Source organism: Malaclemys terrapin, chromosome 1 (genome assembly GCF_027887155.1).
Source record: "Malaclemys terrapin pileata isolate rMalTer1 chromosome 1, rMalTer1.hap1, whole genome shotgun sequence".
Classification (NCBI taxonomy): Eukaryota; Metazoa; Chordata; order Testudines; family Emydidae; genus Malaclemys; species Malaclemys terrapin.
Genome location: NC_071505.1, coordinates 43551749 through 43695927, shown reverse-complemented (window position 1 = coordinate 43695927; position 144179 = coordinate 43551749). Strand labels below are relative to the sequence as shown.

The 144179-nt window shown below is 44.5% G+C and overlaps 2 protein-coding genes across 3 annotated transcripts; one reads left to right on the top strand and one right to left on the bottom strand.

Moving 5' to 3' along the window:
* The first annotated feature begins 2760 nt into the window (after positions 1-2760).
* Positions 2761-20590, top strand: WNT16 (Wnt family member 16). Its single transcript, XM_054023364.1, has 4 exons — positions 2761-3084; positions 3204-3445; positions 9886-10172; positions 17903-20590. The coding sequence occupies exons 1-4, from the start codon at positions 2990-2992 to the stop codon at positions 18365-18367; spliced, it is 1089 nt and encodes a 362-aa protein (XP_053879339.1). The 5' UTR covers positions 2761-2989; the 3' UTR covers positions 18368-20590.
* Positions 20591-33807: 13217 nt separating this feature from the next.
* On the bottom strand, positions 33808-87989 carry FAM3C (FAM3 metabolism regulating signaling molecule C). Of its 2 annotated transcripts, XM_054023349.1 has the most exons (11): positions 87824-87989; positions 82683-82769; positions 65615-65676; positions 60599-60703; positions 58793-58822; positions 57058-57181; positions 43036-43094; positions 41504-41554; positions 40726-40810; positions 36850-36976; positions 33808-35671 (listed from the first exon to the last, which is right to left on the bottom strand). In XM_054023349.1, the coding sequence occupies exons 3-11, from the start codon at positions 65625-65627 to the stop codon at positions 35582-35584; spliced, it is 684 nt and encodes a 227-aa protein (XP_053879324.1). In that variant the 5' UTR covers positions 65628-65676; positions 82683-82769; positions 87824-87989; the 3' UTR covers positions 33808-35581. The 2 variants fall into 2 exon arrangements, with proteins under 2 accessions (XP_053879324.1, XP_053879313.1); XM_054023338.1 differs by lacking the exon at positions 82683-82769.
* Between the last annotated feature and the right edge of the window lie 56190 nt (positions 87990-144179).

Genomic DNA, 144179 nt, shown 5'->3' with positions numbered 1-144179 from the left:
GATCCCCTTACTCACACTCAATAGTAGTCAACTGATTTCAGTGGGCCTATTTGTGGAGTAAGGTCCTAGTCAGTATGAGTAAAGGTATCAAAATCTAGCCATAAATGATTAAATGGGTGCTCTGGCATTTTTTACACCTATGAAAAATGGCACGCTTCTGTAAATTGCAAATACAATCACTTGTATTGGTCAATATGCTCAAACAGAATCCCTGGCTACAAGAGATGTGATTGTAGCCTAGCAATAGATGTAGGCTATGGCCTGGAAAAAGTCAGGTTTCAATTACTTCAGATCTAAAAGTATGATTGGAGCCATCACAGGTTAATAATTTTCCAGCTCAAAGACAATACTATATGTGGTGTGAGTTGTTATTATAACTATAGGATTCTGGAATCTCCAGAGAACATACACATGCAATTCAGTGATATATGTAGGCTGGGCAGAAATATTTTTTTTATAAATGTGATGGATAATATCAATGTTTATTTTTAAGCTTTTTTATGGATTGTCTATTTAAATGAAAAACTTCCTAACTCTCAGGGTAGTTAAGCACTGGAATAAATTGCCTAGGGAGATGAAAATCTCCCATGGAGGAGATTGTACAAAGAGCAGTATCAGAGGGGTAGCCGTGTTAGTCTGAATCTGTAAAAAGCAACAGAGGGTCCTGTGGCACCTTTGAGACTAACAGAAGTACTGGGAGCATAAGCTTTCGTGGGTAAGAACCTCACTTCTTCAGATGCAGTGAGGTTCTTACCCACGAAAGCTTATGCTCCCAGTACTTCTGTTAGTCTCAAAGGTGCCACAGGACCCTCTGTTTTTTACAAAGAGCAGGTTAGACAAACAGCTGTCAGGGATGGTCTAGATAATACTTAGTCTTGCCATGAGTGGAACTAGACTAGATGACCTCTCAAAGTCCCTTCCAGTCCTATGATTCTATGAATGTTTACAGTTGCAGGAAATTATAGGAGGGTCAGGCAATGGGGGGTGTCAGACAATAATTGACAGTAGACATTGAGATTCAAAAAATTAGTGCTTTATAACTGTTAAAACACAAATTGCCAAACATCACCTCAAAATATACAGAGTAAATAATCTTAAATCAAACTAAGTTCTCAAGCAGTATTTTTCTTACTTTGCCTATTTGTAAATTTTGATTGTGTGTTGTATTGTGAAATTGATGTTTACTGATATTTACATGTAAAAATCTATATCATTCTAAGGACAGAGTGCAGAGAGAATACCGATAGCCTGCTTGAGTTCAGGACAGATGCCATATTTATATTCCAGATCAAAAGCAAGGGAGTGAGAACTACACCGATCTTAGATCAGGGTCTTGAATCAATTTCAGTAGGTTGAGCCAGGCAGCAGCAACAAGCATAAAATAAACCATAGGTTCTGAAATAATTAAATAATGCTCTGACACAGGCAACATAGTTTTAGCTGGTTTAGGCCTGTTTTTTGGCCTGCCCTCTGTGTGCCAGTGTGATATTGTGACCACTTCCCTCCCTCTTTACTGAGTTCTTTTGCATCCATAAGCAGGTTTTCTGTCAAGACTAAAATTTTGAACAGAGGAACAAACTTTATTGAGAGTCTTAAATAACTCATCGGGTTATATAAGAGCTTACTAGAGAGAGTCATTACAAGCAGGCCAACATGCAGGAAGTGGAAGACAGCTTATACTGTACATTTAGCATACCACCAGTACCAATACACTATTGAGATACCTCAGCACATCTCTATATGAGAAAAGAGTCAGAGGGAGCACCCAAATTTATGTGATTCCCTCTTTGTATGTCATATCCTTAGAGATTTACTTATGTTATACGAAATTAATTCAGTTGCTCATTACTTAGCAAAGTTATTTTCAGCTAGTTAACAAGACCTATTTTTGCTAAGTATATGAAGAGCCACTACCCTACTCAGACAATTTTTTTGAACAGGTGTAGGTGGTATAAGGAGGCAGTGGCAGCAAAAGAGAAGGACCTGAAAGTCAGAACTGACAACTTCTATGCCTAGTTCTGGCACTGACATGGTGTGACAATTTGGTCAAGTCTCCAACTCTCTTTGTGCCTTAGTTTACAGTTATAATGATGCCCCCTTGCCAAAAGTAAGGCCCTGTTACTGGAATGGGATCCACTAGTTTGGATCCCTGGACCTGTGTGGAGTCCTATTGAAGTCAAGGGCTGCATAAGTGGACCCTCATGCAGAACTGGAGGGTCAATTAGTTAATGTTAGTAAAGTGTGTGTGGATCCTTGAATAAAATGCAAAGTAGCTGCAAATTATTATTAATATACGTATGGTGCACTTTGTCTTCCCTTCCTTTCCTCTCATTGCTGGTTTAAAATACAGTGTTAGTAAGTGTCTCCTTTATAAGCCACCTAACTCCACCCTTATTGTCACACGCGCTGGTGGCATTAGAATCCCCCATCAAAGGGAAACAACTTCACCAGTCAATCCTGCGAAGGAAGGGAAGCGCATTCAGTGCAGTCCATTCTACGGAGCTGGGCGCTATGGGGACACCTGTCGCACAGCGGAGCCCCTTGGCTTTCTCCCAGATCAGAGGCCGGGACCCGCACACAGACGCCGCGTCCGTCTCCCCGAGCGAACCCTGCCTCTCCCCGGGAGACGGTTTCAGACACTGTGTCCCGCGCGGGAGCGCCCCCTGGATGGCGAGCCCTTGCCAACCCCCTGCCCCGCGAGCTCGCCGGACCAATGGGCGCTCTCTCTAATATTCATGAGCTGCCGCGGGCCAATGAGCGGCCAGGCGCGGCTGGAGGGGCCGAGAAGGCTGGGCATGGAGAAGTCCAAGAGGAACCTGCTCACGTTGACGCGAAGGCACCTCTGCCCAGCCCTGCGCTCCCGCGGCTGCCCCCAGGCTGCTCTCTGCGGCCTCGGAGCAAAGAAAGAGGCAGAATAAGGGGAAGGTGCCGCTAGGGCTTGTCACCTGCTGGCCCAGGCTGTGCGGGGCAGGGCCGGCGGGTTGCCTCCATGGGGAGGGCTGGCTGTGACTTGCCTCGCCTGTGTGTGCGGTGGGCAGCGCTGCTGCTAGCGCTCTGGCCCTGCTGCGCCCACGGGAACTGGATGTGAGTCGGGGGCGGGCTGGCGGGCAGCGATGGGGCTGGCGGGGCGGCCGGGGGAGGGGGCATTTCTGTGGCCGAGAGACTCCGGCTGCCTGGCTCTCACTCCCGGGCTGGTTCCGCAGGTGGCTGGGCATCGCCTCCTTCGGGGTCCCGGAGAAGCTGGGCTGCGCCGGACTGCCGCTGAGCGGCCGCCAGAAGGAGCTGTGCAAGAGGAAGCCCCACCTGCTGCCCAGCATCCGCGAGGGCGCGCGGCTGGGCATCCAGGAGTGCCGGAGCCAGTTCAGGCACGAGCGCTGGGACTGCCCCCTCCTGCCCCCCGACTCCGCCGCCGCCTTCTCTGTCTTCGGCGCCGAGCTGAGCAGCGGTGAGTCCGCGGGGGTTGGGCGGAGAGTCTGGGGCGGGGGGTCCCGAGCCCGCTGAGCGCCCCCAGGTGCCCGCCAGCCAGGAGGGGCAAAGGCGCTGGCGCCGTGGCCGGGGTTCGGCGGCCGCCGAGCTGCGTTAGCCCAGCTTGGGGTGCACTGGGGCGCCGGAGGCTGCTACTCCAGCCCCGTTCCCGGGGGGCGCGATCCACCCATGTGCCGGGGCTAGACTGGGGCGCCGGGCGGGGACGAGCCGGAGGCTGGGAGGTGCGAACGTTGCACAGACGAGCAAAGGCTCCCGCCCCCCGGCTGTCCTCGCATGTGGAGGGCAGCGGGGCCGGGAGGGGGAATCCCGGGGGCCGCCACCGCCCCGTGTGTCCCCTCCACCAGATGCTCTTCAGATACTTTGCTTATAACCAGTCTACGGACACGCTGAAGGACCCCACGGCCGCCTCCTCCTCCTCCTCCTCCTCCCTGGCAAAAGGCGGCCAGCGGCACTGGCAGCAGCCTGCCCCCTCGCCCGCAGAACACAGCTGCTTTGATCCTGATCTTCAGACGGGCTTGGCAGGTGTCCGCCCCAGCGGGGGAATGGCTGGCTGGTGTAACTCACCATGCACCTGGGCTGTTGTGTTCTGGTGGGGGGAAAACAGGTGATGCAACTTTACAAGGGGCCTGAATCTGATCTGACCTTGCCAACGCCTCCATTTACATTCGTGCAACTCCCTGGAATTACACCTGGCTGACATCAGTATAAGTGAGGGTAGAATCAGTGCAATATTGTTTAAATTCTTTTATATACTACTGGCCTCCCCTCCCTCCCCAGTTTACACTGGAGATTTGCCCTGATTTCAGCCAGCTCTAGACATTCGCCAAAGGCTTGATCCTGCCGCTGCTCAAGTCAGTGGAGAAACTCCTATTGATTGCAGGATCAACCCCCAAGTGAAATTCTGCATAGACAGGCAAAGACACCATAAGCCTTGATGTGCACCAGTGCAGTTTACTCTGATTTCAAGCAAGGGTCAACTGCATCAGTGCAAATCACAGTTTATAGTACTGTACTGTGTCTACGCTAGGGGTAGCAGATGGGTAGGGGAGGGATGGCTGAAATCTGCAGTGTAGACAAGACCTAAGCTTAAATTTCCCAAACCGTCATAGCTTATTGTAATTGTTTAATTTTGATCTGCTACATCCCTGCATGACAAAACTGTTGTTTTAAATATTAATATTCTGAGATGAATATTTGTGCAGTTTTAATCCCTTTGTTTCACAATGTTGAAATTAACTGAGCAATCATAAACAACATTTCAAGCAAATCATTTGATTGTTTTATTTAGAAGTGCACACAGTGGGTACAATATCAGTGTAGAAATGTACAATGTACAGTGTAAATAAGGAAGAAAAAAAAAAGGAACCCAAATGTTATGTTGTCTTAATTCTTTAAACATTTCTCATTGCTCTTTTTTGTTTTATTTGTTGTGTTATAATCACAGTATTTTAAACATATTTCATTAATACAATAATTAGAATGCAAGACCTCAGTTCAGCAAGGTATTTAAGCACATGCCGGCTTTAAGTATGTGAGTAGTTAATGGGAATTGGCTGAATCATTACTGGGGTAATTTGTCTATATTAGATGAAAGCATCAGATCCTGCAAGAAGCTCTCTCCATGCTCTCCTGGAGCCTCGCTGACTTGGCATCCATCTTAGTTGAGCAAATTGTAGGGTCTGGGCCGAATTTACCAGTTAAACACAATTATTTTCAAATGTGTTTCACTAGAACACATTCTCTTTTAATATAAGAAGAACAGGAGTACTTGTGGCACCTTAGAGACTAACAAATTTATTAGAGCATAAGCTTTCGTGGACTACAGCCCACTTCTTCGGATGCATACAGTGGGCTGTAGTCCACGAAAGCTTATGCTCTAATAAATTTGTTAGTCTCTAAGGTGCCACAAGTACTCCTGTTCTTCTTTTTGCGGATACAGACTAACACGGCTGTTACTCTGAAACTTGTCATCTTTTAATATAATTATTTTATGCCAAATGTTTATGGCTTTAGATACTGTTAATAAGTGATGACCAAGACACCGACCCCCCCCCACACACACACACACAGGGAGTAGTGTCATTGCTCCCAAATACTTTTGACATGGTTCATTTTACTCACATGAGTATTCCCACTGAAGTCCCATGCATAAGGTTACTCATCCATGTCAGTGTTCGCAGGATTTGGGTTCAATCCCACCCTATTTGCCTGAATGAAGAGTGTACAATTAGGTCCTTATTCAGTAGTTTAAGATTGTATTTTGTCCCTATGTAATGGTCACTAAATGCTATCATACAGCACTCCAGAAATAAACCACAAAATAAATAACTAAAAATAAGCAATACAAAGTAAAGTAAATTCAGAAAGGGCCATCCTTGCAGTTACCTGTGTGAATAACTTTATTCATGTGAATACTCCTATGGACATCAGTTAGGCCCAAACTTAGGGACTGACCCTGCAGATACTTACACATGAGTGGCTTTGCTAGTGTGAATAGTCTCTTTGGTGTTTTTTTTTTTTAAGGGAAAAGTTGTTTTGGTGCCATCAAAACACTTTAATAGAAATGAAGTTCCTTTTCAGTGAGCATTGTGGATAACTAAAACTCTCTCTTATAACTGTGGAGAAAATAGTCGTGCTTCAACTGATGGCAGGATGTTTTAGATGGCCTTAATAGTGTGCTAACCTTACCAGAGCCTGTAAAGATATCAGGCCAGATTCGCTGGGGCAGTCAGTTTATGCCACACCTCCAGAAGAATTTGGCTCAGAAGCTGGCTTAACCAGCATGAGAAGAGTCACCCCAGGGCAGTGGTTCCCAAAATGAGGTTAGTGCTCCCCTGGGGGATTCGCGAAATGTTATGGGGGTTCTTGGGAGAAAATTCCCTAATGGCAGACAGAGCTGTCCCTAGGGATCCCGGGCAGCATGGGGCCAGCAGCCCGGAGGTCCTGGACTTCCAAGAGCTAAGCAGATCAAAGCAAGCATATCTATTACACTGAGGAGATTTAACTTCAAGACTCCTTATAAGAAATGGAAAGGAAGGGGGATATTTTTTGCTGTTTTAAAAATTAAATAGGCAGCTAGTATTGTTTTTTTAAATTATGAAGAGCAAGGTTAAGCTTTGTTGTAACATGCGTTGTTTGCCTGGACTGCTCAAGACCTGAATGCTTGTGTAGGAGGAACTCTTTGAGCTGGCTTCTTAAATACCTTCATGCTGTTTCACATCTGATACTCCTTGATGAAACATAGGAACCTTGTCTTATAACAGGCTTATTCAAAGTGATACAACCTACGAAAGTGAGATCTTGGAAGAGTGTTGCCGTTTTTGTTATGTAATAAAAATACTGTAATGATAAATAATAATTAATAATAAATAGTGTGTAATAAGCATTTCAGAAAAACAAATTTTATATTTCCAAGATTACTGCTTTTATAATTTATACTCAGGTAAAGGAGAAAATCCCTGGAAATATTCATTTTTAGGAGGGAGTTTGCAAGACTTAATGTTTTAGTGAAAGGGGTTCACAGGTTGTTAAAGTTTGGGAACCACTGCCCTAGGGCAAGGATCATCCATTGGTGGCATAAAGATAGCACTGGGGCTTTATGCCACTTCCCCTTTTTAATGCCAGCTCTAGGCACCAGCCCTCCAAGCATGTGCTTGAGGCGGCACTTTCTAAGAGGCGGCACTTCATCCCCCCTTTTTTATTTTTATTTTTATTTTTTATTTTTTTGCCTGGGGCGGCATTGCCGGGAGCCGGCCCTGGCCCAGCCACTCGCCTTGTCAGCGCGAGCTGGGATCCGCGCCCCCTGCCCAGCCCAGCGGGGCCCTGTACAGTGCTGCCCTGGGGAGACTCGGTGCCGCAGTGGCAGCAGGACCCCATCTCCCTCCTTGCATCCCGGGCGCCGCTTCCCTTCCCCCCCCCCACACACACACTCCGGGAGCCCCTCTCATGGCCGCTGCAGCCCGGGCGGTGGCTAGAGGGGCTCCCGGAGTGTGTGAGGAGCGGGGGGGGGAGGGGGGAAGGGAAGCGGCACCCGGGATGCAGGGAGAGAGATGGGGTCCTGCTGCCGCTGCCGCGCCGAGTCTTCCCTTCCCTCCCCTCCCCGCCCCTGCTCCTCACACACTCCGGGAGCCCCTCTCACGGCCGCTGCAGCCTGGGCTGTGGCAGCAGCGAGAGGGGCTCCCGGAGTATGTGAGGAGCGCAGAGGGAGAGAAGCGGCGCCCCCTGGAGCCGAGCCCGGGCTGCGGTGGCGGCAAGAGGGGCTCCCAGAGTCAGGGCCACCCGGGGGGAGGGAGGGGGACAAGTGGGGCAATTTGCCCCGGGCCCCACAGGGGCCCCCATGAGTATGTCCAAGGCTCCCCCCACCTCCGTCTTCCCCCATCCCCCGGCATCTCAGCCGGTAAGGGGGCGGGGCTGCAAGCTGCGGCCGAGTGGCGGGAACTCAGGCCCCGCTGGAGACACCAGGCAGCTGCAGCGATGTTTGGGAGAGGGGTAAGCGGCATGGTAAGGGGCCGGGGCACCCCCGACCCCATCCTTCACAGCCCTGATCCCCAGCTCCGAGCCCAGCCCCTCTGAGCCGGGCACCCCCGAGTCCATCCCCCACAACCCTGACTCCCAGCTCCGAGCCCAGTTCCTCTGAGCCGGACACCCCCCCGACCCCATCCCCCCACAGCCCTGACCCCCAGCGCCGAGCCCAACCCCTCTGAGCCGGACACCCCCCCGACCCCATCCCCCCACAGCCCTGACCCCCAGCGCCGAGCCCAACCCCTCTGAGCCGGACACCCCCCCGACCCCATCCCCCCCACAGCCCTGACTCCCAGCGCCGAGCCCAACCCCTCTGAGCCGGACACCCCCGACCCCATCCCCCCCACATCCCTGACCCCCAGAGCCGAGCCCAGCCCCACTGAGCCGGACACCCCCCGACCCCATCCCCCCCACAGCCCTGACCCCCAGCGCCGAGCCCAACCCCTCTGAGCCGGACACCCCCGACCCCATCCCCCCCACATCCCTGACCCCCAGAGCCGAGCCCAGCCCCACTGAGCCGGACACCCCCCGACCCCATCCCCCCACAGCCCTGACCCCCAGCGCCGAGCCCAGCCCCTCTGAGCCGGGTACCCCCCAACCCAGAGCCCAGCTCCCCACCCAGCCCTGGACAACAGCAGCACCACCCCCAGGCAGCGACAGCCCATTGGCACCAACCATCACCATCACCCAGCAACAGTCCATTATGTAATTGCAAATGTATACATATCATTAAAGCATTTAATGTTTTTAAATAATGTATTTAGTGTATTTTCAAATTATTACAAATTAATTTTTGAATCTATTTCACTAGTTATTTTTTACATTTCAAAATACATGTTACTATAGTATTGCAACTTTTTTTATGGAAGGGGCCCCCAAAATTGCTTTGCCCCAGGCCCCCTGAATTCTCTGGGCAGCCCTGCCCAGAGTGTGTGAGGAGCCGGGGACGGAGGGAAGCGGGGTCCCCTGGAGCCAAGCCTGGACTGCGGTGGCGGCAAGAGGGGCTCCCGGAGTGTGTGAAGAGGTGAGCGGCCGGCTGGGCTCGTCGGTGCTGAGCAGGTAGCCCCGCAGCCGGAAATCCTCGCCTTCCCGTCCGCCGGGGCTGGGCCAGGGCGCGGTGAGGCTGAAGAGCAGCAGGTCTGGAGGGCTCTCCAGGTCCTCAGCTGCCAGCATGTCAGGGGTGAGGGCGGTGAGCACAAACTGATCCACCTTGGCCACCAGCAGCGCCGCGAAGCCTAGGGAGGGGGCCGTGTTCTCCGCAGCCACACCTCCACCTGGACGTACTCCCACTTCGCGCCGCCCAGCAGCTCCACCCGCATGGGGACAGAGTCACGGCTGGGCCAGGGCTTGGCCGCCGTGTGCTGGTAGCGGATCCCATGTTTGGGGGGGAGCCCAGTGCTGGGGTGGCAGGGGGTGCAGGGGGGAAAGAGAGAGCCCAGTGCTGGGGCGGCAGGGGGTGTGGGTGGGTGAGTGGGGCACTGGTGGGCTGTGGCCGGGGGGGGGGGGGGCGCAGCCAAAATTTTTTTTGCTTGGAGTGGCAAAAAACCTAGAGCCGGCCCTGATGCCAGCCTACCAGAGAAAAGGGAGTATGGCCAAAACACCGTTATGCCCCTCTGATTCCTGGCTGTGGTTTCAGCTTCTTGTGATTGTTGCACCCTTTGTAAATTAGAACAGCCTTTAGGTTCTTAAAGGAGTTATACAGTGGGATCTGGCCCTGTACAAAGGCAGCACTATGATCCTGGGTGTGCATGGGTGAGATTTGGGTCACCCCATGATCTGAACTATTTTCTCCTTATTCAAATCAGTATTCATTTGTGAAAACGAATAGTGGCCAATGTGGTTAATCTCTAAAATAACATTTCCATGCATTCTTTTTAGGCACCAAGGAAACAGCCTTTATATATGCAGTGACGGCAGCAGGCCTTGTACATTCAGTGACTCGATCATGCAGTGCAGGAAATATGACTGAGTGCTCCTGTGATACAAACCTGCAAAATGGTGGCTCAGCCACTGAAGGCTGGCACTGGGGTGGCTGCTCTGATGACATCCATTATGGAATGTGGTTTAGCAGAAAGTTCTTAGATGGGCCTATTAAGAACATAACTGGAAAAGACGGGAACGGACTGATCTCAATGAACCTGCACAATAACGAGGCTGGAAGGCAGGTATGCATTAGAAGTTAGAAATCGAACCAAATGCTTGTTAGATTTAACTGCCCAAAGTGGCATTAATGCAAAGAGGCCTGATCCTGACTGCAAACAAGGATTGGTCCCATGGCAAGAGCCAAACTAAAATCTCCAGAGCAAAGAATTTCAAAACTGAGGCTAAAAATCCAGGCTATCATCTGTCTAACTCACTTTATAGTTAAAAACTTAAAACCACAAAATAATTTTGTCAGAGTTGGAGTGCAGTAGAGACTTTTATCTTGTATGCCCCTCCTTTAGTCAAATTTAACTGCACCCTTCTCAGAATAATGCTTGTGGCTTCATTTCCTTTCTGTTATATACAGTGGGCTGCATTTTTTTTTTTAATCTTTCTGTGAGTTGACAGAGTGGACATCAGGTTTTTTAGCTGCTATAGTCTATTTTTTAACAAAATTATTCTTGACTTTGTTGCCCACAGTGCATTACATGCTATTATATAGACCCATGGAAAAGCATTTTTAGACAGAGTTTCCTGAAAGAAACTGAGTACCCACAACTCTCAGGGAAGTCAGCATGAGCTTTGAAATCGGTTGCAAAACTCCCATTGACTTCAGCAGGATCAGGATTAGGGTCCACAGTCTGCAATGATCAGGCACTTGCCTATCACTCTCTAAGCTCTACCTACATTTAAAAATTAAATTGAAAATTTTAGCATTGAGCACCATAGTTAGGTTGAGGTAGCCCTTGTCTTGGCCGTTTCCATCAATGTAGGAAGCATCTATGCTACAGCAGCATAGCTGTAGCTGTGTGGCTGTAGTGTAGATAAGCCCAGGGTAGTTTTATTGAAATCAATGGACTGTTTGCAGAGTAAGGCACCACTTTGTGTGAATAAGGATAGCAGAATCTGCCCCAATGAGAATCTAGGAATTTAGGACTTTACAGGATTGCAGGCATTTTGTAATACAGAGCTCTGCAGTACAGCACAGAAAAGAGCACTGTAGAAATCATTTGGTGCACACACCTTAGTGCATGCTGCATTTTTCTACAGCGCAGCACTGGTTTTTGTATTAAAAAAAATTTCATCCATAGCAAGCTTGTAGCAGTTAATAATCTTTAGCCACACTGTTTTTGCAGCAGAGCTGTAATTGTTGTTAAATACCCTTGGAGAAAGTATGCAGACTATTTTGTGTGATTTCCATACAGTAAATATTTTGCAACTTAGCTGTGAGCTGTAGGGTAAAGCAAAGATTGCGGCCTTTATGCAAAGTGAAAGAGAAAGCAGCCCTCATTATTTGCAGTTAGGATTTTACTCTAACCATGGTATTAGTGAGTAAAATATCAGCATAAATTCTCTTGATTGTCCTAATTTCAAAATCCTTAAATAGACGTTGGAAAGAATTGAAACTCGTGTTCTGGGGCCTACAAGAAGGAGGTTTTGCAAGATATTGTGCTATCCTATGACCTTTCATAATAAATACTATCGTGTTTCAGATGCCATGTCATTGCAAGAACAGTCTTCCAGGGAATGATGTGACACTGTTCATTTGGAATAACTGGTACTGGTTTTGGTATGTGTAGAATACTCCAGTTTCTGTCCCATTTCTACTCAGAACCCTATGGTTAAGCTTTGATATCCTAGTTTGCTATAGGACATGTAACTTGAAAATAGGAAGGATTGGAAGATGGGAAAGGAAGAGTGGTCTAGTGTTTACTAGGCTGAGACTTGGAAGATCGAGGTTCAAGTCCCTGCTCTGTCACAGAGTTCCTGTGGCATGTCATTTAGGCCCAGATTCTCAAAGGTATTAAGGTACCTAACTCCCAAATGCCAGTGAGAGTTTGGCACCTAAATACTTTTGAGGCTGAGGGCCTAAGCTTCCCTGTGTCTCAGCTGCCCTTCTGTAAATGGGGGGAAATAATTCTATCTTACCTCACAGGTGTTATGATCGGTGAATAGACTTGTGATTGTGAGGTGCTCAGATACTATGATACTTCAGATATCTAGACAGACTGGGGGCCAAATGCTCCCTTCTGGTTCCACAAGTGGAAAGAAACAAAAAGGAATGGATCTGGGTGGGGTGGGGTGGGGTGGGGTGGGGTCCATCGTATGTAGGGTTACCATATCTCATAAATAAAAAAAGAGGACCCTCCACGGGCCCTGGCCCCGCCCCTTTCCCCACCCCTAGCCCCGCCCCAACTCCACCCCTTCCCCACCCTAACTCCGCCCCCTCCTCCCTCCCACTCCCAGCCAGGGGGAAAGGGCTGCCCCAGTGCTACCGGCTTCAGGGTTTGCCGGGCAGCCCCCAGACCCTGCGCCCCCAGCCGGCGCTTCCCCAGCGCAGCTGGAGCCCGGGAGGGGAAGCGCCCAGCCAGGGGCGCAGGGTCTGGAGGCTGCCCGGCAAACCGTGAAGCCGGTAGCGCTCGGGCTTTGGGCAGCCCCTATGCCTCTGGACCCTGCGCCCCCAGCCGGGCACTTCCCCGCCCGGGCTCCGGCGGCGCAGGGTCCGGAGGCATGGGGCTGCCCGAAGCCGGTAGCGCTCGGGCAGCCCGGCTCTTAAACAGAGCCGAAGAGGAGCAGAGCCTCCAGCCGCGGCGGCTCTGCTCCTCCCCGACTCTTCGGCTCTGTTTAAGAGCCGGGCTGCCCGAGCGCTACTGGCTTCGGGCAGCCCCCGTGCCTCCGGACCCTGCGCCGCCGGAGCCCGGGAGGGGAAGTGCCCGGCTGGGGGCGCAGGGTCTGGAGGCACGGGGGCTGCTCGAAGCCGGTAGCGCTCGGGCAGCCCGGCTCTTAAACAGAGCCGAAGAGTCGGGGAGGAGCAGAGCTGCCATTTTCCCGGACATGTTCGGCTTTTTGGCAATTCCCCCTGGACGGGGGTTTGACTGCCGAAAAGCCGGACATGTCCGGGAAAAAGACGATGTATGGTAACCCTATCGTATGCAATCTCTGTTCTTCAAAGCACTGTAGAAACTTCTCCCTGGATGCTTCTTGAAAATAAGTGGGTACAAGTGAGCTGGTGACAGGAGGGGTTAGGCTCAGGAGTCTGCTCCCTAATCCCATGAAAATTCCAAGTGTATGTTAATTTTGACTCTTTCATAATGAACATACACTGTTCCCCTCTTGTTAAGTCGAAGTTGGAGCCAGCAGCAGTCAGGACCATTATGAGAACACTGCCCCTACAGGAGCTGTGGTGCTGGGGAGGGGAGATGTGGCAGCATGCAGCTTCCATATGGATTTCCCTGGTCTCTGGTGGGTCTCAGAGGAAGAAACCTCAGACCTTTCTCTTGGTGGTGGGTGCAAACCTCTCCTCCCTCAGGGAATGATCAGGCTAAAACTGAGAGTGTGAACTCACAAGGTTCCATGTCCCATAAAGGAATATACTAATTGACCCATCAGAATATTGTATTGACAGATCGTCAGAGGAACTCACAAGTGTATTGCACTTCTTAGCTCCAAACATATTAGATAATGATGTGGGGACAGGATGGCTCAGAGGATGGCTAATGGAGCTGTTTGGAATTGGTTATTGGTCTGATAGTGAATGAAATGTCACCTGCTTAGTGGCCTGTGTGAAATGAGGTGATGGCTTTATCAAGGTCCAGGTAACTGTCATCAAAACCACAATCCCTGTTGGCACTCTTGGTGACAGCATCAGCAGAGCGGATTGAGTGGGTGTAGACTGAAGTACTTACTCTGTCCTGTCATTGCTCCAAATGGGGCTGCTGCTTATAAGCCAGAGTGTATGGTCTAAAAAGGATTCAGCCACTAGCGTAGCACCTTTCACAAACAGTAAATTCACCTCACTTCTCTGTATATACACATACACCTCTACCCCAATATAATGCAACCCGATATAACACGAATTCGGATATAACGTGGCAAAGCACCGCTCTGGGGGGCGGGGGGGGGCGCAGAATTAGGCAGAAACACCAGACCATCATTTCCAGCATCCTGACACAATCTGGCCTGCTTTCGTTTAGAAGTTTACCATTAGGTACCAAAGTTTGGCCTCGTGCATAGAAGCTTGTTTCATGACAATCTGTTGTTGCAGTCAGAATATGAATACACAGCCTCACAATGCTATCCTTGCAGTCACCTTTTAGAGCAGAACCACACTTTAATAAGGAAGGTGCATCCCACATCATGAAGCACCCTGGGGAGAGGTAATCAGAAACACTTAGATACCGGACTAGGGGTGAGAATGAGGCTCACATCATTCCTTTGCCTTTTTTCATCTATATAGCCCCAATCCTCCAGACACACACATGCTTAATTTTACACACAAGAGTAGTGCCACTAACTTCAATGGGGCTATTCATGTGTGGAAAGTGAAGTTTGTGAAATTATTTGCAAGATCAGGGCGTATGTTTGTACAGCACCTAGCACAATGTGGTTTCAGTCTACTTGGGGATGCTACATTCTACCATGATACATATAAATAATAATGGTAACTAGGATAATACTTTGAAATAGAATCTCTTTGTAAAACAGGTTTATTGTTTACATTCTCTATATGGTTTCTGTTTTTCTTTGTCATTTTTGTTAGCTTCTCAGGTTATTTACATTGTAACAAAGGCCCTTTTCTCTCAGAGCCCAGCGTCTCCTCTGCCTTAATCATAGTGAAGACTTAATGCCAAAGCTGGGACTACCCAATCATTTCCTTATCAACTGATTCTGAAGATACAAACACAGGATTATGACTGTACAAATAAGTAGTGAGGAAGAGAACACAAGTATCTGCCGTAATTGCAGTGGTGAATCAGAGTGTTACTGGAAGACTATTGTAAATTGGGACTGCCCAAGAGTGGTCAGGGCATAGGCCCTACACCCCATTCTTGCAGAGGAGCGGTTTGGGTGTTCCTACTGCCTGGACATAGCAGCCTCCAGCTCCAGATATGGCCCACAGGGTCTTGAAATGTTGCCTGCATCTCCTTCCCAGTTCACTAGGTTCAGTCTGCATTGACTAATGGTTCTAACAGGTCAGGGCTCACGCCTGCCCTTCCTCTTTAATGGCTCTGTGAATGCCTCACTTGTTTGACTTACCAGCGACCTCGAGCAACAAGCAATTTCTATTCATGCACCAAGGAAGGTACAAGTCCAAGCAAATATGGTCGTGTATTTTTAATAATGTTTGTGGAGTTATACATAATTAGGTGTGACCTTGAAGATCCAGGCACGTTGCCAGTGCAGCCCTCAGTATCACTCCGGGCTCAATCTGGCAATGTGCTGAGAGCCCTGAACTCCCCTGAAGTCAACGGGACCTAGTCAGGGCGGGGTCCAAAGCTTCAGCCACCCTGATAAAAATGTGTTCATTTTTTGTTCCAAATTTACCGTAATGTTAAAACTTAAGGCAGGGACAAATCACTTCCTCTGCACCAAATTATAACAACTACTCATTTGTTAAACTTGGGGGGGTGGGGGATGCCAGTCAAGACACAAATAAAGACAGTCCTTGGAGTTTGCAGCCTAAGACCCTGACTCTTAAATCTGCCCTTTGAGGATAGAGCAGTGCCCCTGATGTCACTGGGGCTCTGCATGGGGGCAGGGCTCCAGTGGCTCTGATCAGTCTGCAGGATAAAGTAAGAGTCGCTGTGAAACCCAGAGGAAGGTGTTAAATTGGTATTTTTCCTTCCCCCTACTCCCCCCTCCCATCGTTCCTCTCCTTTTATAAATGCTAGGGTGGGGAAGGCATGTGATGGACATGGGTGAGTATTTGTGGGCATCATGGAGGAAGTGGGTCTTTGGGAGGGATTTGAGTAAACAGAGGACAAGTTTTTTTTCCTGTGGATGCTGAAGAATTTGCTCCATAGTTTATGTGGCAGTGTGTGTTCCTGTACAGAGTTCTCCTAAGAGCTTCATGTTGTTGGTAAAGATACAAAACTGGAAAACACACCAGACTCTATTGCCTTATTAGTCTGCTGTACGCTTACCCCAAGGTCCCTTTTACACTCAGTTGTTATGAATCAGGGTAAATGCACTAGTAGCTTAAAAATTTATCTACTTCGCTAATAAAGAGTTTAAAGAGAAGCTTGTAGCTCCATTACTAAGTCTTAAAAATCAGCCTTTCTTAGTACTCTCCAGCTACTGGTGCTTCAAAAAATTTCATCAGTAAATTGTTTAGTGATTAAAATGTATACATTTGTCGTGGGAGTGCAGGACAGGGACAAGTTAGATACACTACAGACAACTATAATATGGACTTTTCCACACCAATTACCAGTGAATCCATATAGAATGTTACTAATGGAGAGGTTTAAAAAAAATGTAGGCTTCATTGTTTTGCTAAGTCTGTGTATATCCGGGTGAGTAAACTATAACCCATGGGCTGGATCTGGCTCCTCAGGGCTTTCGATCCGGCCTGCGGGTAAGCAGCTCCGGGCTGGAGCCCACACCCTGAACCCCTCCTACACCTCAACCCTCTGCTCTGAGCCCCCCTGCTGCACCTCACACCCCTCCTTTAGCCCAACCCCATGCCCTGAGCCGCCTCCTGCACTGTGCACCCTCTCCTGCACCCAAGCCCCTTCCCTGAGCCCCCCATACACCCTGCACCCCTCCTCTGCCCCAACCCCTTGCGCTGAGCCCCTTCGTGCACACCGCACCCCCTCCCATACCCTGCACTCCCTCCCACACCCCAAACCCCTGTCCCAGCCCTACATTCATGGCCCTGCATGCAATTTTCCCTCTCAGATGTGGCCCTCGGGCCAAAAAGTTTGCCCACCCCTGATGTATATGATAGTTTTTTAAACTTTTCCAGAGCTGTGTCACGTGTACCAGTAGACACACCTCATTGTTTACTTCTACATATGACCATCCATGAGAGATTGAAGGGGAAACCATTACACTCACTGTCTGCTAAAGATTTGAGCCGCAGTCCCAGCTGTAGGAAGTTAGTGCTTTGTTTACAGTCTACAGTTTTTCGAGGCTGGCTCCAATATAAGCTCTGCCTAGATTCTTGTGTGCGCTGCAGAAGCCTAATTAAGGCTGCAGACACCCTTTGCCCTGCAGACACTTTTTATTAAGTCGTCTTATATCTGAAAAGGATTTCAAACTTATTCCACCCAACAGAAGCACTTCAAAAAGGAAAGTATTAACTCTACTGATATTTCTAAAATACTGAAAAATTATAAACAATGTGGATAAGTTACACTATCAAAATATGTTAGCTAGTGTTTGTGTGCAGTGAAAAAATGCATTGAAAACAAAAGATGTTAATGGCAAACCTAACTTAATACCTACCCTACCTACCTACAACAGTAGAGCCTGATCCTGCCTGTGTGACAACCACCTGGGACTTAACCTAAGACCCTGGATCTAAATGTCCTCGGCTAAATCCACTCTCATTCCCAAACTGTGCACTGTTAAACATCATTGCTATGTTCCACTCAAGAGGTGGCTGCATTTCAGCGATGGGTGGAATGATTAAGTATATGTAGTTTAGGGGAAACTTTGAATCCTTCAGAATGAAAAAAAAGGCATAAATGTCAATTTTGAAGTAGTAATAATGGAAACGTACAACTTATTTTGTCTTGCTAAGATGAGCTGCAGGTGCTCAGCACCTCTAAAAAGTCAGGCCTGTGCATGTCTCAAGCGAGGTACCCAGAGACAGTAACCACTAAAAATGTGTCCCTTCTGTGCCCTTGTTTCCCCATCAGTAAAATGCTCAGAGACCTATGGATTACTAGCGAATGAGCAGTATTTTTAATGAATGAGGGAATATGGTACAATTAAATTCTGAATGTTGGTCTCAATTTGTTTTCAGGCTGTAGCAAAGCTGTTGTCAGTGGATTGCCGTTGTCACGGAGTTTCTGGGTCCTGCGCCGTGAAAACTTGTTGGAAAACTATGTCTTCATTTGAAAAGATTGGCGAGTATTTAAAGGATAAATATGAGAACAGTATACAGGTATCAGACAGACTGAAGAAAAAGCTACGCAGGAAAGAAAAAACCCAGCGGAAAATACCAATCCGCAAGGAAGATCTTCTCTACATAAACAAGTCACCCAACTACTGTGTAGAGGATCGCAAACTTGGGATTCCTGGAACACAGGGAAGGGAATGCAACCGCACTTCAGAGGGACCAGATGGTTGCAACCTCCTCTGCTGTGGCCGTGGTTACAACACTCACGTGGTCAGACACGTGGAGAGGTGCGAATGCAAGTTTGTCTGGTGCTGTTATGTGCGCTGCAGAAGATGTGAGAGCATGACTGATGTTCATACCTGCAAATGAGATACTCTGCCTCCGAAAACGAAGCAACTCCTTCCTGCTGAACAGGACTCATTCCTCCTGTGGTGGAATAACAAGAGGATCAGTCTCAGTAACAGAGCTCACTGAATGTATTGTATTCCAAACAGTTTGGTTTCTTACTGAAAGAGCAACTCAAGACAAATAGTAGCCTGCACAAAATGATAAAGTAACAGCAAAAAAGGCCAGGCCTTCTGAGAAGTCCAGGTGAATAAGTGACATATTTGAATATGTAACTCCACAGCTAGTTAGGGGTATTAAACTTTGCATCAGCAACAGCCATAACATGATGATCAAGAATTGCCTTAATGTTGTCAATAAATATAATGGAAACAAGTCAAGAAGAGGTATTGGCTTTTAATGGCCACAGGCTGAAAGGATACTGGACATGTGAGAGGTGTCATGGAGTCCTCACTCCCATCTGTTTAATAATGGGGACCATTCAGGAACTAGAATTACCCATGTATGCCTTCTTCCTGCATGCTGCTAAAAGGAATGAGGATGCAAAGCTCTCCTGTTGAACATGCAGTGCTTATTAGCCACTGTGCAGCAGGGCAGTCATGTAGTGTAAATGTGGTGGTGCTCAGTAATGTGAGCTGAGTACCTGGGAGAGTGGGGCTAATGGGTATATTTTGGGTGGAGATGGGGCATGGCCAGGCCATCGGTGCTGGAGTTCGTTCTAGTGAATGCAAATAATGTGCACAGTAGCTGCTATTTTTAGTATTTTCACAAGCCTAGTACTCAAATGTGCTTAGAACAACTGAAAGGAGGGCAGCAGTGTAGGACAGAATGGTAGCTGAAGGAAACAGACTGCTGCAGCCAGCTCCTCCAGGTCTCATATATGTGTGGGGCACAGTGTTCTTGCCAGCCCCCTATCTTTAGCCCCAGTGCCCTCAGCTTACTGTACTGTTGGGTCAAAATTAACAAGTCACCATCTTCAGCTGTTTTGGTGGTGGCTTAGCTCTGGTTCTCTTAATCCTCAGCCACATCACATGCAGGATCAAACCAGGAGAAATTTATCATAAAGGGAAATAAATGTCAAAAACAGAACTTTTCCCCTCCTGCTTTTAAGAACATAAAAACGGCCATACTGGATCAGATCAATGATCCATCTAGCCCAGTATCCTGTCTTCTGACAGTGGCTGGTACCAGATGTTTCAAAGGGAATGAATGGGACAGGGCAATTTATCGAATGTTCCGTCCCATCATCCAGTCCCAGCTTCTGGCAGTCATCGTTTAGGGACTCCCAGAGCACAGAGTTGCATCCCAGACCTGCTTGACTAATAGCCATTGATGGACCTATCCACCATGAATATCTCTGCAGATATAGTAGCTAGAATATTTCAATAGATCACTCCCCAGCCACTGTTGCTTATAAAACAAGATCAAATGCATAATGTATTTGATAGATTATTTTAATGGTGTGAGCCACTTACTCTACTGGTATTATTTTTTCCCCATTTTTGGCCCATTGTTATTTACATCTGTGAAAGGATGGGAACCATTCAGGGATTAGGCATGACCCGTGCATAGCTTGTTCCTGCACACTGCTGAAAGAAATGTGGATTCAAAGCTCAACTGTTGAACATACAGTATTTGCTCAGCAACTGTGCAGAGAGTGCCATGTAGTATATGAAATGCATCTGGTGCTCATTGTTTATTTGTATGTAATTATGTGTTAAATACTGCTTTAAAAGCATTGTGTGAAAGGTTTTGGTTGCTGAAATATACAAAGATGTATTTTTGATAAGATAAAGTTTATATTTTGTAAATATTTAAATTATGCAAGTTATAGAAAAGGTTCTAAAGGCATGTATATTAAGTTCCCTGAACTAACATAAGATTACAATGTTTGACATTTGCTGCTTAGATCTGTTCTGTTACTGTTGCAGTAGCTTTTATCTGACTTTTATTCACACAGGTAAGGTGAAAAACATGTATTTGAGCTATTACATAAATGACTTATTTCTTATCAGCAGGGCACTTTTAGATACTACAGCTAAAATACACCTATTATGACACACTGAGAATTTAATTTTTGGAATGAGCAATTGAATTATATTCGCTACATTTTTCTTTTCCTCTTAATTTTGCTTTACAACTTATTCGCTGGGTGAAATCCTGGCCCTATTGAAGTCAATGACAAAACTCCCAATAACGTCAGCGAGGCTAGGATTTCACCAATGGACTCTTATCAACTGTAATTTTTAAAAACAAATTAGAATTTCAAAGTTGTTTGGGTGCCTAATTCTCATTAACTTTTATTAAATTTCTCATTTAATTAGGTGTCGAGGTCCCTTTGCCAGGTTTGAAAATTTCAGCCTTTACTCTCATTTGTTTGAGGAAAACCTAGAGAAAACAACAAACACTTCCATTTGTTTTGTACTTATGTTATTTTTTTTGTACGTGATGATACTGGATTTGTTCTCATATTTCCTGTTAGATTTACATATGAGGTTTTCTAAAGAAGCAAACTACATTTACTGACATCAGAACCACCCAAGAAAGATTCCAGTTTGGTGAAATTCACCACAGTTGCCAAGGCCTAACTCTATTTTGAGGGCTGGAGTGTGACATACACGGTTCACATGCTTTGTGCTGGCCCTGTGCTCAGAGGTGGATTTCACCTACTCATTTTAATCACACTAGCAGAGGGTTCTAAGGCACCTCAAGCAGTCAATTCCCTTGGGCTGAATCAGGTTTAAATATACCTAGACCATCCCTGATGGATGTTTATCTTACCAACCACCAGTGACAGGGATTCCATAATGGGAGTTTTTCCTGCATAATAACTGCAAGCTATGATAATTTATAAAATATGGGATTACAGTACTCTTGTTACCATAGAGCGGCAGAATATATAATTTATCCTTAAAGAATAGATTTCCCCCAAATCTAAATTGAATTAAAGAAGGGATAATAGAAAGAGATACTCCATCTCGACCATTACATGGGAGAAGCTGCTTATCTCAGTCATGTTCCTTTGCTCTGTTGTCTTTGTAAGCATGGAGCAGCAATTTGTGAAAAGTAGCAAAGCTGTGAAGAATGGCACAGGTCCATTTTTTCCAAACAAAGAATAATTACGACCTCTTTTTTAAACTCAAACTATGTTTATTATATATGCCAGTTTGGATTCAGAAAAACCATGGTTTTTTAGATATTTAGGCTGATATTTTAGATAGAGAAGTTTAAGCATGATTGGGCTAAATTCATCCTTGGAACAATTCTGTTAAAGTCAGTGAAGTTACACTAAGGATGAATTTGGCCCATCCTGTTTGCATGCTAATTGTGAAATTTACCAGTCTCTGTGGACAGTGATATCTATAGAAAACTACCTCTTGGGCGGAGATCTCTCACTACAGGAAACGATATATTGCTATGGAAATTCTCTCTCTTATTGGCCAAATTGTTCTGTACTGGGCAGCACTTTCTAGTGCATTGCCTATATTGCAGGATACATAGTGAATGCTACAGATATATGTAGGAATAACAAAATGTAGGTAAAAAGCAAAAGTCAGTGTGGGCCAGTCAGAGGACATAGTCAAAAGGATACATTTTAGGGCTGAGATATTCAAAGAAGCATATGAGTGTCCAGTGTCCAGCTTCCATTGATTTTCATTAGGAGTTGGTTACATGACTTCTTTGAAAATCTCAACCTAGGATGTTTGTGTCACACTTTTAAAAGTTCTAAATGACTCATTGGCAGTGAGCACTGTAGCAACAATATTTGCTAAGAGAGATGGCTCCGTTAATAATATTAAATACCTAGCTCAAATATAGCACTTTTCATCTGTAGATCTCAACTTACTTTACAAAGAAAATTGATACCATTAATCCTATTTTACACATAGAGAAGCATAGAAAGGCAAAGTGACTTGTCCAAGGCCATCCAGCAGGTCAGTAGCAGTCCTGGGACTAGAACCCAGGTCTCCTGAGCCCCTGTTCAGTGCTCCATCCTGCAGTTGTTTCTATTCCAGCTATTGGGAAAAGGAAGGTTACTTACTTTATAGTAACTGGAGTTCTTTAAGATGTGTGGTCCCTGTAGGTATTTAGAATGGGTGCATGTGCGCTTGGGACCGGAAATTCTTCAACAGCAGCATCTGTTGGTCTGCACCTCCTTGTGCTGCGAACTGAGGGCATAAGTGGAGAAGTGGACCCACTGCCCCTTCATTTCCTACTCTACGACAAATCACATGAGGATTCAAAGAAGGTGGGTTGCGAATACCTACAGGGATCACAAATCTGGAAAAATTCCAGTTACTATAAGGTAAGTAACTTTCCTTTCTTCGAATGCTGGTCCCTATGAGTACTCACATACTAGGTGGTTCCTAGGCAGTGCTTATTTAGGAGGAGTGTGCGTGGAGGTACATGGAACCACAGTCTGCAGGATTGCTGAACCAAAGGATGCACCATCTGCTGAGCTCCAAGTGACTGCTCTGCATGTTTCAGAAAGAGGGACGCTTGCAGTGATGCTACTGCGGCAGCCTGTGCCCTAGTTGAGTGCGTTCTCACACCAGGTGTCTGACCCAGTATGGCCATTCTTATGTTCTTATTAGGAGGAGTTGCTGTGAACTACTAGCAGAGGAAGATGCACCCAGAGATCCACCTTGAGAGTCTCTGAGAAGATAGGGCCTCACCCTTCATTCTTTTGGCAAATGAAGTGAGCAGTCAAGGAGATTATCAAAAAGCCAGGGTCCTTAGAACATCTAGACAGCGTAATCTGTTGTCTCCATTGTGGTGGGACTTTGGGTAAAATATAGGTAGATGAACCATGTAATTCAGATGAAGTCTGCCGGGACCTTAGGAACAAAAGTCGGATATAATCAGAAGGATACTGTATGAAAGACAGGATAAGGTGGCTCTGCCATGAGAGCACCAAGTCACCTACTCTCCAAGCTAAAGTAATGGCTGTCAAAAAGCTAGTTTCATTGATAAATACAGGAAGGAGCATGAAGCCAAGGGCTCAAGGGGTGGCCGCATAAGTGCTGCTAGTTCAGATTCCAGGGTGGTGTTGGTTGAGACACCAGAGGAAAGGTTCTAGCAATGCTTTTGTGGGATGAGTGAAAATAGTAGCTCTCTATAGGAAGATGCAAATGTGCTGATAGTTGTGAGATGCACTCTCAATAAGCTGGCTGGAAGTCCTGGTGTTTTTAGAGAGAGGAGGTAATCAAGGTGATAGGGAAGTTCTGGCTCTTCTGGAGAAAGGTTGCTAAGTAGAAGCATTTTTCCCCGTCACCTAAGACATGTAGAAGGGTTTCTACTATTAAGCAAGATGGATTGTGCTGCTTTTGAACAGGTTCATTTTAAGTCTGTTCCCCAACCAAAACCCAGCTGTCAACTGAAAGGAAGTCAGGTTGGGATGATTGGTTCTGTCCCCCATTCTGAGACAGTAATGTGGGAAATGACTGCAGGTGGTCAATTGCAGGACTATGGTGAACCAAACGGACATAGCCACTATGGTGCTATTAGAATTACTGTCACTGGGTATTTTCCAGAAAACACAAGGTATGAGGGGAATGGGAAGAAAGAAATACGTTAACACTTCTGAAAATAGGAGTAGGAAGGCATTCTATCTGGAGTCTGGACCCTGACTATTGCTAGAGCAATAAACTTGGCATTTCATGTTTTCTTGGGTGGCAAAGTCCCAAGATGGGTACCCTCATTGTTGGAAGATTCGTTGGACCAACAAAGATAGAGCCATGTGATCATCCAGGTGTGCTCCCCAACTCAGGAGACACACATTGAAAAGGAGTGTCTTGGTGAGAAGAGAGGAAGTGAAGGTAATAGCTACACACATCATTCCTCTCTTCCCACCATGCAAGAGACACTCAAATTGGACACAGGAGGGAGACCTTCTTTATGGAGTCCTTGCGTGAAATATAAACTGATTTTAACCATATCTGAATGCTGTGCATGTGCAAGCTGGTGAATGAGGTCACACAGGTGCACACCACCATGTACCCCAACAGCATCAGGCAAAACAAACTGTTGTCTGAGTGATGAGATGGATTTGAGCACAAAGGTCCTCCGAGGCTAGAAACCTGTCCAGTAATAAGTATGCTTTGGCTGTGGTTAAGTCCAGGATTGCTCCAGTAAACGCTATAGTCCATGGAGATGTTAAAGTGGACTTTCCTAGATTTACCTGAAGCCCCAAGGATTGCCACAGGTTCAGTTGGGTGGTCACTGCCATCTGTACATTGTGGTGGGACCAACCCTTGAGGAACTAGTCATTGAGGTAGGGAAATATGTGATAGCGAGTCTGTGGAAGTGGGCTGCTACCTCTGCCATGACTTTTGTGAATATCCTGGGTGTGGTTGATAGTCCAAAGGGGAGTACTTGGCATTGGAAGTGGTCTATGCCCACCATGAAGTGCATAAATCTCTTGGGGGGTGGGTTTATATCCATGTGGGAAATGTGTGGGGTTTTTTCAGATGATGAGCAACACACTCATGTTTGTGCAGCGATGGGATTATGGCAGTAAGTGTAACCATCCTGAATCTTGTATGCCAGATGAAGACATTCAACTGTCTGAGGATTACCCTCCAACTCCTTGTCTTCTTTGGAACTAGGAAGTACCTGGAGTAAAAACTTTCACCTCTGTATTCAAGAGGTTCTATGGCTCCTAGCTGCATCAAGGAGTCCATTTCCTGTTTGAGAATCCTCTCGTGAGAGTGGTCCGCAAAGAAGGATCCAGAAGGGTGATTGGGAAGTGGGGTGGACTGAAATTTGATAGTATGGCCTGTGGAAATAATGTCCAGAACCCCTCTGTATGAGGTTAAGGTCTGCCATCCTGGAAAGAAATGGGGTGGGTGACTGCTGAATGGGGGGTGAAGGTGATGACAGAACACATGGTTAGCAGTTCTTGAATGATTTGTCAAAACACCTTTTTAGAATGTCATATGTCTGCTGGGGCTGGGAATCAGGGAGTGGTGGCTGGACAATGTTTTGATGTCCTATACTAACAGCAGTCCCATCAGGATTGGGGACTCCAGATCACAATAGGTAGCCAAATCCATCTAGAAGGATGTATCCCTGTTTTGCTGGAGGAGAGCTGGTTGGAGTCTTCTGTTTTGGAACTGATGGTTGAGGCTGAGACCTGTGGTGTGATACCACCCGTGTTCAGGGCATATGCTCCTTACCATCTTTGCATTGCTCAGAGGATAGTTTTGGAGCATCAGATGCTGCTAGTACCACTGGTGCCTGGCCAATCTCACCACGAGCTCCAGGTGAACCCTGTCTAAGGTCTGGAGTCTTGCAGAAGCCTGAAGGGGCAAAGCTGCTCTCTTCTTTGAGGAATAATGAGCAGACTTCTCTGTTCTCTTGTGCGTCTCCTTACCCTCATCATGCTTCTTCTTAATGGAGTCTTTCAGCTTGGTCGGGCATTCTGTCAGTGCTGGCAGAACGCTACTCAGTGGTTCTGGGTGATGAGTTGGAGAATAAGAGGGCCCTGGATCTGATCTTGGGCCTCAAGGCTAGCTCCATGAAGTGTTGGCAGAACTTGCCTAGCGTGAGAAGGAAAGGTGTGGCAAATCCCACACTTAGATGGGATGTGTGCCTACCCTAAGCGGTAGAGGCATGTGTTGTGAGGGTCACTCACCTGGAAGACCCAGGGCCAGGTGAGGCAAGATTTGAAGCCCAGAACCCTGGGCATAAGGCCCCAGAGGTGGGAAAAGACAAGGTGAGGAATGAGACACACACACACACACACACACACACACACACACACACACACACACACACACACACACACACACACACACACACACACACACACACACACACACACACACACCACCCCCAACTCTAACTAAACTAGACTTATGCAAACTATCTAAAAGGAAATAACTATTTACATGTAAACATCAAGTGGAAGAAGAAAATACAGGCACAGGAGAATTCCATCATGGACCACAAGCAGTAAAAGAGGAATTGAAAGGCATGGTCGGTCCGTGTGACCACTTATGCCCTTGGTTTAAAGCACAAGGAAGCATAATGCACAGTTCAGACCAGCAGACACTGCTATTGAATTTCTGCTCCCGGACTCACAGAGCACCAGTCCACCCACAGTGATTACTCATAGGGACCAATACTCAAAGAAGAAACTGTGGTTTATCAATTACAACTGAATGGTAACTGCTGGCATTTTAATATTGACCACAGCATCAGCAATAAGAAAGCAATCCCCACTCTAGCCTCCAGTATTTTTTTAAAAAAAAGCAATAGTAACGTAACGAACTCTGGAAATGCATTTCTTAAACATGGACTCTCATGATTCATATTTCTGGAAGGCAGTTGTGTTTCTTCGAAAGACAGGTGGCTAATTCATTGCTGGTGTAACTCCATTGAAGTGAGTGGTGTCTATAAAGTCTAATTACAACATTAATTTCAGATAACTAATGCTGAAATATATCTGACCCTGGTCTGGGTTCTGCTGTCACATGAGTTTAACTTCTGTGGACTAACTTATGTTTTACACTAGCACAGAGGGCAGAATCAGTCCCTTTACCAATGTGCCAGTTTAGTAGGATTGAAAATATGGTAGAAGAACTGGAATGTGACACTGCAATTCATTTTGCAGCTATCTCAGTGATTTGTGATCACCGTAGATGGGAATGGAATCAGGATTCAAGAACTTAATCTAAATGCATCATTCCTGATGTACAGTAGCTATCTTTTAGCTAGATTGCTAAACAATGGGATGTAATAAATAATGGCAAAAGAGTTACTAAGCTTTTAAAAAACCCACAACTAATTTAGGGTTTGTCTACATGGTACATTAGTGGGCATCAGCTTGGGTGCAAATTCTAGTGCGCACCAGAATGGCACACACTAACTGTCGATGTGCACTAGAAGGGTCCACATTAAAAATTCCCTAGTGTGCACTGACATAATCCTGTTTCAAATCAAACAGTACTAAGTCAGCATGCACTTGAATTTCTAGCGCACACCAGCAGGGGGTGTGAGGACAGTTGGTGAGAAAGACACCTCAGCTGGTGAGCACTAACACACCAAATATACAAGCCCTTAGCACACTAATTGAGCAACTGGATGTGGGTCCAGATATTTATTTTAGCTACAGGACATATAGTGCCATGTATCTTGGGAAATCTGCTATCGATCTTGAGTGCACTAACAAGGTAGAAAATTCCATCACACACACAAGATCAGAATCTGTCTTGTAGTTTGGCCATTTTTATAACTTACATGTGTTTACAACCAGGCAACATAACTGTTTCTACTCAAGACAGGCCCAGGACTGAACTAGTGGGAATGCTGCAGGTCAGGAATGAAGTACGTTGATGGGACTATACAGACAACCATCACAGCCTGCACTATGCCTGACTCAAGCCACTGATACCAGTCCTCACCTTCCTAAGTAGTGACGTTATTTTGGTTTTTCTCCCCTTTTCCCAAAAAGTGCTGGCTTCATTTTTTACATTTATTTAATTAGTTATTTTAAATACTTGCTCCTAACACAAACAATACTTCTGAGAAATCACAACTGCACTTGTAACCATTATGCACATGCTAAGAAACCAAGGGCTGTATTTTCAAGGGTTCTCTACTTGTGTGCCCGCTTAAGACTTGTAAGGGGGTATTAAGCTGGACAACCACAATTAGTGGAAGCTTTTCAAAATTCGCTGTCAGGAGATAGATAGTCAAGATCACTTGTTCCGTGCAACACAGACTTAGGTGGGAAAAGGCACTGGAAACAGGCAGAAGGCTCTCACAACCACCCCTCTGACCACATCAGGCTCTCTTGTCTTTACAGTATGTGAAAAGCTCAGTAACCACACAAAATATCAGTAGCAGGGTAAGAAACTAGGAGTGGCACTAGCACTTTGATTTGTGATGCAGGACTCTTTGGTTGGATTAGATCAAGGCTGAGCGTCCCTTTGGGAAATTGAAACCAGTCACATTCCCCTTCAACGTGTTGTAGATGTTAACATGTGTAGGCCTTTAACATTGTCCTGTCTCTCTCCTCTTCTCCACCCCCAGCTAGTCCTTCATGCCTCATATTGGGAAATGCTAGTGTAGATCTTCCTAAGAGAAAACTTATCCTTTCTTTCATGCCTGTATTAACAGTAAAATAGTTACTGACAAAATATCATCTGAGTTAGCTACCACTGAAATGAGACAGCTCGTACCTCAGAGCTATAGGTTCAGGCTCTTTGCAAACTCATGCAGAGGTCTCCACATCAGTTACATTTGCTCCATCTTTTGTTTTGGTTCTGGGTTGTTTTGCAACCATAGCAGTTAAAAGTTTTAATTTTTAACCAAAGCTGACATCATGAGCCACGGCGGAGAATATTTACACAGCCCTCAGCTAGTCCCCTCACTCACCAACAGGGAAATGCACCCCACTCCTTAGGGAACTCTGATGTACACAATGACACTTTGGTATGCTAGCGATTGAGACACCTACCCACATTGGAATCCCTGATGCAATTCTGCAACAGGGCCTTGCTCAATGAGGAGTTACTAAAACAACCTGCTGTAGATATTCCAATGACCTTATGCACAGAATTCAAGCAGGGCAGGGTAGTTTCACATGCTGAACCGAAACTGAAAAATTGCTACACAGAATCATAGAAATATAGAGCAGGAAGGAACCTTGAGAGGTCAAGTCCAGTCCCCTGTGTTGAGCCAGGACCAAGTAAACAGAAAATCCCTGACAGGTGTTTGTCTAACTTGTTTTTAATCAAATGATTGAGATTCCACAAACTCCCTTGAAAGCTTATTCCAATGCTTACCTATCCGCATAGTTTGTTACATATTAGGAAAATTTTTCTAATTTCTCTTGCTGCAGATTAAGCCCATTACTTCTTGTCCTACCTTCAGTGGACATGTAGAACAATTGATCACTGTCCTCGCCATAACAGCTCTTAGCATATTTGAAGACTTTTATCACTTTTGTTGCTCTCCTCTGGACTCTCGCCAATTTGTCCACATCTTTCCCAAAGTGTGGCTCCCAGAATTGGACACAGTATCTCCAGATGAAGCCTCTCCAGTGCCAAGCAGAACTGGACAATTGCTCACATATAACACTCTTAGTACATCCCAGAATTATATTAGGCTTCTTTGCTACTGCATTACATTGTTGACTCTCATTCAATTTGTGATCAACTATAACCCCCAGATCCTTTTCAGGAGTATTATCACCAAGCCACTTATTCCCCATTTTGTAGTTGTGCATTTGATTTTTCCTTCCTAATGAAGTACTTTGTACTTGTCTTTATTAGGGTAACCATTTTTTAAAACAACAAAAAGAGGACACTCCAAGAGGCCCCGCCCATGCCCCAACTCCGCCCCCTTCCCCGCCGCGGCCCCATCCCAACTCCACCCCTTTCCCAAAGTCCCCGCCCCAACTCCGCCTCCTCCCCTGAACGCTCCGCAACCCTGCTCCTTCCCCTCCCCTGCTTCCCGCGAATCAAATGTTCATGGGAAGCCTGAAACAGGGAGGCAGGCAGCAGGTACGCTGGGGTGAGGGGGCACAGCCCAGTCCGGCCCCCTGGCCAAGTGGCACGGGCACTGGCCCCAGCTGAGCAGCTCCGGCCCTGGCGACTCCAGCTCGGATCAGGCCCCGGGGCACCAGCCCGTCCGGCACCGGCCCCAGCACCAGCCCCGGCCGGCTGCCGAGCAGCGCCAGCCCCAGCGGCTCCGGCTCCAGCGCAGATCCAAGCCCCACGACCTCTCCCTATTTTCCCAGACATGTCCAGCTTTTTGGAATTCCCCCCCAGACGGGGATTTGACGACCGAAAAGCTGGACATGTCCGGGAAAATCCAGACGTATGGTAACCCTATCTTTATAGAATTTCCTTGTTTATTTCAGACCAATTCTCTAATTTGTCAAAGTTGTTATGAAGTCTAATTCTGCCCTCCAAAGTGCTAGCAACCTCTCCACTCAGATTTTATAAGCATATTCTCCAAGTCATTAATGAAAATATTTACTAGTATTGGACACAAGACTGACCCCTGCAGGACCCCACTATATAGATTCATAGACTTTAAAGTCAGAAGGAACCATCATGATCATCTAGTCCAGAGGTCCCCAATCTGTGGGGCATGCCCCCTAAGGGGGTGCCAAGCAACATTTTGGGGGCCCAGTTGGGGCCCGGACAGCCCCCACAGGGGGTGGGGATGGAATGTCACCGAGCTCTGCTCCTGGCCCCAGCTCCAGCTGCTGGCCAGCCCCATCCCTGGGGCTTCGCTCTTGGTCCCATGCCCGGGGGCCCAGGCTGCCAGACCCATGCCTAGCTGTGGCCCCAGCCTCAACCCACTTACCAGTCTGCGTGCCCCCTCACGGAACTGCAGCCCTGCTCCTAGCTAGTGGGGGGGAAATAGGGGCAGGGTCGGAAGGTAAAATGTTTGGGGACCACTGATCTAGTCTGACCTCCTGCACACTGCAGGCCACAGAACCTCACCTACCCACTCCTGTAATAAACCCCTAACCTCTGCTGGAGTTACTGAATTCCTTAAATCATGATTTAAAGAATTCAAGTTACAGAGAATCCACCATTTACACTAGTTTAAACCTGCAAGTGACCCATGCCCCATGCTGCAGAGGAAAGGGAAAAACCCTCAGGATCTCTGCCAATCTAACCTGGGGGAAAATTTCTTCCTGACCCCAAATATGGACATCAGTTAGATTCTGAGCATGTAGGCAACCCACCAGCCAGATACCTGGGAAAGAATTCTCTGTTGTAACTCAGAGCCCTCACCATCTAGTGTCCCATCACCAACCACTGGAGTTATTTGCTACTAACAGTTGCAGATTTCCTACAGTGGGATGTAGCCCATCTCATCAGACCATCCTCTCCATAAACTTATCAAGCTCAGTCTTGAAGCCAGCTAGGTTTTTTGTCCTCCACAGCTCCCCTTGGAATGCTATTCCAAAACTTCACTCCTTTGATGGGTGGAAACCTTCATCTAATTTCATGCCTGTTCTGTTCATTCCCTGTGGGGCACCTGGCATTGACCACTGTCAGAAGATAGGATACTGGGCTAGAGGGACCTTTGGTCTGACTCAGTATGGCCATTCTTATGCCTAAACTTGTTGATAGACAGATTATATCCATTTGTTCTTGTGTCCACATTTGTGCTTATCTTAAATAACTCCTCTTCCTCCCTGGTATTTATTCTCTGATGTATTTATAGAGAGCAATCATATCTCCCCATAGCCTTCTTTCGGTTAGGCTAAACCAGCCAAGCTTTTTGAGTCTTCTCTCATAACAAATATATCTCCTCCCAGTTTACAGGAAACCACAGATAACTGCTATGAGTATGGTCTTTCAACCAGATGTGCACCCACATTGTATTAATTTCATATGGGCCACATTTCCCTCATTTAATTATTAGAATGGCATGTGGGACCGATTAGGTTGGTTTGGCCTGATTTGTTCTTGACAAATCCATGCTGGCAATTCTTTATAACCCTATTATCCTCTAGCTGCTTACAAATAGAATGTTTAATAATTTGTTCCAGTATCTTTCCAGGTATCAAAATTAGGCTGACCGATCTATAATTCCCTCGGTCGTCTTTGTCCCCCTATGCTATGTGCTATGTTTGCCATGTGCCAGTTCTCTGGGACCTCACCTGTCCTCCATGAGTTTTCAAATATAGTTGATAAGGATTCCAAAATTACTTAGGATGAACGTCTATCAGGCTCTGCCTACCTGAATACATGTAAATACTTACTATTTCATCTGTTCTTTCCCTATTTTGGCTTGAACTCCTTCACCTTTCTTGTTAATATTGTGTTGAGGATCTGGTCACCATTAACCTTTTTAGTAAAGACTGAAGCAAAACCGGCATTAAACATCTCTGCCTTCTTGATGTCATCAATTATTAGTTTTCCTTCCCCGCTAAGTAGAGGACCTACAATTTCCTTCATCTTGCTCCTAATGAATTTAAAAACCATCTTATCTTTTATGTTGCTTGCTAGGTGTAACACATTTTGTGACTTATCCTTTCTGATTCTGTCCCTACATGCTTATGCTATTCTTTTGTACACCTGCTCAGCAATTCATCCATATTTCTATTTTGTAGGATTCCTTTTTGGTTTTCAGGTAATTAAAAAGCTCCTGATGGAGCCATACTGGCCTCTTCCTATTCTTACCATCTTTCCTTTGCGTTGGGATAATCTACAGTTGTACATTTAATACCGTCAAACTGTTTAATACATACTCTTTAGGAGTCACATGATGGGTTAATTCATCATTCCATCAAAGTCAAGCAGCTCCATATCTTCATCTGTGTGAACTGTCAGAAGCTTGTGAAACAGTTATTGCCTCAGAACTGAATAATAGTATTAAAAAAAATGTATGCAGATTGCATTACTTGGCTCAAACCACAAAGCACAGATTAGAACACAAGCCTCTGCAATTACTAAAACCTGTTTCTTGTACACCCTTCGGCATTCAGCACATATATCCAATCATTGTAATATTTGACAGCTTAGTATGAAAACTAAGAATTGGTCTATGTTACAGAATTAGGTCGACATAAGGCAGCTTATGTCGACCTAATTAGGTCAGTGTACACACTACAGCCTTGTCCTGTCGATGTAAGTGCCCTACTACACCAACATCATACCTGCACCTCCACGAGAGGCATAGGGCTTATGTCAGTGTAGTTAGGACAATGCAATGTCCATGGAGACATTGGGTTAAGTTGGCTGTCATTCTTGTCAATTTCATGCTCCATGCTGGAGCCGTGAAATTGCCAAGAGAGCCTGGGGCTCGTGGTGGGCTCCAGGTAGAGCCTGGTTGCCCCACAGCTTGGCTCCTCACTCCCAACCAGGTTGCTGCCTGTGCTCGTTGCTGAGAGCCCTGCTGCCTCCAGACTCCCCACTGGGCTGGTGCCCCAGCTCTCCACTCAAGGAGATGAGAAGCCTGGGCAGATGCCCCCTCGCCCATCCGCTCCCCTCGAGGAGGCAAGAAGCCTGAGGGGGCAGCTGGGCTCCTGGCAGGGAGCTTTGAGCCCTGGCTCTCAGCTCCCCATGCTGCCTGTCTTCAGTTGGTGGAAGCACTCCTGGTGAGGATGCGCACCACCAACGAAAGGAATGTAGTGTGAACATCAGCCACCACAGTAATTACTGTGGTGGCTGTAAGTTGACCTAACATAGGTCGATTTAAGTTTGTAGTGTAGACACGCCCCGTATGAATGTCATTTTGTTGGCACTCGTATCAGAATAGAGGCTAGTAAGACAATAGCCTAGAGAGATTATTCATATACAAACTGGATTTTTTTTTTAATATAGCTATACAAACCCCTAAGTACTGTATGTTCAAAATTCTTTCAAATGGAATATTCACAGTACAAACAAATGTATTTTATCATTACCTAAACACTAAAGCTTATACATTCATTTTCTTGATTAATCTCACATTGTGAAATAAAGTTAGTTTCCAGTTTATAGAACTGAGGGGATTTTTACTTTATTTGATGAAAAAATATACATGGTATTGACACGTATGATGTAATCTCTCTCAAATAAGAACTAACAATTTGTATGATATTTTACAAATAAATTGTTTCACTTAAGGTGCATTTATTGCTGTTCTACATTGAGGGAAAAACATTACATAGCAGGCTAGTTAAACATAGAAAACAATTCAAATTCCAGTCTTACTCATTTCTTATTAGAGGTGGATATTATTCTGAACAAAGTTATCATTCCCTATATTGCTTCAAAGATTTTAGTATATTAAGTTTGAAGTTTGTCTCAGAAGATACTGATTACATAGCATTCTGAGTAGCACTATTTGTGATTCATATTGCAGTTCCTGACATTTTTTTTTATGGTACTGCTCAAAGATGTTGACCATTTATACTAGAACATACAGTGTAAATAGAACTCCAAGGGATTAAATAGAATTCTGCTCTAGTCCCTGTACAGTAAATGACTGGATAGTCAGTTTCACTGTACTCACTTTGTATTCAGAAAAAGGTTCTATGCCAGCCTTACTAAAAATATAAGTGATTAAAAAAAATAATTTCTACAGAAAATGTTCGGTTTTCTATTTACTCTTACATGAGCTATGGTATAAGGCCACTTCAACTTGGTCCAGTTTTTTAAAATCCATTGCTGAAAGGGATACAGTGTTAGCTAATTTTTCGATACCAATTGATATATATCTTAAAATGTGATGCTCTCTGTAACATCCCATCCTAAGTACTGATTGAGTATCTTGATTCACATTAGAACTAGTACAGGTAGTAGTGAAACTGTGCATAATTATGTATACTAAATTCCTATGAGGAAACAGCCCACTTTCTAACATGCTTTCCTCACTGGGAAATCTTGCTCCTAGGACTAGAATTAAAACAGAACGGCATTCCATCATACAGCTCTATCATTCAGCTAGTTAGTATTGCTGAACAGCCATAGGTAGACCTGAAGGTCAGGCAGCTGGTACAAAAATTATAATAACAAAATAATTGAGTCATAGAACTGTTATTAAGCCAAGTATCTTCTACAAAGTAAACACTATTTCCATTTAAATACAAATCTTTTCAAGCTTTTTTTTTTTTTAAATATCATGTACAAGTATTTATATATTTACTTTTGTTTTAATAAAAAAATTGTTTAATTGTGCTTCTTGTGGCTGATCTACACTTTTGTATAAAGTACACCGATTTTGTTGATTATTAGGTTTTTGGGGAGCTGCAAAACAAAATTCTAAAGCATTTGTACTAGAATAACCAAATAGATCTTTAATAAAAAGTGATGCTGCCATCAAAAGGCAGAGGCTAAAAAAATTAAAGCTCTTTAATTTCTCACTAAAATGTACATATTCCACAAAGGTTACGGACTCACAGCAACATTTACATTGTTAAGAGGACAGTACAATATCCTTCAGTATGAGTTCATTCCTTTACTGGGTACTTAATTGCTTAGTCAGTAGGTCTAACATGATTATTTACCATAGGCAAACTAAATGGTGCACTTTGAGGAACGCTGTTTAGAAATGGTTCACTGTCTTGTTTATTATGGGCCTATTTACAAAACAATTTCTAGATGCGTTAGCAATAAATAATTCTGATATTCAAAACGTCAATGCTCATGTGCACACCGACAAGATGGATGCATGCTTTAAAAATATTTACATTACACAGTATCTTCTTCATAGCCCTCTCCTTTATAATAGCAGAAAGTGCATTTTCTCTCACATTCTTAGTTTCGAATCTTTGTTTTAATCTTGCTTCTGAGGGATACAGCCTTCCATCTCAACAACTTCTGGCCAGCCTTCGTATTTGTTTGTATCCTTGTTGTTCTTTATATGCTACAAAGAGAGAACATGAATCCATTGTTAAAAATAAAACCATTTGTCCTGTTACCATTATAAATATTGCTAGGCTACCACTGATTAATAAAAAAAATAATGCCCTCCAGAAATGCATATACATCCTTTAGCAAAGGCTACTCTGTAGGTCTGAGATAGAACTAGAGACAAAATAAATTATTTTCCCTTATCTATAACACCCATTGCAAATAACCAAATGAACCATACAAAATCAATGACCATAATAGAATATCTGCTAATAGCCATGAATTTGGAAAACTGGACTTAAATCAGAGTTTCTCAAATGCAACCACCATGGTCTTTTCTTGCAGCACAGCCTCCTAGGCTGTGATTGCAGGGGGGAGGGAGGGAGGGAGGGAGAGGGGAAGGTGGGCACTAAGCGGTGGCCCTCTCCCAGGGCCTCCAGCAGCGGTTGGGCCCTGCCCCCCTCTGGAGAGACAAACTCTGGAAGTGCAGGCAGCTGGTGTTTCTAGTCTGTTTAGGTCCAGTAAAGAATAGACACAAGTGTAAATTATTTTTATTAATGGAGTCTGAAAAAACCCTACATAAATAAATTACGATTTGGACATATATACATGCATATTTTATTTTGTTTTTCCTAAAGTTAATTTAGTATTTTAGGAAAAATTGTCAGCGCGGCCATCAGCAAGAGTTGGTGGCCGCACTCTGAGGCCACCAAAAAATTTGTTGTGAGAACCCCTGCCTTAGACTATCTGTAGGCACTGAAATAAGTGTTCTATTTTCAAAAGCAACTTGAAATAATTGGGATCTGTTGGGTGATTGGCATTTTTGAAAGTTAGACTACTTATTAGGTGCCTAAATTTTTAATTTCAAACACCCATTTTTGAACTGGCCTACATGACCATATTATAGCTACCTATTTTTTTTTTTTTTTTTTTTAGTAAAAAAACCCTCATGTTACAGAATTTCAATTAATCAGTTTTCATGTAGATCTATGTATTATTTTTCTAAGATGCATATCACAGAATCCTTTTGTATATTTAAAATAAGTTAAATGTTCAAAGAATTATTTGTGGAACTTAAATACTATCTATTGTGATATGTTTGAGACAATGATTGATGTTCATATAATAGGCTGAGCCTCGGTTAGTATAAATTGACTTGTCACACTCTGAAAAGTAATATTAGAAACAAACCTGTTCAAATGGACTTTTAGTCTTAATTCCTTTTCCACCACAAAAGACCCAGTTGTCTCTAAAACCAAGGTTCGTAATAGACGTGCTTCCCAGTTCAGCAATCAGTTTCCGTGCCTCCTCATTAAGCCTTGAACAAAATGCAAAGTGTGTTAAATGTGAAAAATAGAATCCATGTAGCTAGATCCTTTACTGCTCAGTTCACCATTCAGCTTCTAATTCACACAATACAATTTCCAGTTAGTTGGTATTTGGGCTAGTGCTACAATTAGAATTGGGAATGCATCTCTTTATGAGGCCAATTGATGGAATGAGATTTCTACCATTTGATGCCAAAATCTCACATGGCCAGCATGCGGATCCAAACCTGCAAAAACCAAGGCCTCCAATCCCACAAGGATCTATGCACATGCTTAACTTAAAGAATGTTAGTACTTCCATTGAGTTCAGTGGGACTACTCGTGCTCAAAATTAAGCACACGTGAAAGCTTTCATAGGATTAGGGCCTAAATCTGGATCAGGATCTGATCACCACCTGCTCAGCCCATATCTATAGAGAACAATTTTGGGAATAGTATCACTCACTCAGGCCATAAGAAGATATCAATCAGCCTTTCCAAGGTAGGCCTAATAGACTGTAGATTACAATCAACCACATGAATTGTTCATCTTTTGTATGCTTTTCTCTAGGTTTTGATTTTATATTTTTGAATGTTTTGATGTCATAAGCAGGCCATTTAGTCTGATCACAACTAAGTGAAAGATGAAACGTATGATTGCTCGGGTCCCAATTTAAAATTAATGATGCTGCCCTTTGCCACAATTATGGCTCTAGAGCTAAACAAACCAGTTATAGCAGGGAAGATAAAGCGATGATGTAACGATAAATTTTATTCCAATTTTTTTTTTTTTTTTTTGAGGCAACCCTTTTCTCTCCTGCCAGCTACTATATTTTGGCCAGTAATTTGGCTCATTTTCAATTTCTGAGCACTCTACAAAATTTTTGATTACTACTAACTAATGTGGTACAATCATATGGTATGAACTCAGAATACATCACATTAAGCCAGAGCTTTGGGCACACCAAATTGAGTTAATTTTGGGGCTACTGTCCTGTGATTGTACAGAATATTTATATGGTTACATCCCACTAATGCAGCTCTACAGATAAGGCACAAATTTTGTTGAAATTGTTTGCATTTACTATTACCGGGATGCAATATTGATGAGGTTTTTGTTATTCATATGAAGTTAGTTACTAGTGAACATTAGAGTCTGGCTATTGACATGGACTGCCCAAACCCACATTCCTATTGACCTGTTGAGGTTTGTTTTTTTTTGCTGTTGTCACTCTTAGATACCAGCTCTCACAAGTACACAGCTGGGATATGATTACTGAAACAAAACAAAAGAAATCTCTGCATCCATCTTATTAAATATCATGAAGGGAAAAAACAGGTAACAGATAGCTTGTCAAAAGGGGAGGGGGTGGTGGAAGAGACACTGTCAGGTGTGGTGGAGAAGCAGAAGGACATGTTGGAGGAAAGAAGTGATAATTTTTAATTGCCTTCTTTCCCCAGCAGTAGTTTGAAATAGGCAGCCACTTTTAATCCACTCTATTGTACAACCTAATTTGGGAACAGTTCAATATTATAAATCTAGGCTTTACCATAGAAAGTGGCTATTGTGCCATGATCTGCTACTGAAAGAACAGCTGGGCTGGAGGGGGATGGATTAACAGAACTTGAAAAATATTTACAAAAAATGTTTTGAATACTTAATTTATTTCCTAATTAGGAAAAAGTTGCTCATAACTTTGTTTGTTCTCATATTCTTCCACAAGGAAATATTTTTCATAGTTGAAGGATAGGTTGCATAAAACTTCCCAAAATTATTTGTAAAGGCTATTTAGTTTTAAAAATGGAAATAATAGATGACCTACAACCTAATAGCAATAAGACACATCCGAGTCTGCATTAGTTTGCTGTTGGTGAACACTTTGGTGGTTTGACAGTTTGCCTCACATCATCTCCTTGTGTAGACCAACAGTTTACTAAAGCATAACCTATTGTAGCTTACTAATATAGTGCAAATGCCACCACCTCAGTCACATACACTGGCAATTACAATACTTAGGCAAAAGGGAATCAACTAATAGTCATGATGACAACCTTGACTCTTGACTTATTTGCTTGTGTTGGTTTAAACAACATTTAGGGCCTGAGCTTGAGAATGAGGAGATGAAACCTGAGATACATGTATATTCATGTATCAGAGGGGTAGCCGTGTTAGTCTGAATCTGTAAAAAGCAACAGAGGATCCTGTGGCACCTTTGAGACTAACAGAAGTATTGGGAGCATAAGCTTTCGTGGGTAAGAACCTCACTTCTTGCATCTGAAGAAGTGAGGTTCTTACCCACGAAAGCTTATGCTCCCAATACTTCTGTTAGTCTCAAAGGTGCCACAGGACCCTCTGTTGCTTTATGTATATTCATGTATGGAAAACTGAACCAACTGCACCTGTAATGTATGCACAGACCATGGACTTAACGAGTTCTTTGATTTCATATTAACTTTATAACAACAACAAAAAATGAACTTGCACAATCTATTGATATGGTAATGGCAAAACAAACAGACATTACATATCTGCATTTGAAGAAGTTAGGTTTTTTTACCCACGAAAGCTTATGCCCAAATAAATCTGTTAGTCTTTAATGTGCCACCGGACTCCTTGTTGTTTTTGTGAATATAGACTAACACGGCTACCCCGTTACATTACATATGTAGTTATTTAGATGTCAAAGTCGTGCATGGGACACTTTCACCGCAAAAAGCCCTTTGATACCCAATTCATTGCTCCTTTTAACCTAAAAGGCTTTATAATCATAACTGCTACATATGTAGCATAGGTTTCGGAGTAGCCGCCGTGTTAGTCTGTATCCGCAAAATGAACAGGAGTACTTGTGGCACCTTAGAGGCTAACAAATTTATTTGAGCATAAGCTTTCGTGGGCTACAGCCCACTTCTTCGGATGCATAGAATGGAACATATATTGAGGAGATATATATACACATACAGAAAGCATGAAAAGGTGGGAGTTGTCACCAGTTGGCCTCTCAGAGTTGGTAAGACAACTCCCACCTTTTCATGCTTTCTGTATGTGTATATATATCTCCTCAATATATGTTCCATTCTATGCATCCGAAGAAGTGGGCTATGGCCCACGAAAGCTTATGCTCAAATAAATTCGTTAGTCTCTAAGGTGCCACAAGTACTCCTGTTCTATATGTAGCATACTAAATTCAGTAGAACCTCAGAGTTACGAACACTAGAGTTATGAACGGACCAGTCAACCACATACCTCATTTGGAATCAGAAGTATGCAATCAGGCAGCACTAGAGAGAGAGAGAGAGACACACACACACACACACAAAATACAGCACAGTACTGTGTTAAATGTAAACTACTAAAAAAATAAAGGAAAGCAGCATTTTTCTTCTGCACAGCCATGGTTCAAACCTCTATGAAGTCAATGTTCCATTGTAAACTTTTGAAAGAACAACCGTAAAGTTTTGTTCAGAGTTATGAACATTTCAGAATTACGAACCACCTCCATTTCCAAGATGTTTGTAACTTTGAGGTTCTACTGTATGCTTTATTACTGCACAGCCTGGAGTATTCACACTTCAGGTTACAAGATCATAAAAATTAAGAAACTTTCCCATAAAGGATAGTGTCAATGCTATTTTCCCAGAAGCAAAATTTCTTCAAACATGTTTTAGGAACAGTTTAGGTTTTTTTCAGTACACATACATATATGTTAAGTATTTAAAAATGCAGGATATGCAAAATTTACTATATTTGGTCAATACATACTTGGTTGCACCATCATCATAGGTTCCCATTAACACTACAGTTCCATCTTGAATGGACTTTAGGAAGTCAATAAATGGTGCCACATCTGAACAGAGATAGAATACACAAAATTACCGCATAATACAATTACCATACCAAATCTAGACAAGACACTATTCCTTCTGCAGTACTAATTCAACATTAAGATATCCCTTATACATAGTTTATACATGGAAATTAAGTGGGGAAAAGATGACTAAAGCATCAGAGAAACTATACCTTAATTTTATAGCTGCAGGTATTTTATTACACAGAATAGGTGAAACTGATGTTTGTTTCCATTTAAATTCAAAATGGTGGCAATAAACTGAAGCTATGGTAGCCCAAATTGGGAAAGTACTCAATACCAAATTAGTCCAGTGGGGAAAAAAAAGAAGCCAAAATTATATAACACAAGAGCTGTGTGTTAGTCATTTAGGAAACCGATTTATTAGCACTACAATAACTCTTACTAGTACAGTTTACATGCTATTTTGGCTCACGATGGCTTCTTGAGTATGCTGTCAGAACTGCCATTAGGGGGATCATTAGTCAGGAGGGCAAATGCCTTTATGTGCATGTGTATAGATAACAGAAGATATTTGTGCTTCTATTTACCTGTCCTCTCCTCATGACTCTAGTAGTGTATATGAAATGACTACATAACTGCTCAATTCAAACATTTAAAATGTAATCAGAAGCGATATATTTTTGCCATTCAAAGTTATTTTTCTACAAGAAACAATTCACGAACACTTACCTCCTCCCCACATGTCGAAGAACTTGGTGTCCAATGCCTCTCCTGTTTTGCCTAGAAAAAAAAGCTTACATTGTGTGTTTCTATCCAAAGTTCTTTTAAGAATATATTCAACATTTCATAACAACCAATCACAGGTGACCTTATAGATTTGAGAGCCTGCAAAAAAATACCATACTAATTTTCAGCTGGCATGTTCTCTTCCATGAAAACAGCACCTTGACTGCCTGTTACTGTACTACTATGCACAAGACAAAGAAGAGCACTGCCATCTTAGTGACAGAGCTACTCATGCAGCAGTAGAAAGATGAGTGGTTTTTTCAATTTTAAAGAACAGTAAAAAAATGGCACATTCATACTCAGACCTGCTTCCTGTATCTATTTAATAGATTTTTTTTTTTTTTTTAAGCTTTTACTACTTTTTATCCCTAGTAGCAATAAGTGTGTGGAAAACAGGGCAATTTTTGGAGTTGACTAGAAATTCCATGGCAGCTTCATTTAAATTAAAAACATTGAGGATTTTAATGAATTAGATACGAAAATGAATACTACAACCAGTAGAGTAGCCTTATATTCATTTTGATCTGAGTTTATTTTATGCTGTTCCACAGTCAGTTTTTGATATGCACTGAAAATATAAAAATCTACATCATAACTGCATTGTAGAAGATAGCAGGGCATTTCAGCTGCTCCCTACCTAACTGGTCAGATGGAGACAGTTTAAGATTGAGGCATAAGCACATTAGCTGGATATTTCTGCTAAAATCATCATCAGTGAAATAGCTGTCAAAGTTGACTTTGACACTTAAATGGTCATCTTTACTACTGAAACCGTGTGTGCGAGTGTCAATCACAACATATACATTTTTCAAGCTTTTCCCCCCTTCACAATCATATTTGCAGAATTTTTCTGTTTTTTAATGAAAGCTTAAATTCTAGAACATAATCCTGTAACAAGTAACATTTGGTGGGAAGCTCTGTGGCTGTGGAATCATGGCATGAAACTTAGCTATGAAAGAATGACCGATTCTATTCTGGCATTATCAATGGAACTTTTAACGAAGCTCCACTGAAAACAAGTGTAAGAAGCATTTGGCTCACAGAATCTTTACTACTGGTGGTGGCACATTAACAAATAAAGAGCACCATTTGACTTTGGAAGCATGGCACTTTTTCCATTTTACATGTAAACAGAATATATATTAGCTGATAATCATTGAGATAAAATGAACATGGAGCCTGTGAACCCATTTTAGAGTAAAATTTTTAGAGAATTGAACTACAATTTGAAGCTTTCCACACTGCATTTCTAAACTATCAAAAAGTAATTATAATTAAGAGATTTTTGCAAGATTACTTTCAATATAAATCTAAGGATTTGCTTCCTAGGACTCCCCACTCTCACTTTTTCTTCTCTCTCTCTCTCTCTCTTTGCCTCCTGGCTGTCTTTGTCCCACCTTCTCTAAATGTCTTAAGGACGATTTGAAAAATGGTCTTTGAATGAAAATACTTTGCACATTTAAAATAGGACTTACCATTTATCAAAGCTATATTTATTCCTCTGCCAACATTATTCTTTACACCACTCATTAAACTGAAACAAAATAAAAAAAGTTTACATCTGAATTATGACAAACTTCTAATACAAGCATTTCATATTTTTAAAAAGGCAAGACTTAAAAGTTGGTGGTAATGAATATAAATCAGAAGTTAGGAACTGTAGAAAATTGGTAAGGGAAATCAAAGGGACACAAGAAACTTATGATCAGAGTTAAGGATAATAAGGAGTTTTAAAAAATATATCAAACAAAAAGAATCCTGATAACGGTGTTAGTCCATTAGTAGATGGAAATGGTAGAATGATCAACACCACAGAAGAGGCAGAAGTTTAAATTCTGTATTTGGAGGGGGAAAAAAACAACAACAGATGATGTAGTCTCATTATATTGTGATAACACACTTTCCATTCCACTCATGTCTCTTCAGGTTGTTAAACAGAAGCTACATTAGTCATACTTTTTAAAATGAGAGGTCCAGATAACTTGCATAGAAGAATTTTAGAAAAGCTGGTTGAGGAGCTTGCTGGACATTAACGTTTCCTTTCAACTAGTCTTGGAGCACTGGGAAAGTTCCAGAAGGCTGGAAGAAAGCTAATGTTGTGCCAATTTTTAAAAGGGTTAAATGGGATGACCCAGGTAATTATAGGCCTGTCAGCCTGACATTGACCCCAGGCAAGATAATGACCTCGGGCTGATATGGGACTCCATTAATGATGAAGTAAAGGAAGGTAATGTAATTAATGCAAATCAATACGGGTTTATGGAAAACAGATCTTGTCAAACTAACTTGATATTTTTGTTTGATGAGATTACAATTTTGGTTGATAAAGATAGTGGTGTGGATAGAATATACTTAAACTTTTGACTTGGTACCACACAACACTTTGATTAAAAAACTAAAATATAAAATTAAGATAAGACACATTAAATTGATTCAAAAGTGGCTGATAGATCCACGTGGTGATGATTCCCCATTTACAGTTACATTTTGAAATCTGTTTCCCATGGGGTCCTGTAAGGACTGGTTCTTGGCCCTATACTATTTAACATTTGTATCAATGACCTGGAAGAAAAAGTCATCGCTGATAAAGTCTGCAGATGATCAAAAATTAGGGGAGTGGTAAAAAAATGACAAGATTCAGAGTGATCTAGATCACTTGGTAAACTGGAAGCAAGCAAACAATATGTGTTTTAACATGGCTAGATGTAAATGTATACATCTGGGAACAAAGAATGTAGGCCATACTTACAGGATGGGGGACTCTATCCTGGGAAGCAGTGACCCTGAAAAATTTGGAGGTGGTGGTAGATAATCAGCTAAACACAAACTCCCAAGTGTGACACTGTGGCCAAAAGAGCTAATGAGATCTTCAGATGCATAAACAGGGGAATTTGAACAAGAATGGAGAGGCTATTTTACTTTTGCATTTGGCAATGGTGCGACTGCTGCTGGAATACTGTGTCCAGTTCTAGTGCCCACAATTCAATAAGGATGTTGATAAATAGGAGAGGGTTCAGAGAAGAGTCATAAGAATGATTAAAGAATTATGCATTATGGTGATAGACTTAAAGGGCTTAATCTACTTAGCTTAACAAAGAAACGTGAAGGGGTGACTTGATTACAGTCTCTAAGTACCCACATGGGGAAACAAATATTTAATAATGGACACTTCAATCTAGCGGAGAAAGGTGTAACAATCAAACGGCTGAAAGCTGAAGCTAGACAAATTCAGATTGGAAATAAGGCATACATTTTTAACAGTGAGTAATTAATAATTGTAACAATTTACCAAGGATCTTGGTGGATTCTCTATCACTGACCATTTTTAAATCAAGATTGGATGTTTTTCGAAAAGATATGCTCTGGGAATTATTCTGGGGAAGTTTTATGACCTATGTTTTACAAGAATTCAGACTAGATAATCACAATGGTCCTTTCTGGCCTCGGAATCTATGATTATGCTTTTATGGAAGCTCTGAATTGAGGCTAGGGAACGGAGTCATCCTTAATTGTTCCCTGTTTAACTTAGTCAGCTGACTTCTTCTATTATGGCTGTTTTTAATAGATTAACCATGTTTATACGGCTGGACTGTTAATTTTATTTCTTGATACTTTAAACAAACATTAAGTACATTTTTGGCAAGTTTATTTGTTTTAAAAAGTGGTAAGAATTGACCCTAAGGATACAAAATGTTTATGCAAGTTTTAATAAGATTTCATCTCAATAAATTTGAAGTAAAAGGCAGGCACTTATGTACTAGGTCCTAGTAACTAGGATACAGTCTCTGTTCAGATAAAGATTTAAACACTTAAATTTGACCAATATAAGGACTCTATATTCTTCCAGTAATACTATAGAAAGATATGCAGAAATTAAAACTTAAAAGGGCTACAGTAACATTCAAGCAAAATACACTGATGATAGTTCATAACAAGGTATGCATGTATTCAAAATTTCATGAAAAACACACAGTACTTTAGATCATGTTATTAAATACACCAAATTTTGGATGATTAAATTAACAGTAGTTTTAAAGATCCATTCGCAACATTATTAATTATTTTCTGAAGGGATACGGTCAAATCAAATTTGGCCCAAATGTTATGCTTTTTTATAAACAACCAATAGAAATGTTTCCAATTCCAATTAATTAGGATATGAGAAAGTGAAAGCAACTAGTCCTGTTTTCATTGGTCACATGAAAGAAATGCAAAAAAGGTTAAAAAAGCAAAATAATAATAAAAATAAATGAGATGTGTAAAAAGTTTCAGTACTCAGAGTGCAGTTACACACCTATACAATGGCAGCAATCTATGATAAAAAGTTATTTCACTGCACCCAAAGATATGTTGGGCAGTTCAAAGAACAGACAGATAAGGTCCCTGTAATAAACAGCTAACAAGTTACAAAGAAACACAAATGAGGGTGAAAACAAATGAGAGGACCATGAGGTGGGGTTCGAGAAGGCTGCACAAATAAGATGCCACAGCTACTCTTCAGCTCTGATGCCAGAAAGCACTTAAGCATGTCTAAATTTAGGCATCTGCTCAAGTCCCATTGACTTCACAGTGAGACTTTAGGATGTGGTTACATGCTAGCCTGAATCGAGTGCTCTCCTGAATTGGGACCTCAGTTTGTGCTCACTTCTTAAGGAGCATGTTTGTGTGATATGCTTTCAATTTTAATCAGTTTACTTCTCTGGTCAGTTATTTTCAGTCCAATTCCACAAACCCCATTGGAGAATTTGCTTCTGAAGGGCAGTATCCATGCAGACACAACAGCAGCAACATGAGCTTCAACACAATGGCCCACTATTGTTCCCCCACACGGTTGTCAAAATACCACCTATTAAAAAAGTCCTTCAATCTATGATGTAATCCACCTCTGCTGAGACTGCATTACTTAGCGCCAGTTTTGGTAAACACCAGCTTATTTCAGAATGGGCATGGAACAGCTATCAGTCGATAGTAACTTTGTCACTGTGACTGTATCTGAACCAGTAATTAGAGATGAAAGGTTCCATATTCCTCTACTAGTTCCCTGAGTTATATAGTCTGCCAAGAATTTTGAGTAAAAATACAACCCACAACGGGATTTAAACTCAATAACCTTTAAAATATAAGGCAAGCAATTTTCTGCTAGGCTACAAAGTTAGGCTCTGGTTAACTCGCAGGGGATACCAGAGGTATTTTGGCCACTGGAGGGCTTCCATATTTTTCCATTAAATGCAATTGAAACATATGACAAATGAAAATACCTGTACAAATGTGAATGAAAGGGCAGTAAAGTTCTAAGGACATTCCTTGAGTCATACTAAATTCTCTGTGTAGTCAAAGTTTTTTGAATGTTTAATTTTCCATTCAACACAAAAAAGTTAGAAGAATTTCCCTTTAATTTGGCTATAGATTTCTTCACAAATAGGTACCATCAAGAGAATGCAATGTTTGAGTGATCAGTTTGTCCATAAAACCACAAAGACTGAAGTTACAGCACTCTGTACTGTAAGGGAAATACACCGGAATCCCAAGTTCAATTCTTCTTCAAGTAGATGGAGCCATATATTCCACATGCATGTGCCCAGCACACCAGAGCCAGAGAATCTTGCCTACCAGTAACCGCAGAAGGATGGTGATTGCACCTCGTGGCCATAGCCCCTCCCCTGGCTAGATGAGGTGGCACCATCATGACTCCCCTCAGTTCCTTCTTACAGCCTGTGACCAAAATCAGAGCTCGTGTGTGGTTTTTAACCTCACAATTAATCTCTCTCTTTTAGTGACTTATTCTAGTTGTATATATTGTAGTTAGTTAGTACTCTAGTGTGAGAGTTAGTTATGCTTAGTTAGTTTTTCCCTGATGATACTCTCACCAGGATTCAAACATTGTCTGTTGCGTGAGGGAACAATTCCCAACTACCCTAGGTGTTGCTTTGCTTAGGTGAAGCCTGTGTCAAGGAGTCGTGTTTATTTGCAAATAGTTTACAAAACACAATAAGATGGCAAGGGATATTCACTTACTGCAGCAGCTTCTCAAACAGGCCATGTGGCCTGCATTGGCACTGAGGTCTGTGTGGGATCGGAGGTCACCCTCAGGTTCAGAGAGGGCTGATGTTTCGCACTTTGGAGCTGGCACCTCTCCGAAGAGGCAGAGAAGTCACTCTCTGTCTAGTACACCAAGGAAAAGGTTTCATAATACCAATCGAGACCACTGCATGCCTCATGGAGAATCTTCCTTCTCCTCCAGAAAGAGTATAGATTGGCACAGCATTACTGCTGGCACGCAGCATGAAGCAGGCCCTTCCAATCGCTCCCTGCTCCCAGGTAGGGAGATGAGAGACCCCATACCATCGACTCCAGCTCTGGCCCTGGGGCATCCGTTGAATCCAGTATTGACAAAGGTTGTGATGGCACCTACTGTTTTCACACTGGCAGCATATCAGGCAGCAATGGACCTCCTCTGCCTTTCTGTCCTGAGCTCTCCCTTGGTCCAGAATTTAGGCCAGGCTACGACCTTTACAGCCCTGCTGTCTGGATAGGCTGTTGAACCCTTGGGTCTGTGGGCACTGCATCCCGACATTCCCCGTGGTGCGGACTGTAGAAGCAATGCCAGCACTGGGCTCGGCACAAGGGACCTCCTCAGCACTGGAAGCTCTTTGGCATGCTGCCATGGCAACACTCTCTGCCCTCCACCTCCGCTGACTTGAGAATCGACATCATCTTCGGCACTGGAAACAACAAAGGTGCACTTGGTGCCAGCAGTACCATTTCCACCTGCAGCACTGGTCCCTCCTTTGTTTTGGGCGACAGATTAATCAAACTGCACCCTCAGGGTTGGCTCTATCCTTATTCCTATAATCCCGAGACTCCTCGGTGTCCAGGTCAAGATCCTCCTCCTGATCTCCCTCACCCAATTGGAGGCTGTATATGGAGCAACATGTGTACCAGGATCGGCAATCATCTCGCTGTAGAGAGAGGGGCTCATGGCCTGATGTCTCCTCGCCACTAGTGCCCTACCCCTATGCCCCGTGGTCTCCATGGAATCAGTGGAACATTCCTCAGTCACACAGGTTTCACCTCACTCCAAGGTGAGATAATTAGGCAAGTTGGTGGCGGGGGCCATCAACCCATTGCAAGCTCAACTACTGGAGGTTCTGTCAGGCAAAGGTTAATTGGAGTTGTTCAATCCAGGTCCACCACTTCAGGAGTAGGCTCCAGCCCTTGCAGAGTTAACTGCCTCCTCCTCATCCCTGGATGATTCAGCAATGCCCAGCTCTTCCTCCCCTCCAGTACTTGAGGACTTCAAGGCCTACCAGACCTTTTGCAGTATGTGGGTGCTTTCCTGGGTATTCAGGCAGAGTTCCTGCAGGAAAATACCCACAAGTTACTGGATATTCTGCAGCCATCTGGCCCAGGAAGGGTGGCTCTCCCCATCAAAGACATGCTTCAGGAGCATGCAAAGGGTGTTTCGAGCATGCTGGCTTCAGTGCCACCTACTGCAAAGCAATTGGAGAAACACTACTTTTTAGTGGTGCAGGGATTTGAGGGTTTTACTCCCACCCAGCCACTAATTCCCTGGTTGTAACCACAGTTAACAACAGGGGCTCAGCAAGGCAGGTTTAAGTCTACTCCTAAGCACAAGGACTCGAAAAGGATGGACTTAAGAGGAGATATAGATTTATCTACCCAGTACCTGCAAATGCAGATTGCCAACTAGGAGGCATTGCTGTCCAAATATGATTTTGTAAATTAGTCAGCCATGTCTAAATTTGCAGACCAGCTGCCTGAAACCTCCAGGGATGTTTTGGGCATTTATCACAGAAGGCTACTTGGTGGCCAAGACGGTGCTACAGTCCACGCTAGATGGTGCAGACACTTTGGCCAATGTAATGGCCTTGATGGTAACCATGAGAAGGTCATCCTGACTGCAGAGTTCTGGAATTGCTCCAGACATGCAGCAGGACATAGAGGTCTTGCCCTTCAATGATGGCCTGCTTCTTTTAGACAAAATGGATGAAACTCTGCACTCCTTCAAGGATTCTAGGGCTACTCTATATTCTTTGTGCAGGGGCTGCACCAGCAAATCAGAGGTGCTATTATAGCAGACAACAGCAGCAGCAACTGTACTATCTGCAACACCTCTTTGGGCAGACTTTCCCTCCCACGAGAAAGCAGGACTACCCCAGAAAGGGGCTCAGATCCCAGACGCGGAAGCATCCAGGTCCAGGATTAGGCCAGTCCACACACCCTCCCCCACCAGCTACGTGCCCATTTTGACTCATTGGTCCGGAACAGTAGTCCAGTCATGACTTCTACCAGTCCTCCCCAGTCGGGGACAGCCTCACTCATTTTCTCAGTGTTTGGGACTCAATTATTACCAACAGTTGGGTCCTAAGCACTGTCAGACTGGGCTATGTTATCCAGTTCCTCTCCACACCTCCTTCCCACCCTCTGTTTTTAGGGACCCCTTTTATGATACACTACTCCTCGAGCAGGTCCAGTCTCTTCTGGCTTTGGGAGCAGTGGAAGAGGTTCCTGCGGAATAACAGGATCAAGATTTTTACTACCAGTATTTTCTGGTTCCCAAATCCAAAGGAGGGATAAAACCTATTCTCAACTCTGCAACCTTAATATATCAGACACACGAGGTTTCGAATGGTCATCTATCTTCCCTGTGTTCTCTCAGAATGATTGGTTTGCTGTTCTGGACCTTCAAGACACTTATTTCCGCGTGGCAATTTTCCTTAGCCACAGAAGATTTCTCTGGTTTGTCATGGCGAATTGTCATTTACAGTACATGGTCCTGCCTCTTGGTCTGTCTTCTGCCCCCAGGTTATTACCAAATGTATGGTCATAGTGACAGTGTAACGCACGAAGAAGGTAATCCAGGTCTTCCCATACGTGGATGACTGGCTACCAAGACGCAGGGTCAAAGAAGTCATCCGTTCTTATGTATGCATTATGTTGCGCTTACTCAACCATCTGGCTCTCACTCTAAGCATTGGAAAGTTAACGTTGGTCTTCACTCACAAAATCAAGTTCATTGGGGGCCCTAATAGACTCTACAAGTTTGAGCGCGTTTTTGCCAACTGTTTCCAGACAGTTTGTTGCCTTTGTCTCAGTCTGAGGTCTCAACCTTCCATGACAGTTTGGATGTGTCTGAGGCTCTTGGGCCATATGTCAACATGCATGCAGTTGGTTTAATTTTCAAGGTTGTGCCTTCAACCTTTCCAATATTGCCCGGGACAGTTTACCATCCAACCCTCCACACCTTGGATAGGTTGGTCCACACCTCCTTTCATTGATCTTGACTCCTGGTGGATGATTCAGGGGAACGTATGTCAAGGTTTTCCTTCATCTGGCCTTTCCCAATCATGACTGTTGTCACTGATGCGTCCCTGATAAGTTGGGGAGAGCATCTGGGGTTGTTACAGGTTCAAAGTCTATGGTCCGAGCAGAAAGCTTCACTGCATACCAAAGCTGCTGAAGGTTCAGGCCATATACAATTCCTGTCACGCTTCCCTAGACCTCATCAAGTGTTCAGTGGTTCACATACTTACCAACAACACCACTGCAATGTATTACATGAAGATGCAAGAGGGAGCACACTTCAGAGAGTTTTGCCAAGAGGCAATCAGGCTATGGCAATTCTGCATCGAAGAGTCTCTCTCAATAGCTAATCACTTGCCCTGAGTCCAGAATCATCTCGTGGACCATCTCAGCAGGAATTTTTCCCTATGTCACGAGCGGTCCCTGAAGCCCAGTGTTCTGCAAATCATTTTCGTGGCTTGGGGCATCCTGTTCACTACGAGGGACAACAGGAAATTTGGTCTGTTCTGCTCTCGAGCAGTCCTCAATCTGGGCTCCCTGACTGCCTTTCACATCAGCTGGCAGTCGACTCTCCTGTATGCTTACCCTCTGATACCGATCATTTCACAGGTCATCCTGTGACCATCCACAGCTGAAAGTGGATCAGGCCAAGGTTATCCTCATTGCCCCCTGGCACTTTTTTGGTCCTCTTGCTATTTTTTTTTTTTATTTGGGGGTATACATTTAAATTGAACCTCTATTATGGTGTCTTTAAAAACTTTCCATGCAGCTTGCAGGAAATTCACTTTTGGTACTGTACCTTTTAATTTCTGTTTAACTAACTTCCTCATTTTTGTGTACTTCCCCTTTCTGAAAGTAAATGCTACCTTGGTAGGCTGCTTTGGTATCTCCCCCTTCCCCGATGTTAAAGTGTATTACGGTATGGTCACTTTTACCAAGCGGTTCAGCTATATTCACTTCTTGGACCAGATCCTGTGCTCCACTTAGGACTAAATCAAGAATTTCCTCTCCTCTTGGAGGTTCCAAGACCAGCTGCTCCAAGAAACAGTCATTTAAGGTGTCAAGAAACGATCTATGCATGCTGTCCTGAGGTGACATGTAGCTAGTCAATATGGGGATAGCTGAAATCCCCATTATTGAGTTTATTTTTATAGCCTCTCTAATCTCCCTCCCTTTCACAGTCACTATCACCATCATCGTCAGGTGGTCAGTAGTTTATCCCTACTGCTATATATATTATTCAAGCATGGAATTACTATCCATAGAGAATCTATGGTACAGTTTTGATTCATTTAATATTTCTACTTCATTTGACTCTACGCTTTTTTTACCCACATAAAGTGCCACTCCCCCACCAGCACTCACTATTCTGTCCTTCCAATATATTTTGTACCCTGGTAGGATCATATTCCATTGATTATCCTCATTCCACCAAGTTTCTGTGATATCAATATCCTGATTTAATATGAGGCACTCAAGTTCACCCATATTAGTATTCAATACCTCTTGTTGCAGTTGCTTGAAGTATCTAGCACTTGCCAGAATACAGCTAAAATTGCAGTAACTCAGAAATAGTCTCTGCTTTCCTTCAGTAATTACCTAATCTGTTCTCTGATCAGATTAAAAACAAGTGACTAATTTCAACAAAGGAGGATTCATTATTTAGGGAATTTTACAAACAAACATTCTACTTCAGTATAACATACACAAACAATTGTTTTTTACTAGAACAAAATTGCCTTCAGGGATCAAACGTAAAAAGAGATGCCCAGTATTCTGCAGTAATCATTCAGACCAATCTAGTACTGTTATTATGAGATGCAAGGTTTTGGAACCATATCATCTCATACTTTCATGGATCTTGAACTGTACCAGCTCTACAGGAAAATTGTATTTCCCCCCCAAAATCGCCAATCATTCAAAAGAAAATTTCCTAATGAAATTTACTCTGAAATGTCAACAGATTTTGGAACTCAGCATAAAGCAAATGCATTCATTTATGTTTAATGTTCATTTACCTTTGTAACAGTGCTATTCAATTTGACTTGCTTTATTAGCTGGCTGTTGGATGTTTGCTGTACAGTAACTACTCACTTAACGTCATTCCGGTTAACTTGTTTCCTTGTTAGGTCGCTGATCAATTAGAGAACATGTTAGTTTAAAGTTGCGCAATGCTCCCTTATAACGTTGTTTGGCAGACGCCTGCTTTGTCCACTGCTTGCAGGAAGAGCAGCCTGTTGGAGCTTGGAACCAGGGTGGATCGGCAGCCCCCTGTGCAGCAGCTGCCTAGCAGGCTATCAACTGCCGGGTAGTTCAGCTGTTCCTCCCCGCACTGCCCTGTGCTGCTCCTCCCCTCTGCCTTGGAGCTGCTCCTGGGAGCCTCCTGCTTGCTGTGCAGAGGGGATGGGGGGGGGGCCCTCCGCGGGAGAAAGAGGGGTGCTAATATCAGGGTGTCCCTTTCCCCAGCTCCTGAACCCTATCTCCACAGAGCAAAGGGGGGGGAGGAGGAGGAGGAACAGGACAGGGCTCAGGACGGAGGAAGCTTTCTGGCAGCAGCTGCTGTCTCAACTTGCTGATCTACTTAAAAAGGCAGTGTACTTAGAATGGGATCAGCGTACTGAAAGGGGTAATGTGCGTCACACACACACACACACACACACACAGTGTGTGTGTCTCTGCCTTGGAGTGTGTGAGGCTACATTAACAACATGTTAAACCTTGAGGGCTCAGCAGAGTGCTAGTTCATTATTTAGCAGTAAAGCATTCCCTGGGAAATATCCCCTCTTCCACCCTCTGACTCCATCTCCTCAACCAAGCTTCACAATCATCATTGCTGTGTACAGTATTAAATTGTTTGTTTAAAACTTATACTGTGTATATGTGCACACACACACACACACACACACACACACGGTCTCTTGTCTGGCGAAAAAATTTTCCCTAGAACCTAATCTAACCCCCCCCCCTGCCCCCACATTTACATTCATTCTTATGGGGAAACTGGATTCACTTAACATCGTTTCATTTAAAATACACCTCTACCCCAATATAACGTGACCCGATATAACATGAATTCTGATATAACGCGGTAAAGCAGCGCTCCGGGGGGGGGGGGGGGGGGGGGCAGGGCTTCGCATTCCGGCCAATCAAAGCAAGTTTGATATAACGCGGTTTCACCTATAACGCAGTAAGATTTTTTGGCTCCCAAGGACAGAGTTATATTGGGGTAGAGGTGTAGCATTTTTCAGGAACATAACTACAATGTTAAGCGATGAGTTACTGTACAAACAGATCTGAATAATCACCCGAGCACAGATAATGAAGGGCAATCTCAAGCAACCATAAAACAGCTGCATTATCTAAAATGAATTCTTGCAAAGTGGCTAGATCTTTCTCCTCACCCTCCAGGTGGCAGCAGCAGTCATAAGCATGTACAAATATAATACTGAATTTCTCAAAAGAGGGCAGTAGTTTTTTGGTTTTAGAATACTAATCCAAACTTCAAGACAACATACTATGTGGGCTTTTAAAATATAAGTCAAAGGCACTGCATTCAAAAATAAAGACCTCTATAAATATATAAGTGTAGATTCTTAATTGTGTATATAAAACCAAGAGATATTAAAAGGCATCTTCATAGGAAGTTAGCAGAGATAATACTTTTTGACAAAAGTGTACAGTAAATTGATGCAGAAGATCCTATTCAGATGATGCAGGATAATAGCACATCATACAAACATAACTATTACATTATTTGTTACTAAGAAGTGCCTCTTGCTTTTTATCACCTGCTCTAGAGGAGAATCTGACAATTATTTCAGCAGAAGCTTTGGCAAACAAAACAACACACATACTACTCCTTATTTAACTATTTGAGATTAAAAAAAAAAATCAGACGACTAATATGATGCACATATATAGCATTTCATCTCTGGTTTTCCAAAAATCTTTGCAAATATTTTGCTTCATAAACACCTTGAGAAGTTGGTAAGTTTTATTACATCCAGACTGGTAGACTGAGGGACCGAGGGACAGAGGGATTAGATTAATTGCTCAAGGTCACAAATTGAGTCACTGACAAGATTGGAAACACAACCCAGTAGCCCTTCCCAGTTCAGTGCTATGAGGCTACACTCCCTCTTTACAAACATAACATAACTTTGTGTTAAGCTTGAAAATACATAATAAAGACAACTCAAACCATCTCAATTCTCATCTTGATGGATCCCAAGCACTTTACAAACTACTTTTTATATGACTCTGTATAAAACAATATTGGGACCACTCACCACCGCAGGAAATTAGGACACCTCTGAGGCAGAACGCAGTATTCACTCACCGGCATTAGATAACAGGGTTTTAGGAAGGAATTAAAGAATAATTTCCTCAACTGCACGAGGAATTTTAAAGGAGACTTTCAGGCTGACTGAATATAACTATCTATCTAAGTTAAAGTTTGGTCAAGAAACTGAAGTTAACACTTCTTCTCAGTGAAAGATTTCAAGAGGGTTGTGTCTCATTTGAAAGAGGCAAAGTATTATGGCTGCTGCCTAGCTAGAAAAGAGGGGGGGCAACTCCTAAAGAATCCAGCTATACTAACCATATTTAGTTTCATGTTCTGGAACTGTTATTTCATAAGTACCTGTATGCTGAGTAAGTTCTAAGGAAAATTATATCACTGAACTATAATGAATGTGGCTGGCCAGCCACTTAATCAAGTTTGACAGTTTGTTTAAAGTCCAGGTCGGCAGGGCAGTGAAAAAATCTAGCCAAACTGGATCTTAGGCAGTCTAACCAACTTGCTGAGTCAGTGGTGGGTATAGTACTGGCTGTGCAAGGAAAGGAGGAAGGAACGTCTGTCCATAGTTAAGCATATTAACATCTGTCTATGCTTCAGCATGTTAGCTTAGTATATTCCAGCCTCAGTGGATCAGTGTTACTAGAGTTAAGTGATCATGACAGGGTACAGTCTTGAAGACAAAGACAATCCTTTGGCTCAAATGCCTCTAATCTTACAAAGTCTCTTTAAACACAGTACACTCTAATGAGAATCTAGTCCTCTACTTGAAATTACCTTGTAGTTAAATTGTCATCTGCAGTATAATAAATTGTGTTAGAATGTTCACTGAAAAACTGCCAGTTATTTTGGAACAACTCTGCATAGTCTGACATAAGACATATTGGAATTATGCAGCCCCAGAACAGCGTGCACTGGGAGAAACCTACAACTAAACTGTACTAATTTAAAGCCAACCGTCACCCGAATGCTGATTGTGACTAGAGTAAACAAAGTTCTTAGTAGTTGTAGCAATACTAAAAATCCTTTTGCAATGCAACTTATTCAGAAACTGAGCTGGTAAACTGTAATCTATAAAGTCACATGTACTCTATGGGGTAAAATCAAGGGTAATCATGATGTAAGAGGTGAGACGGTCTGGAACAAAATTAGCACACTGATGAAGTAATCCAATTAGCTTAATATTTAAGGAACACAAATAGCCCAGGCATAAAACAGATTTTGTATTTTTAAAAGGGCTGCATTAAATAACTACTATTATGTTTTTATTCAATTTAATAACCTCAAAGAATACATTTTTTCAAACATTCCCCTGCAGTGCATGCAGCCCAACCTTTGCAGCAAGATACTAGTGGATATAAAAAGTGAAAGTTACTAGAAACTGAAACAAAAGTGAAACTCATTAATTTGATTAATAATATTAGACTAAGTGAATTTACTGTGAAAAGTGAATTAGATTTTTAAAATGTTTAGGTTTAATAACCTAAGATATCAACAAAATTGAATTACCTTTTTATTATTAAAATATCTGTCTTTTTACCCTGGCAGGGCTCTTTTAAAGAAAGGCTAAAAATATATTTTATCTGTCATTGGCCTGATGGAGTTTAAAAAAGTATTTTGCAAACCATAACAATTTCACAGTACAATCCGACATACAGCTAGTGAGTGTCAAAAGTACATTAAAAAAGTGTGTTTGTACCAGTTCAGATATTTGTTTGCATATTAAACTAAGAGTAAACCACAAGATGTTCTATTTACTTCAGCAAAACAATCAATACATTATAGTCTGAATTCAAGAGATTCTGACTGAGCAATTATCCAAACTAGATTTTTAAAAGATACGTACAGATAATCTGACAGATAAGCAAATACTTACACATTATCTTCCACACAAATTTTTGGTCCAACTACGTTGGCTGCTCCACTTGCCATTTTGAAGGCAAAGTGCTTTTCAGGACAAGCTTTTGAAATCCCACATTTATATCTGGGTGGTTTTGTAGCTTTAGAAAGAAAATAAATATGATTTAGATATGACAGTAAATCAACAAATATTAGTCAAATTAAGGAAAAGGTGGAAGCAGGTCACAAATTATCTCAGACTATATAGAGACACAAGGTGGGTGAGGTAACGTCCTTTATTGGACCAACTTCTGTTGGCGAGACAGACAAGTTTGAGCTTACACAGAGTTAGAACTGAAGAAGAGCAGTTTGTAAGCTCAAAAGCTTGTCTCTCTCACCAATAGAAGTTGGTCCAATAAAGGATATTACCTCAACAACCTTGTTTCTCTAATATTCTGAGGCCAACATGGTGACAACAGTGCATAACTCAGTCTGTATACTCAATTCTGGGTGAAAGCACTTCACAAACATGCATTTAATCTCACTTGTGAAGTAGGTGTGTATCTCCTTTTTATAAATGGAGAAACGGATATAGAAAAATTATGGACCTGATCCAAAACACACTAAAGTCAACAGGAATCTCTCCATTAACTCCTGTGGGCTTTGGATCATTCCCTAAATGACTTGCCTGAAGTCACATCTGAATCTGCTGCAAAATTCTGAAACAGAACTTACATCTACCAGATTCCAGTCCTGTGACACATGAACAAATACAACTTTTCCCTTGCTTAAATAATGTAACAAAGACATCTTGAATCAAGTGCTTAAAAGTAGATCCCTATGCGGATATAAATTGGTATCTGCAGAACTGCAGGGCTCTCCAGGAAACCGCAGCTGCGAAAGGAGCAGAACGTGGGGCTGCCGCTCCCAGGAGCCAGCAACCCGGGGCCGGCAACACCACTCGAAGCCTTGCCCCTGTCCCTTCCACACAGCTGTTTGCATGACTGCGTCTCCTGTCTGGGGTCTGTATAGCCATGCCGGAGGACAGGGCTGGGGGTGGTAGAGCTGCACCAGAGGAGCTGCCAACGTGGACCACTGGCTTCTGGGAGCAGCAGCCCCACATTCTGTTCCTTTTGCAGCTGTGGTTCCCGGGAGAGTCCCGCAGTTCCGCGGATATCAATTTATATCCACATCTGCGGATATAAGTTTGTATCCGTGCAGGGCTCTACTTAAAAGCTGGGAGAGAAGATTTTCAGGGAACAGTGTGATCATCTTTTTAAGGGCTATTGGGAACCCTCTTCAAAATGTATTAATACTCAAGAGCCGTATCATATATCCGTCATAAGAAACTTATTTTTACTTCAATTAATAAATAAATAATGCCAGTTAGTGTAATCTGTCTCTATCCTGGAATAAGTAAAAATTTAATTCCCACTCTCTTGTACTTAACCAAAAGAGCACAAAGATAATACTGATCAATACACACCTGGAACTGTGTCTTAAATACTGTACATGTAACAGTAAAATTAATTAGGTACAATATCACAAACCATTAAAATATCTATTCTGACATATGCTGATCTAACAAATGCAATTCTCTGGTAAGATGTGAAACAATCTTCTACTTCTGAAGCTATTCTCATTGCATTTTTATGTGCAGTGGCAATTTCTACATCAAAGTGAGAGTCAGTATTTAAGCGTCACAGCAATATTGTATACACAGACAAAAGTAAAATACACACTGTAGTAACTGTGGCATATGAAATACTTACGGCGTGCAGCTGTCTCCAATGCTGACCTAGCTAAAACACAGAAGAAAGTTTTTAAAAAGCTTTAGTTACAATGATATTTCATTGGTAGTAAAATGTTTATAATCCCATTAATTTAATCTTTTGCAGATCTATAAAAATAAGCTTGATTGTTTATGATACTCCATTTAATACCTCCCACCATATTCAATATATAAAGCACATTTACAGTAAGACACACAAATTAAGGGGCCAAATTTTGAAATGCAGTCTAACATTCTGTGCTTCAAGTTTTGGTTGGCCAATTTTAGATACAGAGGATCTGGTAATAGAGATGTTGAGCTCCCAGAGGTCCCTGGAGTTGTAGATGCTCAATCCCTCTGAAAAAAATTCAGAATGTAGGTGTCTAAAGCTGGGCTCCCATAATCAGAAGGCACTTTTCAAAATTTGGAGCCTGGTTTTTAAGCTACCCAAAAGTTAGGTCAATGGTGGATTCTCTATGTACTTGAAGTCTTTAAAGCATGATTTGAGGAGTTCAGTAACTCAGCCAGAGGTTACGGGTCTATTGCAATAGTGGGTGGGTGAGTTCTGTGGCCTGCGATGTGCAGATCAGACTAGATCTGTGTTTCCCAAACTGGGAACACCGCTTGTGCAGGGAAAGCCCCTGGCGGGCCGGGCCGGTTTGTTTACCTGCCGCATCCGCAGGTCCGGCCGATCGTGGCTCCCACTGGCTGCGGTTCGCTGCTCCAGGCCAATGGGAGCTGCTGGAAGCGGCGTGGGCCGAGGGATATGCGGGCTGCCGCTTCCAGCAGCTCCCATTGGCCTGGAGCAGCGAACCGCAGCCAGTGGGAGCCGCGATCGGCCGGACCTGCGGACGCAGTAGGTAAACAAACCAGCCCGGCCCGCCAGGGGGTTTCCCCACACAAGCGGTGTCCCAAGTTTGGGAAATACTGGACTAGATGATCAACATAGACCCTTCTGGCCTTAAAATTGAATCTATACGGAGATCAGAAAAACAACATGCACATTTGACACAATTTGATCACTGTATGTGTGTTGGTATACTACATCCAGTATGTGCACTTTATGTTAATACTAAGGACAAAGAATGAAAATAAGTAAATTCTGAAATGTCTATGCAGCACCTCTACAGTTTATCTTGGATGCCCACTTGTTATACCAGAGAGATGAGGTGGGGTAGCACAGGGGTAGTGAATAGGCAAATCACAGGCCAAATTCGGACCATCAGATGCATTTGAACAGACCCTGAAATCTTTTTATTTTCTTACTATTGTTACTTTTTTTTTTTTTTTTTTAATTATTTTTTCTGGAGTCTGGACCTTGACCACGAAATTTGGAACTTGACAAAAAATAATAGACTACCCCTACTTACCTTATGGTTTAACATAAGTACTTAGCACTTACTCAGAAGTTGGTCGAATAAAAGATATTACCTAGCCCACCTTGTCTCTCAAACATCCTGGGACCAACACAATGACTACAATCACACTGTGCACTCTTGTTATACTTACAGTCTAAAGAACATTTGACTAAAATCACAAATACTATTAAACATGATCTGTGCATGGATAAAATCTTGTGTATATTTTGAATGTGAACTTTTTAAGCTAAAATATTCACATTAAAATTTGTAAATATTAATATTTTACCTTTTAGTGCAGAACATAAAAGTATATTCTTAAAAACATGCATTCTTCTAGAGCGTGACCATGCCAGGCTCACCATGGAAAGAGCGTGTGGTACTTACTCAAGCTATATTCAAGGTCAATCAGATTTGTGCGGGGAGAACAGTTAGAAGACATCACTTACCAAACAGGCTTCCTAAGTTTGTATCCATTTTTATTTCAAATACTTGAGATATGACATAAAATGTCAGTAGAAATATTGAAACAGCTACCACCAACTTTACAGCACCTATTTAGAACCACAAAAAATAAAGTTTTCAGCATCTATTTATATTTTATAATTGATACGTATCAGCTTTAAACACAAAAAATAAACTGCATGAGAAATCCACAGTGAATTGTGTTAAATAAAGCTATTACAATGCTGCCAGAAATGTGTTACAAACAAACTGTGGAATAAAGTAAACAAAAAGAATGTACATGAGAAATAAATCAAAAGTGAAGCTTCGTACTGTCACGGTGTACCTCTGACTGCTGTCTTCCACCCTGGGGTGGGACACCAATTCACACCTCACAGTTTACCAATAGCGTGTTGGAATCACACTAGCATTTACAGAACAATAGATATGCTAGATCGGGATAGTCAATAGGCGAATGCTGGCCAAATCGGGACTGCCAACAGTTCTGAGTGGACTGCAAAGATCAAACGAGCTGAAGCCGAGCCGGGGCTGGAGCTGTGCCTGCTCTCCAGCACAGGGCCCCCTAGCAGGGAGTGGCTGGATTGCAGTGCACAGTGTGTCCCTGAATGGTGCAAGCACAGCCCCACCAGCTCTGTCCTCTGCCACCCAGCAGCAGTGCAGAGGTGGGACGAGTGGCCATGTGGACGAATGAGCAAGTGCTGGCATCCGGGCTCAGCGAGTGAGGCAGCAGGAGCCTCTCCGGGAGGGGTGGGTAGGGAGGTGGCAGGCGATCAGAGGAGGAGGGTCCGAGCTGGGCCGCCTGGCCCACCAGGAAAGCAGAGCTGTGAAGCGCCTCTCGGCTGGGCCGTCTGCCCTGCCATGGGGCCTCAGAGCCCAGCTAGGAGGGGTGACAGGGCCAGGCCCTGGCTCCCCACCCTGGGGAGGGGGGAGCGGCCCACAGCGAGGCACTGACGGATAGACTGGTGCGGCATCACGGCCCTGTGCCAGCTGCTCTGACAGTGACAGGGAGCAACACTGCGCCACACTTCGAGCGCGAGGCTGCAGGTACCCCTAACAGTACCCCCTCAAATATCCCTGCCAGCACCCCCCCAAATACTCCCTCCCAGTACTCACACATCCCTGCAGCACCTCCCCAAATACCCATCCAGTACCCCCCAAATGCCCCTGGCAGTGTTCTCTATCTGGGAACTTGAAATATAGTAACCCTAAACCGAGTGGGGAGGAATCAGGGGGTTTGGGGAAGGGAGCTGGGTGGGGGACAATTGGGGGGCTATATGCCTACAATAATTTTATTTGACAAAACTATAGTTAAGGCTACGTTTTACTCACAGGTATTTTTAGCAGAAGTCATGGACAGGTCACACGCAATAAACAAAAATTCATGGCCCATGACCTCTCCATGACTTGTACTATATACCCCTGACTAAATCTTGTGTGCTCTGGAGGGGAGACCCCAGGGGCACCAGGGGTGCTCTGGAGGGAGCTCCAGGGCAGGAGGTGGCCCAGGACCGCTGCTGGTATACAGTTGCCAACCCGCCAGGATTGGCCTGGAGTCTCCAGGAATACGTCCAACCAAAATTGGCAACCCTAAGCTAGTGATCCAGGGCAGGGAGCGGTGGCCCACGGACCACCGCAGGTGCTGGGGGGCGGTGGCGGCCCAAGACTGTCCTGGCAGTGGCCAGTGTGGCTGACCCGGGGACATCCAAGCTGTTCGGACGAGAAAGTCACTGAATCCGCGACCTCTGTGACTGACTCGCAGCCTTAACCATAGTTAATACTCTTGGTAAACTCAAAGCAATTTCAAAACTTAAAACAGTTGTCTGAAAGTATTTTAATGTTAATATTTGCATCTATTTGACATTTTATCTATATACTTTCTCAAAGTCTTAGATGTAATTTATTAATTTCGTGGAGGTTATTTTTAGGTTATACAGTGGTTTGATTTTATTTTTCACGGTCACATCTACAAAAAAAAGTAGATTTTGGAACATGACATATCGTAAATTAGACAGATGGTGCATGTTTTGTTATATATAGAATAGGCAAGAAAAAGAGGGCAGACAGTACCAGCACCAAAGAAACATCACAGAATTCTAAGCTCTCCCATGGAATTGTATGGGCTCTTTTTATAAAAAAGAAAAGACGTTTTTAAGAGAGCCCTTCCTTTAGTCTTTGAACTAAAAGCACTTCACTAAAGTACTTGCTCACTATAGCTAAGAAATGTCAACATAAGATTACATATATACATTTTACCAGGTTCTGCCCTGATTGTGAGATCTTGGCAGGGCTGACAGCAGGGAATGAAATGGGGAGGATTATAGGAAAGAGACAACCACCACGGGTGACCTGATTCACCTTCCAGAAAACAGAGCATTTCCCAGTCTTACCAAAAATCTGCCCACTCCTACTGCAGCATAAAATAGACTTTCACCAGACCCCCAATGGGGAGTCTGTTTGAACTAAGTTCAAATGTAAGCATACATAATACAGTTAATAAAAATGTATGTTCCATGTACTATTTCTCTATCACAGCCTTAATAATGTTAACTTTAATGTCCTGGGTTACTTTGAAGTAACTGTTACTAAGTTAACGTATGAATCACATTGCTGAAAAGTCTAACCGTTTGTCAGACTATTAACTAGCACACACTCACATTCCTCCTGCAACACAACAGTACAAATTACATCGCAACGGAACGCCTTGAAATTGTTTAGTTGTGATACAGACGCAACACACTATTGAATTTTCTTTTATGTTTCCTGCTTCCTTTCTCATAGGTAAATAGGCTTCTCAGAGTCCTCTATTACTGCTCTCCAAATGCTACGTTTATTCAGCTTTCACTCCCACAGTTTCTTTCTGAACTCTACCCAGTCGGTCTCTGACATGCTGTTACTCTTGAGGGAATTTGGCAACAAAAAATTAAAAATAGTGCACACAATATTTTAAAATTCTGCAGTTTTTATTTGTCAATAAATAAATGTAGCTTCAGCATGGCAGTGGGGAGCACAGGCCACTGGCTATAATGAGGTGGGAGATCACCCTGAAGCCCCCACTCCCCCGGTACAGCGACTTAGCAGTGAGGGTGCACCTGACCCTGACACAGTGCAAGGGCTGGGCCTGTCCCAGAAAAACCCCTCTGTGCCAGGTGCACCAGGTATGGGTGGGCAGGCTCAGCCTAGCAGGATCCAAGTGTGGAGGGGCTTAGTGTGTACGGGATCCAGGTGTGGGGCAATCTGGGTGCCGGCAGCTCAGTGGGATATCTGGATGCACAGGGGCAATGGGACTCTGCAGGGGATCCAGGTGAAGGTGGTTGGGGCTCAGCAGGGGGAGGAAGGCCTGGGTGTGGAGGGGCGGATGCTGGGGGAGGTGGCTTGATGGAGTAGGGGTCCAGGTGCAGCTCCTTGGGAATCAGTGTGGTGGGGCTCGTCACAGGAGTCCAGGAGTAGGGGGGTAAGGCTTGTCAGGGTGAGGGTTCGATGGTACTGCTTAACAGGGGAGCCCCAGCTGCTGCCAAGGGATGCCACATGCTGGGCTCCCACTCCCCCCCCCCCCCCATGATTCCCCTATCCCCTTTTCTTCTCCATTCCCCTCCCTTCACTCCCCCATCCTCCTGCCCTATTCCATCCCCCTTCCTTCCCCACTGCCTCTTCCCCTCCACCCCCATTACCCAGCCCCACTACCGGCACTCACTGTTGCACAGAAAAGAAGGCGGCTCCCAGCACACAGAAGGGGAGCACAAGTGGCACTAGGACCCAGGAGATGGCGTTCCAAGACGCAGGCTCCTTCAGCTGGGCAGCTCTGCGCTTGCAGAAATGGAGGGGAGGGGACACATGCAGTGGCAAGTAACCCTGTGTGCCCCCCACGCCTCACTTCTGTTTGGAGGGGGGCAACCCTCCCCCCCAAACTGCATCCATGGTCATCTCCCACACGCTGCTTCCCTGCAGTTTTCTGCAGGCAAGCACAGGAATTCTGGGGAGAGGGCGTTTTCTGCGGGTGTGCAGTCTCGCAGAATCCCCCACAGAAGTAATGCTGTATTCCTTCTATACAGGACATTTCTAGTTATTTTTTCTCTCTGTTTTGGAAGTTACCCATTTCTCATTCCTTCATCTTACTGAGCTTTGCCTTAAAAATACCAAGAACACTCAAAACATTTACATCAAAGACATATCTTCAAGTCCTGAAAAATTTCAAATTCCATTTCTTCCTATTGTACTAACCGTCACTGTATACATTTGTTAGGTTTCCTGAATTTCTAATGTGTACATCACTTCTTCAGTGTTATTTACTACAATGACTGGTGTTTCTTTGGTGTTATTTTGTACTACGATTAGAACAACTGATACTTGTTTCAAAGATTGAAAGCTATATAAAAAAAGATCTATAAGACATCTGATGTGAAAGGTGCTAAATACACTTTAAATTTAGTGATGTACGGAGTATTTTCTGCATTCTTTTGAGATGTCTCTCACATCAAGGTACTAAAAAACAAAGACTGGACTGTAGGAAGAGTTATTTTGGCTGAAAGTAGCAGATAAACATTTAGCCATTTTATTAGACAAAATGTTTTCTTCCAATAAATTTGAACCTCCTCCCCTGCAAAAATTCCAGTTTAGTAACTGAAATGCATATACAATAATTGAATGAACTACACATAAAAAGCTGAAAGCCAGGGTTACACCAAGAAACTCAGAGAAAGACCAAATTCACATTTGCTTCTTTTTTTCGACCTTCAGGGAAGCTGGATGTTACTGGTATGGAGAAAATAAATGTTCATCATTTTTTTCTGCCATTCATGATTGTTTAATGCCATGCGTCACAGACAGCTAAAAAGGTAGTGAAATAGCAAAGCAATACTGTTTCCATTAAATTAACACTGCCATGCTTCTTTCAGAAGTTTGATATTAATAAAAAACATCACAATTATCTTTTACTCATTAATGCAGTATATGGCTTGTTTTAAAAGTCACATCAATCTGATCCTAGTGACTGTTTTTCTTACCTGCTACCCTCATGTTTAGTCTTGTCAGTCAGTCAACAGCACTATTGCACTAAACAAACCACCTAAAAGGAGAAGATAGAAGGCACAAAAATTAGAACTGGAGGCAAATAAGCAATTTTACTACTATTTTGTTTATTAATTCCATCATAGAAATATTCAGGGTTTCCAAACTAGTAGTGCTAATGAAGATTTTGCTGATCACTTAATAGTTAACCCGTTATAGTTAGCATCAAGCCTTGATTTCTTAGTGCTCACAGTGAAAGAGTATATTGGATTGATTTCTGATGCACTGCTCTCATTTGTCACTCAAGTATAAAGCAAGCTACCTGAATGTTTTGTTATTCTAATCATTGGTTTCTAAACTTTACTAAATCCTTCATAAACTCACCTCACTGTTAGCCAGTTTTGATATGACACATTATACTCTCAATCAATTACCAAGGAAACCGGATGATGTCCCTTGTTTTCTTGAAGGTGTTCAATTTGTATGGTACAAATGTAAACATACAACATGGAGAGTGCACACACAAAAAAACCCATCTGCACTCTTTCAAATTGCTAATGACCTTTTGTACCAAGATTATGTTTTATTGAAGTGTGGCATGTCAAACTTGAGGATTTTCTATCTAGATTATAGTAAAAAATAGTTAATGACCACATTGCAAAGTCTGTGTGCAAAAAAGCTCCACTTTCCTTCAGCAAAGTAATGATGTCTGAAATGTAAGAAGAAAGAAGGTATGTACCTTGATAAATCTATTCACCTATATGCATTTTATTAGTTAAATTTACAGATGGCAAGTGCTGTAGAAAGTTGGTGCTTAAAAGGGCACTCCAAGAACAGTGCTCAGAAGAAGATAGAGCCTCTATCCCAGGGGTAGGCAACCTATAGCACACATGCCAAAGGCGGCACACAAGCTGATTTTCAGAGGCACTCACACTGCCCAGGTCCTGGCCACTGGTCCCGGGGGCTCCACTGCCAGCCTGGGGTACCGGCTGCCAGCCCCCTGCCAGCCAGGGTTCTGCCCACTGCCCCAGGTCCCGACCACCGGTCGGGGAGGGGGGGGGGCGCTCTGCTGCTGGCCGAGGGTCCCAGCCACCGGCCCGAGGCTCTGCAGCCACCCCCAGCTGTGTCCCACCGGCCCCAGCCTGGGACAGTGAGAGGTGCAGAAAGGGGCAAGAGGGGGTGCAGCTCAGAACCCCCACCTTAAAAATTGTTCCAGCGCCACTGTACTCGGATATTTTTAAGTCCTCTTACATCGCTATCACACCAAGTGGAACAGCACACTGTGTTTGATGTTGAGATTAGAATGTACATGCAAGAACTGGAATCAGAATTTTCTGACAGATTTCAAGATTTCCAGTGATTTGTCCCAATGCTTTCTTTTCTAATTAAACCTGAAAAGTTCAATGAAAGCGACTTGGATTTGTCTGTATTTCAGTGGATGGGTGGTGAAGATTTTGAAATGCAGCTCATTCAGTTAAAAAGCTCAGAATTTTGGGCATCAAAGTTTGGAGATCTGCAGCGTGAACTTGAAGATACGGAGAGAGATCATGGGGCCTCTATTCTGACCTGCTGGATGTCTCTGCCAGTGAAATTTAACTGTTTGAAGAAAATTGCGTTTGCAATGCTTTCAGCATTTGGATCCACATACCTGTGTGAACAGCTATTTTCACACATGAAATATGTTCTCTGTCCCTCTCAGAGCCAGTTAACAACTGATCACTAAGAAGCCTGTGTGCAGCTTAAAGCATCCAAATATGTGCCAGACATTGGAAAACTCAGCAAGGAAAAGCAAGGGCAAGGATCACACTAAACTAATAAGATCTGCATTTTAATTTTTTAAATGAAGCTTCTTCAACATTTTAAAAACCTTATTTACTTTACATACAACAATAGTTTAGTTATATATTATAGACTTATAGAAAGAGACCTTCTAAAAATGTTAAAATGTATTACTGGCACACGAAACCTTAAATTACAGTGAATAAATGAAGACTAGGCACACCACTTCTGAAAGGTTGCCGACCCCTGCTCTAACCTGTGGAGCTCAAAAGCTCTACGGGGGGGATATGAGGAAGAAGCAATGAGCCAACTTTCCCACTCAACCCCTGCAAGTAGAAAAAATTGTCTGACTAATACACCAATAAACCTTCAGTAAATAATCATTGAGTTATGATACATGGGGATACACAGTCGCTTATTCACATTAATGCAAGAAGGTAAGCAAAAGAACTCCTCCCCCTCCCACCCCCATCTGTAAGCATGCTTAATTGAGGACTACATATGATATGTAAGTTTGAGATAAAGTTATCAAAAAATGGAATGTGAAAAGGTATACATTTTGACATGCTCAAACAACGAAGATAATTTTACTAAATTAACATGCATGCACGCACACGAGGGCTCATAAGAATGAGAAATTTAAATTCCAGAGATAACTTTCCAGAAAAGTTACAAGTATCTGAAAATAGGGGATTAGACGGAAAGTACTGCCTCAGCTGGAACTTCAGCATTTCTACAGTGACAAGCTAATTCTAATCTAAAAAGGTATTTTAGAAAACATTTGCAACATTTATAAAACCTTCACACCAAATGGAGTGTTTCTAAATAAATTTTTGTTATTGCACATATTATCTTTCAGTTACTGGAAAAATAAAATGCACTTCCATAGCACCTTCCAACTGAAGATCTCCAAGCATTTCACAGACATTACTTGCACTAAGCCTCAAACAGTCCTGTGAGGATGGTTAAGTATTATCCCCAATTTTTAAATGGCAAAACTACCACAGAAACTTCTAAAATTTTCAAACTAAGATGCTTAGAGATTCTGAGCACCTGCTCAGAACCCAATGAGAGGTTCAGGACCCTGATCCACTGAAAAAAAAATCAGGCCAGAGGTATCTAGGTTTAGTCAAAGTGTTAAAGTTTTGGCTTTTGTGACACCGGGTAAGTAATTTAGGAAGCATTTGTGTAAACACTGGAATAAAGGAGACCGCATTCTCTAATACTTATTGATAAGGCCTCAGAGGCTCTTAAGAACCGCTGTAATATGTACTTCCGTACCTTTGGTGTGAAAGCGTTTTCACATTTTTCACTGGGCTGAAATTAGATTCTGCCTGGAAGCTTAGCAGGAAAAGATTAGGCTATTGAGCTATTTACTATTTCAGTTGCTCATTTCTTACCATTTAATAATGCATAAGAAACTCAGATTCAAGTTACTATACAAGTGTCACGTTCACGTTGGTTTGGAAAACAATCGACTTCCGAAGGCACAGGTTGGCTCTCCTCCCCTGGACTATGGTGATGGCGCTGCTTGACCTGCTCCTGCTGGATACCGCCACCACACTGTGCTGTGTTTGCTGGGGAACGTGTGCACCAAGAAATCACAGAGCCTCATCCCGCAGCACACACACACACACACACACACACACACCCCACAGCAGGAGCAGTGCACGCAACTGCGGCCATACCAACCTCACAGGAAGGAGAAGAGCCAAACCGAGCCCAAGGGGATCAGTTGTTTTCCAACCTGACAAGAACCTGACATCTGTAGTCGGAAAATGACTCGACCCTCTCGAGCTTGGGTCAGGGTTAAAAATCAGGCCAAAAAAAAATCAGACCTGAGCAGAACTCTAGAGGTTACCTTAAAATGCACAAGATACTCAAACCAATAATGTAGCCTGTAACCAATATATCCTTTAGATAAAAGGAAATCTGCTCAATTTCCCTTTTGCTAAATGTAAATGCTAGTGAGAAAAAGCAGTATTGTACAGGATGACAAACCTGTTTTAGTTGGGTGGTGATTCTGGCAGATTCACCCCAAATGGGGAGGGACCCTGAGTATATGGAAAAGATTGTGTAAATGAATGGTTGATGCTTAATACAAGGCTTTGTGAAACAGCTGTATACAACAGTACCACAACATCCCTGAGACTCTGTGCTCTTGAATGCTACAACAGTGAAAAAATCCTGTTATTCGTCTCTAGCACCTGTTACTCTTTGCTCTACATCATTCGGAAAACTCTCTCAACCCTACATAAGCCTGATGTTCAACTCCTGGGAGAGGGAGAACTCTCCATTATTCAAGCAACTTCTTTTGGCTTGTGTTCGAAGTAGCACTGTTGAGTTCAGAGACCCATGTCCAGCCCCTCTCTGCCATAGATAGGGTGACTATGATATACTGCTTAAAGTTTTATGGGAGTAAGGGTTAGTAGTGAGGACGACAGTAAATGAGAGGAAAAAATTGAAAGATCTGAAAAACCCTCCTTCCCTCCACACAAAGAAAAAGACCTTAAAATATCAACAGGCACTTTCAAGAGTAGAGAGGAATTTGGTGCTAAATGTTCACTGCTTACATTAAGAGTGAAACTTTCCTAGCAGATGCATCACAAGCTATACAAAATGTCCAGAGGATGGCAAACAACTGGCTATGAGCAAGCACACTGACACTGTAGGACAGGGCTCGGCAACGTTTGGCATGCAGCTCGCCAGGGTAAGCACCCTAGCGGGCCGGGCCAGTTTATTTACCTGCTAACGCGGCAGGTTCTGCCAATCGCGGCCCCCAATGGCCGCGGTTCGCCGTCCCGGGCCAATGGGGGCAGCGGGAAGCTGCGCGGGCGAGGGATGTGCTGGCCGCCATTGGCCTAGGATGGCGAACCGTGGCCAGTGGGGGCCACGATCAGCCGAACCTGCCGCGTCAGCAGGTAAATAAACTGGCCCGGCCCGCTAGGGTGCTTACCCTGGCGAGCCGCGTGCCAAACGTTGCCGACCCCTGCTGTAGGAGATCACTATGGGTGTAGGCAACTGAGAATCCTCCCGAGAATCCCCACCACCACCACCCACCCACACTTACTTTACCTCAGTATGCATCTAAATACAGAATCCCTCACCCTCAATACAGTAGAACCTCAACGTTACAAACACCTCAGGAATAGAGGTTGTTTGTAACTCTGAAATGTTCCTAACTCTGAACAAAACGTCATGGTTGTTCTTTCAGAAGTTTACAGCTGAACATTGACTTAATACAGCTTTGACACTTTACTACGCAGAAGAAAAATGCTGCTTTTAACCAGCTTAATTTAAATGAAACAAGCAGAGAACAGTTTCTTTGCCTTGTGAACAATTTATTTTAAAGGGGGGGGGGGGGAGGAGAGATTTAAAGTAGTTTATGTTTAACACAATTTGTTTTGGGTTTGGTTTTTTTTTGTCTGCTGCTGCTGCATGATTGCATACCTCTGGGTCCAAATGAGGTGTGTGGTTGACCTGTTAGTTCTTAACTCTGGGGTTCTGCTATATTCTGCCAATCCTACACTCATACAGTTCAGCTCTAAGTTAGACAAACTGTTAAAAATAGGGAGCAATTTTATGTTAGCGCAAGCTGAGTTTTGGGTATTTAAAAGTTGGTTTAAAGGGCTATTTTAGTATAACGTTCACATCCTTCTATCTTCCCAGAGGAGGCATCATAGTAGAATGGAACCAAACAAAATTCTGCACCCTGAATAGTTTTCATGCTGGCAGGATGTACAAACAGCTTGCAGTATACATTTCCCCCTTTTTTCCCCATTTGACAAAAAATTGCTTAACAAATGCAATTTCAAAGCACTAAAAACACGAGCCACACAAGCTTACTATTTACACAAACGTTTTACAGCAGCACATCTGCTCACTGGTCTGAGCAATGGTTACTAACTGCATAGACCACACATTCTTTGTATTAGCTACTTACATAGCAGCAGACTGATTTTAGTTTGGAAGAATTCTGTTTTTTATTAACTCCTGTCTATATCTGAGATATTGGTGAGCCTTGTTTTGTTTTGTTTTATGAATGCATTATATATTGCAGGTTAACAAATGTAGTGGGCCCTATCCAGAGCATTGAACTTGCTCCCCCTCTGACTTCTGTCTCAGATCCTCTCTCTTCAGTTCATCTTTGTTCCCAAATGTATTCAGCTCAGATTTTTTAAGGCCAGCTTATTAGATCATCAAGTCATCTCCTGTAGAACAGATCATACAATTTCACCCAGTTACCCATGCTCTGAGCCCAATTATTTGTGTTTGATTAAAGCATAATTTGTATCTAGCTAAAGCATATCTGCCAGAAAGGTATCCAGCCTTGATTTGAAGGCATCAAGCAATGTCTGCCTCCCCTGCTAGTTTGTTCCAATGGTGAGGCAGGCACCCTCACTGTTAGAATTTGTCTGGCTTTCACTTCCAGCCATTGGTCTGTGTTATGTCTTTCTCCAACAGAGTATAGAGCCCTTTAGTACCTGGTATTTTCCGCTCAAGAACATACTTACACTCCATAATCAAGTCATCTCTCAAATGTTCTGCGAACTGATTGAATTTAAGTCTCTCAGTGCAATGCATTTTTTCCAGCCTTCAAAACATTTTTCTTTTCTGCACACCTCTCCAATTTTTTAACAATTCTTTTTAAAAGTGTTGACACCAGAATTGTACACAGTATTCTAGTATCAGTCTCACCAATGCCATATATAGAGGTAAAATCACTTCCCTACTGCTACTCACTTCTCCACTGTTCATAGTTACATCCAAGGATTACAACAGTCCCTTTTTGCCATAGCACCACATTGAAAGCTCTTGTTAAGTTGCTTGTCCACTATGACCCATAAATCCTTTTCAGAGTCACTGCTTTCCAGAATACTGACCCACATACAGTAGGTATAACATGCATTCTTTATATGACCTTATATTTGGTCATATTACAACATTTTTTGTTTTAATGGGCCCAGCTTATCAAGCAATCCAGATTGCTCTATATGACTGTCCTCATCATTTTTTACCACTACTGGAATTTCCTAAGCTAGTGCTCAAGAGCTAGAGACACCTCGGGCGAGCTGGGGGATGGGGAGGACAACAGACTTGCAGTAACCGGACTTTTGGTGTCTGGTCAATACTTCTGATCAGAGACTATACAGGTCCTCTTAAAACCACACCTTCCTGTCGAAATCCAGATACTGGCAACCCTAACTCTTCCATAAACCAAATGGTATTTGGAAAGCGAGTCTCTCTTCCCCACCATCTCCCAATTTGATATTGCTGTGAAATAGGGAGGCCTCAAGATGCAGAATGTACTATATCATCTGGGACACCCAACTGGTATGGTGGGGCTGGCTTTTGATCACACTAGACTGCTCTCCCTGGATCTCACTGGATTTTTATCATCTCATATTGGCCTGTAGGTTGGTAGATTTAGCTCTCCTGCCAGTAGGTGGCTAGGTAAATTTTTTCCAAGGCCTACCGGATGTTAACCTCAAACAAAGGTAAGTCTGCCATGCTGATTCAGTAGGATGACAATAATATTCCTGTGAATTAAAGCTGTGAATTAGTAGACAATAAAAAACAAGAGGAGGGGAATACTTTGTTAAATTGATTCAGAAAATTCTGACTGAACTAGCAGAACATGAGCTGCTTGTTAAAAAGAAAAACAGAATAGAGGCACTCAGTCAATTCCACCAGTGACTTTGTGAATTGCTGTTTCTGGTACTGACCAGGGCAGGGGTGGGCAAACTACAGCTTGTCAGGGCTTTGGATCCGGCCCACATGGCCGTATGGCTGACTTAAAACAACGCTTCCTTAGCTCTCGTCCCCCAATGCCTCTACTCTACTTGCGCTACATTGATGACATCTTCATCATCTGGACCCATGGAAAAGAATTCCACCATGATTTCAACAATTTCCATCCCACCATCAACCTCAGCCTAGACCAATCCACACAAGCGGTCCATTTCCTTGACACTACTGTGCTAATAAGCGATGGTCACAAACACCACCCTATACCAGAAACCCACTGACCGCTATACTTACCTACATGCCTCCAGCTTCCATCCAGGACACACCACACGATTCATTGTCTACAGCCAAGCTCTAAGATACAACCACATTTGCTCCAATCCCTCAGACAGAGACAAACAGCTACAAGATCTCTATCAAGCACTCTTAAAACTAAAATACCCACCTGCTGAAGTGAAAAAAAACAGATTGACAGAGCCAGAAGAGTACCCAGAAGTCACCTACTACAAGACAGGCCCAACAAAGAAAATAACAGAACGCCACTAGCCGTCACCTTCAGTCCCCAACTAAAATCTCTCCAGCGCATCATCAAAGATCTACAATCTATCCTGAAAGATGATCCCTCACTCTCACAGATCTTGGGAGACAGACCTGTCCTCTCTTACTGACAGCCCCCCAACCTGAAGCAAATACTCACCAGCAACTACACACCACAGAACAAAAACACTAACCCAGGAACCTATCCCTGCAACAAAGCCCGATGCCAGCTCTGTCCACATATCTATTCAAGTATCAGAGGGGTAGCCGTGTTAGTCTGGATCTGTCAAAAGCAACAGAGAGTCCTATGGCACCTTTAAGACTAACAGATGTATTGGAGCATAAGCTCTCGTGGGTGAATACCCACTTCGTCAGACGCAACGCAGACGTCTGACGAAGTGGATATTCACCCACGAAAGCTTATGCTCCAATACATCTGTTAGTCTTAAAGGTGCCACGGGACTCTCTGTTGCTTTTTACATATCTATTCAAGTGACACCATCATAGGACCTAATCACATCAGCCACATCAGGGGCTCATTCACCTGCACACTACCAATGTGATATATGCCATCATGTGCCAGCAATGCCCCTCTGCCATGTACACTGGCCAAGCCGGTCAGTCTCCATGCAAAAGAATAAATGGACACAAATCTGACATCAGGAATCATGACTTCAAATACCAGTAGGAGAACACTTCAACCTCTCTGGCCATTCAGTAACAGATTTAAAGGTGGCAATTTTGCAACAGAAAAGCTTCAGAACTTGAATTGATATGCAAACTAGATACAATCAACTTAGGCTTAAATAGAGACTGGGAATGGCTGAACCATTACACATATTGAATCTATTTCCCCATGTTAAGTATCCTCACAGCTTCTTGTCAAACTGTCTTAAATGAGCAATCTTGATTATCACTACAAAAGTTTTTTTTCCCTCCTGCTGACATTTCATCTTAATTAATTAGCCTCTTAGAGTTGGTTGGGCAACTCCCACCTTTTCATGTTCTCTGTATGTATATATATCTCCTCACTATATGTTCCATTCTATGCATCCGATGAAGTGGGCTGTAGCCCACGAAAGCTTATGCTCAAATAAATTTGTTAGTCTCTAAGGTGCCACAAGTACTCCTGTTATTTTTGTGGATACAGACTAACACAGCTGCTGCTCCTCTGAAACAAAGGATTGAGGGGTTGCAGCTGTTACAAGAAACTACATTTGGAGGGTAGGGTTACTGGTTGCTGTTTCCTCCCACTCCACCCTCCTATCTGCACTGCATTCTACTCCAGAGTAAGGAGCCACTTCAAATTGTTGTGCCTTTCAGTTCCAGAGTTTTAGGCCTTGGCTACACTTGCGAGTTACAGCGCTGTAAAGCCGCCCCCAGCGCTGTAACTCACTCCCCGTCCACATTGGCAAGGCATTTGCAGCGCTGTATCTCCGTGGTTGCAACGCTGCATGTACTCCACCTCCCCGAGAGGAATAGCGAGTATTGCGCTGCAGCGCCAGTGTGGCCGCCCAATGCACTGTGAATGGCCTCCAGAATTATTCGGCAGTATGCCACAATGCTGTTCTAGCCACTCTGGTCATCAGTTCAAACTCTACTGCCCTGGCCTCAGGTAACCAACCATGTGACCCACCCTTTACATTCCCCCGGGAATTTTAAAAATCCCCTTCCTGTTTGCTCAGCCCGGCATGGTGTGGAGTGCTATCAGCGAATCTTTCCAGGTGACAATGCCTCCACGCGCCAAGTGAGCCCCAGCATGGAGCAATGGCGAGTTGCTGGACCTCATCAGTGTTTGTGGGGAGGAAGCTGTCCAGTCCCAGCTGCACTCCAGCCATAGGAATTACGATACCTTCGGGAAGGTATCAAAGGCCATGATGGAAAGGGGCCATGACCGGGACGCCCTGCATTGCAGAATTAAAGTGAAGGAGCTGCAGAGTGCCTACCGCAAAGCACGCGACGCAAACGGCCGCTCAGGTGCTCCCCCCGCAACCTGCAGATTCTACAAAGAGCTGGATGCAATACTTGGGGTTAACCCCACCTCCACTCCAAGCACCACCATGGACACTTCAGAGCCGGTGTGGGGAGAGGAGGAGGAAGAAAACGGGAGTGATGGTGGTGGGCCGGATGGAGACACCCCAGAATCCCTGGAGCCATGCAGCCAGGAGGAAGGTAGCCAGTCGCAGCGGCCGGTACTTGGTGGAGGACAAACAGAAGAACAGATTCCCGGTAAGCGTTTTCCCCCCCCCCCCCCCCCGGGAAGGAATTTTTTCGGTGCAGGCTCTTTGGGAGAGGAGGGTTAGGCATGCATGCCTAGATGCGGAATAGTGCATTGATGTGGTTTATCACATCGCGGTAATCGGCCTCGGTAATCTCCTCGTATGTCTCATCCAGAACGCATGCAATGCGCTTGCGCAGGTTTATCAGGAGAGCCATCGTGGTCCTTGTCCCAGCCAGGCTAACATGTCCACACCACTGTGCCGCGAGGGGCAGGGGGACCATTGCTGCACACAGGCAAGATGCATATGGGCCAGGGCGGAAGCCGCATTGCAGTAGAAGACCCTCCCTTGCTTCCCAGGTCACCCTCAGCAGCGAGATATCGTCCAGGACGAACTCCTGTGGAAAATGGTGGGACAGTGTTCAGTGTAGGTGCCCCCTGAAGCTGTTGGCTCTCCCCAAGGCACAGAAACCCAGAGGACAGTGCAGCCCTGAAACAATCAGTCCCCCTTACTCACCATTTTGAAGCTCCCGTGGGATGTGTGCGCTCTGTTTCGGATGGGGAAATTATGCTATTGTGTAGACCCTGTGTGTTTTCTACTCCTTAAGTGTGGGGGGAATTATTACTCTGTCTGGTATAAACAATGCTGCCTCTGTTAAATGTTGCATTTTGCCTATACAGCTGCATCAACCTTGAGACCTCAACCATCCCTCTTATCGCCTGCTCAGAGACTCAGGAAGAGACCGCGAAAAAGCAAAGACGACATGCTGCAAGAAGTGGTGCTGCAATCTATTAAAGAGAACGACAAAGCACAGAACTGGAGGGAGAGAGAAAGCAGGATCCGCCAGGAAAAACACAGCGCACCGGCAGCAAAGCACTGATAGGATCATAAGCATCCTGGAGCACCAAGCAGATGCTATCCAGGAGCTGGTAGCCATGCAGAAAGAGGAGCAGTACCACAAACGCCACCCCCCCCACACAGCCCTTGTCCCAAAACTCTTTCCGTTGTGCCCCACTGTCACCTCCAACCCACTTTCCCCAACTTCCGTGTTCTTCACGCCACCTGCTGCCTCCAACACCAGTATCTTCACCACCCAGCCCTGAAAACCACAACCCTTATCCTCTGCACGCAACCCCATCACCATGCAGTATAGCTATCCTGGAGTGCAGCACTCGCTGCACAGCACACCAGACAGGACATACGTGAATCTGTGATTGTACCGTTCCCCACTCCACCCCCTTGTTTCTTTTCAATAAATGGATTTTTTGGCTTTGAAAACATTCTTTATTATTGCATAAAGTAAAAGACTCCCTTAGCCCAGGAAATAAACAGGCACTGCAAGTCTGCTTAGCAAACACTGATTCCTAAAGATTAGAACTACTGCACTTCACTCCCGTGCAGGGCACCAGATATCACTGCTGGTTTTCAGCCTCAAATTGCTCCCTCAAGGCATCCCTAATCCTTGCAGTCCCGCGCTGGGCCCCTGTAATAGCCCTTCTCTCTGGCTGTGCAAATTCAGCCTCCAGGTGTTGAACTTCAGAGGTCCATGCCTGAGTGAAGCTTCACCCTTCCCTTCACAAATATTATGGAGGGCACAGCTCGTGGATATAACTGTTTTCGGCCAAGTCCAGCTTCCCATACAGAGATCGCCAGCGGGCCTTTAAATGGCCAAAGGCATACTCCACAGTCATTTGGCACCGGCTCAGCCTGTAATTGAACCGTTCCTTGCTGCTGTCAAGGCTCCCCGTGTAGGGTTTCATGAGCCACGGCATTAACGGGTAAGTGGGATCTCCAAGGATCACAATGGGCATTTCAACTTCCCCTACCGTGATCTTCCACTCTGGGAAAAAGGTCCCAGCCTGCATCTTCCTGAACAGCCAAGTGTTCCGAAAGATGCGTGCGTCATGCACCTTTCCGGGCCAGCCTGTATTAATGTCAATGAAACGTCCACGGTGATCCACAAGCACCTGGAGAACCATAGAGAAATAATACCCCTTCCGATTAACGTACTCGGATCCTATGTGGGGTGGTGCCAGAATAGGAATGTGCGTCCCATCTATTGCCCCTCCACAGTTAGGGAACCCCATTTGTGCAAAGCCATCCACTATGTCCTGCACATTACCCAGAGTCACGGTTCTTCTCAGTAGGATGCAATTAATGGCCTTGCAAACTTGCATCAACACGATTCCAACGGTCGACTTTTCCCACTCCAAACTGGTTTGCGACCGACCGGTAGCTGCCTGGAGTTGCCAGCTTCCAGATTGCAATAGCCACCCGCTTCTCCACTGGCAGGGCAGCTCTCAATCTCGTGTCCTTGCGCCGCAGGGTGGGGGCAAGCTCCTCACACAGTCCCATGAAAGTGGCTTTTCTCATCCGAAAGTTCTGCAGCCACTGCTCGTCATCCCAGACTTCCATGATGATGTGATCCCACCACTCGGTGCTTGTTTCCCGAGCCCAAAAGCGGCGTTCCACGGTGCTGAGCATGTCCGTGAATGCGACAAGCAATTTTGTGTCGTACGCTTTATGCGGCTCGATAGCATCGTCGGACTTCTCACTCTCACTGTCACTTTGGATCTTAAGGAATAGTTCGACAACCAAACATGACGTGCTGGCAAGATAAGTCAGCATATGCCTCAGCAGTTCGGGCTCCATTTCCCACAGACAGATCACGCTGCACAGAAACCGTTGAAAGATGGCGCCAAAGATGAACGGAAACAAAGGGATTTCTGGGATGCAAAGCGATGCATCACGGGGCGTTGGGACAGGACCCAGAATGCCCTGCACCCACACCCCCTTCCCACAACCCACGGCGCCAGAATGGGAAAAGGTGCTCTGTGGGATAGCTGCCCATAATGCACCGCTCCCAACAGCGCTGCAATTGCCGCAATGTGACCACGTCAGTGCGCTGGGCAGCTGTCAGTGAGTACAGACTGCAGCGCTTTCCCTACTCAGCTGCGCGAAGTCAGGTTTAACTCACAGCGCTGTACATCTGCAAGTGTAGCCAAGGCCTTAGGAGTGCCTTCCATGAGAACAGAGCATGGTACATGCAGGACAATGGAGAAGAGTGGCAAAGTGGGTGAGGTATCTTTTATTGGAGTAACTTCTGTTGGGGAGAGAGAGAAGCATTCGAGCTTACATAGAGCTCTTCTTCAGGTCTAGGAAACTAACAAAGTGGAGAACAATAGCAGTAGAGACAAGGATGGAGTAACAGCGGTAGAAGGGGAGGAAAGTTGCTCCTTTCTTTCTCTCTCTTCACTGTCACCAGGTTCTAGTGCTTGTGGGGATTTATTAGATTTTTATGTTTGATTCTCAACCTTTAGATGAAATTCAGTAGCTAACCCTTCCTTCCCTCCCTCCCCCCCAGTAGTGGAGAGAACGAGCCTGGAACACTGGATCTGGTGCAAAAACTGAGGCCTGAACAAGAGGCTGTGAACCAAAGTCAGGCCATGTATTAAAGCAGATGCTTCCAAGTTCACTATCCAGTACATAAACTTGGCAAAGTTGTTGCTAGTGTATTAGACACTAAATATTTACATAAATATATTCCAGCTAGTACAGGGATGTTTTGTCCAAGATATCAGGAACAAGGGGAGGTAACAAACAGATGTCATGAAATACGTAAAGTTGTATGTAAATTGTGTAACCCAGTTGGTTGTCTCAGTCTATAAATGTCAGGGTAACTTGCCTTAACCCTCTGTCCAGCCTAGGGAACAGCAGAAAGTTCCACTGCTGTCTGAGCTGGTCCACTTGTGCTAGTGTACCTGCAGAATCCATGGGGTGGCTAGTACTGTGCTTCATTGACAATAAGTCTGGCTACGTGCCTTCGCCACTGAACCGAGTCTGATCTTTTTGGGTAGTACTATCGAGGTCTGCTGGGTCAGCTACCTGAGCAGAGCTAGGACAGGACATGGAAAGAACACACATTCAAGCCAACTGACAACACCCCTCCCTCCCTCCTCCCCCCACACACAGATTGAAACACACTGATTTCCAGTATATACAAATACATATACTACACACACAACTAAATTATAAAAGTGTAGGCTTCAACATATTTTTGTATTCAATTCAGATTTCATTTTAAACAGGACTATTTTTAAAATATTTTAAAATGATAAAATAAAAATCTGATTTACATAAACAAAATCCAACACACACACACACACCCCCATACCAAATTTTATCTATCCTGCTTCCTGGTGCTCTTCGTTCACTGCATGTTGTCCAGGTTGGGGGGGGCGGGGGAGGGGGGGGGAGGAGAGGGGAAACACACAGCACTTTCCAATTTTGTTTCTGTTAGCATACTTTACTTATTGGCAGCTGGGATGGCTCTTATTACAGTAGTTGGTATTGTGACACTAGCAGATCAGGGTCCAACTCATGCCAAAGTCCCCAGGTCTCAAATAAAACTGATACATACATAGCTGGAATCAGTCTGCTTCACGTGAGTGTTAGTACTATTAAAATAAGTAGCAGAATTATAAGAATGTGTTTAGACTTTATTGAATGCTTGTGAGTTGCTGCATGCATTAATCTCACTTGTAACATCTGTATCCCATACTGTAAGGTAATATTTGAGCAGTAGTATTGTGAGCCTTTGTGACTCTGTAAATCATTGGACAGGAGAGAGACATTAACTAGTGTGAAGTGCTGATCTCCAACAGGTGTTAGATCTGTCAACAGGAAAGGTCCATCAACCCCAGAAACTACGCTTGCGCCACAGCTCAGAGAGCTACTGTGGGATGTTAAAGAAGACAAAAGGCATTGGTTATTCTGTCCCTCCATCCCATGAAGATTAGCCATGCAAGTGGATTCCTCCCGTCAGCTGAGTTTTCAGCTCAGAGCACAAGGGAGGAGCGGGAATAAAAACCCTTAACAAGAAGGAAGTGTATCCCTATGCTGCTTGGACTCTGGAGGGCAATGTTTTCTAGGCATAAGCAAGAGATACTTAACTGCTTAGCTTGGGTTATCCCTTAAGGACATAGAGAGCTGGCTTATTATAGAAGCTTCCATTAACTTTTGAAACTTCAGATTGTAACTGTGTGTAATATGTGTGTGATTAACCTTGTAAATAACTCGCTGGTTTCTTTCCTATTTTAATAAATCTTTATATAATTTATTATAAGATTGGATAGAAGCAGTATCAATTGATTTGGGGTAAATGACTTGTCCCTTGGGACTTGGAGTAACCTGAATATTGCTGAAATTCTTGTTGTAAGAGACCATCTATCACAAAGGTATGCTCACCTGGATGGAAAGACAGATAGGAGTACCCAAGCGGACATGTTTAGGCTGTTAGAGTGCCTAAGGAGTTTACGTGTGATAACTGGCTGGTGAAATCTGACACTGGAAAGGACACAGAGTTCATGGCCAATTTGCTGTTTGTGCCTTGGTTCCTAACAGGCTGCGCTGAGGATAGTAGTCACGCTCAAATCACTTATTTTAATACTTTATTAATCAAGTATTTTGTTTATACACTACACTGGCACAGAGTGCTTGGGAAAAAAAGAAAGAGGAAGGAAGTTGTATTCAAAGCTTTTAATAAAGTCAAAAACCCTTATCACATGAAAGCAATAGCAAATAAATATACTAAAGCACTAGACAGCATCACATTTCCTCAGCATGTCATCATGTGATGCAAGGATGTGGGTACATCAGGCATCCCTTGTTTCCCTTACTCACCAGGACCTAGTTCCAGTGATGACAGGGGCTCTTTGTCTGTACCAGGCCTGCAAATCAGTAGTGTCTTGAGACCACTCCTGGTGAAAGCTCTTGCCCTTTTCCTTCCAGATGTTGTGTCGGGCACAGCACACCATAGCAATATACATGGCATTAGGAATATTGGCATTCAAATGGGTTATCCTGCCTTCAGTTGGCCAACTACACATTCTGTCACCATCCTGCAACTACTCTGTGTGCAATTAAACCTCTCTCTTCCAGGTGCTCTTATATCATGGTACAGTTTCATGAGCTGTGCCAACAGAGAGTAAAAACAACAGTGGGTACAGACACCCCATTCATAACCATGTTATTTGAACACAAAAGGACCTTATTCCCTCCTAACAAGTAAATGCCAAATCACCTTAGCACCCTTGCCAGTGCATCCCACACTGGTGTTACTAAACTTGCCTTTATGGTTGGTCAATACCTGAATAACAATCGAGTAATATTCTTTACAGTTGACATATTTATGTGCTTCTTGAGGTGAGCAAATCATGGGCACACATGCATCATCAATGATCCCAGCACTGTTCAGGAACCCCATTCTCTCAAAGCCAGCTATTACTTCAGGCACAATAGCTATGTACATCACCCATAGGTAATCAACAGCAATAACTGCCTCACAAATCACCACTGTCAACTTGCCAATACCAAACTGGTTAGCTATGGATCTGTAGAAGCGAGGGGTAGCCAACTTACAGATGGTGCTGATACCCCACTTCTGGACTGGGACCAGCCACCCTTGTTTTGGATATTCTGGTGCTGAAGGATTGGGCCAAGCTCCTAACAGATCTCCACGAAAGTGGCCATCCTCGCACAGAACTTCTGGAGCCACTGGTGGTCATCCCAGGTCTGCATGACAATGTAGTACCACTCTGTGCTTGTGGTCCTGCACCAGATGTATTGGTCTTCACAGGGGGAATCTGCAGCAATTACAGCATGCAGCAGCTGTTTCCACTCTGCCGTAACAACATCCAGCTAGCATGATTGCCTAAAGACCTGCTACCACCTCCTGAGGGTCACCAGCCACTGCTGAAATGACCTCAACCATGCCCCATACCTTCAATCCGCATCCTGCTCCAATAACAGCACAGCCAAAAGCAGGAACAATTCATCCACTGGTGCTGGATCCATGCCTTAGCACAAGCTGGAATGGACAGAATGAGAAGTATGCACAGCTAGAAGTCCCTCAGTTTCAAGAGATGGAGATTTAAGAAAACTTCTGCACAGGTGCTCAGGAAGGACAGACAATTTCTTCCACAACACACATGAAACAATTCTTAGAGGGACTCAAGTTAGGTACTAAAAACTCTGGAATTCACCCCCAGAAATCTTAGCATTGAACCCGAGTTACCCGCAGTGCCAGTGTGGATGTGGCTACAAGGGTATGAGTCAAGTGCAGCTCTGCAGAGTAGGTGTCTGAAGACAGACTTGGCTGATCCAGGTACCAGGAAGTTTGAGATTGGGGGGGGGAGGGGTAATTTATTTTTAATGCTATGAGAAATATATTTAGAAGTTCAAGTGTAGCTACAATTACCACTGTTTGATAGCTCAAAAAAAAAAAAAAAAAAAAAAACACATCACCACCATGGTGTCTTAAAGTGGGTATACATAACAAATTATAGCAAGGTTTATTCAATCATTCCATAGTAACCAAGAACAAAATAAATACATTAAATTAAAATCAGAAATCAGTTACTTGCCAACACACTATTCCCACTTGTAAAAAGTGTGACTGGAACATGCATACACTGGATTATAATCATACAAAAAAACAAATACATACATAGTATTGCTGTATTATGCTCTATCACTGTATACAAAACAAAAAATAAGTATTCAGAACGATTGCTACACACAAATTTCATAAAATATTTTACCAATATCTACCATTAAACTCCCAAACTCTTTCTATAGTAGTATCCTTCTCATCTTAAAATATTGCCATTTATGCATCTAAATCAAGTTCCCTCCTATATGTCCTGTCCCACCTGTGCCGGATGTGGAGCTGCTCTGTAATCATCCATGAATACCATATGGCTACCTGGTTATTAGGGTCTTTACTGCATGGGTAACTCAACAGGGCTGTTGGAAAAATAAGCAGGAAGTGAAACAATGGCTTGAGATAAGTCACCCAACGCCCTCCTCTCCATAGACACTTCAAAGTTGTTTAGACTTTAGAGAAACACCCAAGCTATTAACTGTGAATATTCTATCTTCAGGCGCCTTACAAAACTTGTTTTGCCACATGGGCTCAATGCTGGAAGCCAGCAGATAAACTGCACTATCAACAGGCCAGTCCTGTTGTTGCTGGGGAGCTGTTCAAGTTGACACCCAGGGCCTGCTGGGGTGTCTAAAGAAGCTAGGCCTATCTGACACACAATCAGAGAATGGTAGGGCTTTAAGTAAGATAGAGAAAAAAAATTTAACAGTCCAAGTGCTTTATTCCTATTGTTAAGATTAAACAATATTTTGGTTTAAGTCAGCTGTCTGGTCACAAACTCTCAAAGAGAAGAACCACAGGTGCTGAACCTAGTCGGACTTGGCTGGGAAAACATGCCTGAAACATAGGGTAGTACCACACCGGGTCTCAATGTGGGAGAAATATGGAATTCTACCCCTGTAGAGGTAAAGATACAAGGTCTAACACTTTAAGAGGTACGCTCAGACAGAGGACAGAGATGCAGTTAGCCCTCCAAGCATAACACCATTCATTTAGTTAAGCATGAAGACAATTTTGCCATGAAATCAACAGAAAATTATGCTTCACTGAAGCCTCCACTAGAGCCTTTGACATTTAGGTATCACACACAGGTATACTCTTGACTAGTGAGAAACGCCAGCCCATCTCAGTCTTACTTAATTTCTATGATATGTTAAAAGCAACCGGTATGTGTGTATTTATAATCTGAAAGGAAGAGGCTGGATGGAGACCATATAGTCTTTACTAGTAGAAACTTTGACCTTGATCCAACTATCAGCTATTGATTATGCTCTGATTCCAGCACATTAGGGCTACCAGTACTGCTACGGCTACTAAATACTATTAACTTAATCCCCATAGAACCGAATGTTAAATGTTTTAGTGTTTAGTAGTAAATTGATTACAAAAATAAAAATAACTACAAACCTGAAAAAACCTCTCCCCTTCCAATAGTAATCCTATTGATATCAAAAGGACCAGTAGAGTATGAGTAAGCATACGCAGTATAGGTGCCTAATCCTTTAGGCCTCAATCCTACAAATGCTTATGCACATCCTTTAATTTTACTCATGTGAGTAGTCCCATTGATTTCAATGAGAATACTCCGGTGAGTAAAATTAAGCATATGCACAAGTGTTCACAAGATCAGGGCCTTAGTGAACTATTTTCATACCACAAATGCACAATTGAACTCTAAAACTTAATATAAAATATCTGGTTATCCAGTGTTTTCAGTCCTTGACAAGAGAGTAATTTTAGTGTGAGCCATTTAGATGGGTTCATGTATTTTTATTTAATTATTATTAAATAACTTAACATTTATATAATGCTTTTCATCAGTTATCAAAGGCTTTTACAAAAGTAGATAGGTATCATTATACCAATTTTACATGTGGAAAAAATGGGGTAAAGACCAAGGTCCCATAGATAGATAGTGGCTCAGGCAAAAATCGAACCCAGGGTAGACAGGGCTTTATACTATCTAGTAGCTATTATAGTGACAGATGCGCAAAGATATAGAATTTATGATCTATATTTACCTTTCTACTTCACAATAACAGAAGTAGAAAAACTGGAGATCAAAGTGATGTATTCGATCATTTAGACCCAGATCCCGCAGTAAGATCCATGAGGATCTACCCAACTGCAGAATTGGTTCCTTAGCTCATTCCCCTGCCAATGCAGGATTGGTCCCTACACTAATGTCTTTAGTGTTTTGTTGAAAGTCAGGTTAACCACTAATAACTTTTGTATTGATGATTTCCATGATCAGTTACAGAACATTTAGTAAAATGCTATTTTAAAAAACTACTTTTTCTTCTTTACAGTAGTATTTCCTCCTTCTCCAACAACATAAGGGGTTTGTCTATATTAGAAAATTGACAGTTAACATAGTACAATCCCCTTAGTATAAATACAGTTATATCAATATAATGACACTTTACACTGCTTTTGTTATTCCCATACTAGAAAATAAATAACTATACTAGTGTGATATATTTGTATAACTACCTCCACAGTAGGGCTTTTACCAGAGTAAAGCCACATTGGTTTTAAAAAAAAATAAAAGTCAGCCCCCTAATTGACATAGTTATACTGATAAAACTAGGCTAGGTCTTTGGGGAAAACTAAAGCTTTTCACTGTTGGATGATGGATGGAATCAGAATTGGCATCAGGCTACAAAGTCACATAGGAGGAAAGTTGAGCTGAGAAGCAAAATCAAGCTTACTTATGTATCAAGGCTAAAATGTTAGGAATGCATTTCTACAAATAACAGCATAAAGATGTGAAGAGATAAGCAAAGTTACACAATTCAAAACTGAAATGGAAGGGCTAATTCTACTCTTTTTTTAGTTGTTTTGTACCAATAACAGGTGATTGCAAATAACAGTGAAAACCAGAAAAACCCTTTTCAGTTTACTGCTATTAATACTGAAGTCCTAAATCACTGTAAGCAAACCTAGCCAAAACTTATCAGATATCAGCAAACTTTATCTCCTCTCTGTGAGGAATGCATCAATAGCACTAGGTTGGGAAGCGTCCAGCTCTCTCTCCACACCTGTAACGAAGTGGGACTGGTCTTAATGTTTTCCTCAGTTTCCCCTATGCAGTTCCTAAGTATCTAGGTGGTGGGATAAGGGTGTATGGTTGCTGCAGAGCAAAGGGCCAGTGTACATAAATGCCTGGCACTCTGTCTCCTAGCAACTGATGGCCTGGGCCCCTCCTCTGCAAAGGTGCCAATTAAAGGTGTTGGAGACAAAGGGATCAGGTGACCTCCTGGCCCAGGAAAGAGACAAAGCCCAAAGAAGGAGGGGCTGGACAGGGGTTGGAGTTTGGGGCTAGCTGGGGACTGGAAGGGCCTTGCTGGGCCCCAGAATAGACCCAGCGGAGGGGTCCTGTTCGCTGGACCTACAAGCTCTGTTTTAGACCATGTTCCTGTCGTCTAATAAACCTCTGTTTTACTGGCTGGCCGAGAATCACGTCTGACTGCGAAGTCGGGGGTGCGGAACCCTTTGGCTTCCCCAGGACCCCACCTGGGCAGACTCGCTGTGGGAAGCGCACGGAGGGGCATAGGCTGAATGCTCCCAGGAGAGACCCAGGAGATGAAGCCATGTGAACTTCTTGCCCTGAAGACAGTCTGCTCTGAGGGAGAGGAGGCTCCCCAAAGTCCTGACTGGCTTTGTGGGGAGCAGTTCCAGAGCATCACGGACTCCGTGACAACACCTGAAATACTCTTTTCACACACTTCATCTCTGATTCAATGTCCTGGAGCCAGCACACAAACTCGTTTCCATCCTGCCCCGCCCTTTGGTCCTGTGCAAGCCTAAGTTTACAGTCATTTTTTACCTTTCGTATTTTCCCCACATTGGGGGGGGGTGGGGGGCGACGATGTAGAGACGTGGTGTAGAACAGCCCAATTTTTTCCCTTTTAGGAGTGTGAATTTTTGTGGCAGGGGCCGAAGAAGGAAACTAGTCGGCGGAGAAAGGAAGAAGAGCAAAGCACACAGAGACGTGGAGACTCCAGGAGAGGGTCGAAATGGAAAGGGCTCAGGGCTGCTGGCTGGAAGGGTGGTTTATTTGCCGGCAGAGCAGACAGTGAACGGGGAGGAACAAGGGGCACAGGCCGGGGGGGAGGAAGGGGGAAAGGAGACGTGCCACAGGAGAGAGTTGCGGACTGTAGGCGAAGGAGGGTAGCGGTGCACGGCACCTCCGAGCCCCTGCCCGAACGAGCGAGGGGAGCCGAGCGGGAGGTGGGAACGTGGCAATGGGGCAGGCGAGGAGCAGCGCCGCCAGAGTGCAGAGGACACACGCTGGGTGGCAGCGAAGGACGGAGCAAGGGACACAGGCTGGCTGGGGGGCGGGCAGGGTGAGACGGGGCCGGGCACTGGCTGGCGGGGACACGCCGGGAGAGGGGGGCGGGTTGAGCCTGGTGTGCTTGGCGGGCGGGAGGGAGCCCAGGCCGGGATGCGGACGCGGAGAGCCGTGAGCCCCTTACCTGCACTGCGCCTCCGCTCCGGCTGGCTGCCCGGCCCCTCCTCGCTCGGCGGCGGCTGCGGACTCGACGCGGCTCAGCGGGAGCCCAAAGAGCGACGGGGAAGCAGGAAACCGAGCGGTCCTGCCGGCTCCTGCGGTTGCAGACAGAGGCGGGAAGAGCTCGCCCGCCCCCTAGTGCTGGCGGACTCGGGCCAGAGTCTGCTCCAGGGCCCGCTCCACCGACAGCCCCACACACACCCTGACCCGCACACCGACAGCCCCTCCGCCTCCGCACACACCCTGACCCGCACATCGACAGCCCCACACACACCCTGACCCGCACACTGATAGCCCCTCCTCACAGCCCCCCCCGCACACCGACAGCCCCTCCCCCCGCACACCGACACTCCCTCCGCACACCCTCCCCTGCACATCGACAGCCCCTCCGCCTACCGACACCCCCCCACACACCCTGCCCTGCACACTGATAACCCCTCCTCACACCCTCTCCCGCACACCAACATCCCCCTCTCCACACCCTCCCCCACACACCAACACCCCCCCACACACCCTGACCCGCACACTGATAGCCCCTCCCCACATCCCCTCTCCCCCGCCCTGCAAACCGACACCCCCTCCGCACACCCTCCCCTGCACACCGACAGCCCCTCCGCCTACCGACACCTCCCCACACACCCTGCCCTGCACACTGATAACCCCTCCTCACACCCTCCCCCGCACACCGACAGTCCCTCCCCCCTCACACCGACACCCCCATACGCACCCTGACCTGCACACTGATAACCCCTCCTCACACCCTCTCCTGCACACCGACATCCCCACACACACCCTGACCCGGACATTGATAGCCCATCCCCACATCCCCTCTCCCCCGCACACCGATCGACACTCTTCATTTAATTCCCAGAGAAATCTGATCTCCCCACGCTGCTGAAAGCGCCCCAGCCAGGGGCTCCTAGCTGCCAGGCTGGGCTGGGCTTCCCCTGCATGGCCGCTCTTGTTGGGGAGCTCAGATCCCGCTCCAGAGGCAGCGCAGAAGTGAGCGCGGGGCACCCTCACTTCTGCGCTGCAGCAGCCCCAGAGTTGGGCTCACGGCTTCCATCTCCCATGGCTCCAATCAGAACTCCAGGCACCCAGGCTGGGGGCTTCCGCCCCCTGTGGCTGCAGCCGAGGCTCTGGGTGCCTGGTCTTGGGGCTTCCGCTCCGCAGCTGGGACTCGGGGTATCCAGGCTTGGGGTTTCAACCCCTGTGGCTGCAGCCGGAGCTCAGGGCTTCCGGGGCTTGGGGCATCCATTTTTCTGGGGGCCCCCAAATTGGCCAGGGCCCCTGTATTAATCCTCCACCGGCTGGGACTAGCAGCCAGAAGCCCGCAGCGGGGGTGCTCCCAATAGCATGGGACCCACCTTCGCCTCCGGGAACCTCCTCTAACTGCTGGAAGCTCAGCTGCTGCTCCCTTCTGAGCCCAGCTCTGAAAGCAACACAGAAGTGAGGGTGGCAATCTTGTGACCCCCCCCTCCCCTCAATGATATGATCCCAATTTGGGTTGGGACCTTCAGGGTTACACCACTGTGACATTTCAAATGTAAATATCTGAAATCATTAAATTGACCAATTTTAAAAACCCCTGGCTGTGAAATTGACCAAAATGGACCATGAATTTGGTAGGGCCCTACTCATGATTTCAAGTGAAACAGTAAAGTTACTGGAGTGGAGTGTGAGATACCATCCACTAGAGAGCACTGCTACATATTAACTATGGCTAGTACATTAGAAAATTATTATTTCATAGGAAATAATACTGTCCCCAGCTTGGGCAGCATTCCTGCCACCCCTTTGTTTGTTTGTTTGTTGTTGTTGTTTTTGTTGCTTGGGGCGGCAAAAAACCTAGAGCCGGCCCTGTGTGAGAGGAAGTATTATTATATTTGTTTTAGCGGCAGAGTAACTGGAACACAGAGATATTAAGGGCATTATTTTCAGAATTGTTGAACATCCAGAGTGGGAGCTAAGAGTGCTTTGTATCTCTGAAAATAACCTTAAGAGATTTTCCTAATGTCACACACAGGAAGTCTGTAGGAAATCCGGGAATAGAACCTAGATGGTTGTCTTTTCTATTCTAACTATCCTGTTGTAGTTCTAGAGTGCCAATCATCATAGTATCAAAGCCCTTATTTGCCTGACTCTTAGGGCTTGTCTATACTTACCGCGCTGGTTCGGCGGCAGGCAATCGAACTTCTGGGTTCGATTTATCGCGTCTAGTCTGGACGCGATAAATCGAACTCAGAAGTGCTCCCCGTCGACTCCGGTAATCCTGCTCGCCGCGAGGAGTACGCGGAGTCGACGGGGGAGCCTGCCTGCCGCGTCTGGACGGCGGTAAGTTCGAACTAAGGTATGTCGACTTCAGCTACGTTATTCACGTAGCTGAAGTTGCGTACCTTTGTTCGATTTGGGGGTTTAGTGTAGACCAAGCCTTAGTCTTAAGGCATGTCTACACTACAATTGGACACCTGTGGTTGGCTTATGCCAGCTGACTTGTGTTGCAGGGCTGTTCAATTGTGGTGTAGATGTTCTGGCTCAGACTGCAGCCCAAGTTCTGGGAACTTCTCCTGTCACAGGGTCCTAGAGCTTAACCTTCAGCCCAAGCTGGAACGTCTACATTGCAATTAAATAGCCCCTTAGCCTAAGCCCCAGTTAGCCGGCATGAGCCAACCTCAGGTGTCTAATTGCAGTGTAGGCATACCCATAGAGACAATGTGGGTGGGGGTAAAAACTTTTATTGGACCAACTTCTGTTAGTGAGAGATACAAGATTTTGAGCTACATAGAGCGCTTCTTGAGGTTTTATGTAAAGCTGGTTTAATTTTGGGGGAGGGAAGGTGAAGGTTCATTAACATTTTTGGGGGGAAATAGTTTTAATTCTATTTGAAAATTTTCACATATTTTCTTTTCTTTCTTTTTTTGATGAACAAAATGTTTCATTAAATTTTTAACACCAAAACTAAAATGTTTGTTTCTTTTTAAAAGAAATCATTTTTTTGGTTTTGTCTCCCTTTCTTTCATGGTTTTTATGTACTGAAAAAATGTTTTGGGGGGGGATAAAAAGTGAGAGAAAGTGGAGATAAAACACTGTCTTTTCATTCTTTTCCAAAAGTGGAAAAATTTGTCATCCAAAATATTTCAACCAGGCCTAACACTGAGCTCCCCCACGATTCTCTTTAAAAAGTAATATTTCCAAACTAGTAACAAAAAGAAAAGGATAATAATGTATCCAACAGTGTTCACTATACTTAGTATAAGGGTCACTGATACTTACCTTCACTGACCATCAGTATTAAAAAGAATAATTCCCCTTTATCACCCCCGGCTCCCACCGTAGGAGAGAAGGAAAGAAATAAGGTGCCTGATTTCCCATAGCTATAGCAAATCAGGACACCAACACAAGGTATTTATGGTTTATAGAGGCCTGCCCAGCTCCATAGCATTGTAGTAAGCCAGCCAGAAGAACAATACAGAAATTCTACTTTGCAGTACAGTATGTAACATTTATTGTAACATATGTAAGAAATTGTAATGTGATAAAAGCAGAATTCAGAAACGGCTGGAAACAATGGGCTAGTTTTTCAGCTGTGCTCAGTAGGAACAGGACACAGCTGAGAGGAGGAGCTTTGTGATTCTGGAGCAGGCTCTGTGCCAGCCCTCAAGCTCTCAAGGGTATCAGCTAGGAATCAGCAGAACACAGTGCACTCTGGCTATGCCCTCCTCCCAGTGGAATTTTCAAGGGGAATCATGGCTAACTAGAATAGCTGGGGACTTCTCCACACTGAGGAGATTCAGCTTTCTGTGGCTTTCTGGCTGTTATCATGCCCTCTGGACAGGATCAGCCAATGAGAGTTTGCTCTGATAGTGAAATAATTGTAATGCTTCTAATCTGGGGTTTCATTGGTTGAGAGTACTTTTCTTGAACTCCTGCTTGACTGTTTTAGAGTTGAAATCTACAGAATCTCCATCAAATTTCCACTTTATACAGTATCATTTCTTTCAGTTACATGCTTATTAAACCAAATTGTTATTTTTCCAAATCACTTGTAATTGCTATTGCTCTGAACACAAAGATGATATAGGCCTGAACCGTGCCTACCCAGCCATTTCCACTTACACTTCCTCTAAGATTTCACAAGCCCTGATCCTCATAAACACAGTGAAAATAAATTTATATTCAAGAAGAACAAAGTATGTATTACAGTATTTTCTGTTTCAAAATTTCTCTTCCATTGTGCTCAGATTCTACCAACAGCTCAGGTGAGGAATTTTAAAGTTCCAGGGGGGTCTCTGATTGATGCAGAGCTTCTACCAGAGTTGCCACCTCACACGGCTCCCTTCCAATCCATTTCCCCATGGGCAGGCATTGCCAACTCACTGGCACAGCTGCCCTGGAGGCAGCACCCAGGGTGTGGGAGTGCCTGTGTCTGGGGGAAGAGGAGCAGAGTGGAGCTAGCTGAGCCCTAAGGGCAGCACATGCAGCAGTTTTGGTGGGTCTCTGCCCTGGGGCAGTCTAAAAGCAAGAAAGGGGTCAAGAGAAATGACGGGGAGGGGGACACATCCTATCTGGCTGGCAGCCCTGCACCTTATAGGGACAGGCTCAGAGCTGGACAGCAAGGAGAGACTGGGTGAGGAACAGTGAGAAGGTGAGGGCAGAAGTAGCACTCCAGGAAGGACAGAACCCCTTGGCACAAGCCTCAGGGACGTAATGTAGCCACAGAGATCCATCCATTCTCACTGCTTTGTCACTTCAGCTCCTCAACCTTGCTGCCTGTCACTATATCCCTAGCCCCAGAGAGAACCCCATTCCCACTGTCATTGCACCCCCAGTCCCCTATTCCCAGAGAGACCCCAGGCCCACTGAATCCCACTGCAGCACCAGAGAGACCCCCCAACTCTGTCCTAACACTATTGTGACAAAATCCCCGGAGTGCAGCTGGGACTGTGGGACTGCTCTGACCCCTTACCTCTCCAGCCCGGGCTGTCTCTCACAATGGTTTTCTAGTGACAAGCAGCAAGCCCCTCCAGGTGCTGTTATCACTCGGCACAACTGCATGTGGAGCCCCGCACCCAGCTAGATTGCACGAATGCTCCCAGAGCCACTCATGAATCACACAGAGAAAGGCACCAGCCAAATCCCTCCAGCTCCCAGAACTGTACCCCAGGAATATAGTGTCTTGCACTGCTCAAGATGAGCAATGCAGATTTATTAATTGGTTCACCACTTCATCAATGGACAGTGGGTATACACTAGCCTTTGCAAACCTGAGCAGATTTACCACACACTTCAGGGAAACTCACTGGTAAAGATAAACAGTTAAACAAATTTATTGACTACAAAAGATAGTTTTTAAGTGATTATAAGTGATAGGCAAAAAGTCAGAGTGGTTACCAAAATAAAATAAAATAAAATAGAAGCACACAGTCTAAACTCTCACCCTATTAGACACCCAACATCTAGATTAAGCAGTTTTTCTCACCTCACTGGATATTGCAGTCCTTAATATACAGGTTTATCCCTTAAACCCAGGCCATTCTTCTTTGTTGGAGTCTTCAGTCTTCTTCTGAGTGTCTTTGTTGCTTGCAGCATAGGTGGGGGCAGGAGAAAGGCAAAGCATGGGTCCCCTATGTTCTGTCTTATATCCTTAGTCCATGTGCTTGGAGAACACAAGTCCAGATGTGTGGTGGGCATTGCTGAGTCCCCAGGCAAGGTTGAGCAATTCCTCTGGTGTGACCTTATGCAGGTGAGTCATTGAATTGTAGTTCCCTTGCTGGACAATGGCTGTTGATGGTTGTTTGACACCCCACCTGGGCGCCGGTTACTTTCCTTGCTGTTGTCTCTGGGCAGCTAATATCTGGCTGATTGCCCAACTTACAGCATGTTTTGGTGACAACCATAAAACACAATCTCATAACTTCATAGGAACTAAAGATATACATATTTAGATAGAACAGTGACTTTCAGCCAATCATAACCTTTTCCCTGATACCTCACATTGGGTGCTTTATATGCAATATCACAATTATATACTGATGAAGAATATGGGGGTTACAAAATGCTCCCCCCAAGGTATAGTATGTCAAAACTGCCATTTCACCCTGAGAGGGACCTCTAACCAATGTTCTCTCTAATTTTTCCCATCCATGTGCGGAATTAATTTTGCTGTGTGCACCAATATTGAGGTGATGTTTGGTGGGGGTGTGGCCAAGGGGTTCAGAGTGTGGGAGGGGCCTCAGGGCTGCTGCAGAGGGTTTGGGTGTGGGGGGTGAGGGCTCCGTCTGGGTTTGTGGGTTCTGGGGTGGGGTTGGGGACCAAAGGTTCAGGGTGCGGGAGGGAGCTCAGGGCTGAGGCAAAAGGTTGGAGTGCGGGGGAAGAGGGCAAGGTCCACCTGGGGGTACGGGCTCTAGGTTGGGGCCGGGGATGAGGGGTTCAGGGCTGAGGCAGAGGGTTGGGGTGCGAGGGGAGGGGGTGAGGTCCGCCAGGGGTGCGGCCTCTGGGGTGGGGACAGGATGAGGGGTTTTGGGTGCAGGCTGCCCCAGGGCTGCAGCAGGAAGAGAGGACTCCCCCCAGCCCTCTCTCCTGGAAGCAGCACCTGAGCTTGAGGAGAGCATCTCTCCTCACCATAGCAGCTCTGGGGCTGGGGCTGGGAGAGAGGCACCTCTCCCCACCGTAGCCCCTGGGCTGGGGGAGTCCTCTCTCCCCGCCGCAGTCCCGGAGCTGGGAGGGATAGGCATGTCTCCTCGCCATGCTGTACCCTAGGGCTCGGGTGGTTAAGTGCACGGCCCTTGGTGGCCTCCTCTGCGGCTGTGCAGGTGCACATCTTAGAGGGAACTTAGCCCCTAGCCCCCGGAATTTCACCACACACCCCAAACTCCATAGAGACCTCCCAGTTTCACTGAATGTGTAAGGGGACTGTTGGCCCCTTACTAAAACTCAGTGTGGGTTTGGTTGGCTAGCTCCCAGTACCAAAAGAAAGGGGAAGGGTCTATGGGAAATCTGACAGTCCCCAGGAGCAATGGGTAGAGGCCAATGCTCCAGGTCAGCCTGATTGACAGGCTGGGGAGGCTAATGAGGGAGACCCTGCGGGTGTCCTCCATGTGTCCTCCATGTGAGCTGGAATTGCCTGGAACAGAATGGGGCCGAGCTAAGGAGAGAACAGGAGCCCAAGCTGAGCTGGGGAGCAGGGCTGTGTCTGCCAGACAGAACCAGAGAAGCAGCCCAGGGAGCAGATCCATGTTGGGAGCAGAGCCTGGGCGGCAGGACATCTGAGCCACGATGGCCCCGGCCCTTCCCCAAGATCTCCACCACCTCCTTCACTCCCAACTACCCTGTCCCTGCTGCTTGCCACGTCCCTCCTCCTCAGGTGCTGGGGCCAGCGGCTCTGTGGGGTGGCAGGGCCTTCAGAGGCGAGAGGAGCTGGCCAGGGCCGGCTTTAGGCCAATTCAACCAATTTCCCTGAATCGGGCCCCACGCCCAAGCCCCAGTACGGTGTATCGGTGTGACCCAGCTTCCCCAGGGGGCAATTTAAAGAACGCCTTAATGGGGCTAAGTCGGGAGGACCGGACGATCTTCATCCGAGAATATTGAAGGAATTGGCGCGGGAAATAGCAGGCCCATTAGCGATAATATTTAATGAATCTGTAAACTCGGGGCTGGTTCCGTTAGACTGGAGAATAGCTAATGTGGTTCCTATTTTCAAGAAAGGGAAAAAAAGTGATCCGGGTAACTACAGGCCTGTTAGTTTAACATCTGTAGTGTGCAAGGTGCTGGAGAAAATTCTGAAAGAGAAAGTAGTTGAGGACCTTGAGGTTAATGGCAATTGCGATAAATTACAACATGGTTTTACGAAGGGCAGATCGTGCCAAACGAATCTGATCTCCTTCTTCGAGAAAGTAACGGACTTATTAGATAAGGGAAATGCGGTGGACCTAATATACCTGGATTTCAGTAAAGCGTTTGATACTGTACCCCATGAGGAATTATTGGTTAAACTGGAAAAGATGGGGATCGATATGAAAATCCAGAGGTGGATAAGGAATTGGTTAATGGGGAGAATGCAGCGGGTTGTATTGAAGGGTGAACTGTCAGGTTGGAGGGAGGTTACCAGTGGAGTTCCTCAAGGTTCGGTTTTGGGACCCATTTTATTTAATCTATTTATAACTGACCTCGGAACCGATTGCAGGAGTGGACTGATAAAGTTTGTGGATGATACGAAGGTGGGAGGCGTTGCCAATTCGGAGGAGGATAGGGATATCCTGCAGAGAGACTTGAATGAGCTTGTGAATTGGAGTATCAGAAATAGGATGAAATTTAATAGTGAAAAGTGTAAGGTGATGCATTTAGGGATGACTAACAACAATTTTAGTTACAAGCTGGGGACGCATTGGTTAGAAGTAATGGAAGAGGAGAAGGACCTAGGGGTCCTTGTAGACCGCAGGATGACTATGAGTCGACAATGTGATGTGGCGGTGAAAAAAGCCAATGCGGTCTTGGGATGCATTAGGCGAGGTATATCTAGTAGGGATAAGGAGGTGCTGCTTCCGTTGTATAAGGCGCTGGTGAGACCTCATTTGGAGTACTGTGTGCAGTTCTGGTCTCCCATGTTCAAAAAAGATGAACTCAAACTGGAACGGGTGCAGAGAAGGGCCACTAGGATGATCAGAGGAATGGAAAACCTGTCGTATGAAAGGAGACTAGAGGAGCTCGGGTTGTTTAGTCTGACAAAACGAAGGCTGAGGGGGGATATGATTGCTCTCTTTAAATATATCAGAGGGATAAATACAAGGGAGGGAAAGGAATTATTCCAGCTTAGTACTAATGTGGACACGAGAACGAATGGATATAAACTGGCCGTGGGGAAGTTCAGGCTTGAAATTAGACGAAGGTTTCTGACCGTCAGAGGGGTGAAATATTGGAACGGCCTTCTGAGGGAAACGGTGGGGGCGAGGGACCTGTCTGGTTTTAAGATTAAGTTAGATAAGTTTATGGAGGGAATGGTTTAATGGTAAAACATATTAGCCAAGGAATACCAAGCAATGGCAGGTAAATAGTATAATGGCTAACAGGATTCAGACTGGAGACTCTTGCCTACATGCTCGGGGTCTTACTGATCGCCATATTTGGGGTCGGGAAGGAATTTTCCTCCAGGGTGGATTGGCTGAGGCCCTGGAGGTTTTTCGCCTTCCTCCGCAGCATGGGGCAGGGATCGCTAGCAGGAGGGTTCTCTGCCAATTGAAGTCACTAAAATACAGGATTTGGGGACTTCAACAGCAGAGTCAAGGGAAGAGGTAGGGACGGTTTTGTGGCCTGCAGCATGCAGGGGGTCAGACCAGATGATCATAATGGTCCCTTCTGACCTTAAAGTCTATAAGTCTATGAGTCTATGACCCACACATGTGAAACGGAGCTCATTAATAACCGATCAACAGCATATATGACGCAATGTACGTAATATATAATTTTATTATTTATATAGTTATGGAAAGTAAATAATACATGGAAGAAACGAAAGGCTTTTTTTTTACATTTTTTTTTTTTTTTTTTTTTTTGTTAGTCATCCCTGCCAGGGCACCATCGAAAATGTTCGAATTGGGCCCCGCACTTCCTAAAGCCGGCCCTGGAGCTGGCACTAGGGGGCTCGCAGCAGCTCAGCCCAATGTGACTGGGTTGGGTGGGCCAGGGCTCCTCTGGTCGTGGGAGCCCCTCAAAGTCAGGACTTCTCCTTTTACAGGGGGGGAGGGGGAGGTTGGGGTCTCTGGTGTGTGAGGGTTAGGGCCCTGGGCAGAAGGAGCAGGGCTGGCGAGCTTGCTCCTCCAAAGCCGGGGTTCACCCGCTGCCCATGGAGCAGGGCCACAGAAGCATCCCACAGAGCAGACCTGAGCTGGGAGGAGAGCTGCAGCAACCAGAGCCAGAGGGGCCAGAGAGGCAACCAAGGGAGCTGCACTGGAGGCAGAGCAGCATCAGTGCTGAGGCAGAGTGGAACTGGAGCTGGGGCTGGAGCCACCTGGAGCCAGATGCAGTGAGCAGCTGGGGTGAGCGAGGGGGGACCCTGGGCAGTGGGCCCAGTGCAGGGAGACACCGCCAGCCAAGAGGCCTTGCAGGCCAGACTTGGAGGGGGATCGTAACCCGGGGAGGGAGGGGGGTTGATACTGAGAAGAAGGGTCCTGCTACCTAGAGCCTGAGCAAGTGTCTGACCCACAGCATCCCTGCAGCACAGCCAGGGCCTGCGAAGGAGGCCTGGGACTTGTGAGGAAGAGACTGTGAACTTCCCTTACATTCCAGAGACTGCTGGTTGTGGTGTCCCCGTGCCACAGAGTGGGGTTATGTGTTTTCCTTTAACCTTTCCCTTTTTATCAAAAAAATGGATTGCTGTTTAATAAATTGTATTTGCTTTGAACTGTATGTAATGATCAGTGGGTCAGGGAAGCATCCAGTGCGGAGAGAGTACCCCAGAGTGGGGACACCCTAGCCCCTGTCCTAAGTTAGGGTTACCATACGTCCGTATTTTCCCGGACATGTCCGGTTTTTTGGTCCTCAAATCCCCGTCCGGGGGGAATTGCCAAAAAGCTGAATATGTCCAGGAAAATACTAGTTTCCTGCTTACCTTAGAGTGGCTCCAGCAGGCTGCAAGCTGCAGGCGGATTCCCCCAGCGACGGCGGCTGCTGCTGCTCCCCCCAGACACCTCAGCTCTGTGTAGCTGAAGAGCCGAGCTGCCCGAGCGCTACCAGCTTCACGGTTTGCCAGGCAGCCCCCAGACCTCCAGGCCCTGCGCCCCCGGCCGAGTGCTTCTACTCCCGGACTCTGGCTGTACTGGGGAAGCACCCGGCCGGGGGCGCAGGGTCTGGAGGTCTGGGGGCTGCCCAGCAAACCGTGAAGCCGGTAGCTCTCAGGCAGCTGTTTCGCATGGCTGGGAGGGAGGAGGAGGAATGCGGGGCGCTCAGGGGAGGGGGCGGAGTTGGGGCGGGGACTTTGGGGAAGGGGCAGAGTTGGGGTGGGGAAGGGGCGGAGTTAGGGCAGAGCCGGGGGCGGGGAAGGGGCGGAGAAGGGGCGGGGCCATGGCCCCGTGGAGTGTCCTCTTTTTTAGATTTTTAAATATGGTAACCCTACCTAAGTGACAATGATAAGGTTGGGGGTTGAGCCTCCCAGGATCCTGGGTCAGCCTTGTTGGGGTTACGAGGACTCTACCACACAGAAGAGTGGAAGGGGAGCCTTTGAGGTCAGGCAGACATCTGGTTAAAGGAAGTGGGAGCGAGGACTCAGATCCTTTCACTGGCCCATTTCACTGGGGTAGTGTATAAGCCAGGAAAGTTCCCCACAATAGCGGGACCATTCCCTCACTTATGAACGTTACAGCACCCTCAGCCATCTATACCTAGAAAGACCCCAACCCCAGAGACACCCCCAAACCTCACTGTATGTCATCACACCCCTCAGCCCTCTGTCCTCGGTGAGACTCCTAATCCTACTTCACTCCTTCTTCCCAGAGAGACCTCCTAATCCTGCTAAATCTCACCACAGCCCCAGAATCAGACCATCAAACCTACTGAATCTCACTGCATCCCCATGACACCAATCCCACAAACTCACAGGATGTATTTTATTTCATTTATTTGTATGAGGCCTTTTGTCTCATTGAAAAACAATAAGAAACAGGTATTGAGCTAAAAATTGAATGCTTTTGTTATGTATACAAAAATTGTGAATTGTCTGTATCAAGTGCACAAATATTTATTTTGACTGGGATTATGGAACCCCAACACCTCTCTTTTCAGTCTGCTGTAAACACTGTGTCAGAATTGTCAAAGTTAGACTCAGGACTCATAGTTTGTCAGACCACTCTGTTTTATTAGGTTTCAGAGTAGCAGCCGTGTTAGTCTGTATCCGCAAAAAGAAGAACAGGAGTACTTGTGGCACCTTAGAGACTAACAAATTTATTAGAGCATAAGCTTTCGTGGACTACAGCCCACTTCTTCGGATGCATATCTGTTTTATTAGCACAGCGCTCTGCTAATACATTCAGATAATGTGAGCCCCCATGCAAGATTCAAACAGTCTTATTTATACAGATAAAAGGGTGCGAACTAAACAAAGGGACAGAGAGAGCAAAATTGTAAAATTTGCATAGGGCACAATATGCATATCCTGCTTCCTTATTAACTCTTATCGATCTAAGGCTAATGCTTCACCAATTGCCCTTAAGTGGGGCAATTCATTAAGCAGTTAATGTCTGCTTTCCTGCCCCCCTGGCTTGCAGCATTTCTCATTTCTACTTAAAGGTACATACAGCATTCTTTAATTCATTCTATTTCTTTAATATAATTCATTTCACTTTCACAATCCCTCCTTTTGGTCAAGCTTACGCAAAGACCAACAATTACTGGGTTCCACATATTAATCGTTCTTTATCTCTTCGTTCATCAGTGATATTTCAAAATCATCATATTAGCACTCTGTTTTGGGGCAGTCACTTGGGTGGCATACCTTACACAATTCTGGATACAACAGGAGATTAGCTGAAAGCATACAAAAATCATTAGGATTTCAAACAGGATAGTCAGGGCTCCCTGAAACAACCAGTTTCCTATGCCAGAGAAATTTAACAGGTTACTTAGCCACTTCCATAAAGTACTTGGCTCTTCATGGGGAAGATATGCAATTTGTTCTAAGTGACTAGCGCGATCTATTACCTCATTGGTGTCGTCAGGTATGAACACACAACATTCTTTTCCAATAAGAGCACAAGTCCCTCCTTTGGCCGCCAGCACTATGTCCAATGCCTGGCGGTTTTGGGGGGACATCTGTCGGATCGCCCCTGTTTTTTTGGCCAGGGTCTTTAAACTCTCTCCGGTTTCATTTGCCATTATTTCAGCTACAGCTTGTAACCTTAGGAGCCTTTTTGCATGGTGTATTACTCCCCCAAGTGGGATAAGGGAACCGCCAATGGCCTCTTCCCAGGTCAAGGGGCTTATGTTATTTACATACCATTGGGCATCTGATAAGTACCTTCTTCTTCGCCTGAAATTACGGAGGCATTCTCGTGGGAAGGACCCTAGCACTCGGAATTGTGGGAAGAGTCGAGTGGGATAACAGATACCTGACCAGTTAGCTGGTAACGCAGTATAAGCTTTGGTCCCACAAACCCAATGATGGCCTATTAAGGCTGCGAAGGGTCGGTTGCACCCATTTGTCACATAGGTGCCTACAAAGGAGGAGTAATATCCTCCGAAGGGCACAGGGTAATTCTCCTTACAAGGAGTGGAGTTATTTGCATGGCATTGAAAGATTGTATTGTTTTCACTAAGATTACTGTAGGGGGAACATGAGATTGATTTTTCTGTTTGATCCCAGGTCAAGAAAAATTCATATCCCCGTACCTGGCCCGCCACTCTTTAGTTTTGTTCGAATAATCCCATACACCATTGGCCACAATATGCTGAAGGCAACTGCTTTTTCCCAGATCCAGCCCTGTACATTACACACTCAACACCAATGACCTTTTCCCTCCATCACACTTATCCATTTAGATACATTTATTCCCACTGCTTCCCAAGTGTCATTATTGTTCCATGTTTTGTTAAACGGATGAGGTCCTCTAGTGAGGTCTGGGGAATTGAGTGGGATTGCCAGGACAGGAACACCAGCTTGAGAGTGAGCTGGGATGTGGCTGCAGACCCAGCAATTAGAAATATTAAGAGTCTGAGCTATCCACACTTGCTGCTGGATAAAAGAATTGTCACTGTGAACTCCCCAGACCTTAAGACACCAGCAGCCGAGGAACAGGTGCCACCAGAGGCTCATGTTGGAGGCAAGGCCCTTCCGGTTCTGACAACCTCAACTGAGGGAACCGCAGTCACGGTTTTACATCCACCAGGCAGCAGGCGCTAGGCTCACTACTGCTTCTTTTTGGGCCTTGCTTTAGGTCCTCGTCTGCTTCTGGCAACCCTTACGAGAGCGTAGATGGTAAGGTATTGCAGGCTGTTCCTCTACGTCTTCTTCTGGAGTCAAAATTGACTCTGCGTGGTCCTGAGGTGATTGGTTTGCTAGGGGGTGCCTTCTTACACTGCGAAGCATGTATGCACGCTGTGATGCCAGACAGTTTAACAGCCATCTGGATAGTAAGCAGTACCTGATAATTCTTTGATGTCCTTTAAGTCTCTTTACTTCTTGTTCCTTGACTCTGGCTATAACAATGGCCTTCACACCTTATCTTTTCCTGATGCATACATTCCTTATTCACACAGATTGAGAATACAAACAGTAGTATTTTATATGGAGCAAAAAGGCATTGCAAATTAAACCTTGCTAGTTTTACAATCAATAACCAAGACAATTTACATTGAGACCCAGGCCTTCAATGTTCCTCTAATCTACTTAACATAGACACAATAGAGAATCCTGTTTTTTACTTACTAAACCTTAAAACAAAGAAATGTATATTTAACTAGAGGCCTACTTTGTAATACATATAGGAAACCATAGTAGACATTATAATTTATTCTAAAACAAAAGGGTGACCATAATCAGTAATAAGGATTGTTCTGGTCTGTCATTCCTTTCTGCTATTCAAAAAGGGTGGCTGACAGGGATGAAATCAAATCATACATTAATTCTTATGGGACATTATAAGATCCTGCTCCTACATATCCCCCTTTTGACACTAAGATTATTAATCGCCAGTGTCACTTCTTATTTAGTCCACGTAATAGAAAATACTGGGAGGTGATTTGGGCCTGTGGCTCTAGCTTTGCATACATTTGTTTTATCCAACAGCACATTTCAAACGTTACAATTAAACACACACAATTTAAAATCAAAAACAATTAGGGTTAGTAATATTAGTACGCCAGTAATTGTGGGAGACCATTCAGAAAATATATTATACCAATGGTAAGCTGTTATGTCTTTCTGCAGTGGCAATTCTTAATATGTTGCCATCTGCATGTATAATATGAATGGTTTGGTTTCCCACGTTGCCCTTTTGTTTGTTTTAGGAACTATGTTACCTTTTTACCTTTTGTAAACACATTACTTACATTACATTTACATTTGTCTATTGGAAGGTTGCTAACACTTCCATTCTTTTAAAACACTTTCCCCCCCAAGAATTAACACATACACATAGCCCATTATACAGTACTTTGGTCTCATTATTCATTTTATCCCACATACAGGATCCTAGTGCGATGTCTTTACTACAGGGCTTTGGAGCAACAGGCATGGATAATCATACCCACTTTTATTTGTTTCTTATTAGGTTGTCCTGTAGCTGATATTAGCTTTTTCTGAAAGACAAAAATAACATTTTTCTACCCCTTTTGGGGTGGCATTCATTATTGCTTAAAATATTCCTTTCTTTTACAAATACCCTTGCTGATTGCAGGCAAAACAAGAGGAATTACCTCCATATTTTCCTGTGCTTTTGTTCTATAGGCAGGCCAGGTTTTAATGGCTTCTATCTTTTAAGAGTTATGGGGAAATTACCCCACTGTTCAGTCATTAAATCCATGAGGTGGTGTACCTCAGTTTTCCCTTTACAGCAGACCAAGGTTACAATGTCTTTCCTGCTGTATTAAGCTTTAAGTTTGTTCACAGGTAACAGCTGAAAAGCATCATTACCATAAAGGATTTTTTTCCCCCCCAAATCATACACACTATACATTGTTACAGGGGTACTTATTAACATTAAATTTATTTTAATTAAAGGTATCTTGTTATACCGTGCCTTTTATTTAGACAATTTGTTTGCTGACCAGGTATGTTGTTTATCTGCAACTTTTTTGTGCTGGCAGTTCTCTCACTTCCTTTATCAGTTAGATAATTTGCATCCACACAGGCTTGGCTTTTGGATTCAAAACCATTAGCAGAGCTCAGAGACTCTGTCTTAAAAGGAACACAATTAACTTTTACCAGAGTTTTGATTACTTTTAACTCTTGCTTCCAAAACACACACAGATCTGAAAAAGAAAACACAGTCTATTGTGTCTCCTTTGGAGCCCTAATAGGATTTTAATTAAGTAGCATGTTTCGTTTGCATTTCTTTTACCCCCTCTATAATATACACTGCACATTCCTTCTATACTTTAACTTTTAAAACATTAGCCATATTCATTTTTACATAAGGTGTAACTGTTTCTTTTGTTCTTACAGAGTTTTATTTACCCTTATCAAAGTGACAGTCTGATTACACAGAGCCATTTTAAGGCTCAGTGTTTCTAACATTGCTTCTTTTTGTTTTGTGCACCTCACCCCTGCTGTTGCTTCAGAGGGCCACTGTCTTTATTCTTTTCCTACAGCTTTCATTTACTATTTTGTTACAAAAACAAACAAACAGAATCCAGAATCTTTCCCTATTTTTCTGATTTTGACTGTCCTGCTGCAGTCATGACTTGGTCTTTATTTGAAAACATTTAAATTTTGTAAAGAATCAAGTTACCCCTTAAGGGTTAAATACCAAATCTCAAAGTCAACCAACACTGATTACCTGTGTCTGGCAAAAAGGTCTGTCAGTTTTGCAACTTTGAATTAAAGAGTCAAATAGATTTTTAGTGGCATTATAAACAAAACAAAACCAATTTATCTTAAACTTACAAAACAGGAGTTTTACAAACCTCACATATTCCCACAGACAGACAAATACATATACATTTTCTTTCCCTTAACATCCCTCTTACACTGCTTTGTTTTTACATAGCGGTACATAGATTACATTACCTTTATACATTTGGGGCAGTTAAGTTCCAATAGAACCCCCCCTATGTTCTTTTAGCAAATTTGACTCAATTGTTCATAGTCAAATGATTTTAATTAGATAGTCTCTTTACCTGGATTATTTACAGACATTCCTCTGGAAAAGGGCCCATTTTTCCTTTAGAATGGCTGCAAAGAAACCAAGAATTCTTTTAACAAGATCCTTTTTAACATTTTCACAAAGTTTAACTGTTTAATTCTCTCCAGCCTCTGTAGAGTTAACTTTTCACTCTTTCCTTAAATCACTTGTTTATTTCCCAAAATGACACCTTTATCAACTCAGATTTCACCATTTTAAGTATTGTTCCAGGGGTTCATACTTGCACTTACTCCTGACACTATGCCCTTAGGGCTTCCAACCTGTTTTTTTTTTTTTTTTTTTTAGTTTCTTTATCTGTTGCTTGCCTGCTTGTCTGGGCCCAATCCTGCTTTTTCCAATGAACCATTTTTGTAAGTGATATTGTGGTCATTTCACAATTTTGAAAGAAATGCTTAAGGAAAGGGACCAGGAAGGGTGGGGGCTAGTTGAGGAGCCCACCCTTCTTGCTGAATTGGTAATGGAACACTAAAGAATCAGTTTCTGAGGCAGACAACGAAGGGGAACAGAACAAGGGACATTTTATCCTTTTTACAATGAGAGGGGAGTATGAAGGGAGTTGGGATCGATCCGGGGTTGTTGTTTTTTTTTTTTTTTTGTCAGAGAACAGGGTGAAGGGGAGTGCTCAGTCTGGTGGTGGGAGAGGAGGCTTTTAATAAAGCTTTTAATTTATTATTTGAATATTTGAGAGAGGCGAGTTTTGATTTTGTCCACCTACGATTTGCCTCTTCCCACCACTGCATGAAACAATTAATCTCTCCTTTAGCCAATTTAGTTTTAGGCTGGCCGAGTTTGTTTTTTAAGATGTCCACTCGGTCCTTGTTCCAAGGTTTTAATAGTGGCCACTGAGTTTTGGGATCTCCCTGAGTTAGCCTAGACCATTTTTCCAGAAATTTACAGGAGTCCGGACCCTTCCTAAAACAGAGCCGGCGTTCCTTTAGGGAACTGTCCTGACTTAGACGTCTGGTTACCAATACAGGAGGACTTTACACACACCAATCATACAAGAAGGAAATTCGGGTTCGTCAGAGCAACACACAAAAGGAGCCCACAGGCTACTGCCTCAATCGCCCTTGCTTTCACACCAAGGGTTTTACCCAAGGTGCGGTGCGGCTGCGACTGTGCAGATTTCACTCACTCAGACCGCGGGGACAGGAACCCCTTGGTCGGCCGATCCCCGGACGGAGATGGCACCCAGACTCAAACACTCCACAGGAGGACGGATAGACACAGAGACAGGACAGTCCTCAGTCCGGACAAAACACAGAAATAATTACCTGACCAGATTCCTGATGTCAGATCCCTACCAGAACAGAGTGGGAACCAACAGGTTCGATGGCGTAGACCTCACTGTGGTCGTGCACCCTTCCGTTCAGGAGGAGGACCGCTCGGGCCAAATGCCCAGGTGCCAGCTACCACGGTCGTCCTACAAAAACGGTCAGGAATCACACAGCCCCAGTGAAGACGGTTGCCATCTCGGTGGAACCTCCAAATTGTCAAAGTTAGACTCAGGACTCATAGTTTGTCAGACCACTCTGTTTTATTAGCACAGCGCTCTGCTAATACATTCAGATAATGTGAGCCCCCATGCAAGATTCAAACAGTCTTATTTATACAGATAAAAGGGTGCGAACTAAACAAAGGGACAGAGAGAGCAAAATTGTAAAATTTGCATAGGGCACAATATGCATATCCTGCTTCCTTATTAACTCTTATCAATCTAAGGCTAATGCTTCACCAATTGCCCTTAAGTGGGGCAATTCATTAAGCAGTTAATGTCTGCTTTCCTGCCCCCCTGGCTTGCAGCATTTCTCATTTCTACTTAAAGGTACATACAGCATTCTTTAATTCATTCTATTTCTTTAATATAATTCATTTCACTTTCACAGAGTGTAATCATATTTTAATAGATACTTTCATGTTAAAAAAGCATTTTAAACAAATCTTTGCTTGTGTCATAACACTGCATTTATCATTATTTATTGTAATCTATTAATTAAAAATAAAATTCTTACTTTTTAAAATTTTGGAATAAGAAACAATATATTGAAATATATGCACTCTATGCATCCGAAGAAGTGAGGTTTTTACTCACGAAAGCTTATGCCCAAATAAATCTGTTAGTCTTTAAGGTGCCACCAGACTCTTTGTTGTTTTAATATATTGAAATGTTTATGTTGATCCTATGTAAATACCTATGATTCCAGAAAACATATACACATATACTTGCCACCATAATGAACTGAACAAAATCCCTCAATCCAAACACCCCTGAGCTTTGAGCATGTTTCGCTTAGCTCCTGATCTTCATTTTAGGTGTTTGGGATTCAGCTCTAATTTTTATAAACATAAACTAAGCGGGCACTGTCCCTTTAAGAAAAAACATGATATATTCATATAATTATTTGTAGGCTAAAAAAAATTATACCCAGGCCTATGTAACCTATGTGGATCTAGGACTCTGTGCCAATGGAAGAAAATAATACATACAACTACATGGTCAAAACTTGCCAGTGCTATGTCTCCAGGCTGTAGATTAGGTTGAGTTTAGCCTTCTTATTTCACTTCCCTGTCTCCCTCAGATGAATCTAGTGCTATTTAAAGGTGCTAGTTTGACAACAATGGAGACTGAAGAGCTCTCTTTATCCATACAATAGCTGCACCATGAATAGGGTAATGAAAGCTTTCTCACAGTGCTCTGTCAATGTGTCTTAAACCTTACCTGGAGGGACAATTTCTAGCACATAGGCCAAGTCTATACTACAGACCTATATTGGTATAATTACATTGCTCAGGGGTGTGAAAAATCCACACCTTTGAGCAACATAGATATACCAACCTAACCCACCATGTAGACAGCGCTGTAGAAGGTCTCCCGTTGACATAGCTACCGCCTCTTGGGGAAGTGGATTAACTATGCCAACGGGAGAAGCTCTCCTGTCAGTGTAGAGCGGTACCACAGCACAGTACAAGCCATGGGTAGGTAATCCATTCTCCATGTCATTTAATCTTTCATCTCTTCTGACACTGTCAAGCCTGGTGCTAATGAGGATGGTGTATTTTCTAATTAGGACAACTGTCAATTAGGAGTTGGACTGAGCCCATATACTTCTTTCACTTAGGCCACCAGAGTCATAAGATGCACCTCTGGACATTTGTTACCTAAGAAATCTCAGAACAGACCTACCTATATTTTGCCCAGCTGAGATGTGCATTGGCTGTAGAATCAATTTAATCTGCATATAGTGAAAAAGAGTGAAGCTACAATAATTTTGAATGTGAAGGCCAAACCCAAAGATACCACAGATTCACCCTTCCCCCACATCTGATGTTCTATGTTGATGGAAGCAGTCCTAACCATCAATGCTCCGTCTTTAACTGAGTAACATCTGTGGAGTTCAGCAGGCGGAGACCAGTCTCATTCACATCAAGGAGCAAAGGCACCGGCTTCCTCCGGGCCCAGGGGATGCTCAACCCCCCCGCTACACCACAGGACCCACCCCCACCCGACCCCTTCCCCCAAGTCTCCACCCTGCCCGACCTCTTTCCTGCCTCTTCCCGCCCTGTTCCACCCCCTATCCTGAGTGTGCCACGTCCTCACTCCTCCCCCTTCCTTCCAGAGCTTCCTGCATACTGCGAAACAGCTGATCCGCGGGCGGTAGGCGCTGGGAGGGAGGGGGAGGAGTTGATCGGCGGGGCTGCCGGCGGGAGGGAGGCACTGGGGGAAAGGCAGGGAGCTGATTGCCAGTGGGTTCTAAGCACCCACTCATTTTTTTCCATGGGGAGGCGCTCATGCCTGCAGGCAGGGGTGGCTCCAGGCACCAGTGCTCCAAGTGGGGGCGGCCTGCCGGTCGCCATGAGGGTGGCAGTCAGGCTGCCTTCGGCGGCATGCCTGCGGGAGGTCCATCGGTCCCGCGGTTTCGGCGGCAATTCGGCAGCGGGGACACCGAAGGCGCGGGACCGTGGGACCTCCCGCAGGCATGCCGCCGAATCCGCGTTACCAGTGGAGCTCCCGCAGGCGCGCCGCCGAAAGCTGCCTGACTGCCGTGCTTGGGGCGGCATAATAAATAGAGCCGCCCCTGCCTGCAGGGCAGCAGAGATCAAAAGACTGAACAGAGTGATCAGGGCAGGCATTGGATACTAGCGGAAGCCAGTTCTATCGACAAAACAATCAGCAGTGTCTACATTGGCTCTTTGTCGACAATAAAGGGAGGGGAAAAGACAAAAGTCTCTCGTAGTGATGGAAGTTTTTTGTCGCCAAAAGTGGGTGTTTTTCGTGACAAAAGTCCCATTGTAGTGTGCATGCTCTTGCTGTTTTGTCGCCAAAAGGCAGGTTTTGGTGACAAAACTTGCCAGTGTAGACAAGCCCTAAGTTTATTAGTGCTTCATATCAGCAAGAGAATGTTTCTGTTTCTGCTTTATAATATCCTCAGAGGTTTTCTGCAAGTACTATATTTAAATATCAGGTGCCTGTACCTTTTGTGGAATGTAATATTTGATCTTTAATAGCTTTTCAGTTTAGACATAACATTAATAAAAAGAATCTTTAAAAGGTACCATAGGCAGGAACGGATAAGAGTTAATAGCACACTTTGGTAATTCAGTGGAAGCATGTTCCAAAAGCAGTTGAATGACATACCTACTTATATTGTCACAATTCCCTTTACAGAAGAACAAAAGGGTTTTAACACCTATATTTGAAGGTTAATAACAATAACCTCTCCTTTCTACTTATAACTTTTCTGTTCATCCACCCATTTCAGCAGATGTTTGGGTTTTGTTTTACTCCTCTCCTTCTTCTGCCATTCCATGAAAGGTTTAGTCTGTTATACGGCATTAGATATACAAAGCTTTCACCACAAAATTCAGATAACAAGTGTAACTGATGGGCAGACTCCCCACATACCCCTGGCCTTTAAAAAGTTAACAACCATTCCTGTCTTGCAAACATATAAACAGTTTTCTGTGGATGTCATATGTCTGTTCTTATAGTTGTTATGCATTTGGAGTGATAGAATCCTCTCTCACAGAGACACCTGGAAGGCGGTGGGGCAAGGCGATGGGCAACGTAGCAAAACTGACTCCACTGAGCTTCCAGGAAATTGTTCTTTTATGTGAGAGAAGATTTGGGAGGTGCAGAGTGGGCAGAATGCAGTGTAGGTGCAGATTCTGGGGTAATAGCATACTATAAATAAAATAAACTCTAGATACCCAGAAACAGGGGGTGGCCACATGGAAGGCTTGGGCTGGCCTTTCTGCAATTGAGGAGATCCCCACTCCACATGCTTGTGTCACCAGCATGGATGGGCCAACCCTAACCCATGAAAGCCTTGCTTAATTAGGGGAAAGGCAAAGAGAGGAGTGGTCATTCCACCCCAGAACCCTAATTAGTTAGAGGACTGGGAAGAAATCTCATTCCTGACTTCCTGCTTCCAGCTTGCCTCCCAGTGGACGAGAAGAATGCCATTCCAAACTGGGAGCTCAGTCCTGCCCAGGTGTGGGTAGAGGATTGTTTGCAGGCCGCTGGTCAGTGCTGGGAGAAAGCCATGGGCTTCAGCAGTGAACAGATGTGGGTGCTGTGGTTTCTGGAGGGAGCAGGCCCAAATGCAGTCTGAACCCAGGGCTAGGGGATTGGCCTAGGGAGCTGGCTAGGGCACAGCAGCAGCCAGGCTGGAAAAGCAGCTCAGAACTTGCAGAGTAATGCACATTGGAAAACATAATCCCACCTATACATATGAAATGATGGGGCCTAAATTAGCTGTTACCACTCAAGAAAGAGATCTTGGTGTCATTGTGAATAGTTCTCTGAAAACATCCACTCAATGTGCAGTGGCAGTCAAAAAAGCAAACAGAATGTTGGGACTCATTAGGAAAGGGATAGATAAGAAGACAGAAAATATCATATTGCTGCTATATAAATCCATGGTATGCTCACATCTTGAATATTGTGTGCAGTTCTAGTCACCTCATCTCAAAAAAGATATATTGGAAAAGATTCAGAAAAGGGCAACAAAAATGATTAGGGGTATGGAACTGCTTTCGTATGAGGAGCGATTAATAACACTGGGACTTTTCAGCTTGGAAAAGAGACAACTAAGGGGGAATATAATAGAGGTCTATAAAATCATGACTGGTCTGGAGAAAGTAAATAAGGAAGTGTTATTTCTCCATCTCCTAACACAAGAAGTATGGGTCACCAAATGAAATTAATAGGAAGCAGGTTTAAAATAAACAAAAGGAAGTATTTCTTCACACAACACACAGTCAACCTGTGGCACTCTTTGCCAGAGGATGTTGTGAAAGCCAAGACTCTAACAAGGTTCAAAAAAGAATCAAATAAGTTCATGGAAGACAGGTTCATCAATGGCTATTAGCCAGGATGGGCAGGGATGGTGTCCCTAGCCTCTGTTTGCCAGAGGCTGGGAATGGGTAACAGGGGATGGGTCACTTGATGATTACCTGTTCTGTTCATTCCCTCTGAAGCACCAGGCATTGGCCACTGTCAGAAGACAGGATTCGGGGCTAGATGGACCTTTGTTCTGATCCAGTATGGTCATTTTTATGTTCTTATGAGTCCATGGTTCACCAACCCTGAGCTCATGCTGCACCCAAGCAAAAATGATCTCAAGAAGGGGCAGGAGATACCCTACTCTGGGACTAAAGCACGGAGGCTGGAGAGGGAGGGGGAGTTTGGACACTTAGGTTAGAAGATAATGCTCTCTCTCTCTATGTAAGAACTGGGGATTCGGTGCATTGTACTATTGCTGGGTGGTATGTGTGACTCCTTATAGGAGTCCTTCAGTGGTCCCTTTAACTAACTGGGAATTGCCCAGATATAAGGATTGGTATTGTTATGCTTGGGGTTTGGTGAAATCTCATTGAAGCTGTTGGGCGTAACATCTACCCTTTATTCAGGATAAAGGTAAAAAGCAATGAAGCTCCTTTATGGGGTATATTGCTGAAACAATAGGAGCCACCATCCAAAACACAGGCCACATGCAAAGCCAGTTAGGAAACTTAGCAATGCAGATGGAGCAATTTCACTTGGGAATTAATGCAAACACAGGGGGATGAGTATTACTTAAAGGAGGGGTGTGTGTGTGTGTGTGTGTGTGCGTGTGTGTGTGTGTGTGTGTGTGTGTGTGAGAGAGAGAGAGAGAGAGAGAGAATGAAGCAGCAAAAACACCCCTGAACTACACAAAGAAGGAAGCCCTAGAGATAGCCAGAGAAGTGCTTGTAGCATGACCTTGAGGAAAAAGCTAAGAGAGAGAGAGAGAGCACTTTTGGGTAGTTAGCTAAAAAGAGTCTTGGAACTCTGAGCAATGAAATTATCTCCTGTTGTTAGATTCCTGGTTCTCATGGGAGACTTTAATCACCCTGATATCTGCTGGGAGAGCAATACAGCGGTGCACAGACAATCCAGGAAGTTTTTGGAAAGTGTAGGGGACAATTTCCTGGTGCAAGTGCTGGAGGAACCAACTGGGGCAGAGCTTTTCTTGACCTGCTGCTTACAAACTGGGAAGAATTAGTAGGGGAAGCAAAAGTGGATGGGAACCTGGGAGTCAGTGACCATGAGATGGTCGAGTTCAGGATCCTGATACAAGGAAGAAAGGAGAGCAGCAGAATACGGACCCTGGACTTCAGAAAAGCAGACTTTGACTCCCTCAGGGAACAGATGGGCACGATCCCCTGGGAGAATAACATGAAGGGCAAAGGGGTCCAGGAGAGCTGGCTGTATTTTAAAGAATCCTTATTGCGGTTGCAGGAACAAACCATCCCGATGTGTAGAAAGAATGGTAAATATGGCAGGCGACCAGCTTGGCTAAACAGTGAAATCCTTGCTGATCTTAAACGCAAAAAAGAAGCTTACAAGAAGTGGAAGATTGGACAAATGACCAGGGAGGAGTATAAAAATATCACTCAGGCATGCAGGAGTGAAATCAGGAAGGCCAAATCGCACTTGGAGTTGCAGCTAGCAAGAGATGTTAAGAGTAACAAGAAGGGTTTCTTCAGGTATGTTAGCAACAAGAAGAAAGTCAAGGGAAGTGTGGGCCCCTTACTGAATGAGGGAGGCAACCTAGTGACCGAGGATGTGGAAAAAGCTAATGTATTCAATGTTTTTTTGCCTCTGTCTTCACAAACAAAGTCAGCTCCCAGACTGCTGTACTGGGCAGCACAATATGGGGAGAAGGTGACCAGCCCTCTGTGGAGAAAGAAGTGGTTCGGGACTATTTAGAAAAACTGGACGTGCACAAGTCCATGGGGCCAGATGCGCTGCATCCGAGGGTGCTAAAGGAGTTGGCAGATGAGATTGCAGAGCCATTAGCCATTATTTTTGAAAACTCATGGCGATCAGGGGAGGTCCCAGATGACTGGAAAAAGGCTAATGTAGTGCCCATCTTTAAAAAAGGGAAGAAGGAGGATCCGGGGAACTACAGGCCAGTCAGCCTCACCTCAGTCCCTGGAAAAATCATGGAGCAGGTCCTCAAGGAATCAATTATGAAACACTTAGAGGAGAGGAAAGTGATAAGGAACAGTCAGCATGGATTCACCAAGGGGAAGTCGTGCCTGACTAACCTAATTGCCTTCTATGAGGAGATAACTGGCTCTGTGGACAAGGGGAAAGCAGTGGATGTGTTATTCCTTGACTTTAGCAAAGCTTTTGATACGGTCTCCCACAGTATTCTTGCCGCCAAGTTAAGGAAGTATGGGCTGGATGAATGGACTGTAAGGTGGATAGAAAGCTGGCTAGATCGTCAGGCTCAACGGGTAGTGATCAATGGCTCCATGTCTAGTTGGCAGCCGGTTTCAAGTGGAGTGCCCCAAGGGTCGGTCCTGGGGCCGGTTTTGTTTAATATCTTTATTAATAATCTGGAGGATGGTGTGGACTGCACTCTCAGCAAGTTTGCAGATGACACGAAACTAGGAGGCGTGGTAGATACACTAGAGGGTAGAGATCGGATACAGAGGGACCTAGACAAATTAGATGATTGGGCAAAAAAAAAAAAAACGGATGAGGTTCAACAAGGACAAGTGCAGAGTCCTGCACTTAGGACGGAAGAATCCCATGAACTGCTACAGACTAGGGACCGAATGGCTAGGTAGCAGTTCTGCAGAAAAGGACCTAGGGATCACAGTGGACAAGAAGCTGGATATGAGTCCACAGTGTGCTCTTGTTGCCAAGAAGGCTAACAGCATTTTGGGCTGTATAAGTAGGGGCATTGCCAGCAGATCGAGGAACGTGATCGTTCCCCTTTATTCGACATTGGTGAGGCCTCATCTGGAATAGTGTGTCCAGTTTTGGGCCCCACACTACAAGAAGGATGTGGAAAAATTGGAAAGAGTCCAGCGGAGGGCAACAAAAATGATTAGGGGTCTGGAGCACATGACTTATGAGGAGGGGCTGAGGGAACTGGGATTGTTTAGTCTCCAGAAGAGAAGAATGAGGGGGGATTTGATAGCAGCCTTCAACTACTTGAAGGGGGGTTCCAAAGAGGATGGAGCTTGGCTGTTCTCAGTGGTGGCAGATGACAGAACAAGGAGCAATGGTCTCAAGTTGCAGTGGGGGAGGTCCAGGTTGGCTATTAGGAAACACTATTTCACTAGGAGGGTGGTGAAGCACTGGAATGCATTACTTAGGGAGGTGGTGGAGTCTCCTTCCTTGGAGGTTTTTAAGGCCCGGCTTGACAAAGCCCTGGCTTGGATGATTTAGTTGGGAATTGGTCCTGCTTTGAGCAGGGGGTTGGACTAGATGACCTCTTGAGGTCCCTTCCAACCCTGATATTCTATGATTCTATGATTCTATGATTCCTACTGTGTTTAGGGAAACAGGATTTTGTGTACATTCTTTGTAAATAAACAGTATTGTATCAAAAAAATTCCTGGTTCCATCATCAATTTATTTTCCTAACAGAAACAATCAACAAGACTCCGAATACTGGCTAATTGCTTAGGTCAAAAAGGGGGTAATAGTATTATACCCGAGTACAACATTTATTTCTGGGGTTAATTCCTGACTCCCCAAAAGCTGTGGAAGTCCAAGAGACTGGGACCTAGTGGAAGGCAAGTGGGATGCTCCACTCCCAAACAAGGTTTGGAATTTGGGGACTGCTCAATGAAGCCGGTGCCCCTACCACACTGTTCCACTAGTCTTCTTCCCACTGGCATTATGACTCCAGTAGAAGCCCAGCTGCTGTGGCCGAGTGTCTCACAGCTGCTCAGTGGCAGCTTAGTGTAGAGTCCTGTAAATGATACTATTAAAAGCAACTGGTCTCTGGCTCCATCTGTTCCTGCTTCGGAAAACCTGCAGAGCCCAATCCTCATGGTGCATCCATGGCACGCTTCTGCGGTGTCTCAGGGACCAAAAGATGGAGCATAAGCAGCAGGCAGATTCTGCCCAGGCTGAGTCTCGTGGGATAGAAAAGGGTAATTTTAAATTGTTGTACGCCAAGTAATTTTATTTAAAAAATGACTATAATTAATTAGCTTAGACAAACAAGAAATGGTAGACCAGCTCTTGCTAATTGTTTCTCTTACTGCCAACTGAAGGAATGTGCCTCCTGCCAAAGACCAATATTTCTTTGTATATGTTCCAAAGTACACATTTCTATGCAATGAAAATTACATGTATCGTACATTTCAGTTCACATGATGCTGGCAGGATGTCTGCGTCAGGATGCTGCATTGTACAAACAGTATAGGAAAGATAGAAAATGTATTATTCACTCCATGAGGCACACTGAACTGCTGCTCCTGAGTAGTTCAAAGAAACTTGCAGTTTCCCAGCCTTTCTTTCAACGTGAGGAACCGCTCACAGTAACTGTTTCCCAATCTGCATCTCATTGTGCCCTTTGCTCAGGTCATTTTCAAAGAACTTTTTCTATTCATCTTCCAGGGAGGGTTGCCAACACTATTTAAAAAACTATGGGACAGACCTCAGATGTCCCCAATCTTGACTTGAACCTCTGGGGGCAGGTCCCTTTCCCCCCTCCCCCATGCTTCCTAGGATTTCTCTCTCTCCAGCTTCAGATGCTGCAGAGAACCCAGGGCCTCAGGTGCTAAGACAGCAGCTGCTGCAACTCCTGTTCACATTCAAGTTGGAGGCTGCAGTTGCTGGTCTTTGCTGCTGCAGTACTGTGCACTCTGTTGGGGACGTTGGCAGAGTTACTGGGTGTGTTTACCACCCCCAACCCCCGACAGAGCCCCTTCCTGACACTGGCCCTTCAGCACAGCTCCAGGGCACACAGCCCTGTTCACTTGCCCTGCCAGACAGCCTGTGCAGGTCAAACAGATGGGGCTGTGCTCAAGGGCTGGAGTCAGTAGTAGGTCATGTCCAGCAGGGGCCAGTACTCATGGGTGCATCTTTCCACTCCCACTTTCCACTTCAGTGCTGGCCCTTGAACACAGCCCCGTTGCTTTCCCTGCTCAGCACTGAAGGGCCTGGGTTGAGAGGGGAGTGAAAAAATGCACCCAGGAGTACTGGCCCCCTGCTGTTGAAATCAGGATAAAATGCGTCCTGTACTGTTTTAGTACGGGACAGGCAATTTTCTATTTAAATAAGGGACGTTCCTTGTAATACGGAACTATTGGCAACCCTACTCCCAGGAGTTCCCCAAATTGTTCATAGCATGCACCGTATCTTAATACAGAAGTTGCCATGTGGTCACCTCTCCTCCCATTCACTATTGTTTCCCTCCCAATTAGGATGAAATAACATCCAGGTGATGGTACCAATTGCTTACATGGGAAATGGTTATTAGAAAAGCATTTAATGCATTCTTTTACTTTCTTTCAAGGCAGCATAGAAGGTGGAAACAAAGCGAAACCAGCTGTGGGGAAACTTGTGCTGATTCCAGGTAGGGTGACCAGATGTCCTGATTGTTTAGGGACATTCCTGATACTCCTGGCTTTGTCTTATATAGCGCCTATTAACCCTCTGTCCCGATTTTTCACATTTGCTATCTGGTCACCCTAATTCCAGTCCTGCTGTGTATGTGTTTCTACATTAGGAGCTTACAACAGTGTAACTAGTTATACTGAGTAAATTTACCTAATCTAGACAAGCCCTAAGTGTCACTGCCTATTTAAGTGTATATGGCATTTAGCCCTTTTTAAATAAGGTATTAACAATCCCTTCCAATAATAGTGCCCCTAAACCTAGCATAGTTCTCACAAATTAACTTATTATTTGGATTGTTTGTATTTGTCTGAATTTGTTGTTATTATATATCTTGGAGAGAAAGGAAACTTTTTCTGAAACTACTACTTTGGTCTAGCAAGAACCTTTTGGATATCTCTTGACAATAAATTGTTATTTTTAAATGAATTTGGGACACATATTCTAAAATCTTAATACTCTACATGAATCTATCATCTTAGAAACTGAAGCAGATCAAAACAAATTGATGAATAATGAAAGAAAGGAAACAAAAGTTTCTAGGAGTGAGTCCATCATATTGTTGCATGGTGCAGTTTCTAGACAGGCCATACTGAAGCAAAAGTCACTTTGACGGATTAATATCAGGCAGAAGTATTACTGTCACAGATTTGTGCTAAGCAGGATGTTTTGACGTACTATTCTCGTTGAGATACTGCTGCCTCTGTTAAAAATGCACTGAAGATGTTTCACGCAATATGCTATGTTAAATTATCTTGTGATCATTGCAGTGTACTAAAGTTCAGTGGGCCAAAACTATCAGGGTGTTGACCAGCTGAAGTCAAAGGAGTTACTCCACACATGGATTTGGCCCTACATGTTCAACTCACTGATACAATTTTATTCCTCTTTATCCCATAGTTGCTATATGTCCTCTGGTGCTTATCTGAGGAGAGGTGTTTGTTCCTTAGGGTGTTTTGAAGAAATATTACTGCTGCAATAACAGATTTTTCATCAGCTTCACTGAACACAGATTCATTAGGCATTAACTGCATAGCTGACTACAAAACAGATTTAGAATCACAGAATGGTTATATTACTTACATATTATTTGTGAATTAAAAAATCCAACAAACCTTACACTTTTAAAAAGCTGCTTTTCATGGATTCAATTTGACTGTCCGTTGTAGATCAGTTACAAATCATTTAAATGAACACAAACTGCTTACAGGAACATATTCCAGGATTTCTGTAGGAAATCTTTCCTGCCCATATTTAAGATTAATCTGGTATTAATGTATGTCTTTAATCAGAGGCTAACCTCCAGTTCAATTACTTGTGCAAGTGCTTCTCTGAAATGATTAAGAAATATAGTAATCTAGTGGAATTGATTGCTGTCTTGAGTAACAGTATGCTTAATTTGATACAAGCTTCTTTACTTGTAGTGAGAATTCTGGATTCAGAATTTAGACTTATGCTGTACAGAAGTGGGCCTGAACTAAACCATCAAATCTGAATTGGAGGAGTGCAAAAAAATCCAGATTGCCGTCTTTGTCCATCTCAATAATATTAGAATTGGTTAGAACATTCTGACAAAACATTTTTTCATCAGAATTTGCCATTCATCGATATCAAAATGTGCTGGAAATAGCTTGATTTTTTATATCGTTCTAAAGGAATCCAGGCAACAGAACCCTGCCTGGTTCCTGCCAGTTTGTGAACCTGGCTCCTTGGCAGCCTGCCTGGTGGGTTGATGGAGAATTGAGACCCTGGAAGACTTAGCCTGACTCCAAGCCTTATGACTCCTTTGCAGCCAGGCTCCCAGCACTTCCAGAGTCCTTGGATGTGGGGCAGGCCACCAGGCAGAGTGCTTAGACAGTATCAGAACCAGGGACTTCAAGGTCTAGGAGTGGTGGGCTTCACTTCAAAAGTTTTTTCTCTAACTTAATTGGCCTCTCAGAGTTGGTAAGACAACTCCTACCTTTTCATGCTCTCTGTATGTGTATATATATATCTCCTCAATATATGTTCCATTCTATGCATCCGAAGAAGTGGGCTGTAGCCCACAAAAGCTTATGCTCAAATAAATTTGTTAGTCTCTAAGATGCCACAAGTACTCCTGTTCTTTCCCCAGAACTGAGACTCCATTCCCCTTTGGAGAACTGGGAAATTTTTGACTTTTGTTCCAAATCGTAACAAAACTAAATTTCAAAAAACAGACTCCTCCACAAAATAGAATTACCTTTCTCCTCCCAGCTGTCATCAACATTAGGGTGATCAGATGTTCTGGTATTAGTGGCTTTACTTTATATATGCAACTATACCTCCCCAACCCCCCCCCCAAAAAAAAGTGTCCTGATTTTTCACACTTGCTGTTTGGCCACCCTACTTCCCATCTATGCTAGACTTTTGTTTGACAGGCAGGGTCAGAGTAGTAAGGTGCCCTCACATGGGTTCTAAACTGTTTCTAAAAATTGTTCTAATAAATGTAAAATGATCTAAAGTAATTTACATTGGATGTATCATCTCTTCCGTTCAGTGTTACTTTTTGCATTGTATGAATGCTAACATGACATATTTATCTCTTGGAGAGAGAGTCTTTAGTTTTTATGTCTGGTGCTAATAGGATCCAACAATTGCAAAAGGCCCATTGAGATCTGCTTCTCTGAGCTACACCCAATGATTTTCTGAAAGGGCTATTTAGATGTAGAATACTTCATTGAGATTGTTGTAAATACTAATGTGTTTGTTCAGGATACTCTCCATATAACAAGGTACACTAACTTCCCCAACTCATCAATGAGATTATGATAGCTTCCCACTCCTTGCAATGTATGGACTGATTTACTGGAGTTATTTTTCTCCAGGCGGTCCCATTTCTCACTTGTTCTTTAAGGATGAGGCATGGAACAAAAGCAAGCTTCTGGATTTCCAGTGGCAGGAAATATGAGTCTTTGAGATTTGTGGTCCCAGCAAAAACTTGCTAAATCAAATGGTTTTACAGACTCCCTCCTTACCCTGCTCTGCCAGCATGAATTTCAAATATTTGGTAGCTCCATTGATAGGGCCGGCTCCAGGCACCAGCTTGGCAAACAAGTGCTTGGGGCGGCCACTCTGGAGAGCGGCGGCAGGTCCAGCTGTTCGGCGGCAATTTGGCGGACGGTCCCTCACTCCCACTCGAAGCGAAGGACCTTCCGCCGAATTGCCGCGATCGTGGCTTTTTTTTTTTTTTTTTTTGGCTGCTTGGGGCAGCCAAAACCCTGGAGCTGGCCCTGTCCATTGATAGTAGAAGCTTCCAAACTGGGGGCAAGGATCTCAGTTTAGGGACATGAAAACAGTATAGCCAGCAGATGGTGTTTGCTGTGTAAATTACAAATTTGGTCAAAAGACATCTAGAGATGGGTCAAAACCAGAACCACAAATCCAAATCTCCCTATCCCTCTCAAGAGCTGAACTTTGCAGCTCAGACCCATCTCTAGTTATTGAGAGGTTGGTAATTTTTCAGTGGAATTTAGGTGTGTTTCAAGAACAAGTCGATTTTTTTTAACCCAGCCACTGGAGTCTATTGCTAGCTGCTGCCTTATGAACCTGCCTAGCTGAGTGTCCTGTAATCCCCATATTTCTCATTTTTATATAATGGTGATCTTGCATATAAAGCATGCCTTGTAAGGTATCAGGAGAAAGAACAATGTCTTTCAGAAAATCAGAACCTATCTAAATATGTGTATCATCAATGCATATGAAATTATAAGAATTGTGTTGTATGGTTTTCACTAAAATATGCTGGGTTTGGGAGGCGCCCAGATACTAGCTATACAGAGACAATGACAAGGGAGGTAACCAACACCCGAGTGGGTGCTGTTGAACCGATATCACTAGCCATTGTCCAGCAAGGGAGCTACAATAAAATGACTCACCTGCATGAGGCCATACCAGGGGAATTGTTTAACCTTGCCTGGGGACTCAGCAATGCCCACCAGATGTGCCTGGACTTGTGTTCTCCAAGCACATGGACTAAGGATATAAAACAGAACACAGGGGGCCCGCACTTCACCTTTCTCCTGCTCCCACCTATGCTGCAAGCAACCAAGACACTCAGAAGAGGACTGAAGACTCCACCAGAGGAGGCTGGCCCAGGTTGAAGGGACAGCCACAGGCTGCACCCCAGGGATCCCCTCACATACTCATTCATACTTAAATTCACAGTTAGCTTCCCTTCTAGGTCACAGCTCCTGCAACCTATCAGAGCATTGGAGGAAATGATGTAGAAGAGATATAGTCACACACTGACTCAGCTTTATATTCTTCACCTTTGTAACCCTGTTCAGCTATTGGAGTAACATGAAAAAGTGCTCACAATATGGAGGGTTTTATATCATGTCTTTTACTATGTATGTACATTTTTAAAGGGCACTGACTATGAAAAATGAAATAATTTGGAAGATCATCATTGCCAAAGATGCCACCAAGCACCAGCTAACCTGTCCTAAGTAATTTCTTGCCACACAATACAAAAACACTGGAGCAATACATGCAAAGATCTTTCCACAGTTCTGAATACAAAGATCTGCCCCCTGGTTTAGTGTATGAATTAAACAATCCAAGGAACATTAAGAAGTGGGTAGTGACATATTTGCTGGTAGAAAAATGTATAATACTCAGAAAATGGAAAACTAATACATCTCCAGTTTATTCAGAACGGTTTGGAAGGATTGTCAAACAAAACTTTGATGGAGAAAATAACTTTACATCAGTGACAAAATGAAGAATAAGTCACTCAACTGGTATGTCATGCCTGCATTAATGCAGTTGTGAAGTAGTATGGTTCAAACATGATGGCATTACTGACACAGCTTTTTCAGGTGATATTTGTATCTAGTGTATACCGATCTGATGATTGTGCACTGGCCCTCCTTGTGTCAACATTTGAAAAGAAAACAGCTGCTAAATGCATTAGGCAATACACCTGTATGTTTGCATTCCTTTGTCCAGATGCTGGTAACACTGATTATTGTATTAATTTAGATGTCTCACCCATTGTATTTTTAAAAATTAATAAAGGAATTATTTTTTAACTATCAGAGGGTTAGCCATGTTAGTCTGAATCTGTAAAAAGCAACAGAGGGTCCTGTGGCACCTTTAAGACTAACAGAAGTATTGGAGCATAAGCTTTCGTGGATGAATGCCCACTTCATCAGATGCAAGTAGTGGAAATTTCCAGAGGCAGGTATAAATCAGTATGGAGATAATGAGGTTAGTTCAATCAGGGAGGGTGACTTGCTCTGCTAGCAGTTGAGGTGTGAACACCAAGGGAGGAGAAACTGCTTCTGTAGTTGGATAGCCATTCACAGTCTTTGTTTAATCCTGATCTGATGGTGTCAAATTTGCAAATGAACTGGAGTTCAGCAGTTTCTCTTTGGAGTCTGGTCCTGAAGTTTTTTTCCTGTAAGATGGCTACCTTTACATCTGCTATTGTGTGGCCAGGGAGGTTGAAGTGTTCTCCTACAAGTTTTTGTATATTGCCATTCCTGATATCTGACTTGTGTCCATTTATCCTCTTGTGTAGTGACTGTCCAGTTTGGCCAATGTACATAGCAGAGGGGCATTGCTGGCATATGATGGCATATATAACATTGGTGGACGTGCAGGTGAATGAGCCGGTGATGTTGTAGCTGATCTGGTTAGGTCCTGTGATGGTGTTGCTGGTGTAGATATGTGGGCAGAGTTGGCATTGAGGTTTGTTGCATGGGTTGGTTACTGAGTTAGAGTTGTTATGGTGCGGTGCGTGGTTGCTGGTGAGAATATGCTTAAGATTGGCGGGTTGTCTGTGGGCGAGGACTGGCCTGCCTCCCAAGGTCTGTGAAAGTGAGGGATCATTGTCCAGGATGGGTTGTAGATCACTGATGATCCGTTGGAGAGGTTTAAGCTGAGGACTGTAGGTGATGGCCAGTGGAGTTCTGTTGGTTTCTTTTTTGGGCCTGTCTTGTAGCAGGAGGCTTCTGGGTACACGTCTGGCTCTGTTGATTTGTTTCTTTATTTCCTTGTGTGTGTATCGTAGTTTTGAGAATGCTTGGTGAAGATCTTGTAGGTGTTGGTCTCTGTCTGAGGGGTTGGAACAGATGCGGTTGTAAACCCATGCAACAAACCTCGATGCCAACTTTGCCCACATGTCTACACCAGCAACGCCGTCACAGGACCTAACCAGATCATCTACAACATCACCGGCTCATTCACCTGCATGTCCACCAATGTTATATATGCCATCATGTGCCAGCAGTGCCCCTCTGCTATGTACACTGGCCAAACTGGACATCACTACGCAAGAGGATAAATGTACACAAGTCAGATATCAGGAATGGCAATATACAAAAACCTGTAGGAGAACACTTCAACCTCCCTGGCCATACAATAGCAGATGTAAAGGTAGCCATCTTATAGGAAAAAAACTTCAGGACCAGACTCCAAAAAGAAACTGCTGAGCTCCAGTTCATTTGCAAATTTGACACCATCAGATCAGGATTAAACAAAGACTGTGAATAGCTATCCAACTACAGAAGCAGTTTCTCCTCCCTTGGTGTTCACACCTCAACTGCTAGCAGAGCACCTCACCCTCCCTGATTGAACTAACCTCGTTATCTCCATACTGATTTATACCTGCCTCTGGAGATTTCCATTACTTGCATCTGATGAAGTGGGCATTCACCCACGAAAGCTTATGCTCCAATACTTCTGTTAGTCTTAAAGGTGCCACAGGACCCTCTGCTGCTTTTAACTTTTTAACTGGCTACATTTATATAAAATTTGACCAAGGAGAAGCTTCTGCTGGTCCTTCAAAGACTTGGGCTCATGCTTAACTTTAAGGACTGAATAGTTCTATTGAATTCAGTTGAGTTAATCATACTGAATAAAAGAAAGCATGTGCCTTTGCAGGATTGGGGCATAAGATGTCTGACTCACTGTTCAAATTATTCACAGTATTCAGCCAGCTGATACAAATTCAGATACTGTATTTGAGTGTGCAGTCTCAAAGAATGAAATCCAGGCTCCACTGAAATCCATGAGAATTGTGGCAGTGACTTCAGAGAAGCAAGGATTTCAGTCAGAGAGTCTTATCTGTCCCCTTTGGGAGTTTTGTCACTGGCTTCAATGGAAATAAGATTGAGAACTGTTAGTATTTTGGAACGTAAATTAAGCTCAAAGATCACCCTTAAGACTGGGTGTGCCTAATCTAAGAATGACTGTGTGCTGGCAAAGAAAGATGTGGTTTTGGATGGACTCAGCTCTAACTGTTTACCTAACTCTCTTTGCAGTGGTGGCAATCATACGTCAGTCTAACTTTATGTTTATTACAGTACCAAAAATGGAATGACATATTAAGACTATGGGACAAATCTTGGCCTCTGTGACGTCAGTGACAAAACTCCCATTGACTTCAATAGGTCAACATTTCACCCTGTATGCATTAATTCACATAAAGTGAAATTTGGAGTATCCACATGCGTAAGAGTTGCTGGGAAGGATGAGCCAAACTGGGACCGGATTAGTTGGCATTACTTCTATAGAGCAATTCAGTTTTATTTTACATGCATTTACATTTACAGTCCTATTACAGGAGTAATAATTATTCACACAGAGATGGAAAAATAGAATAACTTATAGTTTAGCACCATTGGGTATCAATGAACCTATCAGAAGACTCGTCTTTTTTGTCCACACACATGCTAGACGCACCCAACCGCGTGCCTTAAGGGTGATCATTTTTCTTGATTTGCTTTCCAAAATACCGCGGGCCCAATCCAGCTCCCCCTGGAGTCAGCAACAAACTCCCATTGACTTCAAAGGGGCAAGATCAGACCCTCTGAGATTACATTCTCAAATAGGTATTGGAAGGTTTTGTGTTTAAGAGGCTGAGTTTAAAAGAAATCCCAAATTTTTAGATTTGCAAACTGTCAGGCTGATTTTCATGCCATCTGAAAGTTCTGTATCTTTGGGCTCTTAATGTTATTTACTTTAATTGTTCTTGTGTTCAGTTGTATTTTTCTTTAATTTTTTTTCATGAACATTTGGGAGTGAGATGTCAATACCACTCAACTGGTAACATTTCTTGACTCTTGAAGAGAAGTTTGGGTGTTTGAATCCTACACCTTGCATCAATTACTGATACTGAAATGCAGTACTGGATGAGATGGGGGATGGGAGATACCACATCTCCGTTAGATGCCTTCAAATACAATAGCAAACGAAGGTGGTTAATGCTGGTCTTTGGCTGTCTGATTCCTGATGCTAGTTACTGATCCTATTCCTCTTTTCAAAGATTGTGTTTTGTCTACACATGACAATTAAAATAGTTCCATTCTAGCTCCATTTTGTATGGTAAACATAGCACTATGCCACATTTTTTATACTAATGTTTAATTATGGAGAGTATAGATCTTATCCTAGAAGCAAGTTTAAAACAATGTTAAATTGAGTATCTTGTTCAAAGAGAGAGTCAAATGGGAGGTTTTGATCCAGACCTGAGCATTGGGAGAGCTATTTATTGCAGCTTACTCTGGAGGACCAGCAGTCTCACTCTGGGAAGTATGAGCGTAAGCTGAGACAGGAAAAGCTGTTCCGGGAAGGAAACAAGAAGGAATGTGATGCTAGTGAGAGATGACCAGGAGACTTCCTCCACGCCTTATTGGGTATGTGGACAGTTGTAGGAACCCATTTGAAAGTGGGATCAGGGGAAATGAAGGTTGGGAAGGGCTTTGTATACAAAGGACAGCCAAGCTCAGGAAAATTAAGGAGCAGGGATGGCCTGAGGTGTTTTGCTGCCCAGGGTGGAAGATGTTTCCAGCACCCACCGAATGGCCAACCAAAAACCAAAACCAAAAACCAGATTTGGTGCCCTCTTCCCTCCCCTGGATATTGATTTGATGACCCCAGTAGCTGGTGCCCAGGGCACCCACCATGATCACCTGCCCCTAAGGTCAGATCTGTTAATGAGACACCCGGATAAGTGAGAGTTTCAGTCTCATTGCTATAAACATGTTTACATCATCTTAAACAAATGTTTCTCTGCTTTTACATCCCCCCAGCCCTTCCTTCTGTTCAGAGTATGTACAACATAAACTTATCCTATCTGGGCCCAAGCAGGTTCTAGCCCAGTCAGTGAACCTGCTTCAAGTTTACACTACAAAAGAGAATGTATTTTGTAACCAGGCAATTATGTTGTAACAGAGTCCCTTGTCCTGACTCAAGTACAATTGTAGTGTAGCCAAGCATTATAGTTTGAACTGCGCTGGCAACAACCACGTTGGAAAACTGCTCTCAATCACTGTTCTGCCAGGTTTGCACTTGACAACTGTTTATAAACATCGCTAGAGCTAGCACAGTGTCCTCATCCAGCATAGACTGGGATTATTTTTGAGAATGTTGCTAGCCCTGACTGTGCTGGAGGTAGCATGTAGCACATCTATAGACATTTCTGAACACAGCTATAACAGTTCATTACCAGGTTAGCTATGAGAGCAAACCATGTATCAGCTGTGTTGGCTGTTCGAAGCAACTTACAAGCTATTGAGTGGAAAGGGGCAAGAAGAGGACAACATTCCTTCTCTGAAAGCCCAATTCTGACTTCAGTGGGATTACTTACATAGTAATATCACACACACACACACACACACACACACACACACACACACACACACACACACACAGAGTTGACATAAGCGGGCTCAGACAACACGGGTTCTAATCCCCAAGGTTGTGTTGTGGTACTGTTAAAAACATAAGGCCACACCAGGCATGATGGGGGAAGACAGCAAATAGCCATCTCGCCCCACTCACAGGGACTTTGCAGAAACCCCATTCCTGATGATGTGAGTAGGTGGCAGGACTATCCTCTCCTAAACACTGCATGGTGGAGCTGACCAGCTGCGCAGGGGATAAGAGCAAATAGACTACACCCTATAAAGTGCTGTAGCTGGTGACATGCTGCCTTTTGGCACCAGATTGCTCCAGTAATCTTTTCCTGAGGCAGAGCATGACCCAGTGCTTGCTATGGGGCAGTGCAGTTCCATTTCTTTAAACTGTTGTGTGTCCTTATTTTAGGGTAAGCATAAGCATGCAGCATTCCCAGCATGATGACAGAGGCATGAACCCAGTACACAGAAAAGCATGTGTTTATTACTGATGGTGCTGCTGCTGACCAAAACCAGTTTCATTTTCTCCCCATGCAGAAAGCACAGACACTCTCTGAACTTCCTCTCTGAGACACGGGGCCTTCCTCTCTGGGAGAAGCTGCATTCTACTGGAGCTGAATTCTGTTGGTGTGAATGAGTGATTGTGTGTGTGTGTGTCATAATTATAAGACTCTCTCTCTCTCTCTCACACACACACACACATTCACTCTGTTACAAGATATAGTCACTCACCATTGCTATGTACTTTATTATTTTACCAATTAATTTGTACACTGCATTTCAGCTGATCGCAGGCCTCTTTTGAGCTTAAGCTGCCAACTGTAATGACTTTTTTTTCATGTAAGCCTATGCCCACTAAACCCTAGGATGAAATCACTACCTTAGTTTCACTCAAAACCTCTGAAAGATGTCAACATGTATTTCTTTTATTGCTAGTGTGTAAAATGCTCTGAGTTGCTTGTGTTAAGGACACTATATAAAAGGCAACAGAGGGTCCTGTGGCACCTTTGAGACTAACAGAACTATATAAAAGGAAAGTGTCTGATTAATATTTCAGAACTCTTCCCTGCAGAGTGGAACATTAACACAAATAGGAACAAAATTATTGTATTTGACATTAGAAATCTAGTATTTATTACTAATTACTATTATTTACACATCACTAACAGGATGGTCTGCACCTTCCAGACAAATATGAAGACAAGGTTTCTGCCCTAAATAGCTCAAGGTAGATAACATACAAATGAAACTGAGATGGGTGGAACAAGAGATATTTTAAGATTTTCATGTGTCATGTAAGTTCCAGAGGAGCTTTTCAGATTTTTTTCTTCTTTAAATTTCAATTTATTTCAATAAATAACTCTTCTCTACAAGGGCTTGTAGGCCTTTTGAAAGAAGTGTGTTTTAAGGAAGGACTTGTAATGTATGTACTGATACTTTCAGGTTTACGCCCCAAAACACTCCTCAGTGTACATGTTCAAAGCTGAATTGCATTTTAAGACACAGTGGACGAACTTCAGCCCTGGTGTAAGCTTGAGCAACTTCACCAAAGACAGTGGAACTGCATCCATTTGCTCCAGGGTTGAATTTGATCCAGGATTTTCAGTATAACTTTCTTTTACACTGACACTTTTTACAAGACACATCAGGCTTATCAAAATAAATACCAACCTTGCACTGCTCTGGAATCTTACAGAGAAAATATTGCAAAGACTCATCTGACAAAGTAATGACTCATACGCAGCACTGTATTCTTGGGCCAGACACTCCAATAGATCTTGTACCATCTTAGAGACATAGTTATTAAATTATGTGAAAACAGAATTAATCAGAATGAAATCTTGGAGCAAATTTACTTTATCATCCATTCTTGAGAGATTTGAAAGTCTACCTTGACCTGAGTGAGTATAATAGTTTTACCCCACTGACCCAAACAAAATGGGTGGGAAATTATTTATTCTGTCTTTAGATCTGGTGTCAAGGTTCCATAACTCTTTCCTCAGGAGAACAATAAAAAATGCGTTGCCGTTCTTAGATTTAATAAATTGCCCTGGCAGCTCACGAGGACCTTTCATACGAAGCATTAACCTGGCTCTGAGGGCCAGAATTGCTACAATATATTATACTATCTGCCTGTCTGTTTAGCACGTATTCAGAGAAAGCTGGCATACTTGACATTTTTCATTTGGTTTTCCACTAATGGCAAGGGCATGTTTTGATATTTCCACAACAGTCCTTGGGAATTTTAGGTCCTATCACAAAGGAAAGAATTTCAAAAGATCATGGTGGTTATTTCAATATAAAACTTCTAAAGCAAATTTAGTGCACATAACAGATGCTGATATGACAGGCCTAAGGAGTGCAGTTCTCAGATTATCCACAGAACAGAAACAACATGAGCTGCAGCAGAGCAAACTTGTCCAAATAGCCCTACTAATATGAATTTATCACCCATTGTACATCTCCTTATCAATACAATTCTGGCTCTTATGCTGGCATCTAAACTGACTCTCAGTGGCTGTCACAGAGGGCTGGATTCTGACTTAAGACACAGCCTTGAGATGCACCACCCTGGGAGTAACCTTCCTGGCCATTGTGCCTCTGAGATACTCTGCAGTCGCAATTCCCTCTCTTCTTGCTCCTGGCATAGCAATTGACTGCTGGCCTCTACCAAGTATACTCAATTATTCCGGCCAATGAGTAGGAAGGATAAAACCTACTCTGCCTGTTCCCTGCTCCTCCTCACCTACTCCCTGTCCACCTGATCCAGGGAAAGTAAGTGTTATGGATTGGGATGTAGGCGGTCTGACATAATAGAGCAGGAGTCAGGTCTCATAAGCAGAGCAGGCATTCAGGTTGGGGAACAAAGCAAAGGGTCAACACCGGAGTCAACTGCCAGTTACCAGAGCCAGGGGTCAAGTCAGAGTCAGATGCAGGAATCGAAGCTGAAGGTAAAAGCCAAGGTCAGATACAAAATGTCAGAACCAAGGGTCAAACCAGAGACAGGATCAGAAGTCAGAAGCTGGGCTCCGAGCCATGACTGGAGGGAAGGTATAAAGGCAGGAACTGGAGAGAGGCCAGGATCAGGCACAGAGTGGGAACAGGAGCAAAGATAGGAGGCAGGAGCAGAGCAGGAATCAGGAACAGGTTTGGGTGCAGGAGGCAGGCACAAACAGGGCGCAATGCAGCTACAACAGGAAATCACCTAGTTGCTCACACAAGCATCCTATGCTTCCTTCTGACTTAAATAGTGTGGTTGGACCAATTGGTGGAGCTGGGTTTTCCTCCAAACAGGTCTCCCGTGGGTGGTGCCTTGGCTCAGGCTATAGTCCTACTAGCTTCTTGGCCTACCAGGTTTCAGCAGACATTGGGTGGAGGTCAGGATGCTGCTGCTGTCTGGGGACTTCCAGCCTTGGGTTCAGGACATCAGAATGAGCAGGCAAATAGCCCTGTTTAATCCTGTGTGCCTGGGCTTGAGGTTCATGTAGCCTGAGGCATGGTGTAAGACAGCCTTACTCTCCTTTGCAGTCAGAGTCACAATCAAGCCCAAGCAATGGGTAAATCCCTGTGAGAAAGGGCAAAGACCAAAAGTATCAGGAAGCTTGTTTATATAGAACTTCCTCCCTTGGCCAGATATGTAACTCCCAGCTGTGGAGCCTTTGCTTTTTGTCTGTGTAGATTTCAGCATCAGGCAGACAACTCCCCTGGAAATTCCCTCATTCTGCTACAGACACAACATCCATTCCACTTGCTTGGCTGAGAAGAATGCAAACGTTTTTCCTGTATTGGGCCCATTTGTAGTAACTAGCCTGTGATGTTACAGTACATACTGTAAGGGACTCCATCACTGTGAACAGCTGGAGGTCCAGTAAAGTAATCTAATTAAGGGAGGAAACACAAGACTAATGGCTGAAGAAGATTTGACTAAAGAGCTGGAGTCATCCTGAATGAACACTCAAAGCATAAAAATGGAGCAATAGAAATCCAATAAACACATCATGGAAGTATTATATACACCAGATTATAGTACTTAGAAATTTTTGGATCATCTTTTCTGTCTGTACAGTGTAGTGGGATCTGGGGTGGGTGTTGTGTGTAGAATATAAATGTTTCTGTGTGGCAATTTATATTTAAAAGGTTATCCCTTAAGTAAAGGTATTTCATTCTGGTGACAATGCTGGAAAGTCAAGCTCTCTTTCATCCAGGGGGAAATACTATCACCCCTGAATGAAGCCTGAGTTAATTGGCTTTGAGCTGAGTGACTCCCATTTAGTTCTTTCAGTTGTTCTGCTGAATTTTCTAACACAGATGACAATTAGTGGCATTTATAGAGATGATTTTTGTGATGCAGATATTCAGTCATTTGGTATCTGGGCAGAACCCACCAAGCTCAAATCAGGTGGCTCATTTCTTGGTCTGAAATATCTTTCATGGTAACATCTTTTAGTTTAGTATCAGAGGTGTAGCCGTGTTAGTCTGAATCTGTAAAAAGAAACAGAGGGTCCTGTGGTACCTTTAAGACTAACAGAAGTATTGGGAGCATAAGCTTTCGTGGGTAAGAACCTCACTTCTTCAGATGCAAGCATCCTTGCATCTGAAGAAGTGAGGTTCTTACCCACGAAAGCTTATGCTCCCAATACTTCTGCTAGTCTTAAAGGTACCACAGGACCCTCTGTTATCTTTTTGTTTAGTGGACAGGAAGGGACAAGTTGCTTCCAGCCACAGGGGAAGTGGGGGGAGCAGGGGAGAGAGGAACTCTGCAAAGACATGGGCCAGGTCATCCTTTCCCCTCCCACACCTCCCGTGGCTGGAAGCAGCTCCTTTCCCTTCCCTCCTGCACAGTGCCGAAAGGCTGTTGCTGGGCACATTCTGATGTGAACCCTGGCAGAAATCTGGGGAAAGGGCATGTGACCCTGCGTGCCCCTCCACATGTTGCCTCGAGAAGACACGGTGCCAAGTACTAGGAGAGGCGGGTCTGGCCCAGGGGCCAAGCCAGGCATGGAGGACGGAGAGTGCCGGGCAGGGATGGGAGGGGGAGGGGGAGGGGGAGGGTCGGTTGGTCAATCCCCCTCCCCCCCATGTTAGAGAAGTGTACAGGAGTGTGTATGTGTCACCTCTCCCCGTGTGAACCCTAAAGCCTTAAATATAAGAAGGTAAATAAAAAGAAAATAACTACTGTACGCAGTATTTCTTTTTAACAGGGGCTCAGTCAACTTGATGTTGTTAATTTGAACATTTGTACAGTAACTCCTCACTTAAAGTCGTCCCAGTTAATGTTGTTTCATTGTTACGTTGCTGATCAATTAGGGAACATGCTCGTTTAAAGTTGTGCAATTCTCCCTTATAATGTTGTTTGGCAGCCACCTGCTTTGTCCACTGCTTGCAGGAAGAGCAGCCCATTGGAGCTAGCTGGTGGGGGCTTGGAACCAGGGTGGACCGGCAGCCCCTCATCAGCTCCTCGCTCCCCTAAGTTCCCTGTGCAGCAACTGCCCAGCAGGCTATCAATTGCCAAGCAGTTCAGCTGTCCCTCCCCCCACTGCCATGTGCTGCTCCTGCCCTCTGCCTTGGAGCTGCTCTGAGGAGCCTCCGGCTTGCTGTGCAGGGGGAGGAGGGGAAGAGGAGTGCTAATGTCAGGGTGTCCCCCTCCTCCCCGCTCCTGCCCACCGCTCCTTTACCCCATCTCCATAGAGCAGGGGGAGGACATGACAGGGCTCAGGACTGGGGGAGCTTGCTGGCAGCAGCTGCTGTCCCAACTTGCTGATCTACTTAAAAAGGCAGTGTACTTAGAGTGAGGTCAGCGTATTTAAAGGGACAATGTGCCTCTCTTTCTCTCACATACACGGTGTGTGTCTCTGTCTCTCTCTGCCATGCTGTCTCCCCACCCTCCATTCATGCTGCCTTGTAGAGTGTGAGGCTACACTAACAACAATTTGTTAATCCTTGAGGGCTCAGCCGAGTGCTAGTTCATAATTTAGCAACAAGGCATTCCCTGGGAAATATCCCCTCTTCCGCCCTCTGACTTCACCACCTCAATCAAACTTCACAATCATCACTGGTGTGTACAGTATTAAATTGTTTGTTTAAAACTTATACTGTGTATATGTGTGTGTATATATAAAATATAGTCTTTTGTCGGGTGAAAAAAATTTCCCTGGAACCTTTACCCCTCTGTAGCGATGCAAGACTCACCGGCACGGTGCCTCCTGCTGGTTGTCTTGGGAATTAGCTCTTCCAGCCCAGAGCACCAGTCTTGCCTGCTGCTGGCCCCGTGTCCCTCCCAGACCCCGGTGCCCCTCTACATCAGGGTTCTGCTCCCAGCAGTAACCCACAATCTGGGTCTCTCCACCCAGGGGAACCCCCAACCCTCTATCCCCACCTTGCCTCAGTGGCTACTGCCAGTCTCCATTTAGCCCCCGCTCACTGGGGCAGACTGCAGTCTGTAAATCACTCATCATCGGCAAGGGGGTTAGGACCTACCGCTTTTGCCTATCTCTGGGCTGCTCCCCTGCAGCCCCAATACCTTTTCACAGGCCCTTTTGCAAGGCCTGCAGCCTGGCGTTTTATCAGGCTGGTGCTCCGCAGCTCCCTCTGCCCTTCCCCAGCACTCTCCACCTCAGGTACCCTTCTCTGCTCGCAGGCAGCCAGGTCCTTCTCTCTCAGAAGCTAGAGAGAGACTCTTTTTTGAGCTCCTGGCTCACAGCCCTTTTATAGGGCCAGCTGTGGCCTGATTGGGGCGTGGCCCCAGCTGTGGCTCCTTCCCCAATCAGCCTAGCCTTTCCCTGCTGCAGCCCTCTCCAGGGCTGCTTTTAACCCCTGTTCTTCAGGAGTGGGGCAGCCGCCTCACTACACCCCCCTATTTACATTAATTTTTATGGGGAAATTGGATTCGCTTAACATCGTTTCTCTTAAAGTAGCATTTTTCAGGAACATAACTACAACTTTAAGCGAGGAGTTACCGTACTACATAGTTCTGATTGATTGCCATTGAACTTGCTTGAATACGAGTAATTTTACCAGGTGTCCCGTATTCAGCATAGGGAAATATGGTCACCTAGAAACTTATTTAATTTTTGTAAATCACTCAGATCCTCAAGCACTAGAGAGGCACAAAATATTATAGTAGTATGCATTTATTATATAAAATTGCATTATTCTATTAGAGTGGTAGCCGTGTTAGTCTGTATCAGCAAAAAGAACGAGGATTACTTGTGGCACCTTAGAGACTAACAGTAAATAGGTTTTACTTTGTGTAATGACCCATCCACTTCCAGTCTTTATTCAAGCCTAATTTAATGGTGTCAAGTTTGCAATTAATTCCAATTTTGCAGTTTCTCGTTGGAGTCTGTTTTTGAAGTTTTTTTGTTGGAGTATTGCGACTTTGAGGTCTGTAATCAAGTGACCAGAGACGTTGAAGTGTTCTCCGACTGGTTTTTGAATGTTATAATTCTTGACGTCTGATTTGTGTCCATTTATTCTTTTGCGTAGAGACTGTCTGGTTTGGCCAATATACATGGCAGAGGGGCATTGCTGGCACTGACTTCCTGAGGAAACTACAATCCATTGGTGATCTTTCAGAAAACACCATCCTGGCCACTATGGATGTAGAAACTCTTTACACCAACATTCCACACAAAGATGGACTACAAGCCGTCAGGAACAGTATCCCCAATAATGTCACGGCAAACCTGGTGACTGAACTTTGTGACTTTGTCCTCACCCACAACTATTTCACATTTGGGGCAATGTATACCTTCAAGTCAGCGGCACTGCTATGGGTACCCGCATCGCCCCACAGATTTATACTCAGCCTATTTATACTCACAAAGGCTGCAATTGTAGCCTTCTCCTTACACCATTTCCCCCTTCTCCTTCTTGTACACCGATATCGGAGTTGACTGCAGTTTGGCCCTTTATTACTATCTCTTAATTATTTGAACAACAACAAACACTCTAGGCAGAGCATCTCTAAAGGATAATTACATGTTTCTGGTAGTTAGGCACTTAGGGTTCAGCATCATGCCTCATAACATCCACTACCTGAGGTGTGTAATAACACAGTCATATGTCTCTTTGCTATAGGGCCAAATTCTACTCTTGTAATAGGCTTCTTATTGAAGCCATGTCATCAAAGCATATCATTTGGCCCTAAATGTGGCTTCTGTCTGATTGTTTTTGTATCAGCATAAACCAACAGTGTATGTTTCAAACTGAAATTAAAACCACCTGCTTCTGTCATAGTCTTTTTACTGGCTGCTGCATCTAATTGATTTTTTGTTCACTTGACTGACTTTTAAAAATTGTTATTTCTGTGACATGCCAACAAAATGGTAATTGGTTTATTGGGACTTGAGGTTTCTTTGTGCTTTAATGACTATGACAAAGGTGAAATCTATGGGCTTGCAGATATTATGTTATTTTTAATGCCTGAATCTCTCATTAATCATAAAAGAAATAAAAGCCTGGTGACTCAGGTTCTATGATTTTTTCAGATGATGTGCTAATTTAGATGATTTGCCTCACTGATAATAAGGCAGTTGAATTGGAGATAAATTTAACCTGTTATATTTATTGCATCACAAAAAATCAGTTTAAATCTATAAAATTGCTGTTTTTAGTATTCTCTGTGTAATGAATTCCTATTGATATTAAACAGAAATTATGTATTCTCCAATATAAATTTATTCCAACAAAAATACATTAGAACAACATTATGATTGCAAAGTGAAATATTCAGAAGTGCAGAAATGTCAAAGTTAAGTCTGTCTGCATATGCCCACACCAGCTGCATGCTATGGGACTCAGCTCTTTCCCCTCAACGGTGCTTTTGCATAAAGAGCTCTGACTCAGACTGGCAAGGCAAGAAACCTGCAAGCTATTTCCTCCTGTGGTGGGTTGTGTAGCACAACAAGGGAGGCAAAGCTTCAGCAGTGGCTGCAGGCCAAAGAACGGCTCCATGGCTGCTACAAAACCCAGGAAGAAAAAAATCTTTCCTCTTGCAACCTTCACTGTTCTCCCTAGAGGTTAGCACTGAGTTCTCTAAAGCTTCCATCTACACTGAGCATGCTCGAGCCTTGTGAAGCAGGGGCTGAGCAGGACTTTCCCTGCAATTGCTCCTCCTGTCTGCCAAGGGTAACTGTGGCACCAGACACAGGAAATAAAAGCAAGGAGACTGTCTCTACTGCACTCTCAATGCTCCCCCTGTTGGTTTCAGGAAGCATGGAGCAGAAGGTGGAAACACCCAGACTGAAATGCAAAGGGGCGAGAACTGGAGGAAGGGGGGCATGGGAGGAGTTTTGGAAAGAACAGTGGGGCAGAAGCCTGGCATGTGTGGAAGGTAGGAGTCTAGGTTGTGTGTGGGATTGGACAGGAGCTGGTGGGGAGGAACTATAGGAGAGTTTTGATGGAAATAGGCGGTGGGAGATAGGGGCAGAAGGGTCTATAACTGCTAGAGAACACACCCCTCCAGAATCTAGAATTGAAGTCCAGAATTCTGAGTTTCTACATTTCTCTGCTGTCATCATATAGCCGTGAAATCCACTGGCAAAATGTATGTCTCATCCTCTTCTAGTGGCTGGTCCATGTAGAGCATAATAGCCTATTTCTGCTGCCTGTTACTCCATTAGCTCAAGTGGTAAAGGTGTGTGTTGTAGATCTAACGGTCTGAAGCCTGCTGATGACCCCAGCTGGTAGTCAGTATGGTTTTTTTTTTAAATGTTAAGAAATTACACCCAAAACAAGTTACACTAGATGAATGTTAAGGTTGCAAAGTCAAGCACTCAGAAGTTATGAAATGCCAGAAATTAGGTTCTCCATGCAACCTTAATTTGGCCATCTTGAGCATATGTACTATAATACCGTCTTTAATTACATGATCACATGTAATTTTCCCCTGCCTCATTGTCGCGGGTGGTTCTGGGTATACCCTCCCCCCTCTCCAGGGAAGCAACAGCAGACAACTGTTTCGCTCCTTTTTCCTGGGTGAACAGTGCAGACGCCATACCACGGCAAGCATGGAGCCCGCTCAGCTCAAGACAGCAGTCATGAACATTGTAAACACCTCGCGCGTTATCGTGCAGTTTATGCTGAACCAGAACCTGCAAAACCAGGCGGCGAGGAGTAGGCTACGGCAGCGCGGCGACAAGAGTGATGAGGCTATGGACATGGAATTCTATAAAACTGCGTGACCCAGTGCTTTGGAGATCATGCTGTTAATGGGGCAGGTTCTATCCGTGGAACATCGATTCTGGGCCCGGGAAACAAGCACAGACTAGTGGGACTGCATAGTGTTGCAGGTGTGGGATGATTCCCAGTGGCTGCGAAACTTTCGCATGCGTAAGGGCACTTTTTTGGAACTTTATGACTTGCTTTCCCCTGCCCTGAAGCGCCAGAATACCAAGATGAGAGCAGCCCTCACAGTTGAGAAGCGAGTGGCAATAGCCCTGTGGAAGCTTGCAACGCCAGACAGCTACCGGTCAGTCGGGAATCAATTTGGAGTGGGCAATCTACTGTGGGGGCTGCTGTGATGCAAGTAGCCAAAGCAATCACTGAGATGCTGCTACAAAAGGTAGTGACTCTGGGAAATGTGCAAGTCATAGTGGATGGCTTTGCTGCAATGGGATTCCCTAACTGTGGTGGGGCGATAGATGGAACCCATATCCCTATCTTGGCACTGGAGCACCAGGGTACCCAGTACATAAACCGCAAAGGGTACTTTTCAATGGTGCTGCAAGCACTTGTGGATCACAAGGGACGTTTCACCAACGTCAACGAGGGCTGGCCGGGAAGGGTTCATGACGCTCGTGTCTTCAGGAACACTAATCTGTTTAAACGGCTGCAGAAAGGAACTTACTTCCCGGACCAGAAAATAACCGTTGGGGATGTTGAAATGCCAATAGTTATTCTTGGGGACCCAGCCTACCCCGTAATGCCATGGTTCATGAAGCCATACACAGGCAGCCTGGACAGGAGTCAGGAGCTGTTCAACTACAGGCTGAACAAGTGCAGAATGGTGGTAGAATGTGCATTTGGCCGTTTAAAAGGTCGCTGGCGATCGTTACTGACTCGCTCAGACCTCAGCCAAACCAATATCCCTATTGTTATTTCTGCTTGCTGTGTGCTCCACAATCTCTGTGAAAGTAAGGGGGAGACCTTTATGGCAGGGTGGGAGGCTGAGGCAAATCGCCTGGCTGCTGATTACGCGCAGCCAGATACCAGAGCGATTAGAAGAGCACACCAGGAAGCGCTGTGCATCAGAGAAGCTTTGAAAACCAGTTTCATGACTGGCCAGGCTACAGTGTGAAATTTCTGTTTGTTTCTCCTTCATGAAAACCCGCCCCCTTTATTGACTCATTCTCTGTAAGGAAACCACCCTCCCCCTTCCCCCAGCTTGCTTTCAAAGGAAATAAAGTCACTATCATTTAAAACTCATGTATTCTTTATTAATTGATTATAAACATAGGGAGAGAACCGACAAGGTAATCTGGGTGAGGTTTGGGAGGAGGGTAGGAAGGAAGTAAAAGGCCACTGAAAAAATTCAATATAATGACAGCCTTTTGGTTGGGCTGTCCACTGGGGTGGAGTGGGAGGGTGCACGGAGCCTCCCCCCACGACGTTCTTACACGTCTGGGTGAGGAGGATATGGAACATGGTGAGGGGGGGAGGGAGGTTATACAGCGGCTGCAGCGGCAGTCTGTTATCCTGCTGCCGTTCCTGAAGCTCCACCAGACGCCGGAGCATGTCCGTTTGATCACGCAGCAGCCCCAGCGTTGCAGCCTGCCACCTCTCATCTCGAGCGTCCCTCACGTTCACTGGCATCTTTCCTAAATTTAGATACCGTGTCCTTCCACTCATTCAAATGAGCTCTTTCATTGCGGGTGCATTCCATTATTTCCGTGAACATCTCATCTCGCATCCTCTTTCTCCGCCGCCTTATCTGAGATAGCCTTCGGGAGGGAGGCTTGAAAAATTTGCAGCTGCTGGAGGGAGGGTTGAAAAAAAGGAGAGAAGTTTTTAAAATGATACATTTTACAGAACAATGCTTATACTCTTTCATGGTGAACAACACTATTCACATTACATAGCACATGTGATTTCAGTACAAGGTCGCATTTTCCATCTTAATATTGAGTTCCTGTGGCTTTGGTGTTAGAGATCACAGACGCAGGTCCGCGAAACAGAATTCAGCTTGCATGCGGCTATGGTAAGCCATTATCTTTCGGTTTCTGCGCTCTCCTTTCCCACAAACCAAGCAAAGCCCGTTGACTGCTGCGGTTTTCCTGTTAACCTTCAGCAGCAGAAAACAAACTAACCCCCCCCCATCCAATTCTCTGGGATGATCGCTCTACCCCTCCCCCCACCGCGTGGCTGGTAACAGGGAAGATCCCTGCTAGCCAAACGCGAAAAGCTCAGGGCCAATTCCCCGCCCCTGCGCTTGGCTAACTGCAGGGAAGGATTTCTTTTCAGCCACAGGCAAACAGCCCAGTAGGAACGGCCACCTCTGTCCCCTTAATTAAATTCCCGTATTTCAACCAGGTTACCATGAGCGATATCACTCTCCTGAGGATTACACAGCGAGTTAAAGAACGGATGTTGCTTGAATGCCAGCAAACACCGGGACCGTACGCTGCCAGGCTTTGTAATGCAATGATACCAGATGACTTGCTGCAAGCATGGCGTGGTCAAGTGTCCTACCATGGAGGACGGAATAAGGCTGCACTGCCCAGAAACCTTGTGGCAAGGCTTTTGGAGTACCTCCAGGAGAGCTTCATGGAGATGTCCCTGGAGGATTTCCGCTCCATCCCCAGACACGCTAACAGACTTTTCCAGTAGCTGTACTGCCGCGAATGCATCCCAAGTCCTCAGGGCAAAGTAATCATTAAAAAACGCTTGCTTTTAAAACAAGTTTTATATTTTAAAAGGTAAACTCACCTGAGGTCCCTTCCATGGGGTAATGGTCTTGGATACTGGTTTGGGAGGGTTGGGAGGGTACTTCAGTCAGGCTGAGAAAAAGATCTTGGGTGTTGGGGAGAACGGAGTGCTGCGTGCTCTCCGCAAGCTCGTCTTCCTCCTCCTCCTCCTCTTCCCCGTCCGCAGAATCCTCAGGTGTAGCTGATGAGATTATCCCCGCCTCGGAATCCATGGTCAGAGGTGGGGTAGTGGTGGCGGCCCCCCTTAGAACTGCATGCAGCTCGGCGTAGAAGCTGCATGTCCGCGGCTCTGACCCAGAGTGACCGTTTGCCTCCTTTGTTTTTTGATAGGCTTGTCTGAGCTCCTTGACTTTCACTCGGCACTGATCTGAATTCCTATTGTGGCCTCTCTCCATCATGCTCTTGGAGATTTTTTCAAAAGTTTTGGCATTTCGTCTTTTTGAACGAAGTTCTGCTAGCACTGAATCCTCTCCCCATATAGCGATCAGATCCAGTTCCTCCCGTACGGTCCATGCTAGTGCTCTTTTTCGATTATCAACCTGCATGGTTACCTGTTCTGATGAGCTGAGCTACCTGTGGTCACTTGTACTCTCCACGCTGGGCAAACAGGAAATTAAATTCAAATGTTCGCGGGGCTTTTCCTGCCTACCTGGCCAGTGCATCCGAGTTCAGATTGCTGTCCAGAGCGGTCACAATGGTGCACTGTGGGACAGCTCCCGGAGGCCAATACCATCGAATTGTGGCCACACTAACCCTAATTCGAAATGACAATATCGATTTTGGCGCTACTCCGCTTGTCAGGGTGGAGTACAGAAATCGATTTTAAGAGCCCTTTATTTCGAAATAAATGGCTTCGTTGTGTGGACGGGTGCAGGGTTAAATCGATTTAACGCTGCTAAATCCACATTAAAGTCATGGTGTAGACCAGGCCTTAGTTTCAGATTTTGCCCCCAGCCTCCAAAAATCTGTGTGGCCATGCCCATCGGGGTCTGTCTTGGGTTCATTACTATTCAATATTTTCATTAATGACTTGGACAATGGAGTGCATGTAAAATGTGTAGGTGACACCAAGCTGGGAGGGATTGCAAGCACTTTGGAAGATAGGATCAGAAGTAAAAAATTACTTTGATAAATCAGAGAACTGGTCTGAAATCAACAACATGAAATTGAGGAAGGAAAAATCAAATGCACAAATACAAAATGGGAAATAGCTGGCTGTGCAGTAGTATTGCAGAAAAGGATCGCAAATTGAAAATAAACAATGTCATGCAGTTGCGAAAAGGGCTAATATTCTGGGGTGAAAAAACAGGAGTGGTATATGCAACACGCAGAAGATAATTATTTCAATCTACCTGGCACTGGTAAGGCCTCAGCTGGAGTTCTCTGTCCAGTTTTGGGCACAGCACTTCAGCAAATATGTGGACAAGCTGGAAAGGGTCCATAGGAGAGTGATAAAAAAGGTTTGAAAATCTACCACTGACAAAAAGTTAAAAAAACTAGGGATGTTTAGTCTTGAGAAAAGAAGACTGAGCAGGGGACCTGATAACAGTCTTCAAATATGTTAGTGGCTGTTATAAAGAGAACAGTAATAATTTGTTCTCCATATCCAATGAATATAGGAGAAGAAGTAATCAGTTTAATCTGCAGCCAGGGAAATTCAGGTTAGATATGAAGAAAAAACTTTCTAACTATAAGGATAGTTAAGTACTGGAATAGGTTACCATGGGAGGTTGTGGAATCCCCATCACTGGAGGTTTTTAATAACAGGTTAGACAAACCACCAGAAAGGTGTAGATATACTTGTTCCTGCCTCTGCATGGGGAGATGGACTAGATGAGCTTCTAAGGTCCCTTTCAGACCTACATTTCTGTGACTTTCTTTTCAACATTTCCCATTGGAAAAAGTCGAACACTGTCCTGCAAAAAAAAATCTGATTATGATTAAACCATGTATTGGAGCAGGAAAATTTTCTGCACAAAAATAATTTTGGACTCTGTGACGGAGTGCACCTACCCTGCACTGGTTCAGCAGGAGTTAACCACACTCTGTGGGCCGAGGAGGCCAGCATGCTCCAGCTGGAACCAGGGTATAAAAGAGAGAAGCTGAGCTCAGTCTGGGCTGGCTGCCAAAGAGAGCAGACTTATGTTGCAGGCTCCTGTGAAGAGACTGCTGGAGCTCCAAAATGCTGAAGCCAGCCGGGCCGAGGCTCCGACTGACCCCCAGCTCCCCACCACTACTGATGGAGAAGAGACAGCAGAAGCCTCAAGACTACCAGACTCAGAAGGAAGTAGCCCAGGGGAACTAGTAATTGATCTTTTTGTGGAACTGGGGATAGACTCGGAGTGTTTTGGAAGGACCTCCGCTGAGCCAGTGGCGGATACACCTGCCACAGATAGGGCCTCAGGCTGGGACCTGGTGGAGTAGAGAGGGTCTGGGTCCCCCTACCCTAGCCACCATCCATCCCTGAGTGGTAACCCACTCCTCTCTGGCCACTAGGCCACACAGCCCCTGCCTAGCAGGGCAGACATATGGATTCTGGCCACTGGGCCACACTTCCCCGCAATCGAGGGGTGGCCCATGGACTGTGGTCACTGGGCCACGTTGCCCCACATCGAGGGGTGGTCCCCTGAATTCTGTGTATTAGACCATGCTGCCCTGCTTTGAGGGGTAGTTCCATTGACTCTGTCCACTAGGAAATGGTGCCCTGGTGAAGCCAGGGCCTCTGCAGTGATATGGGAGATTCAGCCATTCAGGCAGCCAAATCCCTACTTTAATTCCTCCACAGCATGATATGCCCCCTGGCGGTGGTACCTACTCCACAACAGACTCTATTTAGAAGTAAGTCTCTGTTCTTTTGTGCTGACTGAGTGGCACAAAGGAAGTAAAGCAAGGCAGAGAATCTGCCCCTAATATTTTAATACATAACTATGAGAGTAACAGTAGTAAAAATCCCTTTTCAATCTACCACATAGCTATAGGCATCAAAAATAAAAACTAATTGAGAAATACTTTTTTTGAAAATCAATGTTGTAATTTCCTCTGTTTTTTATAATGAGCAGGGATTTATCTATTATTATGTGTTAGCATTTCTAATATAGTATGGTATCTAGGTGGAACGACCTCACGTAGTATCTGGGTGGACTTCATATGGTTTAGGGTGGACTTCATATGGTTTAGATTAAGAACAGTATTGTTTTCCAAGCATGGGATGAAACAGAGAGAGAGAATAGCAGGAGCTGTTGGAAAGCCCTAGAACTGAACTGCTCATGGAGGCCTTTGCTTCCAAAAAACTCAAGTAGAGCAGCTTCCACTCATCTCTCCATAAATACACAGAGAATGTGCAGAAGGAGCTGCCGGAGATTCCAGAGGCAAGAACTCCAGTCTGTCCTTAGAACACTTTGATGCGGGTACCTTCTGACTGGCTGTTTTTGGTCTCACATTCAGCCCTAAATCAATGGTTTGGGTGAAGTGGTTTCTTGTATTCAATAGGGGGTACATGACATTTACATGTATGTATTGATGGCAGAACAGTTACATTGGAGTCAATTTTAATAAGCTCCCTAGCAAAGGGCCTGAAAGCCTGATGTCAGTGGGAGTTTCCCCAGCTAGTAATGGGTCCCAGATTCCCCCCTGTCTTGGGGTAGAGACCTGGCTCATTGCCTTTGAGGAGGCAGGAATTCACCCAGAAATTGTACCAACACCATTATCAGTACAAAGACTCCTTTCATCAGTAACTGTCACCTTGATTAGCAACAGATTGAATCAGAATCCAAATCATCCCAGCTCCAGTCTCTAAACAGTACAAATGTGGCATGCCAAGACTGCGTCTCTGCTGTGTTTTGTATCTGCTGCCATGGTTCCAGTCCTGGCCTGGCCTTCTCTACTGGGTCTTGGCTACCTCTTGTGTCTGGTCCCGCTCTCCAGCAGCTGCAGCAGCATACAGTCCCATGCTGCCCACTCATATGAGACACAAAGCACCACAGCATCTGCCCTTCACCACCCCTTCTCCTTCTCAGACCTTACTACACAAAGTTGGCACAGATTTCCTGCCCTCTCTCTCGCCGATGACTCTGTTTGACCCCGTGCCAATCAGGGCTTCTGAGGCAGAGCCAGATTTGATGGAGTGGGAATTCACACTTCACCACTGAGCATCTATGACACCTACTGAAATCAATGGTCCAACAAACATGGGAACATCCGTTACATTCAAACAATGACAAAACAGAGGATTCCATTTTCCAATGTAACTTCCTCCTGGTGAGCAAAAAAGCAACATCCTCAGCAGATCATTGTCCTTTTATTATTGAATAGTGTGCGGGATACTCTCTAGAGGAACACTGCTTAATCATTCAGCACAAACTGATGGTTCCATTTTTTTTATTCTTTTAAAATATGCTTTCTGTATTGTACAGGCAAAACCCCAGTCAACTTGTAAACAAGCCAGAGATAAAAACATACTTTACCTGATCCATCTGGAATCATTCTCACAGCACTAGATGCTGCCTTGTGCTGTACATCATCTAGGCAGTACTTATTCTCTTTCTGGTGGAGGTCAGAAAAACAATCTAAAAATAAGAATACTCCTGTTATAATCACTGTGGATGAAATGGCAACAGTAATTATTTCAGATAAACTAAACACCAGAGTCAGATACCTGGTACTGATACAGTCAGCAAATTGCAGTAGAAATAAACAATAGATTGTAGGGTCTAACTGGCTGCATTTGTTTTAAAGGGAAACCATCCCTTTTGTTTTTTCAGTTTTAGTATTACGCCATCATGAAAACCAAGGAATACCATGAATTCCCCAAGACTGTAGATACTTAAACAGTATCACCAAAGAGTTTCTGGCAGCTTCTCTTCTCTCTCTCCACTCTCTCACCTTCTGCAGTACTACTTCTTGCTACCAACTCTGCTCCTTCTCCTTCTCCAGGTAAAACCACTGTGACATCCAGGGAACAATCCAGACTAATGAACAGCTGTGTCACTCC

What these genes read in the sequence shown, in the direction of transcription:
- WNT16 (XM_054023364.1), top strand. Translation starts at nt 2,990, where the DNA reads ATGGGGAGGGCTGGCTGTGACTTGCCTCGCCTGTGTGTGCGGTGGGCA. An exon ending in TGCGCCCACGGGAACTGGAT is followed by an intron (nt 3,085 to 3,203) that starts GTGAGTCGGGGG and finishes CTGGTTCCGCAG; the next exon opens with GTGGCTGGGCATCGCCTCCT. An exon ending in CGGCGCCGAGCTGAGCAGCG is followed by an intron (nt 3,446 to 9,885) that starts GTGAGTCCGCGG and finishes CATTCTTTTTAG; the next exon opens with GCACCAAGGAAACAGCCTTT.
- FAM3C (XM_054023349.1), bottom strand. An exon ending in AAACTTAGGAAGCCTGTTTG is followed by an intron (nt 58,823 to 60,598) that starts GTAAGTGATGTC and finishes TCTGTGTTTTAG; the next exon opens with CTAGGTCAGCATTGGAGACA. An exon ending in ATTTGTGTGGAAGATAATGT is followed by an intron (nt 43,095 to 57,057) that starts GTAAGTATTTGC and finishes ATTTTGTTTCAG; the next exon opens with TTTAATGAGTGGTGTAAAGA.